The sequence below is a fragment of the Nyctibius grandis genome, chromosome 4, assembly GCF_013368605.1.
Source record: "Nyctibius grandis isolate bNycGra1 chromosome 4, bNycGra1.pri, whole genome shotgun sequence".
Lineage (NCBI taxonomy): Eukaryota > Metazoa > Chordata > Aves > Nyctibiiformes > Nyctibiidae > Nyctibius > Nyctibius grandis.
This window is the reverse complement of record NC_090661.1, coordinates 61,355,270-61,498,942: the sequence shown is the minus strand read 5'-3', so window position 1 is coordinate 61,498,942 and position 143,673 is coordinate 61,355,270. Positions and strand designations below refer to the sequence as shown.

The window sequence follows — 143,673 nt, the reverse complement described above, 5'->3', positions numbered from 1 at the left end:
AACACATAGGTGCAGGAACATATTATAAATAAGCCATCTATAGTATGTCTTGTTGACCTAATCTGCCTTTTTATTTCAAAGGGGAGCAGATGTTGTGCAGAACACTGGACTGAAGTGCACAATCCCCTTCTGCTAGGCAGCAGGATGCAGCTGATCACCCACCTTTGGTGAGGATATACTGTTGGAACCTACAGCACAATTCACATGTCCCTCAGACACAGGCCCATTACTCAGATCCTTCTCTTTCCCACTCTTTTTCCAGTTTTACTCCTATCCCTTTCTCACACATCCACCCAGGTCCTCCTAGTCATCAGGCAACAAACACCCACCTGGCAATGGCTCGTTTCAAGCATCTCTCTGCTTCTGACAGCTCCTTTGCTGTGCTGGGAACTGAACGTCAGTCCTTTGGCTGGCTCAGGACAACTCTTCCTTTTTTGGGGAATGGCATCACACCCCATTGCCAAGGACTGAAGGAAAAGCAGTGGTGTTTGACCCTCTGGTTTCTTGTTCACTGTTGCTCCTTGATGGACACCATGCCCCTCTGGGGACAGCCACGTGCATGCCAGGTCCATCACAGGCACCTGATGGTCCATGCTGCTGGACCAGAACATCCGCTACTGCTAAGCGAGGGGGGAGGCAGGCAGAGCCCCTTCTCCTTCCCCAGGAAAGTCCTTCCATGTGAGGAACAGCACCAACCTCTCCCCAGAAGCACCCCGCTCCTGCCCCAGCCGTCTCTCACCAATGCCTTCACCCACCTCAGCCCAAAGCTGCTATGCTCTGCATGTTCCTCCACTGCCCAGGGCAAAGCACATTCAAAAATTAGCATATTTTCCAACACATGCTAATAATAAAGAACAAATAATCCCTGATCTGCTCAGCCATTCTGCTAGTGCCAAACGGGGACAGCATTTACCTTCAAATGTCCTGAGACACAGCATCCCAAGTGCAAGATTTTTAAGAGGCTTGAATAGACAGTGAAGGAATTCAGCAGATTTATGCTATTTGGGACGTTGAATCTAAATTTGGAATCAAGCAGTCACCTTCCTGTTAGCCCTCAGCCATCCACTTTCCCAGAAGTAGCTGCCTGTGTTTCCAAGACATTTGGCAACTTTTGTGTCTCTCACTCACGTCGTGACAACTTCCATTGGCTTCTGTAAAAGATCTTCAAATAAAAGGAAAATATTATAGAAAGGTAGTGTCCCTTTTGATACAGGATACAGAGAGTATAATCGTTTTTTAACAACCTCATAAACCGAGAGGAAAAGTGGTTTTAGTTACAAGTGCATTTTCAATGAAAAAATGCAAGTTCAATGAAAAAATTTCAAACAATTTTTTCGTTATTACTAATGACAAATTCCATATGTGTTCAACTAATGCCAAGTTAGGTCTTCTAAGCCATCAACAGAGCCTTATTTCATCTGATCATTAGTTACAAAATTAGTTCTTTGGGAATACCATCTCCTTGGAGAATCAGACAAGTGGAGAAATTTCCCTCCAGGGAATCGCTGGTTTAATATTCAGATTCAATTCTCTTCTAAAGTTCTGGCCTGACTCTGATACAGTTTGAATATATAGTTGAGGACATTTAGTAGAATACACTTTCTCATCAAGCTGAAATTTATATTTCATCTGGGAAGTTGAAGGCTGAGCTTCTAGAAGGAGAAACCTATTTTCCTCCCCACCTTGCTCTGAGCCTGTTCCCCGTCTGGGGTACATCGCACACAGCACTGTTACATGCGAGGCTAATTTTGCAATGCACAGGTGCTTTGTAGACCACTGCCCGTGTGAGTGCAGCTGCTCGGATGCAAAGGTCTGTGCCCCAGAGCCCCACATTGCAAGTGCCCTCATGTACAGCCTGTTTCCCAGCCAAGATGAAGCAACTCAGTGATGGCCATGCAGCTCAAAGGGCAGAAACCCACGTCAGAGGAGTCCCTGATGCAACCAGCACCAGGAGCGAAGGGTGGCAGGAACAGAACAAAACACCTTTTTACACCTAAACGCAGGCTGGACCTGGGAGTGAGGCATACAACACTGGTAGCTGCTGGAGGAGGGGAAACCTTACCCACCGGTGCCAGAGCACTTGCTGGTGCCCCTGCGAGAGGGAGGATTCCAGTCCCTAGGGCTCTTAATCAGGCATTTAAAATAATAAATCTTATTACACTAAGCATATTACTGTTAAGCCTTCAGCTGTTAACATTCAGCCACTGCTGGAAGGGACAGACCTAGCCACAAATCAGCCTAAAAGACACACATCCAAAGCGGCAAGACAATACTTCTGAGAGAAATACTTTGGCCAGGAAGACTCAGAGCCAGCGTAGCAACCATTGCTCCCACGTGCACCCCCAAACACCCTGAAAGCACTGACTGGTTATCACAGGGGACCTTTGGGAGATGTCCCCTGTGGCCAGCTGCCTGCAGACGTGCCTTCCTCCAGCCTCACACTGCAAACTGCCCCCACAAGACTCCCCTGCTCCTTGGGTCCCAACTCTGAATAATTTAGATGGGCAGATTTTCCTATACAGGGGGGCAGCCCACACTAAACTCACCATCATTAAGGCATGCCTCTTGGAGAGCTCTCCAACCCTTGAACATTGCACAGGTTTCACTTCTCCATCCTCCAAAACACACACAAGCCTCATTAGCGCTCAGCCCAGCTCTTACTTGCTCCAGGGAGGCAGGAGCCCATCTTTATCTTCCAAGGCAGAGGAAGGCTCCCTACAGGCACTGCTCAGCCTCTGGTAGAAAACTTAACAAAACAAGCTTCCCTCCAGCCCAAATCCCAGAACTACCACACCACTACTGAACATACCAGCAAAGAACAATGCCCCAAGGCAGCACCTGCTCTCTGTGATTCCCAGACCAGACCCCCCAGCTTCTAGGTACCCTCTACAGCCAGCATCAGTACTTAACAGCAATCACCTGAAGGCCAACCTGTAGCAGCTGTAAGTTGTTGAGGGTTTTTTTCTGTCTAAATGAAAGCTTTAACCACCCACCTGGTGAGGGAGATTTCTGGGCAGTTTCTGTGGGTATCTGGGCATTGATGGTGTACAAGGGGTCAGAGGCAAGTGAGCTGCACTGGGCCTGGGCCTGGGTCTACCCCACCCAGCATCCTGTGGAACCAGGCAGAAACCATGCTGAGTTGCACTCACACCACCTATTTTTCTTTGTGTCACAGGTTTTCTTCAAGAGGTTTTAATATTGGTCAGCTCCTTACGTACTATTTGTTTAAAAGGGACCTTATCTTGAATACCGTATTTTTGACATCATCAGGTGTGGTTCCAGCATTTAAAGATAACACCAGGCTCAAATGATCTAATGTAAAATCATAAGTGATCTTAAAAACAATGCATTTGAGAGTGTCTTTTAATTTCTTCATTTTCCTAAGCCTTTCTAGGGCTGAACTGTAAGATAATTAGAAGTTGAGAGCTGGAGCAGAACTTAAAATAAGATAAAAGCAAAGGTTTGACTCAAATACCAGGAAAAAGGACCTGGGGCTCTAAAAGAATCCTTGAATATTTGAAACCAGAACAGTATTACAAGAACCAGCTGTGCTAGAACTATTCATCTCACTGTTTTTACACACAAGCTGGAAATCTATATTTGCACAGTATTGTGTGTGATTTGAGCACTCGATGGGAACCGAACAAGAAAAATTCAACCCTGACGATTTGGTTTATCGAACGTAAATAACTGAAAACAGGGTGTCTGCTGATTCGTTCAGTTTGTGATGGACTCTGTCATCGTTGTCACTTACTTGATTTCCTTCTCTTTTCATACCTCTCTGTTTCACAAGGGACAGAGAAGATAGCATGCATGGAGGGGTCCTTGGAAGCTGTTAGTCATCAGCGCACTCAGATCTGCGACTGACAGCTGCGGAAACACTGCTGACTTCAAGGAAGGGCTCAACATAAGACACAGCTGGCTCCTTGAGCTGCTGGTGGGTAGGAAACAGGCAGGTAAAATGAGATCTGTGTCACAGAAAAAGAACAGGATTGATTTCACAACACTGCACACAGGACGTCTCCATTTGACCCATCCCAAGGAATGGGCTGGGAGGCCCTCATTTGCTACTGAGACTATCCTGCACCCGGCTGGTGGGAACCAGGGGGATTTCCTCAATGGCAAAGGATTCCCAGAAAAGTTCTCCCAATGCACACGTGCCTTTCTCCCACCTCAGGGAATGGATGCCTCCTGGACCAAGGCAGGCAGAGGCAGGCATGGGTGGACGTGGCCCCGGAGCCTGCTGCCCTGCCCCAGGAGCGGCCTCCCTCCAGCCCTGCTGAGGTGGCAGAGGCAGCTGTGCATGGACTGCCTGCCATGGGATCCCTCCTGATGAGCCTTTCCCAGGCCATTTGGGACAGCAACATTAACAAAAACAGCTGAAGGCCCATTAAGTACGAGTCATGCATCCTGTGACAGCCTTTGCACAGGGGGACTAAACATCAGGAATCACCATCTCCCACTGGTTCCTGGTGTACCAAGAGCCTCCAAACCAGTGCCACCCAGTTCAGCACAGAGAGCACATTCTGCCCGGCAACTTGCACTGGTTCTTTAATGGATTTTCTTGGCCCCTAAAAGCAGAGCCCAGCCATGCAGTAATCTCACCAAAAGCTTGTATCATACAGCCTTGGTCTTGCTGGGCAAAACTGGTGCTAGAATAGGAAGCCTGACATTCGATAGCTCAGGGGTTTGCAGCCCGGGTTTGAGGTACACCCTCTTGTTTCTGAGATGCTCTCTGAAACCTTACCCATGGTTCATTAATACGACCTGCTCTGAGCAGCCTGCAGAGCACAAAACTATTTTACTGGAAAGTCGTTGGCTATTCAAGACAAACCAGAAAACCAATGGGATGAAATATAACAACTCCAATGAATGTGGCACTCCACTGTGTTATCCCACTTGGAAAGGCTGAACTAAATCCAGCGGTGAGAAAAATCTTGATTTCACTCTTGATTTGGCATTTTAAAGACTAACACGGGATTGCATTACACAAGCATGTTATTACCAAATTAGCTGACCTCAGGCCCTCCCCGGCTCAATAAGTGGTTGGATCGCTACGGCCACATTCTGCTCTTCACTGCAGTAGGCTTGTAGGTGACTCCACATGAGGCCAGGTGGCTACTGCGCTTTGCAGCAGGAAAGCATAATTTCACCCTCCTACTTCTGCATGTTTGGGGCCAAAACTGCTGTTCTCTCTCCTTCTGTGCGCAGGCATGGAGATCTAGACAAGGGCATTTCACCACCGTTGGTGAAGACCATCTCCAGACAGGACGCGAGTTCTACCAGCCCAAGGGAGATAAGACCTTTGCTTTCCAGTTTCCTCCTCTGTTTTCCTTTTCTTGTTTCTCTTCTCACCATTCCTTTCTCCAGAAAGTCCCCCCCAGCAACAAGACCAAATTAATACTTGCAAAGAGTGTCGCACCAGACTGCAAATGCTGCTGCTCTTTGTCCTAAAATAAGTGTCATGTGAGTGATTAGAATACAGACTACTCCCTAAATTGCTATTTGTTTTACCTTAGCCCAAATGTGGCACTTGACTTAAAATTATTAAGACTTTTAAAAGTGGCCAGAGCAGTGCCCAGAAGTTCCATTTTCTTCTGGAGCAAAGTGTGACCTCTGAAGGGCCAGGCTGTGTCCTCTGTCGCTCCCAGGGCTGGCTGTCATGTCCCAAGCAGGGGGGGACAGAGTCAAAGCTCTGATAAGTCTTTTTTCGATGTCAGTTGCTCTCTTTGATCCCAGGAAGAGCTGCATTTGTAACAGGTAACAGCGGAGGGTGATATCTGAAGCTTGCAGATCCGTGCTGAGCTGGCAGGGAGGCGGCAGCTCGCACTGAGTGATTTTCATGTTTCCAGAGGATGGAGAGGCAATGCTGAGCACAGGGACATGGTCCCACCAGCTGTGGAGGGACCGGGGTAGGTCTTGTCTCAGCAGATCTAATTTGTCACCTGTAAATATCTTCTTGACAGACATTACGCTGTATTTGGTCTTACACACACACATGCACATGTGTTCCCATCAGTGGGGTCACTGATGTCCCTCCTACCCTGCCACTAGGTTGAACACTTTAATTTAGTCACCCAACAGCTAAAAGACACTACAAGTGACCCTTAGGGGAAGTGGAAATGCCAATCTCCACTCTGGGGTCCCCTGCCAATATACCCACATACCCCAAACACAGCGGCTCACATAGTCCAGAGCCCAAAGAGATTTTTGGTGTCAGACACAGGACTACATGACAAAGCCCAGATCCCAAATCACCCAAGAAACTGGCAGCAACCAGATCAAATCCAACATTCACCCTGAGCGTCTCGGCAGGCCTGTGTACAGTGTGACAAAATCTCAACTCCAAAAGTACTAAATCTCGAGGAATTTTAAATCCAGAAACTAAACACTTATGCTAGAATCAGCCAGTATTTAGAATGTGTGTTCATGGGTGGGACTTTATGTGTTTGCATCCCATGCACACACAATTGTATGCACTCATTAACTACTTTAATTTTTAACAAAAGTTAAAATCTAAAATCACAAGAAAAAAGAATCAGTCACATTTTTCATAGGCAAAATCAAAGCTCAGGCTGGCACCACGATCTGCATTTGCTCAGCTCTTTTCCCACAAACAGCATTTTGGGGCATAAACGGCGGGTTTAGTGAAGCTGCAGAGAGCCAGCCCATGCCAGGGGCAAATTCCAGTCCTGGCCTAAATGCGTGTAATTCACATTCAAATCAGATAAAGCTGTGCCAGCCTGCTCCTGGAGTGGCCCAGCTCCTGCAGCGTTTCTCCTGAGCTTTGTTCCCGGCTGTAATGAGCACGGGAACCCAGGATTTTGGCGTAGAAGTGAGGCGAGGACGGCTCTGGCCACGCCGATCAATCACAAAGCTTTACATTGGGCAGAACTGAAATCAGTCACTGATTTACCAGCTTCCAGCCTGCTGAGTCCTGTGACAATCAGGAGCATTTGGGGATACATATTTACGTTCCCAGAAATGAAAACATAGGGAGTTATTAATAAACGAAACTAAAAGCATCCCTGAGACTGTGTGAGGTCTCATCATCTGGCAACACTTTGCTATATCCACTGCCAGGAATGTAATCATGTAAGTTGTCATCGTGCACCCTCTGTCATTGTCAGCAGCACGAGCTCAGCCCTGCTTTGGGGCCAGCTCAGTCTCCACCAAAGGGGCAGCAACATTTTAACCCCCCTCCAAGGCACTTGCAGAGGGAATGGGTGCCAGAGCCCAGGCTCAGCCAGGACAGGGCTGGATTTAATGCTTACCAGCTCAGCTGTTTCCACCTTCCCTTGGGAGACAGGCTCCCTTTTCCTCTCTTCCCAGCCAGACTGAGGGAAAACCTGGAGCCACCCTCTGGTTTAATGACAAAGGTACACTTGGGAGCAGGAGGGCACCAGTGAAGGGTGCGCCTGTCCTGGGGGCAGCGATGAAGGAGGATCCAGAACTTAACTGTCCTCTTCTTACCTTGGAATAGGACCCGTCTGGGGCTGGGGAATGGCTGGACCAGTCTCAGCTTCATGCCTAGACCTTCTCAGCCTGTGAACCGGGAGGCTGGGAAGAGCTTCTTACCATGCACATGCAGCAGGGCCAGAGGATCGGGTAGGACTTGGCTGCGCAGTCTAGGTTTTCAATGCACTGTGCATCACTCTCCAGCACAAGGAACAGAAATGCAACGTGCTTCTCTGTTTGTTTTTATGTCCACTCCTCTATTCCCCCTGCCCCACTGTGAGTTTCCCTTGAAACCACTGGCACAAAAGACACTGCTTTCCAGCTCCGAGGTAGCTGTTACGCAAATAGACAAGGCAGTACAGGAAGATACTGTACTTTTCCAGTAACCTCTCTCAGGTCTCTGCTGTTGCTCTGTAAAGGTGGAGGTGTGGCAGAGAGCAGGCTGGGGTACCCACTGCTGGAAGGTGAAAGGCTGGAGAGGAAGGTGGTGTAGCCAGCTGATTCCTGGTTTGAGCACTCGGTTCCTGGGTATGGCAGGGCGCTGAACACCTAGGGGGGAAATATTCTTATTATTTAAAGCCAAATACATTAAATAAATGAACAGTTTAACTTTTTTTTTTTTCGTAACCTATAAGTTTTCTAGGCAAAACTTTTCTGAATATATTAAAATACAGGTATTTCACATCTGCTCTGTTCTCATCCTTTACTGTGGTCATCTGGCACCCCATTTTAAAGCTCTATTTCTACAAGGTCATTCTACTATAAGGCTGTTTCAAATATAGCTGAAAATTAGTTACAGATTTATAAATGATCATGTACTTGTGTAAGGAGAGGGATTTTTTTTAAAATACCCATTTAATAAGACACTCAGAATATGAACTGGCTATGGTTTGGGATTTTGTTCATTTTTATGGTGTTTCTACCCATTTATTTTATGGGCTACAGGGAGTGGAGGCTAAAATTCAGAGCTTATAAGAGGTTATAAAAGAAAAGAACGGACATATTTTTCATGGCAGTTTGAATCACCAGGTTGAAGAAAAGAGAAAAAAAAACAGCAATGTTTTTTATTCACATCTTTCTTAGCCAACAGTTTTCAGCCCAAGGTAGAAATAAAAAAACACACAGAACCCTTAGACCGAGCAGTACTTGCTCAGCCTGAGCTCAGCATCGTTCTTTCTCAGTGCTGGGCTCAGGCATGGAGACCTGTAGTTTTTTCTCACAGGGTTTTCTCCCGAGCGCCTCGCCGATGCAGCCCAGCACTTCCCTGATGTGAGTGCATGCACTTCAACTGCAGCCTGAGGAATGGAGGGGCTGTCGCTATCCCCACTTTGGGGACTGGGGCACACAAGGGAGAGGCTGCGAACAGCCATTAATTGCAGTGGCCCAAGCGGAAAGCCCCAAGACCTGAGTCTTCGGGGTGCATGGCACCATGACTCTCTGTAAGTTTAAAGCATTGCTCCTACTGATGTCTGTCAAAGCTGTGGGCACCTCGCACTTGGGTAAATCAGATGTTCAGGTCTTCAGCAGGCATCCAGAGAGTGAAGAAAATGCATTTACGGGCCACCCATGATCAAACACTGCAGAGTCCAGACACAGATTTGCACAAACCAGGTCCCTGTGAAGTCCCTCAAACTCCTGCATGGTTGATTACACATCTCACATGCACCACTTCTGGCCCCTGGTTTTACAGCAAACATCTTGAAAGGAGTGGAAACAGCTGGTGAATAATTCATTGTGTACCCTCCTGGTTGTACTGCAGCCTCTCTGCTTGTTTGCAGGCAGGGTTATCTGTACCACCACGAGCCATTCCCCCAAAGCTGCTGGAAACAAAGGCTCCCTTTTTGCGGCTGTTTATCCAAAGGACATAGAGAGGGATGCGGGAGGAGGTGGGGAAATAGTAGGGGTCAGAGATCCCACCCAGCAAGGTCCCTCCTCAGGGAGCCGAGGTACCTCCAGGCACGGAGGGCTTGGGACTCACAGCCACATCCCAGGTTTATCTCCCACCTTCATTCCCCTCACCGCTAAGTCTTCTCCCAACTTATAATGACCCATCCTCCCATATGAGAAAGACTACTTCGGAGCTTGGTAATGAAACTGAAGTTGTGAAAATTGAAGAGTTATGAAAATTAAAGAATCAAGCAGATTAATGAGCACAGTGGGGGAAGAAGGCTCCAGGATCACTTTGGAGGGTGAAGAGCAGGGCTGGGCACTGCAGGAGATGATGGAGACAGGCATGGACTCCTGGTGGGAGCTGGGGCTGTGCCGAAAAGTTGAGCAGAAGTCACCTCTTTGAAACATCATCCTGCCCAGGTAGGTACCAGCACCCTCTATCTGGAGTTTGGTGGCACAGAGCAGTCCTGGGAGATGTGGCAACAGGGGCACTAGCTCCAGGGAATGCTTTCTGGGGAAACGTTCCAAGTGGGGACGTTGGAGGACAGGGCCACCAGCTGGGGTTACCATGCTGCTCACCTTGTGCCGAGGACCCCAGCCAGCAGCTCGCTTCCAGCTCATCCTGAACTGGGAGAAAGTTGCCATACTTACTGCACCTCCCAGCCCGAGCCCTTTTCCCTGCCAAGAGGCCAGGGGAACAGCCCATTTCCAGGCCCCTGCCCCTGGCCAACACTGCTCTTTGTGAGCCACACAGATGCAGCGGGAGGGAGAATATTGGTCAAATCCTGACAGACCTTATGCTAATTCACCAAAGAACATTTTAGACCATACACAGACACTTAATCTAGTGAGAGAGACAGCAGCGAACACGACATTTAATTATGGGAAAGAAAAACGAAGTCTTTTACCCTGCATTTGGCGTTCTCCCAACACACAGAGTTAGTTGTTAGGAGGGTATATTAGAAGGCAATGAAGGAGAAGATTGAAAACCCTGATTATGCCAAGGTCCTGAAAATGCTGAATTTATTGAATTTCACATGAGAAAACACAGGCTGTACCACACTGAGGGCTGTGCCACACTGAGGGCTGTGCCAGCAGGCAACTAAGAACTCAGGGGGTCTGTATGTGCATGTTAGAGGGGGACAAAGCACCCCCAACTGCTTTATGAGCCCCTGCCAACTGCTGGCCAAGCCGCGCTGCATCCCTAAAATGGGGCAGGTCAATATACTGGGGTGGATGTCCCTGAAGCATGGGCAGACCTTGGTGTAAGTGATGCACAAGGTGGGCAGACCTTGGTTGGGTGATGCACAAGGCCAGCACGTTCTTCAGGAGCTCAGTTTTCCTTTGGAAAAGGGTCTAACCAGCTAAAGCTGGAAAGGACATTTCAGCTGTGCCCTCTGTGTAATACATTCAGCTGCAGTTGCCTAAATTCAGCAAGAGTCTGCAGGAACAGCAAGCCCAAACTGCTTCGGGAAGCCCTGGCACAGATGTCCATGGGAGACCAAGAGCCATGGGGCTGGATCACACGAAGGTCTGTCAGTCCCAAGTACACCAAGAGGAAGGGGTGCTACAGGAACAGAGAATCAACAAAAATGCCTCCCCAAAAAACCCTCGCTGACTCCAACAGTTTGATTCTTAGGTGTGTCCTTGGGCTGTAGCATAGCCTTAGCGTCCCTCAGCATGTTTCCCCATGGATTTTCTCAGTTGCCCCTTGAATCACATAAACTTTTAGCCCCTTTTTTGTTCATGCCTGGTCATGGGTGAGGGGCAAAACTGCATCTGGAGCTGACCTGTGGATTTAGTCGTTATACCACAATCCTTGGTCTAACATATCTCCCTGGGAAACTCTCCCAGCTGGGTCCCACAAAGAAGAACAGGTTGCCCGGAAGAGTTGTGGGTGCCCCCTCCCTGGCAGCATTCAAGGCCAGCTTGGATGGGGCTTTGAGCAACCTGGTCTAGTGGAAAGGTGTCCCTACCCATGGCAGGGGGGTTGGACCTAGATGATCTTTAAGGTCCCTTCCAACCCAAACCAGTCTATGAAGAAAAGTGCCAATAATTGCCGATTCCTTCATGCCATTAACCACCCCATCTGCATTTGCTGAAGTCCATAGAATTGACTCAGGAATTTAGCAGAGCAAACTGCTTTTTTTCTTCCCTTTTATTTTTAACATGAAAATCCACACTGATAAATGAAATCCACCTCACGTTATACCTGCAGTAGCTTTAGATGCACTGCAGGGGGTAACCTTTGGCTGCTGAGACACTCGCTGCTGCAGCAAGGCAAGTTGGAACAGTTCGGGGAGAGGAAGCTCTGGTGGCAGAAGATCTGGTGATTTATACTGTAGTCCCAGTTTAATTACAGCAAGCTTCTGGTTTTCCTAGTTTTAAATAGCTTAGGAAAAAGAGCCCTAATAATAAAATAATTTTTTTTAAAAAAGACAGAAAGAATCTGACATTTGGGGTAAGGTAGCTAAAATTATTATTTTGCTTCTCTCAGATCACATGATTTTTGTGCCTGACAGATGTCACTGGAGATACGCAAATTGAACATCTGAATCCACCTCACGGACACAGAGCCAGGCCGTTGCTGCAGAGGGGGAAGTCTAGCAGAGAATGTTATTTTCTAGCTCCTAACAAAGTACGGTAAACCGGAGGGCACCTAAAAGGCTCACATAACAGAGCGACACACTCTTCACACCGGCGGTCAAGAAGGTGTCCCAGCTCAGAGGGCACTTGGCTCACACTGAGCTCTGAAGAGAACCCCAACAGCTTCGATGGGAGTTAAGCTAAATGCTGAGCTGTGTCCCCAGCCGCTGCTCTGGGCGGCCATCGAAGGCCACACATCCCTCAGGGCCAGCCTGAGGGTGCTGCACACACCTCCCAAGATGGGGAGCTAAGTCAGGACAGTGCGACATTAAGCGTCTATTCAGTGATGGAGGTCTCGGGGTGAAATTCTGCTGAGCTAAGAAAAAAATTTATGACAGGTCCATTGCCAGCAGCCAAATGCACTTTGGTTTTGGCTTCGATTTATCAGGAGCCTGACCCAGGTAGTGCTCAGCAGCAGGCACCAGCCAGGCCATGGTACAAGGCGGCAGGAGCTCTGCTGCCCGTGCCAGCACGGGATCTGCTGGGCAGAGCAGGGCTGGCAGCCACGGGACCTGCTGAGAGGTGAGACCCAGGAGCTCCGGCTCAGCCCTGCAGCTCTCAGCTCTGCCTGCATCATGCTTGCAGCCTCCACTGCTCATGATACAGCATTTAGGTAAATCATAGAACCACAGAATTTTTGGGTTGGAAGGGACCTTAAAGAGCATCTAGTTCCAACCCCCCCTGCCATGGGCAGGGACACCTTCCACTAGACCAGATTGCTCAAAGCCCCATCCAATCTGGGCTCAAACACTGCCAGGGAGGGGGCAGCCACAACTTCTCTGGGCAACCTGTTCCAGTGTCTCACCACCCTCACAGGAAAGAATTTCTTCCTAATATATAATCTAAATCTATCCTCTTCCAGTTTAAAACCATTCCCCCTCATCCTGTCACTACTTGCCCTTGTAAAAAGTCCCTCTGCCGCTTTCCTGCAGGCCCCCTTCAGATACTGGAAGGCTGCTAGAAGGTCTCCCCGGAGCCTTCTCTTCTCCAGGCTGAAAAGCCCCACTCTCTCAGCCTGTCTTCATTAAGTTGGGCTCTTTTTTTAATAAGTCAAGAATAAATCTCTTAAGTAAAATGTCTAATATGCTGTTAAACATTTATTTAAACACTTGCAACTGTTTTTATAATACTTGGCCCTCTCTGTGGGATTTTCTTTGGTGAAGCAATTTTCCCCTTTAAGCCCTACAAATATTTTCTTCTGAGGAGCAGTTCGAGGAAGGGGCTGGCTGATCATTTGCAAGAGTGCTGTTCCCCAGGGCCATTTCCAGAGCTGCTCAGTAACGCTCCAGGAGACCTGGCAATAATTCACCCCCAAGCTGTGTGTGTCCTCAGTCACATGGGATTTTCAAGAAACACATCAGCGTGGAACCGCACGCCAGGAACCTGGTGCCCTGCCTAAGTTAGCAGGAGGAATGTGTGAGCCCACACCTACGGGCAGGTCACACAAGTGGAAATGAAGGTTAGAAAAGTGCCAAGGCCCAACAGCAGTTAAACATGGGTGAGCAGATTCCTCCTTTTGCAAGGATTGACTTGCATTGTTTGCCTTTAGTCTGCAGCAACAACCATGCTTCAGATTCCTGTTCTGCCAATGCAAATGTCCTCCGAGAAACCCAGGGAGACCTCTGGATTTAAGGAAGAAGGAATGGTCTCAAGACATCATGGGCTCATCAGCGGAAAAGCAGTGAGACAGACCCAGAGCTCACTTCAAAAGAAAGAAGAAAAATAAATAAATAAAAAAAAAACATTTTTAAAATTGAAAAAAAAAAAAAAAATCTCAGAACAAAGCCACCTCATCTACAATACTTTTAAAATGGAAGTCAAACTGAAGGGTGAAAGACCAGCCTGCTCAAGTAGTACATTTTCCTGTCCCCCATACGACACCCAGAGGGTGGTTTCGGTTCATCCGTGGCTGAGCTGTTGCACAATACAACTCGCTGATGAATAACCCACTTTAAAAGCAAGGGAGCTTTGTCCTCTTGGTGGCTCAGCTTCTCCAGGATCTCTGAAATGTTTGTTTATATGTGGGAAATGACTAACAGGCCTTTGCAAAAATGAAGGCGGTTGAGGTTCCAGCTTTAGGAAGTTCCCCAGTGTGTCAGGCAGATGGAGCCGGGAAAGCCCCATGAAAGCAGGGACTGGAAGGCAGCAGCAGAGCAGAGTGGATGCAGCTCCATCCTCACCACTGCAAGTGACTGGAGGAGTTCGGCTCCTGGTGCCTAGTTCAACCCCTCAAGAGCTGGCCCAACATGGCATCCTGCTGCTCTGAACTCGCCTCACCTCTCCCCACACCGCCATCCTTACACTCCTGCTAAAAGACATCCAGCCCTCAGACACCTAGTCTTTGAGAGCACAAACCAAGCGTCAGAGAACCAGTTCCATCTTCCCCAGATGACAAAGCTGGAAGCAGCAGCACCAAGAGGCTTGCCTTCCTTTTACATCTCCACAGGCTGTCAACTCTGAAACCTAATGATGGTGCTAAAACAGCAGCCATCCTTGGCTTGCTTCCAGGGACCACTGCAGTGGGCTACCAGCTGCAGTGGGCTTGTGCCACCACCCCACGCTCCTTCCGTGAAGGCCCAGCCACTTGGAGAGAGTATCCGCCTTATCCCATATGCTTACCATGGTATAGCCACTGCAGCATACCAGAGACTGGAAACCTGGAAGCTCACCTCTGAGGTAGGACAAACTACAACCCACACAGCACAACCTTATTGTACTCACCAAGAACAGCCCGGACACTGGGAACAACAGACCAGCACCCTCGGGGAGCCCACGGGTGCCAGCAGCAACTTAAGAAAAGCTGCTTTTATTCTATACAAGCAAGCAAAGACCTTGAACTCTCATCAGGCACTTATCACCAGGACAACAGAGAAAGGTGCTTGAACCCTGGCCAAAATGTTTTTCTTTCTGCTTCACAGAACACAGGAATTGCAAGAGCAGCCTGTCTCCAGGAGTACTTGTGCCTCAGAGACAGCAGCAAGGTTTCCAGGGTAAACTGATAATGAAATCTTATGTTTCCTGTGGTCTAAACCCAATCACAAGTATAAGGGATCTCAAATGCTGACACCATTTAAAAAAATCCAGCCCAGTCCAGCCCAAGGTCATTACTTCTCCTGAACACAGGCATTGCTCCAAGATCTACATCCCTTCATCAAACTACACTGATGTATCAGCCCAGACACACTTTCCTCCATAGTTTAAGCTGAAACACCTGCCTGCAAACTGGGACACAGGCACTTCTTATTCTATCATCCCTGGTTTGGGGGCAGAAGAGTGAGGCTAAGGCGGGCAGCAACAAAGCAGAGGTGTGAAGAGGGGAGCCTGAGTATTTTCCCTGTCTCCTGAAACACTTCTCAGCATGAGCTATAAAACGCTGTAAAGTTTCATTATTCATTTTTCATACACATTTCCAGCCCCTGGAGCTGTACGTAACTCACCATGCATAGACCTTTCCTCCTGCTTGTGTTACCTGCCCTCCTACAGGATTTAGTAAAAATTCCCATTTTATTGAAGTGAAATTCCCACCTGCATTGTCGGGCACTTCAGGAGATGCTGCCGTACCCAGCTCTGGGTGAGCTGCCCACACAGCAGCACTCTCAAGAGCCCATCAAACCACCCCCATCTGCAATGGACCACTTTGGCGTGTGTGGGGCATGGACAGGCTGCACAGCCGGTATGGGCACCTGCCCTGCCCAGCCTCCATGGCATGCCATGCTTCTCAGCCCCAGCAACACCAGGCTCTGGGAAAACATCTAAAGAAGCCCAAGACCTTTCCCAAGCACGCTTCACACCTTCCTGCAATAAAAAAAACCATGTATGTGCCAAATACATTGTTCATGTCAATGATGGCTGCTGCTCCAGCCCCACCGCAGGCAGACTCGCTGCCAAGATGGAAGGTGATGGTGAACCTGTGAGCCCGTCCTGGTCCTGGCATCTGAGTAGGGCTGCAGGAGAGGTCCAGGGAGCAGAGCTGAAGGGGAGCAGCCCACCAGGACCCCTGCGCTTGCCCTGCATGGCTCAGGCGGCAGCAGGGAGCAAGCCGACCTTTCTGATGTGCTTAGCAGTTGGGCTTGGGTGTTTCTCAGCCTCACTATTTATACCAGCCTCACTATTTATACCTGGCTTGTTTTTGTCAGGCATCTCATCTCCCTGTTACCTTACATCGTCTTTTAGCACTTTTAAAATTTCTCTTTTCTGGGCTGGAGGCATCACAAAATACTGGCAACACCTTGGAAACATCAGCCCTCCCATTTCTCTAAATTGCATGTGCAGGAGCAGAGGGAAATCCTGGTGAGGGGACCTGCACCCTAATCCCCCAGCCACTTACTAAGCCATGAAAAAGACATGCTCACGGACAAATCTGATCAGGCAGTTACACCAATTTCAGTGGCAAAAACAACGCTTCCAAATGGAGAATTGCACAAAACCTCACCAGTGGTGAATCCTGTGGTTAGAAGGCATTGACACCCTGATTTTAGGTGCCTTTACATGCACAAAATTATCTTATCACCTCTACATAGGGGATAGCTACTGCTTTAGAAAAAGAAAAAGCAAACTGAAAAACCTTACTGTGAACTTGCTATGGTCTAACCTCCTGATCATACTTGGATTTGAAAATTTCATTAGAAAATAATTACAGAGAAACCGGAAATATTACGGAGGCCTCATCACCAGACCCGGGAGGTTTTCTTGGCAGCAGAGCAGCTTCAGGCAGTGCTAGAAGACTTCTGACTCTTTTTTTTACAAAACGAAAGGGAAAGACAGACTCTTTTGAAACACCACTTTGCAGCAAAAAGGCTTTTGACTCATAACCCAATTTTTTTCAGGAAAAAAAACCAAACAGGTTTCCTGTTGGGATGTATGCGACAGTTGAACATCTGCCTATTGAGGCTGCAGTTGCCGTTAGAGTTAACTGCTGTAACACAGCCTCTTCCCACCCAAGGAAGCTCACGACAGAGCTGCCCTCTTTCCTCATCCCTGTTTGTTATCTCAACAGACCTAGCAGCAGCCAAGAGCGGAGAGAACGAACAAATGGGAATAAAAATAGGTCCTCAAAGACATGCAAAGCATTAGCCAGCTTTTTCTTTTTTTAATCTTTCTGCTTGGCCATGTATCTATCGTGTTTTATGATTCAAATGGCAGAGGGATTTATGCAGCAAAACCAGATCAAATACAACCCTTGGGTAAGCATTGTACTAGATGTACCAACTTCTGAATAAAAGTGAGGTGGCTGCTTTGCTTTTTCCTAGACAGGAGGAGTTTGTCCTGCGATGAGCCATGAGGTCAGAGCAGTTTCACTCTGAACAGTGGGATCTGAACAGCCGCATGTGCCCCCAAAATTAAATACACACTAATCACAAGTGAATTTGAATTGTTTAGGCACAGTGCTCAAGTAGGTCATTTCTGAGTCTCAGAGCCCTGCTCACATCTCAGCTATAAATGCCTGGGGGGGGAAAAAAGATGGCTACAGTAAAGCTTTCTGCAGCAACCCAAGTATCTCCACGGTGATGTTGCTGCAGCGGGAAGATCATAGAATCATAGCATCACAGCATGGTTTGGGTTGGAAGGGACCTTAAAGAGCATCTAGTTCCAACCCCCCTGCCACAGGCAGGGACACCTTTCCACTAGACCAGGTTGCTCAAAGCCCCATCCAACCTGGCCTTGAACACTACCAGGGAGGGGGCAGCCACAGCTTCTCTGGGCAACCTGTTCCAGTGTCTCACCACCCTCACAGTAGAGAATTTCTTCCTAATATCTAATCTAATTCTACCCTCTTTCACTTTAAAACCATTCCCCCTCGTCCTATCACTACATGCCCTTGTAAAAAGTCCCTCTCCTGCTTTCCTGTAGGCCCCTTCAGGTACTGGAAGGCTGCTGTAAGGTCTCCCTGGAGCCTTCTCTTCTCCAGGCTGAACAGCCCCAACTCTCTCAGCCTCTCTTCATAGGAGAGGTGCTCCAGCCCTCTGATCATCTTGGTGGCCCTCCTCTGGACTCATGCTCCAACAGCTCCACGTCCTTCTTATGTTGGGGTCCTCAGAGCTGGATGCAGTACTCCAGGTGGGGTCTCACAAGAGTGGAGTAGAGGGGCAGAATCAAGATTTCTCTCTGTCTTGCTCCAAAGAGGCTCCATCCCCCCAAAACTCATCTAGAGACAGGCATCCACACAGCCCTGACACATACAGCCTGCTCCAGAAACCAGGAGCCAGGGAACGTACGGCTCATGCTCTGTACCTACATGTCCCTTGGCTTCATGCAGAGCCATCCCCAGTGGCATCCCCTGGCATGAGGGTGCTGCCACACCAGCAGCCCTGGGGCCTTAAAGGCTGGAGAACCACAGGTTTCATTCAAGCCAATTATAGCGCATTATAAATAGAGGATCCTGCTTGTTTTGGAACCCGCAAATAGCGAGCGGCAGGTTCTGCTTCCACAAATAGCCCGGGGAGCTGGTAAGGCCAGGCTCGTGTCAGCTGGCCTGAGAAGTGCTGGGGTTAAAATGACACTGCCAGGGAGCAAGGAGGTGCCCCCCATGCCAGCCAGACACTGGGGTGGACAAACCTGGGTGCCAATCATCAGCAGAGTCAGGCTGTGCTTTAGCAAAGCCTTTATCCTACTTATCTGCAGGAGAATGGATCTTTCATCCTACACCTTCCTTAAGTTCTTTAAGTCAGCAAACTTTAATAATCACAGATGCACTTTTATAGACAAACAGATGCTTTTGTAACGATTTTTAGGCATGTTCATGATATACAGTGCAAAAAGCAGGTACCTCATTGGTTCATTACCTGTTCTTAGGGAATCAGAGGGCAACAAATTCACATTGAATTCAGTCAGACACCTGCTCAGAGCAATTCCCAACGGGCAAGGCATCTCATTCTCTAAGTGTAAAACACCACATCATTTTTCTAACTTTTGAATATTATTGATTTTTTTTTTCAGGTGTGGAGAGAGAAATGCCAAGCGTGATGTCAGCAGGTACATGGCACAATTGCTCTTTCCAAAAGCGGAGCACTGAATCCCAACCTAAGCACCGGCTGGGTATTGCATGATAACAGAGACAAGCTACGCTGTGCACATTTGGGGCAAGGGAGGCAAAGGTTTGACCCCTCGAGCTCTTGGGGTTTGCTCTGACAAGGCCAGGTTGCTATATCATTATGATAAGGGCAATCCTGTTAGGCAAACACATCAAACAAATAGTCATTCCCGATTGCAGACCTTGTCTAGGCAAATCTAACCCCGGGTTAAAAATGTGCTGAGTGTGCAGTCCTGTGGCATGGCACGCTAGGGCTGAGCAAGGGATACGTGGGGTCTTCTGTGCCCCAGAACCCCGGTGCAGGCGGTCTCTGAGGCAACAGAACAAGTTCCCTCTCTTTCCCCTTCACTTCTTGTGTAGAAGAGGACAGATGACTCTTATGTCAGGCTGTTTTGCTTCTATATTTATGCCCTGCCTTAGGCTCACAATGTTCAGCTCCGATGCAATCCAGTCTGGTCATATTAATACAGCTGGGATAATATTTTTAACAACCAACATCAAGATGAAGGCCAAAATCTTCCGCAGGCACCAGGCGCTCTCTGACCCCTCTCATCCGCTTGCTTACGAAACAGAAAGACTCCCGAAAAGGTACCTTCTCCCTTTTTGTCTTTTAAGGGACAAATACACTTTTCAGCTTCCTCCTGTAACTTACTGGATCAAATTTAATCTCTGCTGCAGCTCTGGGAGTTTCCAAGGCTTCCAAAAGGATGAATGTGACTCATTTATTACAGATGCCAGAATCAAGGCTTAATGAGAGGTGGCCTGCGAACTGAGCCAAGATAAAGAGGACACTGACAATAGCTGGTGACCATCCCTGAGGGCTTGTGAGAAAGCTACAGCTGAAGGACTGTGCCACCTCGCTGCCCACCTCACTTCTGCCACAATACTTTTCTCTGTCAAGGAACCTGAATAAAAAATAAGTTTCAAAGCCTTAAAAATTGGGTTATCCCACCAGTGGACACTGACAACCTCAACAGATCCATGACACCAGTTGAGCCATTTATTCAGCCTCCCGTCAGCCAGGACTGATGTTTGCAGCAGTCAACCCTCACGCTACATACTTTCTCCAGAGCCAAGGGAGAGATTTCCTTTCTAAACCAAAGTGTTTCAGAGCTTCACTTGGGCTCCCAAGCGTCATTGGGGATGCAGAGTTTTGGAAGGGTGTCACGTTCGCTCAGCAGCAGCCAGGAAACAAGAGTAATAAGAGAAGCCTTGTTCGCTTTGCTCTTTCCAAAGCAGATTTTCTTTCATGCTGTGGGTCAGGATGGAGCTGACCCTATAACGCAGCAGAGAAAGCAAAGCAGCCAGGGTTACGGGCATCTCAGGCTCGATGTGAAATGATGATTCATACAAAGTCAGGCAAGTAGAGAGTGACTGTAATAGAAAAGAAGACTGAGGAGGAAGAAGAGGTGGGTGTTGAGTGAGACAGTGTCGGGGTGAGCAGTGAGAACAGGGTTCAAGGTCACGACTGGTCCCTTGGATGGAGTGATGTTGCCTGATGGTTTCAGCAAGGGAGCCAGGAGCAATGCCCCAACCCAGATCACCACTGACTCTCTGCAGCATCTTCAGCAGTCTTCCTCAAATGAAAATATTTCCCACTTCCCAGGAAAACTTCTGGGAAAACATCCAAGGCCAGGTTGGATGGGGCTTTGAGCAACCTGGTCTAGTGGAAGGTGTCCCTGCCCGTAGCAGAGGGGTTGGAACTAGATGATCTTTAAGGTCCCTTCCAACCCAAACCATTCTATGATTCTATGATTCTGTGTCTTTTTTCCAAAGCAATCCAAGATTCTGAAATGAAAGAACAGAGTGATTTGTAACAGCTGCTTGCCAATGTGCCCCCCTGAAAAACGGAGCTGGGCAAGACAGGCACACAAAAGGTACATACGCGATGGATGTTACAGACTCAGGGATGGGTACAGAAGGGGTTGCTTTCCTCTCTGCATCTTATGTGCAATGGACATCCATGATGAGTTGCCCTCACCACCACTCAGGGAGGAGACGTGCCCTCCTCCTCCTCAGGGAGGGAAAGGACAGCCCCCAGCAGCCTTCCTCGGCTGCCCTCCCATCCCTGGTCCTGCAGGCAGCCAAGGGCCCTGCTGCCTGCTTCCCGGCTGGGTGCTCTGGAGATGACAGAGATAAAGGGTGAGCTCCTCAGGTGGGGAACCCGCAGCAGCAGAGGAAAAGGAACAAAGGGTTTCTGGAGAAAATGTTTATCTAAGGCTTCCACGAGGTGTCAGCAGCTGCTATTATTCATCACAGCTAAACAGAGGTGTCTGGGGCCACCCTCTGCCTCTTCTTCTGGCATGTCCTCACCAAAGGAGAACAAGTCCCCTCTAGTGACTGCCAGCAGCTCTGCCTTCTTGTCTGCCTGCAGGCCAGCACTGGATGAGCAGCCTCCTGAGCATAGACAGGATGATGTGTCCCCTGTCTAAGGACAGCAGAGCAGAGGTGTCCCCATGCAGAGCCAGGACCCTAAGGACCAAACTGATACACTTGCATGTTATCCCTGACCTAAAGCACTCACAGGCTAAAACAGGGCAGTCAAAGCAGCATTACTGCACCCCTTCTGCAGACGCGATGATGGTGGCACAGTGAGATTAAACTGGAGGTCAGTGACATACCCGCAGTGGGAGGGGGACATACAGCACGTATATTCCAGCCCAGCACCCCTACTGCAAACCCCTGACTCTCCTCACTCATTACTTGTCTCTGAAGATGTTTGATTTTAGCTAAACGGGACATAAGGCGTTTCTATCCGACTTGTTGACGAAGACCCAGAGACAGAGGCTTAAAGCAAAGCAGCAGCGCTGCTGCTCCAGCCCACAACGGGCCTGGGGCTGTTGTGCGAACTCAGCTGACCTTTGGTCCTGAGCCTGCTTTTGAGAGAGGAGACTGGTAAATGTTCAGTCAAACCTGTGCACAAAATCCTTGCAAGGAATGAGTAAAAACCCATATCTTTCAGCCCTTTTCAAAAATGAGGGATGTACTCACTGCCCATCTTTCATCTCATGCTCAAAACCAGCGCTAAACATTAACTATCTTCAGTGTGCTCTCTGGTACTGCCTGTTTTCATATTGCTGTTAATTACACCCACAGCCATGTCCATTAAGTCAATATGATCCTGCCCTCAATTTAATGAAAACCTCAGGAAACAAACGACGTCTGCTACAAGAAACAGCAGAGTTTTTCCCTTCGTTCCGTTACGTGGCTGGGTTTTGGTAGCGTTAAGCAGGTTTTAGTTGGTCACTGGCTGGAGAAACCAAAGGATCAATGTCCTGGAGAAGGGTGAAGAGAAAAATAGCTGCAAGAGCACACGTCACGTTACTTGGACGTGGTCACATCAACGGAGTAATCTTCATCACGTGCCAAGGAACCTGTGATAAGCCCTCTCATAGTCGGATCAGTAGTAAGATCAGTTACTTAATTCAAAGCGATTAAAACCAGGCTGGACTGCAAACAAACAAGTCATGTCCGTGGGTCTGCACGTAGAATATACATCACAAAATTAAAACCTTTCTGGGCTATCGTGTTTTGTCACTAGTGCTGGGCATGCTATAAACAATTTTGGGGTCAAATATAATACTTTTTCTCCAGCGCAGCCCACAAAGAGGCTGCCTTCCCTGCAGACAGGCTCCTGCTTCAAATGTATGTGACAAATACATTTGGCAAACAGGGGCCAGCCCCCAGGTTACCCACCGGCTGCGAGGCCGTGAGAACTCAGCATGCTCTGGCCTATTTTTAAGCCAGTGCTGGGGCCTGAAGCACCCTATGGTTGTAGCTCGTCGCCCCACCTCCATAGGAGGGCTTGGCCCGAGAAAAACAGTCCTGCTTCCACACCAAAGACATTGATTTCCTATGCAAAAGCCAATTTGGCTTTGCAACTATGCTAGTCCCCTGCCTTTGGGTTCTGACACCACTTGGCATGTGTGAAAGATGAGTAGAAAGGGCTGGGCAACCTGTCTCACCACCACGCTGGACATCCAAATAGATGGCAATGTCCTGGCGATGGCAGGGAAAGGATTTGGGACTCGTGGTCGGGCAGGGCCATCTCCCGGAGCGGGCAGCACGCAGAGATGCGGCAGGTACCACTGCCATGAGCAACGGGCAGTGAGGCTGCTCCAGACACTAAGGAAAGGCTATAAAAAGAGCTATTTTTAAACCATTTCTTTTGATCCTGCGCTTTGGTGCAAGTTATCCTGTGCGTGCAGTAATAGGATGTGACTGACAGACAAGTGCCCCGGCGATAGCAGGGAGTGGCGGAAGCGGCTGCCTTTAATGAGTTTTCATCTGGAATCGGACACGAGCGATGAAAGAGGATTTTCCGTGCCGCGGCTGACATCCGAGATGCCAGGAGCTGCGGTGGATCCGCGGGGATCCTCGGATGACGGATCGCACTGACAAACGCTGGACATAATTCTCTCTGGCAAAGCAGCTCAGCGCACGTTACCCTGATTTCTCTTCCCTCAGATGTGGTCGCAGGAAGTTTCTGAGCATGACAGTGGCGAGCAGCGTCCTGCCCAGCTCACCCACCTGCCTGCATCCCCTCGCACAGACCCCCGGGTTTTGGGGTGAGCAGCGCGTGGCAGGGAAGAAGTGCCTTACAAAGCAAAGCTAGCACAGTTTGAGCGTTGTTTCCCCGGCTGAATGGCGGTTCAGAAGAGGCACAACAAAGGGAGCGGTTGTTCCTCACCAGCTTCGTTCTCCTCGGGGTCAAGGAGAGGGTTGGCAGCGTGCCGCAGGCTCCCTCCCTGCCGCCCCGAGCAGCTTCGCAGAGAGGGCTGCAAGGAAGCGGGGCACTTCAGCAGACGCCTGGCGATCCCCCTTCGTGTGCACGCAGGCATGTCGGACTGGGACGCAGGGAAAGCGTCGCCCGTTCCAGCAGCGATCTGTAGAAGCTGCGCTTCTGCCCTGGCGAGGGGAAGGCTGGGGAACCCCGAGGATGGAGAAACCAGAGCCGTCAGCCATGAATCCGACAGCGACCGTCATCGCCCGCCTGCGGAGGGTCTGATCACACCTTCCTGATTGGGAGGGCGATGGCTGCAAGCGGGGGAGATGCTGGGGGGTCAAACGCACAGTGTGAAAGAGGGAAGTGCTCTGAACACACTTGGGGAGATAAGGATGGAGCAGATCCCATGACTTGCTGTCAGTAAGGAGGCCTTATGAGAGAGCAGATCCCGGTAACGACAGCACTGGCTTTACCAGCGCGTGGCTGTTACCTGCGCACACACCTCTGAGGGCCACGGGACTGCAGGCGCCCGAGGGACGGAGCCCCTGGTGCAGGGCTGCTGGCAGTGCCAGGCTCACCCCATGCCACGGCCATCTCCTCGCTCTTCCATAGCCAAAACCTGACGGGTGACTGCCAGCAGGAAGGGCTGCAGGCAAGTGTCACTATCCATGTGACAAGTGAGCACCACAAGTTTCGCAGCAGGCACATGTGCCCACGCAGGCGGGAGCCCTCAGTCCGGCTGGCTGAAGGTCAGTGCCAGCCCCTGGCCAGAGCCACCCCCAGGGGCGGGCACGGAGTGAGCTGAGAACCCGCGTGGCCAGGCCGGGGGCACCCTGCCAGGGCAGGGAGGGGTGTTACACCGCCTGCCCAGGATCCCCTGTGCCCAGGGCACTGTGTGCCTGCAGCCTCCTATGCCCAGGAGCCCAGGTGTCCTAAAGCCCCTGTGCACAGCTCTCCCTGTGGCCATGCCCCCAGGACCCCATGTGTCCAGGTCCCTGTGTGCCCTGGACCCCATAGACTCAGAAACCCACACCCCTGGAACCCTATGTGCTCTGCACCCCATAGCCTCAGGACTCCATATCCCCAGGACCCCGTGTCCCTGACCCCTTGTGCCCTGGAACCCATATCCCCACAACCCCGTGCCCTAGGGACCCCATACACCCAGGACCCCATATCCCCAAAACCCCATGATTGCAGGACCCCATACCCTCAGGACCCCATGCCCCGGGGAACCCATATCCCCAGGACCCCATGCTCCCAGGACCCCATACCCCTGGGACCCCATACGCCCTAGGACCCCGTGCCCCTGGGACTCCATAGCCCCAAGGACCCCATACCCCCAGGATCTCATATTCCCAGGACCCCATACCCCCGGGACTCCATTCCTCCGTGCCCCCATACCGCCAGGACCCCACGTCCCCGGGACCCCACATGCCCAGGACCCCACGCCCCCGGTACCCCCCACCGCCCCTCCCCGCCCCCCGGCACCCCGAGCCCGCAGCCAAGTTTCTTGGAACTTTGCCTCCTGTGACGCACGCGCTGGTGCAGGGCCCCGTCCTCTGGGCGCAGCCAATGGGCGCCCGGGGCAGCCGGGGCGGCCGCCAATCGGCGGCGGCTGGACAGTTCCCGGGTCCTGACCGACCTTCACCGCCCGGGGCGGGGGGTGGGGATAAAAGGGCCCGGCGGCGCCGCGCCGCGTTCCCGCCCCCGGCCCCTCCGCTGCGGCGGCCACCGGCAGCGGCACCGCCGGGCGAGCGGAGAGGTGAGCGCCGGGCGGCCCTGCACGGCGGGGGGAGGGAGGTCCCGTGCACTGGGAGCGGCGGGTTGCCGTGCAGCGGGGAGGGAAGGGGTTCCCGTGCACCGGGGACACGGACGTCCTGTGCACCGAGGGGAGGCGGTTCCCGCGCACCGGGTTCCCTTGCGCCGGCGATACGGCGTCCCGTGCCCCGGGGGAAGGGAGCCGCAGTGCACTGGGGTGTGGGCGTCCCCTGCACCGGGGGCGGGGGTTGTGCGGTGCAGCGGGGCCGCCGCGGCTCGCTGCCCTCCCCCGCTCCGGCGGCAGGAGGGGCGGGGAGGCGGGCGCAGCCCGGGCAGCCCCGGCCGCTCGGTGCTGACCTCCCTTCCGCTCCCGCAGGTCCGGGCCCGATGCGGCCTCAGCGTGCCGGGGTGGGAGGCAGCCCCCGGCGGAGCCCGGCCGCCTGCCATGCCCTGGAGCGTCCGGTGGGTCGGCGGCCGCGGCGCCCAGTCCCAGAAGCAGTGCAAGAAATCCTCCTTCGCCTTCTACCAGGCGGTGAGGGACCTGCTGCCCGTCTGGCTCCTGGAGGACATGCGGACCATGGAGGTCTTCCACTGGGAGGACGGGGGCAAGGTGAGCCTGTACTCGCCCTCGGAGGCCCTGCTCTACGCGCTGGTGCACGACCACCAGCCCTACGCCCGGCACCTGCTGACTAAGTTCCCGCAGAGCGCCCTGGCCGTGCCCAGCCAGAGCTTCAGCTGCTGCCAGTCCTCAGCCCCACACCTGGCCATGGCCGTTCGCTACAACCGGGTCCGCATCCTCTTCCAAATCCTCAAGGCCATCCAAACCTTCCCACCGAGCGACAGAGCCGACCACCTGGACCGCCGGGGCTGCAGCCACGTGGAGGGCGGCAAGACGGCCTTGCACGTGGCCTGCGAACTGGTGCAACCCGAGTGCTTGCTCCTGCTGCTCGGGCACGGCGCATCGCCCTGCTTGCAGGACGGTGCTGGGAATACCCCCCTTGACACCTTGCTGCAGCAGATTTCCCACACGCCAGCAGCTAACATGCGTGCCAAGCTCCTCTGCCTCGACTGCCTCTTCTTCTTCGTGCCTCAGGACCTCCAGTTCACAATGAAACAGCAACTGTTGGACAACCGGCAGCAGTGGCAGGACCTCCTGGGGGAGAACAGGTTCCAGTGCTTGCTGGGCTTAGCTCCCCCATCGCTGTTTGTCGGAGCCATGCGTGTCTTGATCAGGACCATTTCACCTGAGCATTTCCCAGAGGCTCTGGATGATCTGCCTCTGCCTCATTTTCTAAAGCCTTTGGACTTGAAACTGGAGAGCTAGAGGGGTGGTATGAGAGCTTCCCGCTCACCTGACAGAAATAGACTGTTGTGCTAAAAATGTATTGGTATACGAAGCTGCTAATGTGGCAGCTAAATAAAAGATACTTATCTTTTAATTAGAACTGTATTTTTTAAAAGAATCGTATCTGGCACTTTACAATATATTTTATTTAAAGATCCTTGCGGTGAGGCGAGGTCTGCGCTGCATTTTATAAAAACATTTTATGGCACATATGAATGAGGGTATGGGGGAGAATATATTTGTAAATACATCTAAATAAACCAGTGGCAGATGTGATCCAAATACAAAGCAAGCGACTGAAAAACCTGAAGTGGCATGTGCCTTGGAAAAGTGTGCGTGAGGTGGGGGAGTATCATTTTGTTAGGATTTCCCTGTTACATAAGCCTCATGCTCCTGGAACAGGATGACTCCTTTTTTTTTACAGCTCTCCTAATACATCTTGGCAGGGATGCGGGTTTTTTTAAAGGCACAGATGAAAACTTCCTCACCTTGTACACAAGACCAAAGAGAAGACAGATTACTATTAAAACTTCCCTAAACAAGGCTGGCAGGGATGTCTAGCTGAACAAAATTTATTTTAAAATATGCATAAATAACAGTTAGTTTCCTTGCAAAGTTCTCTCTGTTCCTCTGGGAGAGCCAAGGTGCTTGTTATCAGGCAGAGGAGAGCAGGAGTACTTACATTGCTCTGGCCAAAAGTGTTCCAGAGAGAGCTGTGCTAGTCTTGGTGTCCACTCTGGGTACCAGAGGAGTAGCTTAGATATCCAGCCTTCCCCCAACTACCCCTTCTGAGATGCTCCAAGGTACACAAAACATCTTCACAGCTGCTCCAGCTCAAAAAGCCCTTTAGGGGTAATGTCCTGCCTCCAACACTTGTGTTTAGACACATCAACGTCCCAAGCAAAGGGCACAGCTTCAGTTCTTTGCTCTGCAACCTTTACTCTACAGCATTCTGGGCAGGCACACCGCTTACTTCCCTGTAAAACTGGCACTGCCCCTGCCTGCTCTGCAGGGAGCGAGCCGTGCCGGCTCCACCAGCCTTGCAGTGATGGAAATCTCCTAGGCCACAGCACTGTAGCTTTGCCTCTGTTGTTGGAAGTCGTCAGTGAAACTGCAGGGGTTTGTTTCAGTGCTTAAATTTGTAGCCAGGGAGCTGTTTGCCACTTGAACTATTTCAGCACTGTTGTTCCCTTTGGGGTCATCAAGGAACTGATGTACTCAGAGAGAAGAGGCCATGTTCAAGGCACGAATTTCTTTATTCATGAATTAATTTTGGTTAGGGAAAAAAAAAAACCACAGAATGAGGCACTATAAGCTGTTCATGCTTCAGCAGAACAGAGTGGTATTTCATCTAAAATAATCTCCGTACTGCATGCACAGTAAAAGATAAGCCATACTTCTGCAATTTGAGATGCAACAGAAAGAAGATTGCTATTCTTAGACTGATGGCACTGAAAATGTTTCCTAGAAGAGCAAATGTTCCTTCTTCCCAAGAAACCAAGATGATACGTGCTCAAACTAATTACCGTGGGAAATTTAGGTCCCTTGCTAGAAAGCATAGAACAACTCCAATTGTTCCCTTCAGCTACCTTGTTGATATTAAAAATACAGAAATCCAAAGAACTAATCCCTCAGCTGCTTAATTAAAAAAAAAAAACCTATGTTGCTAAATTCTTTGTTTGAGTACATTTTCCCCATTGCTTCTCTAATAATGGTGTGGAAGCATCTTCCACAACAGATGAGAAGTAAAGCAGTCAGGTCTCACTTGTACATGGAAAAGTGTCTTGAGGTGGGGGAAGAGACAGAGCTGGGGGTGGGAGGAAAGGTTTAGCAGCCTTGCTGACAAAGACATAATGAGATGCAGCAGTGGGGAGTTAAGTCAGTTGAACTGAGCACTGGAAGACGCTCCAGCTCCCAAGCTGTGAGGGTAATTACACATTGGAACAGCGTGACAGGCTGGGCAGGACATCCTACACCTAAAATGAGCCCATTAACAAAACAAGAACTCAAGGCCAAAGCTGCCCTTGAGATTCCCTACAGTCCTCCCACCAGCTCTCAGGTAATTCAATTCAGCGGACAGAAAGGGTCCCCTCAATGTGTTGTGATGGGTCCAAAGTCAGCTAACTGCTGTGCCCCTCCTGTTACTCTAGACCAAAGTCAAGCCTATTGCCGAGCCCATGCTGGAATCACTCTGCTGAAGGTCACTGACAGACCTCACTACGTGCGGCTCACTGACATGTCTGGGATGCTTAATCTGGAGAGGCTGAGAGGGACTGTGGGCAAACTACACTGATGACTACACACAGATCACTCACCCAACTGGGTCCAGGCTTGTTTTTCAAACAGAGTCACAGCTTGGAAAAAGGCTGGGGCTTCTTGGCTTTGGAAACAGAAGTCCTTTGTTTACAGACCAAGCAGCAGTGGCATCAGCTTTCCTCAGACTGACCTGCCAGCATGTCTCTGTCCTCTGCCACCTTTGGAGCACAGCGGAGTGCAGGCTCCACAGCCCGTTCAGTTCTCAAGAGTTTCGGTGAAGGCTGCCAGCAAAAATGCCAATTAGTGCCAGTTACAACACCACTGCCAAGCTTAATAAAGCAAACATGGACAGTCATGACGTCTCTGCAGAAGGGGACTGCCAGTGCTAGAGTCGGGGAGCTGGCCACAAAGGTGTGGGAAAGAAGATTCACCAAGTCCTAACACCGTGAAAGCACAGGGGTAAGGATATACACTTACAAGCTTCTGTCTTACCTGCACAGGCTAATCCAGTCACACATGGCAAATCACTCATCTGTAGGCAATGCTTTCAAGAGCGTATAAGGCAGTATGTAGAGCCAGCATTCCTGAAAAGCTGTTACAGCCAGTTCCTCTAAAAGGCTACTTTCTATCATGAAACAGTGATGAAATATAATAATTTCCCATGTGTTGCTCAAGCACTTTCAAACCAAAATATTCATATACTACCCACCTTTTAGTACAAAGTGGTTTTATTTGCTATGACAGGTAAAAAAGGCCTGAAACACTTCCATTCAGAAAGCAAGGGGAGAAAGAGGCAGTACTGGGTTACTTTTATTTTTAACTCTTTGCTGTTGACTCGTCTCTGCAGCTCCCTTAAATATTTCAGGACGCACAAAGTTTAGCCTGTCTAGAGTCTGCTGAAGGAGCTGAAGTCTATTGTAATTTTGAGTAAATAGTTTAAAAGACAGATTTGGGATCTTTAACCATCTTCTTTTAACCAAAACACTGAGTAGTTAAATAATTTAAATTGACATAAACACAAAACTATGTGGTTTAAATAGTCTAAAAGATCCCTTACTATAACATTTGTCTCAGTCTTGCTCTCTGTCCTGCCATAAAAGCTGCATCCTTGTTCTTGCCATGGTCACAGCCTGGTATGAGCACAGCCTGGTACAAGCCTGGGCATCTTCAATTTAGCAGAAGATGCAGGTATGAAGTACACCTGAAAATCACTCCCTTCGTGAAGATGTATAGATATGGAATATCAAGCCTAACACCAGCTTAACACTCAGCACCGCACAAAGAATATCTGCTGCAAATAGGTAAAGGTTTCATACAGTTCCAGAGGGAGAGGAAGAGGGCTGTTCATGAACAGGCTCCTCTGTATGGACAAGTCTTGGAAACTAAACCAAACTAAGGCAGGCATTAAGTAAAGGAGAAAAAGAAGCAGGAAACCACTGAGAGCAAGACCTGCGGGGAGAGGCGGCCTTGGCTATATTAGACTCTTCTGAAAATGAAGTTGAAGATAGCAAGGACAAAGATCCAGCACAGAGGCATAGAAAGACACAGACCAGAAATGGGCCAGGGTGCCAGGTTTGTTTCCTAATCCCTATTTGTCCTATGTCTAGTGTCCAAATCGTATGGGTTTTTGACTTGCAATATAATGAATCTATTGACATCAGCAGATCATCATGCGTTGCATCACCCCATCTTCAGATCAATGCTCCCAACTAGGCAAACAAGGCACCCATGCCATGTGCTTAATCTTTAAACAGCACTGTACATCCTTGCAAACCAACTTTTGTAACACCTGTGTTAATAACAGTACTCCCATCACTAGCTGGTGTCAGAAGCTCTCTGAGGTTAGATCACCATTAATTCCCAGCCTGGCTTCAGTGGTCTCTTCTCCACCTACAACGTGTGAAAAAGAAACTCTGCTATTACTTGCTCAGACCACATCAAACTGTCCTCTATTATCATGCACAAGAATCACATCTACAGTGTTGCAAGGCTGCTGCCTGCACTGATTTACTCCTGCTCTTTCCACCAGGCAGGTACACATGCATGCACAGCACAAGAACGGAAGGAGCAGAGCTCTCTTGCAAAACGTAGTTCATCATTCACAGCAGAAAGAGAAATACAGTTTGCAAAAACATCAGAGATCCCTCACTGCTGCTAAAAGAAATGGATCTAAGTTCAGCTGCGATAAAAAGGTTCCCCCCATTTTCTCTCTGAAAGGACTGGTATCTCTTAGCCCAGTGGTTTAGCAGATAAATGGAAAGACCACATAAATTAGCAAAGCAAATCTTCAGAAGCCTCAAACGAGGAGAAACTCAGCACATTCAGGAATTATTGCTCAAGTCATAGGAGTCTAGTTATCTAGTCTAAATTGGGTATGACACAGGCCAGCAATTCCCATGTTGGGCCTATCACATCTGATTGATTTGCAGCATCTGCTTTAAGTCCAACCTTATTTTATAGAGTTTTAAACTGTGAAGCATCCAAGGCTCTCTGAGGAACTTGTGGCTGAGCCAAGCAAAGGTCCCATCCAGATCACCTCAATCTCTCGTCTGTCCCTAAACCACAAAACCTCACCTCTGCCTCCTTCTTCTGTAGGAAAAATTAATCACTTCCTAATGCAAATGCAAGAATTGACCAGAGTGGATCTGAGTCAGCAAGAAGGGAGGCAGAGACCCACTTCAGAGAAGCAGGGGAGACAGAAGGGGGCTTTGATCTGTCCCATGCTTGGGCTTCAGCTCTGCAAGCAAGGTTTTAGCAAGGGTCTGAGCCCCAGGTAAGCTCCAGTCACACCAGCCATTGTAAGGTTACATTCCCTGTACTACAAGTCTAATGGGAAACACAGTGCACATCAACCCTTCTCCTTCAGGAAAGCATATTAGGCCCGAAAAGTTCAATTCCCAAACTCAGGCCTGATGCAACCCATTCTGAGCCATGGAGAGACACTTGCATGTGTGGGATTTGAGGGGAGACCATGGGCCAGTCCCTGCACTCCCCACCTAAGGCAAACACAAGGGCAGGAAGCTCCGTGGATCTCAACAGGGAGGCAAGCAAGGCATCGGGGCCAGCCAAGTCCTTCCCTTAGGCTCCTCTGTGGGATGCAATTGGAAGGAGGCCAAGGGAAGAGAGAGGCTTCCAGGCAGAAAGCACTTGGCTGCACGCCTCAGCCAGGACAGGGAGCAGCTTCCAGCTCCGAGGAGGACAGCATCCTCCCTGCCGCTTGGCTCCCTCGTTCCTGCCCCATTCGCCACGGCTCCTCTCCTACAGCCTCACGGCTTTTAGGGCCAATTGCCTGTCCTCCTGCCTCCTGCTCACACACCAGTGGAGAGGCAGTGTCCGCAGACCCTGGCTCTGCTTGGAAGACTGGGCAGCCTCATCTTCTCTCTCAGCCGGCAAAGCTCCCTGGCCCAAATTTGTCCCTCTGCTCCTTTGTTCCAGCCCCAGTGGTAATTACTGGTTTGATGTAAGGGTGTTTTTTTGGCGTCATGCTCTTAATATTCAGGCTTTATTTTACAGTCATTAGGGTTCTTCTTTTTAATGGTGCAAGTAAAGTATAGTAAACACGATACTACATCACTTTCATATTTTTAACATGCTGTCATTTCCCTGACAACGCTTGAGGCAGCATTTTAGAGCAAAGCCTAAAAGGATAAGTAATTTCTAACTCACAGTAGGAGAGAGAATGAAGTCCCTGGAGGAGCTGAGTTTTGAACATCCTTTCCTCCAAAACCATCTGCTAGTACTCTCCCGCTCTCTCCCACTCCTGCAATAAGGAAAGCTATTGATGGTTAGTGACTCAAAGTGACAAGATAGAAGGATGCAGACTCTCAAACTGATTTCAGTCCGTTGTTAGTGACATGCACAGACAGGGCTATGGCCAAAGGCAGGTTGGACACAAGTCTTGAACTAGCAATGGAGGTTACCTGAGCAACTGCTTGTCCACCGCTTCTGAAAGGAGAAGGGCACATTGCTTCTTTCACTTATACCACATTTGGAGGCTTGCCCAGCAGGAGGGATGCTGGGACCTTAGGGACCACAGGGCTTAGGAAAACTACTGAAGTGCCATAGGGCCAGGGCCATCTGACAAAGAGCCATTGCAGAGCTCTCAGCGCTAGCAAGGGGAAACACTCACATGCCAGCAGGAAGAGCACGGCACTCCCTCAGGTTCGCCTCCTCCTTCAGATGGCTAAGGTTTGACTCAGCTTTGCTGCCACCTCATCTTCCCTGCCAGTAGCAGCACCAGGGCTGTGGTTAGACCGAGAACACCCTGGCAGAAAAACACCTTCTGAGACAGCCCTGAGGTCAGAGCTGCCAGAGGGCAGACCAGGTGAGTCACTCGCTGAGTCACTCGTCGGGTAGAATATTTTGAAGGACAAAACCAGATCGTTTCCTTCACAGTGAAATGCCAGCTGCACAGCTAAGGTAGTGCACGTATCGCCCAGGTTGCCTTCACTATGGAGAACATTGGCTGTGGTGTTGGAGCTCTGCACAACGTGCTGGCCAGAGATGGCCAGTTCACATCCAGCAACATCATCCCAACCTTCGTGACAGGTCACCAAGCTATCACCCCATCAGCCAGGGCCATCGTGTCAAGCTCTCAAGGTGTATCTCCTCATAACCCTTTGCTCCAGCCAGTCTGATCTCAGAGACTGACTTCTCCAGACGGTCGTCACCCCAGACTGGGTGTGAAGTGGGAGACACGCCACCCTCCATTCTTTGTCTCAGGAATAAAGCCCTCTCCCTCAGCACAGCCTGTCCTGAGACTCGTCTGTCACTGGCCCCTTCCAGCACTGCTTACACCCCTGCTCCTAGGGTGCAGGGAAAGCACTACCAGCATGGTGATGGGCAAAGAGCATGGCCAGCATGCAAGCTATCCTTCACTGTTGAAGAGACTTGGTACGTCCCGAATCTCCAGTGAGATCAGACCCCTGGGGAAGCACAGTGTAGGAGGCACCTGAAGGCTGGGAGGACAGCACAACCAGGCAGACAGTGGGGCCCAGCACCACAACCCTTGTATCATGAATGCTGTGAGAACTTGAGGTTCTAATTCTTTTGGTACCATATGGTATCAGCTATGCTTACATATGTGCTTAGATATGCCTAGCAATGATATGCCTGTGGTACTGATGCATTGCCCACGTGATAAACAGCCAGCTCACGTCACATCTCCTCCCCTTACCAGTTTAGAGATACACAGAGCAGTAACAATCCCAGCTTCTGCGCTGGAGCTTTCTCTCAAGTGCTATCAGCAAATATTCTTATCACCAGAGGTCTCTGGCTCAACATTGCCCTGCGGTTGCCACCGCAGTGGCCTTTACCTCTTCCAAGTCTCACAGGCACGCACTCAACACAAGCCAGCTAGCAGCAGACCTTGCCCTGCAATAGTCCACACTGTACCTGCAAAAAGCATTTTTGCTTGTACAAGCCAGGAAGTTGTGCCTGTGCACCAACAGACAAATGTTTCTCTCTACTGCACAGCAAAGCCCGCCGGGGCCCAGAAGAGAACCACAATCCTCTACACTCTGCTCAAACAGCAGGATTCTTCCGTGTTCCTGTCCTCTTTCTGCTTTTGCTGAATGATGGGAGGAGAAAAAAAGGAGTAGCGAATTGCCTTACTGCCCCTGATAGCAAGGGAGTAACTTTTCAAGCTAGAACAAGGCAGAATAGGGGAGGAGTAACAGAACTTGGCTCTGCCCACCTCCAACTCAAAAGGAAAAGCTCTGCTTAGCAAATGCTGTGCCTTTGAGAGGGTGCTAAGCAGCACTGAGCACTCACTTTGGGAGGTGACAAGTCCCAGCTGGTAGTCTGGATCTGCATCTATCCACCTCTTCAGCATTTGCAGTTCCTGCATGTCGAAGTGGCACTGTACTGTACCAAACCAAGGATACAGAGCTGGGAGGGTATTCGGAAGTCTTTTGTTTCAGAATCAAAAGAAGCCTTTCCTGCCTCCTGCTTGGGATTTGATGCTTTAGAAACTGGTTGCTCAGATACCAAACAAATCTGTGTAGATTCCATGTTAAAACAAAAGCATAGAAATTTATGCAACCAAATCCCTGCTTTGGACTGTGACCTTACCAGGCCCTATTCATTAATTAGGCTACACAGAAGCTTTGCTCAGATCCAAACCTGACACTGATGCAGCTGACTCTGTAGGAGACACCCTTCCTGACAGGACACATACCAAACACGCTGCTTTAATGAGATGTTGACCACAAGTAGCCTTGATGACCTAGGCATTACATATAGTGTGGCAGAAAGAGATATGTCCTACCTCTCTCTATTAGCTCGTGTCTGTGACAAAAAAAAAAGCCAATTTGGCTATCTGAGCCGATGGCTTTTAGCTCAGGTGGCAAAAGGGCTGCACACACTGTGATACCAAGTCATGAGCTCAGAGCCTATGGAGAACCTGTATTCTTTGAGGGATCGAAACTTTGTGGGATGAAACTGTAGCACAATGATCATGGCATTTTTGCCTGCCTCCCTAGTTCCCCAGCTTCTGCAACGGGAAAACATAATTCTTTACTGGTTTGTTGCTTACTTTTCTATTACTCTAGGCTATACTTGCCCTGACCATCATGCTACTCTCAAGCCCACCACCCTCACTGTAAACGCCAAGCTTGACACCCTGCTGAACTTCTGGTTAGCGAGTGTCACCCCAGCCTGCTCACCACTCAGGTTTACTCCTTTCTGAGCAGTGTTTGGAAACTGCTCCTACCACAGTAAGTCTGTCAGCAGCAAACCTTCAACTCCTGCTTCTTGCTTGCCTGCCCTCCTTTATTGCCTGTAAGTAAAGACAAGTTTACTGCTGATCATCGCTTCGGAAAGTGCTGCTACCACAAGAAAACATGGCGAAATACATGAGATGGCTGGCTTTAGTGCAAATTACCAGGTAAAAAATAAAAGGGTTACACCACACAGCTCAGGCCTGTTGAAGGCAAAGGCTGATACTAAACGTGAGCATCCACTTGTGGAGGGATCACCTCTGGGGAGAAAGATTATTAAAACCAGCACCTAGAGCTCGACAAAAATGGATTTACTACATAAGTAACCATTTTCCTCTTATAAATCTGCCATATTGTTGTAATGTCAAATCATCAGTGGTCAAATTAATCCCTCTCATCTTGTGCTCTTGACATACTGATTCTGCAAAGAAAAACAACCAAACAAAACCCCACTTATGTTACAGCTATTACAGGTGATGTTACATGTATTACTACCCAGCTGGTTTCTTTCGCGCCTCCTCTACAATAAAGAGCACTGTTTTCACACAGGCCATCAGTAAGCCCTGAATGTTCTCGCATATAAATCAAACTAGCTGGAGGACTGACTTCCAGAAATGCTGAGCATCCACAGCACCAAATGACATCAATGGAAGATGCACATGTCTGCACCTTCAAAAGCCCTGACTTCCTGCTAATGCCATTCAGGTCTACCAAACACAACCCAAAAGGATGTAAGAGTACTTAAAGAAGTGAAAACAAGGTGATACCACCTACATAAAAGAATCAAGCAAAGCAACAAAACATTAAATGGCTCTGATAGATGTTCATCCCTTTATATCATTACAGGGATTGTTCCCTTTGTCCAGTCTTAAATGCTTCCCAGAATGGGACTGCTACCATTTCCTGACAACAGCACAACCTAATAAGCTTTATGTGAGGAAACGTTTCCAGCCATTAAGCCTGATTCTTCTCTCCTCATTCTTCTTCCATAGATCAGAATTATTCTCTTCAGCATTCCCTGAAACTATCACCTTACCTCTACTCATCCTAGCAACCATGGATTAAGGCAGGTATTCTTTAAAGGCTCTTTGACTTTTACTCCTGCCCCCCTCCCCATGTAATTATCTCTGCTCAGTTCATTATTAATACTGGTTTTCTCAGAACTTCTCTAAAATTCAGATGCTTCTAGCTGTTTGTACTAACCTAGATGTTAGGTTAATACATAATCAGAGGGAAATGAAACTACATTAGCACTATGCAATGCAAAAGAGCTTCACCCCGAACCAGGACCAAAACTGCAATTATACAAAACCTGCTACACAGGTCCCCCTGTGACTTGACTATCTTTTGAAAAGGTATGCTCCTGTTTCCCAACCAGTGGCACAGAATGGCTTCCAAAGATACTCTCTACTTATCTGGACTACAGCAGAGACACTGGGATAAAGAGAGGGAAAAAAAGACAGTTCCTTCCCCAAGCGTCATCCATGTTAAAACTTTATGAGTCACTGCCAAGGAAGAAAGACACTCAGTACGTGACTATCACTTCTTACAAAGTAGATGCATTTATTTTGCAAAATCACTTGCCTGGGATGGCTTCCAAAAACATCCCTTACTTGGCTGAACAGAAGCAGAGTTGCCTCTAGAGATGTCATACGGCAAAGCCTTAGATCCTACTAATAATATTCCTGAAGGCATATCCAGATCCATTGTAGTGAAAGCTTTGCCATGGATTTATATAGGACTAAACATGAAAGACAAGCATTCCAATATTCCTTACTTGCCTGGCTGTGTTTTCACAAAATAATTTTTCAAAACAATCATAAGATTTTTTTTTCTAGTCACCACGGTATAGTTATAGCTGTTACGGGTATTCCTTGAGCTTAACACGACAACTGAATTCAGATATTGTGAAACTGCTATTGGGAAAACACCTAAATATAAGCCAAGAGAGCAATGGTACAAATGCTAATAAACAGAAATAAACTCATTTTCAATAGCTGTCAGATTATTTATTCTTTTTGGGAAAGCAAAAATGTGTACACATTTCTACTGCAGCAATGTTTCTGGAAAAGTGATTCTCAAACGATGGTCCATCAGGCACTGACAGGTGGATGGTATTTGGTTTACAGAAGTGTACAACTTCTGCAGTGCTTTTTATTAAAAGCTTGATGGAAAAAGCACAGGAAAATCTGCAAGGAAGTTTTAGCGGTGACCCAGGTCAACCCACTCAAGAATTTGGGGAATCACTATTTTAAATTTACTCACTCTGTAGAAGCTGATACTTGTAAAACTAACAGAGATCAATAATAAAAGAATCTTGAATGCAGAAAGCAAATAGGATAATGATATGCAAATCATGTGGGTACACAGAGACAGGTCTGTTAGGTCCGTTAGACAGTGGGTTTCAAAAATACCCAGCTCAAGCTGAAAGTCACTGTGACCCATTAAGGTCCTCAAAAAATTGTAGATGGTAGATACAAGAGAGCTGTGCTACTCTCCAGAACGCTAACTTTTAAAATTAAAAACTGCATGAAATCTGTTGAAAAACTGCAAGAAATTTGGTGAAATTCAGCATGAAGAGAGCATGAAGGAAGCTTTATTTGTAACAATTGATGGAGGATGTGATTTATGTCTGTGTTATGCTGACGTGTTTCCACCTTGGCTGACTTCAGGAACTGTAGCAGGGAACCCTAGACCTAAAGCAAGAATCCTTAGAGACAGACCTAAGAAACCACACGTTTGCCAAGATCTGCAAAAGATTCCTGTTACCCACCATGGAAGCCGGCAAAACTCCTATGGTACGGAATCATATGCAGGCTACGAGCCTGTCCATGCCGCCCAGAGCAAATGTGCTACGGAGGGCACTGAAGGCTAGCTCTTAGCAGTACAGTTCTGCAGAGACAATAGTCTTCTTCAGGTCTCTGAACCTGACAGTAAGATAGATGCCAACCTGCTCCTAAAATTGGCTTTGAGCAATCGCTGGATGTATGATTGCAAAACTTAGGGACTGAATGAAGCATGGCCTTTTAAGTGAAGCTGAGCTACCTTGCTCAGTATGCTTTGAAAACTCATCTGGCAAGATATGGCATTTCTTGCCCTTTAAAAAAAAAACAACCAAACAACCATCTGTCACTTTCCATCTTGAAAGTCTTCTATTAAAATCAGGTTTAAGAAGTTACCATATTGCAAGCAGCCAGCAATGGTGAAAAACATAGAATCACAGAATGGTTTGGGTTGGAAGGGACCTTAAAGATCATCTAGTTCCAACCCCCCCGCCACAGGCAGGGACACCTTTCCTCTAGACCAGGTTGCTCAAAGTCCCATCCAACCTGGCCTTGAACACTGCCAGGGAGGGGGCAGCCACAGCTTCTCTGGGCAACCTGTTCCAGTGTCTCACCACCCTCACAGCAGAGAATTTCTTCCTGATATCTAATATAAATCTACCTTCTTTCAGTTTAAAACTGTTCACCCTCGTCCTATCACTACATGCCCTTGTAAAAAGTCCCCCTCCAGTTTTCCTGTAGGCCCCCTTCAGGTACTGGAAGGCTGCTGGAAGGCCTCCCCAGAGCCTTCTCTTCTCCAGGCTGAACAGCCCCAATTCTCTCAGCCTCTCTTCATAGGAGAGGTGCTCCAGAGCCCTCTGATCATCTTCGTGGCCCTCCTCTGGACTCATGCTGCAAAGGACTATGAGCAAGGCTAAAGGTAATGCAAAAACCCACTGGCTTTAACTTCAGTTTTAATAAAACACCAAAATTTAAGTAGAAGGATCTGCTTCGCTACCTCCCTGGACCTCAACTCCTGTCCTACGGCAATTAGAAGTGGCAAGATGAAGAGGAAGGAAAGAACGTGACATATAAAACATTCAGAATTGCCTCCACACAGTCCTGTGTTTTCCTCCCAGGTTACTCTATACGGGCACCATGTGATCGTGTAGTTGTGCTTGGAAGGACAGGAGAAAGATCTCTCCATTAAGCAAAAAGCAGTACAAAAAGAAGTCAGTAGCCTTAAAAGCAACAGGATTCAGCTCTCCAACATATATGTTCTTAGTACAGACAAACACGTATTTCAGATATTTTGTTGTTGTTTTAAAGACACGCCCCATGCTGATAGTATTTTAAGTAACCAGCTAATTACACCTGAAGCCCGATAGATCTCCTACACAAGTACCTATGGCACCACTGCTGATATTTAACAAGGTCAGCGTTATTATTACGGTAATTATAAAGTGAATTAAGAGTGCTAAACCTGTTATTTCAAAGCATTACACTGATCATTTACCATGCTCTCCTTAACTTAAAAGGACTGACTTTCACCACAGCACCGTGGAATGAAGTGCAGATCCACCGCTTCACACGTTTGTTATTCCCAACGTGGAGCGCTGGGTGCGGCTCACTGAGGGAACAGGCTATAGCCCATCTGTTGAGGCAGAGAACGGATTTAGCAAGACAAGCGTGGGAGCTGAGCGAGTAAAATCTCAGTCATCCTAGCAATTACCCTACTTACTTTGCACTTCCCATGATCAGCTGGCTGGTTTGTCCCCTGTAACAACCAGGGATTGGGGGGTTTCTTGCTGGCAATTGCATTTTTCCCCCTGCAGCTCAAGCAAATTCATTCTTTTTTTGTACAACCCCCTCCTGCGTATCCAGGCACGTGTGCCAGGCAGTCTGCTGGAGGCTTCCTTGGAACTTTCCTTCCAGTCTTTTATTCTCTCTGGGAAAGGTCTAGTTAGCTTGATCTTTCACCTGACCCAGGGGATGAATTTGCTAAATTCATCCAGCCTATGGTTAGGCAAAAATACAGCAGTGTAACAACTTCAGCAAGGAGTCATCTATTGAGCATTCTGATTTCATGCTGTAACAAACACATCTATGCCACTTCTCCATTCTATATACAAGATACCTATGCTCACTCGTAACAGAGAGCTCCTCCTGGCAAAGGCTCACTATACTCATGAGACTACAGGTCCACTGAATACAAATAAAGCATGCACTGAACTCGTGCAGATTCAATGTGGTAAGTACAGGATGTTAATACAATTCTCTACACATCTTTAGGTGTATATTCATTGGATATGAGATTCAAAACCCAAGCGCTGCAAATTGAAGTCTCCTTCCTTTATCCGCTGTAAGTGAATCTCAGCTGAGGTTATGAGAAAGGTACGTTAAAAAGGAAAAATAAGTCACTGGTTTCTTCTATATTGGCCAGAAATAGTGAATAATGTTTGAAAGATTAATTCATAACTACAGCTCCACTCAGTGCTATTCAGTTGTGCACTATTTGGTGCCTCTATCAGAGAATCACAGGCTATAAAAATCAGTATATTTCAGTCATTTCTGAGGGCCAGTATAAAAAGGGCATTTTTCAGTTTGGAGGATTTAGTATTTTTTGGTATTTTATTATCATTGTATTAGCTTTTAGAGAACGGAGGTCAAAGCTTTTGTTTATGTGTGCGATCTTTACTTTATCTACAGAGCTTTTTTTCCCCCACTAGCATCAAGCAGGATTTTAACTTTATGGCAGGATTTTAACTTTATGTAACAACTTTGATAGACCTATTCAAATAGATTTTGAGTCAGACAAACTCTAAGACCAAAGGAATCACAGTGGTAATTTAAGCTAGCTTCCAGTACGATACCAGCCATAGTATTATCTACAACATTTCCTGCACTGAACCCAAAACCTCACTTCCATCTTGATTTCAAGTAATGAGAAATCCATAGCTATTTACGTGATAAACCTAGATATCGCCATTTAGCAGTCTAAGGAAATAATTTCATTTATCCAGATATTTTAATCTTTATCAGTGGAGCTCTGGCTGTAATAATTCACAAAAGATAATGATTGCAACTCAACTTTCACTTTCCAGTAATGAAAACCTAGTCCTCTATATTACAAGTTCTCTTCTATTCTGCTGATGTGAGAGTGGTTATTTTTAACTACAGTAACTCATTATCAAACAATCAGTGTGATTTACTTTGTTTGGCAAGGGATACATCAGCTTTCTTTGCTGGCTACTTGCCACCATAACACCATTTCCAACATGCAACTTTCACTTTCAGGAAGGCTGTAAGAGGACTACAGACTGCATCTCACATTTTACAGCTAGAAATCCTCAATCCAGATTTTGCCTCTCTACTCCTGACGGTAGGGATGGGATGTAGAGAGGGCTGGTTAATATAAGAACTGAAAACCAGAGATTTGTCACCAAGGTAATGAGGAGATCTCCATTTCTTCATATACGATTTATGCTTCTCTAATTGCTAATTAACAAAGCAAAGCCATAGGCATACAGGTACTTGAATTTCAAGCCTTTACACTCAGAGCATTTACTGAAAAGTTGTCTCAAGGTTGTTCCTTGAAATCTATCCAGAACTCAAGCAGAAACAACTAGCAATGGCTCACTCATTACAGGGAGTTTTAAGAGAGAAGCAAAAAGATAAGCCAGAATGCCACACTAGCCTGAAATAACCCACAAGTGCCTTTGAGACACTTGACAGGACTCATCTATTGAGAAGTAACATGGAGTTATGGGGTTCAGACCTTCTGATGTTCATGGTGTGTGTGGGGGGAAGAAGGCAGGATTCTTGTCCATCACTTCATGAATATGAATATTCTATTCTATCTTACTTATCTTTGACATTTGTTAGTGAAAGATTTTCTTTGTACCATTCGACATGATCTCATTCCTTTTTGTTGCTACAAGACAAAGGAAAATAGGAGTTACTTAGATATCTAAGATGGCTGTTTCAGACCAACTCATCACATCACCTGAACTTCCTTAAGCTGTGACTTAACTCCTGCATAATAGCAACAGGCTGGTGCTGTAAGGAGACTACAGTTTCCCTGCAGGAGCCAGCAGCAGCTGAACCGGTTTGTCAAGATAAAAGCTATGATAATTAGCAAGGACACTGCCATCTGAATCTGAACAGGATTCCTGTGGCTGGAACTGGGTCTAAGTGTCAGAAGCCTCATTAATCATCACTATGCTTTCTTGTGTAAAGTTACCCAGGTTGGAACTCCATCAGGAAACAGTTCTCCCCTCTGGGAAGTGAAGCCAAGGTGCTCTCTTGAAGCCCCAGCTGCAGTTACAGTTAAAGGCCAGAAACACAGGAAGCCTCAGATGAGCTCAGGTATTTTAAAATGCACAGAAGAGTGCAGTTACAGCACGTGGTACAATCACCTGTTTTCTGCTTGAACATTTTCTAGCTGTGACCACATGCATATTCTTCACTGAAAGCTAAAATATTTAACATGCAAGTGCAATTTTTGTTTAGCGTGTAAGGAAAGAAATGTGTTTACTTCTATTACAGCAAGACCATCCTAATATGGAGGCAATAAGCTTAATATTCTAATATGAGAAGTGTTTAATTGTCTTTGCTTGGAAGATGACTGTTTTGCTGCTTTGACACATCTGTCATAATTAAAACAAATAAAAGAAATAAACTTTACAATATCCAGGTCCTTATACTGTCATTACCATATTATCTGGGGTAACAGTAGGGGCGGGGTTTCATAAGCATGTTTGTTTTCCACATCAAGACAATTTCCAGACACAAAGAACTCTCTTGTGAACCATACAACAGATGAGTCTTACCACAGTAATTATTTCTTAAAAATCTAGTTTATTGCACTTGTCTCAAAGCACAAACAAACCAAAAACCTAAATACAGAAATAAAAGTAAAAAACCCATCCTAATTTCATTAAAACTACCCTAAAAAGTAGTGTGATAAGAGCTCTTGACACCAATTTAATATTAATAACCATAGCAAGGTACAGTATTATACAGTAAAACAACTAGCAAGCTCAAGCCATTACTAAGGTGACTTTGAAAAATGTAATACAAAAGTGTCACTATTAAATAATGCCATTGTACTTGAGCATCTGGTGCTTGGCAGGGCACAGAGAAGTACTCATGTCCTGTCTCCAAAGTGATTGACTCAGGAGCTGCCACAAGATACTTTTAAGCTGAATTTCAGCTTCTTTGGGGTCCTCAAGATACCAAGCTATGCTTCCATAAAACAGACCGGGTTACTACACACGCTGATTCCATTACAACCCACTGCCAGACAGACTAAAAAAAACCCTCTGGGGTAATCTCCATATACGGATGAGACAGCAATGAAGCAAACATATCATCTGTAAAAGGGAAACAAATCTGTCCTCCCTGCAAGACTGAAAGATCAGACTGGGAACTGACAGCCAATATCACAAGTGCTACTAAAAAAAAAGTGACATAACTTGGTTCTCTCTCCACAGATTCATGTTCTCACCTTGCACGTTTGTTCCAAGTTTAGTGCAGTACACGCATGAATTATTCTGAAAGAGAACAGAGGTTAAAAAGAAAACACATCCTTTCCTGTATGTATTAAGTTCTCAAAACAGAAACATCCCCGCTTTTCAACCCCTGGCCTTTTCTGAAGCTGGCTCTTTTATAGTATTGGTTAGCAGCTGCTTAAAACACTTTGATGAATTATAAGCTTAGAATAAACACAAAATAACTCCTCTGCCTACATACTGAACTCAAGTTCTCTCATCTATAGTTCTATTGCTTAAAAAAGATGAGGTATATTTCAAACAAGATTTAGATTTTAAAGAAAAATAAACTGCAATGATTAACTTAGGTTACTTCCCAGTTCATCACATATCTCTGCTGCAACATGTGTTAAATATAAGACACTTCAAAATGTAGCTAACATAGCTAAAAATTAGAATATTGTTACGTATTTTCTCACAATATCACAATTTTTAATGGGATATACAAGTAATTCTATCAATTACCATTTTTCCTTTAATACATCTAAGTTTGGTACTCAAAACAATTTGAGTCCAAATGTTAAAGCACTGGCTGGAGGCACAAATACAGCACAACAGGAATTATGAAACCTGCCTTGTACATTCCTGCTTTGTACTACAAACCCAACATGCAACTTCTTCCTGTTCCAAAGTGGAACTTACCCCACAAAATCTGTCAGCTTCCTGATGGCTGTGTAAAATGGGCAAAAGTCCCCCCAATATTAGGTGTAATCTGAACTTCTTCCTTGTGAATGAGGCCAAATTATGAACCAAATTTCTAGAAATGGAAGGTTAGTCTAGCCTTGCATATATTTGTACGGAAATGGATCAAACTCAGTTCATTTCAACACCAATGCTGTGTAACCAAGGTGTTCTGACATCTTACTAAGAAATACTTTGCTATATTTTCTTCCATGCTGCAAGGGAAAATAATTCTAAATATACGTACAATAGTTGGAGAGCTTTCCCATCAGTTTGGAGTTCCAAGTACAAGAAGAACTTGAGAAATGCTTAATGTTTCTGCTGTAGAGAAATATTTAATGCAACAGAATTCCTTCTCAAAATAAGTACACATGTATTAGTGTGCATGCTGTTGTAAAATAGTCACTTTCATTGCTAGTAAGGTTAACTTAAAAGTTATTTTCAAAGGAGCTTCTACAGTAGTACGGTATAACAATTGCAGTATGCCACACCTAAACAGTCTCCCAAGAGATAATTGAACAAACATCAGAACTCACAGCTTGGGGGCTATTTAACAGGTCAGTTTTTCGATACAAAAGTGCTAAATCACAGGTCCAATATGAGTGGCTTTTAGATCCAACATTCTGTACATACATTACAGAAATTCTGTCCTAGTTTTTTTTTTTTTTTTCACTGCTTCACAAGCTTGAGAGACTTCATATCACTTCCCATTCATCTTCAAAATCATCAGGGTGAAGCAGAACAGAAGCGTCATTTTTCTGCAAACTATGGGAATGGCTAAATGTCTTAGTGAGGCGCTGGAGAAGGGATCCTGAAGTACTGATCGCCCACAGTTCATCTAGAGGGGTCACTGCAAAGCATAAATTATCCATCTTTTAATTAACGTAGCAGGTTCCAATTATAAACATTAAATAAATAACAGTTGGATCTATTTTCCTAATTATACCCAGAGAAAGTTTTTCCTAATGTGATAAAAGCACCCTTGGTGAAACTCTCACAGTCAACAGCTCTCCCTGCACTCCGTCACCTTGAGCACTGTCAGGCAGAAGTCAAAGCAGGCATCACGTTTTGGACTGTCATGCAGAACCAACTTGCCTGTTAAACGTGAGACATTTCCAGGAATCTTCTTCCAGTAGTCTCCTGCTGGATTCTTGTCCGTAATGCCATATCGGCGAGCTACATCTCCATTTGGACAGTGTGCCCAAACGGTCCTTGTACTTATAGCCAGCTGACAGGCCTGCAGACCTAAAGGTAATTGGACATGAAGAGGGAATAATCACAGGCTTTCTTATGTACTAAATACACTTGTGGAAAAATTATTAAGAGAAGATGGCAGGACTGTAACAGTTTTTATATATTCTTATATTAATATTAGAGAAGAACTCTCCATTATAAAAGGCACAAAGAAATACCAAGTTTTCCAGGAGGCTTTGTAAGAAAGGATTGGCAAGAAGACATTTAGGACTACGTATTTCCTTACACTGACTTTAGGGAAGTTGAACAGAGTAGGTGCTGGTTGAATTGGAGCTTCTGGCCCCGTGTAAGCAGAATACCAGAAAGCAGGCCACTTGCAGCGCATGAAGCACTGGTGAACAGAAAAGCTTTTTAATTGCAGACTTTGTACTCACTGCATCTATTGACCATAAGGATATCACACTGCGGATACATTTTGTTATGTGGCCACAGCCACAAGCAACAACCAATTAGAGGATCTTCAAAACATACTTTTGCAGCTTTCGCTGTATTTTACTACCACAAGGGGAATAATCCAAGAGTTATAACTTTAGTTTGTCTAAAAATGGTTATCATTACAGACATTATGGACTTTTTGTTTCTTCCTCTTCACAAGAAAGCAAGTACTCTGCAATGAAGCGCCGTGCATTTATGCAGTGAAAAATCTTTAAAAAGCAGACAGCATCAATACACAGTTATTTAGAAAGAAACAACTAAAATTTAGTTTTATTTACAGGCAAGGCAAAAATTAAATTACCTAATCTAGAATGTGTCCAGAACACAGGATTAATAGAAAGATGTGCAAAATAGCATTAGGTTTTTGTTAGCCACATCTAGATAGGAACTCCATGTTGTACCACATTTAAATACAAAACTTCCCATAGCACAGTAGTCTCCTGTTGCTCAGGAATACTGCTTTAGTTTTAACGGAAAGGGAACTGTACCATTTATGAATTCAGTGGCAGCAGCCTGAAATAACACACAATGGAAATTCATAAAAAAAAAAATCAGATTTCTCTTAACTACTTAAGTGTTTTTAAGCAAAACCAAGGTCCTCTTTAAAAGATAACCCTTATCAAATACTTTACTATGTTCCTACAAATAACCACACTTGATTGCCGAGAAAAATATTTGATTTAAGCATTGCTATCCAATTTAAAAAGCAACAGGGGAAAAAACACCCAAAAAAAACAACACTGAGAAAATGGCAGAAAGAACAAGGAACTGATGCATTAATTTTTACCTGGTACATGTTCCCAGTCAGTGCCTACAGGCATTTCATCTGTAATTCCAACTCGTACGTGAACATTCCACTTGCTATCAATTGCCCACAACATCTGATCGTTTGGACTTGAATGAATGCTGACCAAGTTGATTCCTACTGGCTATAAAAATTAAGCACAGTATTTAAACTTTGTACTACTGTATCTTTGTACTATTGTATCTCTTGTTCTTCACAGAAGTAAGCAAGAGAGTAAAATATTTACCAGATACTAAAGACAGGAAGAAATTTAACTGACATTTTATTTGTAATTGTATAAAATTACCAGTTTTCCAAAAAGTCAATCCCTTCCTAAATAGAAAACAAACATGAATGAATGTCACCCAAAGTTACTGATAAAGGTATTCATATTTAATGTTCAGCATCCGAGTCTAACAACATTAGCATTTGCTTAACCACTGTTATTCCAATCGGGTACAGTTTCAATTGCAGGTTGAAGAGGGAACTCTTCCACGGAAATGCACAAAGTGCAATGTTTTCCTCTTGCCTTCCTGAAAGTTCTCCTAACATAACTAAATCTGCACTTTACTTCTAAACATATACAAGTAGTACATTTTCACAGTCTGAATGTCTCCTCTTTGCAATGAAAGGGTGATCTGCCTTCTTCCCTGTGTTCCATTCTACAGGAACACGACCGTGGAACACGTTGCAGACCACTGCAGTACGGGAGCAGCCACACCTGTGGCGAGGATCCACGCCGCTATCTGTTGGCAAACCCAAGTGAAACACACTTCCCATTCTGCTCCCAGGCAAGCGTTACTGACCACAACATTTTACGGATATCATAAAGATGGTGATTTTTGGAGCAAAATACATCAGCCAACAGGTTTAGTGAGCGCAAATATCCTGCAAAACATGTACTTTAAATAAAAGGCAGATAAGAACAAGAAAAAAAGGTTTTCTCCACATCAGCCTAATCAGGTCACTGACGAAGGCAGTAAGATGCCCTGAAATACGCCATCACCTCACAAAGCAGCACTACATTTCTTGCTTTAGCCTCATAGGCATAAGCTGAATTTCCAGTGTGATAAATACAAAAGCAAACAGCTCTTTGCATGTGTAAGACTAGGAAGACAGAAGCATAATCTGCATGTCTATATAAGCACACAATCCAGTCCCAGATGGGCCTTCTGTGTACATAACACTTACCTGCTTTGGTTTTGCTTTTGAAATTTTGGTGCTAACAAGTGTCTGACCCAGCTATAACCAAGTTCAACTTGCATCACCAAATCAATCCTGTCTATTCAGGCTGCAAGTCCTTCGACAGACTATCTTCCCATGTTTGTGCTTTCATTAGGTACTTGCCCTCTGTTGGAAGCTTGAGGCTGGTAGAGGCTTGATGAAGCGTTTACCTCTGGTCACAGTAAATTCAGAACAGCTGCAGTTTGAACACTTACAGTAAGACATTAATTGTCTTGAAGAGTGTTGACTACACAGAATATATAACTGCCTAGCTACTTTCAAATTGGTACTCTGCCGTATTACAAATACATTAAACGACTCTATTGCAAAGCAAAACAAAACTCCCCAAACCAACCAACCTCCCAAACCACAACAAAAACAAAACACCCCAAAACTCCATAAAACTCTCCCCTCTGGTCTTGCTGCCTCTTCACTGGATGTTATCCTCACTCCTGGCCCTGTTCCTGTTTCTCCCCTCCGTTACTTGCTTCTTTCTATGGCTACTTTGGCTCTGACTCCTTCCTGCTTTACCCTGCTCACCTCCCCACGCCACTGTCATGGGTGTGCCTCACTACTGTGCTGCTTCCAGCTTCATCTCATCCCTCTCCATAGCTCTGCTCTTGTATTTCCATGTTTTCAGGTAAGGGAGCTGTGCAATTAATAGCTTGTGCAGACTGAACTACTGCACATAACAGGAGATCTTTGCCTTTTTTCTTTCTTTTTTTTTTTTTTTTTTTAAAATCCACTTATCTCCTTCTCCCCGGAATGTTGTTCTACCACAGTCGCCTCTTCCTCAGATTTAGGACTTTCTGCCGCTTTTCCTCCATCTCCTCCACACCACAAATTGCCATTGTGTCTGTCTGCTCCACCTCTGCGATACACTTCATGTTCCAACTACAGTCCTTCACAAACTGTGCCCAACAGCTTGGTGTGACCCTTGCTACTGAACTGTTGAGATTCGTGCACCTTGCTCTCCACTCTGCCATGTCAGGATCCTCTTCCTCTCTTCCTCTGTCATTTGTCTAGAAAAGAATTCCCTGAGAAAAACTGGAGTATTTCCATCCAGAAAGACTGAGTGCTTACACCTAGTACCTAAGGCTATACATTACTGCAGATTTATAGGTAGTGGAAGCTAAGAAAAGCACACAAAACACCCCAAGGGGGTAGCATGAAAGGGATTGCATGATGCTCAGCTAGATTGCTTCTCATACCACTGCAGGTTCAAGTATAATCAAAGCAATTACCTCTACCCTATTCTGCAGCACCAATGTGCCTAAGAATCAAATGGAAATTATCAAGTTCAAAGTAACGTCTCTACAAGCTTGGCCAAAATTTCTTCATTCCGTTTTTCTAAGTGAGCTCCTGTTTCCTCCTTGAGTTTCCCTGCCTCTCTGTGTATTTCACTTTCAGCTTCTCCTCCTTTTTCATGCTACTTATCTCTTTCTGATAAACTCACATCAGTAAAACAATCCTCCTCCTCACACTAATTATAAAGCATCCAGGCAATACACCGATGGCAGCATCCAATGCTCTTAACAGAACCCACCCCCTCCACTGCAGCTTTCTGCTGTGAAGCAGACAGTAAAGGACACAACTGGCAGGACAGCTCATGATACGATTATATACAGCAGCTTGTGGCACAAAACAGTGACAAGACATTGGGAAACAAGTACAGGCAATTCTTGGAGCCTGTTGCAGAGGTTTTACCTCCGTTTTTTTTTTTTAACCCAGAAAGCAGCAATCTACAACAAAAAGTTGTTCTCATGGCTACCACAGTAGTGTGGACAAAACTAATTTAAAATTTTCTTGACATAGTGTACCATTTTTTGAACAATCATACTGACAACATTTCAGATATCCCTCATTTTCACTAAGTTTTAATTACCTTAAGCTTGCTTTAAGTATTTTATAAATGATGTAACAAGAAACAGATCTCTACAGCTGCAGTTAAAAGATTAAATAGAGTTCTCTCATAGCAGTAGAGATATCTGCAAATTTATAAATCCGCTGATAACATTTCAGAGACTGATAACCATGAAAATTAATAAATTATTTCAGAGCAGCCTTTTCTCAGCTGGTTTAACTTCCAATAGCATTCATGAGATTTATATAGCTTGACTGCAAAATATATATTTGTAATTTACTGAAGAGTCTGGAATTTTAAACTCTCTCACCAGTCTCTCAGCCTTCCTCCTCAGACACTTACACACCAAACTGTGTTTATAAGTTTATCCACAATACTTATCACTGTGAGAGATCAACTTGTTATGGAGCATTAATGGATTCAGTGTCATCTGTTTAAAAAAAAAAAAAAAAAGTGGAACATTGTTTTCCTTTTACTTGTGGTGTCAAAAATTTCTGAAATCTCAGGACACTGACTGTTCTAGCTAAGAACAGAATGCAGATCCTCCTGCCCTGTGGTCTTGTACCTCAGCTACAAAAACCCCAGTCGCTCTCTGTCTTTTGAGGATTTCCCACTACAACCATGGACTGCAACACATGCCAACTATGTACTTCTCAACATTTAAAACTACATGCTAAGAGCTGTGAATACTTTTATTGTCTGCTACAAGTAAAAACAATGAAAAATAGTTTGCTAGCACCCACGTCTCGTGAGAAAATAGTGCTGATAAAATGAAGTAAACTTGAAGCAAGCACTTAACCAAGAAATTGTTAGATCAAAAAATAGTGTCTGTACTAAACATATTTAAGTTATAAAGTTGTCCATTAGCTTTATAATTCTGTGCAAGTCATTTCCTTTCTTTCTGCAGATCACAGAGAAACAAGCTGCAGTGTAAGAACTTCATTTAAAAAATAGCATCAAATAAAATCCAAAGTAAAAACTAATGTAGTTCCTCCCCCTCCCCTGACCTACTACTCAAAAGTTCTATTTTATTGTAACTACTTCAGTCATGGCTGAACCCAAAACACAGTGGTTCAACCTCCTGGTCAAGGAGGAAAGGACAAACACATACGCACACACAAAAAGGGCATCAGAACATTTTCCACGTCACTTTTCAGGAGCACAGAGTCCATGTATCAACAGACCTCCACTACCCCTGTTCTGCTGCAAATATCCAGGACAAGGAAGACTAAATCTAGCATTCTTGGTCTGCCCAAGCCTGATCCTTTTTATAACAGGTCGGTGGCTGTTATATGTAGCACAAATGTTCTCCTCACCTTCAAAAGACAAATCAGAAATACCCTCAGCTGGTCCAGGCCAGGCTGTAAGAAGGTCAGATCAGAGATACTTCTCACACTGTTGATCATTATCTGTATATCTGTCTAATCTGACTTTTTTCATGGCTAGCTGTTAACTATTAACTAGCCTAACAAAGAATGCAACTTAGAGAGACCCTCCCCTAATACAGGCCTAACTATTTGCATATTATTTTCTGCGCTCCGTTTGAATGAAGGTTGTAAAGCACTTTCAGCATTAGAGATACCAAGAAAGCATGAGCAACATCAGAGCCGTATTGACCAGAATGTTTTGCATTCAGACGTTTGAGGAGAACAGCTTGCTAAATTAAGTGCCCCTTTTTTCTCTGCAGAGAAGTTCAAGGCAATATACAAGAGCAGGAAAGATTATGAATCTATGTTTAGTCTTCCTGGAAGCCATGTGTTCTTCAGTAATGCTGCCATTGAATTGTCAGAAAAAGATTATTACTCATTGACTGAAAAACTGGAGCGCTATTTTCCTCAGAAGCCTTAGAACAACAACATGACCCTTTCCTCCACCATCTGCCTTTAGTTAATAAACAGACAAAGGCCTTAGCTGGATATCTCCAGTCTATGGCGAGCACAATCAGGAAGAAAAGGCAAAGCCAAGAGGTCAATTCCTTGACCTCTCCTTGTAGACTCTGAATTTTTTATTCCAAGGGTTTTTCTTGCAGAAACATAGGAAAGACTACAACATATGGCATCAAATCCTAGAAAAGGTCATACCAAACCCATGCGACTATTCAATAAGATAAAGCTCAAGAGAACCATAAAATACTTTCAAATTATTTAGTACAACTGTTCCTTACAAGCAATTTAAAAAAAAAAAAAAATTTAATGCAATCACTTTAAAGGCCATACAGAGTACAGGCCTACTCAGGTTTGCCCAACTGTCTTCTGGTCACGCTGCCTTATACCTAGGATTATAAACCACAGTGTAGGAGATGATAAGATGTCTGTAATTACCACTACAGGTATTTTTAGGAACATACTGAAAAACTGAACTATTAGGACAAGAACAACTAAGTTTTTACAGAAATGTATGTGAAGTAAACACTACGTGCAACAACTTCCCAGGAAACAGAATATAATTTAGCACGAGGTAATAAAACCCTTGGATAAGCAAAGCTCTGAGTAACCAAGGCGGTCTTTTCTTTTGTTTTTTAAAAACACACCTTTAATGAGCATCAGTAAAACACTCTCTCATGCAGGCTATGCCAGTAAGGTGCTCCTCTCTAGTTTTTGAAACTTAAATACCTTGCCAAGTAAAGCATTTTTGTAAGGTAAAAACACCCATGCGTTTTTTAACTTCAGCCTCAGCTCTGCTTTGCTCTGACTTTTAAAGTTATTTAAACTGTTGCTTTTGCTGCCACTTTGCTTTTTAATGTTTGTCCATGTTATTTAACACGTTTGTGATGAAAACGTCACACACCTCTGATAGTAAGAGAAATTCCCATTACTGCACTGCTTTATAAACAAATACATATAACCTTTACGTGTTACAATTCATTTATACAACCAGAGGGGAAAAAACCTGCCAAAACACCTGTAAAAAAATCCCACAAACTCGGGGGGGGGGGTAAAAAAAAAAAAAATTTAAAAAAAATTTAAAAATCAACAAATGTTGAGCAATTCTGAAAAGTTATGATCCGCCAGGATGCAAAATACATCCTGTAATCCACAGGGACACTGGAAATGCACTCAGGTTATGATAATTATACTCATCTAGTAGTACTCATCCAGTGCTAAAGCTCTGGACTAAGTACTGTCCCAGGTAAAGAGTGGCCCCCAAATACATGGCTATGCAATGTGTTAAACTACCAGATAAAATCAATAGTACTCCAAGGGTCAGTGATCAGAAATAAAGTCACTGCTTCCCAGATAGATGATCCATTTGCTAGACTATGTAAGTCCCACTTCCTCTGCCTTGCTGACTTCTTAGCTTCATTAGACTTGGGATCAGTAGACAGGGTCTTCCTACAGACCAGACTGTTTTGCAGTTCTGTAGGAAGGGCCATCCAAGCAGGAGAGACACCACCACCCAGCCCTCCAGCTCCCTGGGAAGGCAACTGATCTAGGCTGGTCTGCAAAGAGAGGTTGTCAGCACCTCACCTGCTTACAACATCATCATAAAATAGGGAGACAGTAATATACCACGGGGAGGAGCCTCCAAGCTCCTAATTCAAGGTCAAAGCATCTGATGTGCCCACCAATTATCCCATGGTGTCTCCTTACTCGGTGTGGACTTGTATAGTCAGTGAAGAGATCTTCACTGACCGTACACTCTGAGCTTAGCACCCACCTTTGCTGCCCCAATCCACAAAAGCTAAGCCCCCAGCTACAAACCTGTCAACTGAATCCAGGCCCCCACAGCTTTTAAAATCAAGCAAGCTGAAGTTCAGTCACACAAAAAACAACAAAAACTGCTCTAACCAGAAATCAGAAAATGCAGATGTAGCTTTAATGAAAATGAAACAAAACAAAAAAAATCCCAAAACTCTTAGTTTATACTAGCACAAGTAATTTTTTGACTGTCTCAAAATAACTTTTCAAGGACTCCTATTTATTAAATACTTCAGGCTATCACTACCTGCAAGCACATGAAGAGTTCCACTGAAACTAAGGCACGTGCTTGCTAAATCAAGATGTGTATCCTTTACCCATGAATTTTTACACCATGACGTTTTTATTTTTAAACAGAATAATTCTGAAAAACTATCAAAACTCAACAATGGTAATTGTAGTTACTTTATGTACTCAACTGAATGTTAAATAAATTTCTTAATCTCCCTGGAAAATAATTAAATATATAATTCTGTGTTAGCTAACCAAAATATGGGCACACTGGAAGAGTGCAGACGTGAGGATGTTTCTAGTACTGAACAAATGAAAGCATGAAAACGGAAGGTTCTCCTTCCCACAGTTTTTGTTTTCAGTGTAAGCTAGTCTTATCAAAAAGCAAATATACCACCTTGAGATCATATTTCAAAAGGATACAGAAGGATCGTCTACTCAGCTTTCTGGGTGTATTCATTTTGTGCACTTTTTGTGATCTGAAGCTTCTGGTGCTGATAGTAAGTGCTATCTAATGTGACAGGCTACATGCACACTTTTCTGAACAGGGCGATAGCAATGGCATAAAACAAATATCAGAAGGCTAAAACTCCAAAGCAGAAAAATACAGTGAAATATAGTGACAGCAGTTTTCTTAAGTAGCAACAAAAAGGAAGATAATAAGCACTGAACCGTGCAATGGAATCGGCGTGAGGCAACTTTAGTAAAAAGGCTGGAATTGCATTCTTTCAGTATCGAAGGCACCTTTTATGTAACTTACAGTTTCTTAAGAAAGGCATGCCTGTGAAGAACAGTACAAATTTGAACTTAAACATTATGGCATTCTAAATCAGCTAAACAAAATACACCGCAGCAGGAATTTCGATCTCCCCTACTTATTTGCAACCCACCTCAATACAGCTACTCTAACTACTGCCAAACATAGTTTTTCTCAACATTACCTTGAAAAGTGCAGTCCTCCAGGAAAATCCTCTCCCTATTAATGTCTTCAGGAGGCCTCACGTGAGTAAAGATATATGGAACGATAGACTAGATAGTCTGGTCCATAGACAACCACACTTAATGAGCGTATTACCTCTCCAACCTAAGCAGAACTGGTCTAATAAAAGATACTTCCTGTGCATCTCTTTTTTGTACTCCGAAGTAGAACTTGTAACAACTCAGAAAGGTATCTGTGCAACAGCCAGGTAATACAAGCTAGTCTGTCCTACTGAAAACAATCAGACTTGAAAAGAATAGTCATGTGGATTATGCATTAGAAAGAACACAGTTTTCCATGGCCAAGTACTTTCAAAAGTAGCATGGATGATTCTGAAGTTATGAAGCATTTTCAACAGAAAAATCCCTCCCCCTCCAAATATCCAATCCTTGAAGATCACTTCAAACAAACCCTTCCTACATTTCAGCTTTGATTTTGGCAACTACCAAAAAAGATGTAATGCAAAATCTGATCTTGAGAAGTGCTCATCACTTCCACCTCTAAGTACCACTTAACACAAAACTGGCCTTAATAATAATAGACCTCACTGAAAAATGCAAAGGCAATGCAGATGGCAGAGGAAGAAAGTCTCCAGATTTGCATTAAGTGTTCTGTAAAGTAAGCAGAACTTTAAAGAGAGGAAAGGAAACAAAGATGAGGACAACAATTTCTAACAAGTCACCACTCATCTGTAAGGCATAACTAACCTCCTTACACTGAAGGTAGATTAAGAAAAAGGAAGGTATTGAAAAGAAATGAAATCTAGCATGTATCGATTTTGCAGAATTACAGAGAAGTTTTCTAAATTTCAAAAGATATTTTAACTACCCTTTGCTTTGTAGTTTTAACAATTTTTGAATGACAGTGAAAGTGTGAACAGCCTTAATTTTTGTGTGTGTGAGAAAAACATAGCTCCTCATAGATCAGTAAGAATTTCTACTATCTTCTCTTACTTACGATAACAAGCTTAAAATATGAAGAGACAATTACTAGGTTGTTTATGGGAAGAGCAGTAAAACAAAAGTTTCTGTAACTTAAAATGCACATACTGCAAGAAACCATTTTATGACAAACTAAGTTAAGCAGTACTGTTCTGCTGAGACCCTAGGAACTACAAAGGATCAAAAAAAAGCTTTATACTGTAGCCAAATAGCAAAGATCTCCTTAAATAAACCCCCTTTACTCCACAGTTTGGACAGAATATACAGATATTTAAATAAACCTCTTGACTAAATAAAATTGCTTTTTCAGTTTGGAACAGGCTGCCCAGGGAAGTGGTTGAGTCACCAGCCCTGGAGGTATTTAAAAGATGTGTAGATATGGCGCTTAATGGACATGGTTTAGTGGTGGACTTGGCAATGTTAGGTCAATGGCTGGATTTGATCTTAAAGGTCTTTTCCAACCTAAATGATTCTATAATTCTAATTAAGCAAATGGCAATTAATAAAATGTTTAATCTATTTTTGGAGTAAGAATGATTCTTTACAAGCAATAGATGGTCACTCATTACAAATACTTGTCCTGATCTTTGTTTCCTTTAATCCTCTTAAATAAAGTTCTGCTTATCTGATAGATCCCTTACTCTAGATTGGAGAAGGTGCTTCTTAAGGCCAGTTTTTATGCTCAGCAGTACTTGTAGGAAGTGAACATTTATCAAGATCAGATTTTGACTCTGTATCTTTTTCAGAAGGTACCAAAAATCAAAGCTGAAATGTTGAAAGAACTATTTTCAAATAAGCGTTCAACTTCTGGGGACCCTTTAAAGCAATTTTTAACTTTTGATCACCTTCTACTCCATAGTCACCCAAATTAGTCTTATTGGCTATATTAACTTTATATTTTATTTTAAATTATTATTTATTTAGGCCAGAAATCTAAAAAGCACTAGATCTTCATAAATATACATGTGCACACATATAGAAACATACTCTATAGTATCTAAATAAATAATATTTCTATTTCTTGCTAATTTTTTTGAATTAAATTTAATGTATATTGAGGCATGCTACAGCAGATAATAGTTTTATCCTGTATATTAACAACAGAATGAAAAACACTTTCTACTTCTCGGACCAAAATAATTTTAAAAAAATTTGATCAGCTTTGTCAATGTCCTTAAAGCAGCTTCCAAAAAGCTGCTTAATTAAATAATTATTTTAACTTCTAAGACTGCAGAACAGAATGGATGAGCAGAAAACATCTACACATAAGCTACTACTGCTCAAGACACTGTAATGATGTTATCAACCACTTCTGAAGTGTTGGATAAAATAAAGAGGAGGGAGGGCAGAGAACATAAAATGTTATTTTTCATCTCAAGAGATATTGCAGTAGGAAATTACAAAGGGAAGAGTAACAAATGGGTTTAGTCTAGATTAAAAAAAACATACAGCATCACAGAGCAAGGACAGAACTTAAATTACATTCACTGATTTTAGCATGAGTAAAATCTCATCGAAACCACTGTTTCTGAATACCTTTGTGAAGCTGTGCAAAGATGGATGCTGTGCAACTGCAGCACTCCTTTAATGAGAAGTGACACCATAAAAGCAGAGTCTGTAGCTGCTCACAAGCTGCTCATGAGTCATGAGATCTGGGATATGGCAAGTCATATTGGCTCTGACATTTAGTAGGGGATGAAATATCCATAGTTGGTTTTAAATTACGTTATTTGAGAATGCTCCTGTACTTAAAGCAAGTGAAAGGCAATTCTGATTTCCTTCTGAAAATAGAAAATGACTGAATCGTTCACAAATATTTCTTACAGTATTTCTGTTGTTCTGAAGATAAAGCGATGCAGCACAAACTGCATCGAAGTCAATTAAGGGACAGAGAACATTAAGGTGCTGCTAATAAGAAAATATTGCTCATGGAATAGTCTACTTTTCAGCCATCATGTTATATTTGTTATCCAAACACTAAGCTAGCATTTGAAAATAATTTTAAAGGTCACGTATTTTCTTATTTTGCATCCGTAAAAGCAGGAATGGCTGCTCCCTTCAGTACTTTAATGACTTGTTTTAACGTGCTGGAATTGTCTCAAAACGAGCATGTAACTCACGAGTTTTCATCTTCTCTGCAAGCATTGTTTGAATTTTTGCCCTTTCATATTGACTCATTAAATTCGCAATGTCAGGTGTTGGCAAGATAACAGCAAAGAGAACTACGCTGCCCTGGGTATCAGAAGGTTATCATTTTGGAAGGCAACATCAGCCAGCTTCCTCAATAAGCTAATATGAAATAATTTGCTTTTCAACCTCGTCCAATTAAATACTTTCTATATAAGGAAGTCATTGCTAAGTAATGAGCCACGGCAAATCCCAACTTCTTGTAAACACCTTTGCATTGAGTAGTTTAATCTACTTCAATGGAGGAGCAGAGAATGCACTTAGTACAGACAAAATAGTATCAGTGTAGAGAAACAGCTTTTCGGACTATTTTCCTGGGTAAACAAATCTTTAGTAAGAAGATACCATGCAAGTTTTACTCTCTGTCTCTTGGCAAACTCAGCTTAAGTGGAACATCTTGGAATGTGCTTTCCTCCCTTTTTAAGGATACTACTCTTATGGAAGACATCATCACTGATACCCTCAGTCTCCTCTTCCTGCTGCACTACCTCCGTTAGCAGAAAAAATGTGTCTCTTACAGATTATATCAGAAAGACCCACTTGCAGCGCACAAAGAATAAGCAGCGTAACCTAGCCCTTGTTGCAAGTGATATTGGTGCTTATTTATCAGTCTGTTCTGCTATTCTGCAAAAACAAGGTGCCGTTCCTCCAGGTCTGACTGAGCACATTCCCAGCACAGAAGGACAAGCCCAACTAGTGCTGTGCTAACTGATGGGATGCAAGTCTGCAGTTTCATTTCCCTGTTTCCCCACCCTTCTTTTCTGTTATACCCTGAGATTCACAGAAGGAGCTAATAATTAGTTGGTAAGAGATAAGCAGAACTAAAAGCAGCTGATGTAAAAAACAAAACTATTGCAACTCCACTGCCAGATATTTACTTTTATTTCTTAATGTGTCCTTTCAAAATTACGACACATTTCAAAATCTTCAAAGAGAAATTCTGTAATGTTATAGAACGTAAATCAAGTATGCAAACACATCCAGTGCTACTATGCTAGATCAGCAGACAGTTAAGTGATATCGTGCCAAGGAGCAAAGAATGAAATCAGTAGTCAGAGGTCAGCTCCATTACAGCAGTCCCAACCCACAACACAGAAATTACACCCATTTTGTAGTTTAACTTGCAAAGTATTAGAGCAGCAACGAAAGCAAGCACTGAGGTTTAAAGAGAGATTAAAAAAGAAACCAGACACTGGAGGAACATATTTTGTCCGTTCTCTGTGTTCAGAAAAGATGCTCTCAAGGTACTTTAGGAGGCTTCTTTCCACTCCAATCCTCCCAGCTGGCAGGTAGAAAGGATATAAAGTTTGCCCATTGTGGGAACAAGGGAGAAGAGCTGCAGTTGTACTGCATGCTTACTAACCACTGGATAATAAGGAAAGTTCCTAAATCCAGGCACAGCACCCTCACAAGCATCCCAGACACACAAGGGTGAGGATAAAGAAAGAGGGAGGCAGGCACTTCAGCACCGTGCCACTCGAGCAGAGCCTTCCCACACTCTTTGTGCTGTTTGCCAGTCCAGCCTCTTGGCTAGCATGCGGCAGGTATTCAGCGTATGGTTCAAGGTTACATTCTACTACATGCCTATACAGCTGCTGTGTTATGAGATGAGTAAACTTTCACTAAGGATAGAAAGGTAAACAAAACCTTCCACTTTTTTTAAAAAAAAAAAACAAAAAAACCCAACAAACCGAAAAACTTATTTGTAATGATTAGATGAATCTGGGATGACTTATGGTGATAAGGAGCATATTCAGAGTACATTATACAAACTCTGGGGTTTTTTGGGGTTGTTTTCTTGGGTTGTTTTTTTGGGGTTTTTTTGTTTGGGTTTTTTTTTTTGAGAAATCCCGTAGAATCCAAACGTGTGGGACAAAGTTTTAAGCTACACATTTAAAATCTTGCCCTACTGTTTTCCATGAGTGTTAAAATTTTTTTTTTTTCAAATGCACAGAGCTAAACCACTGGGTTACAAAGAACCGTAATCAACATTTTACCTGTATAGGTGGCTCAATCATTATCCACGCAGGAAGCATCAAACTTGGGTTAAGGGGTTGAGTTCCTACACGGAAATAAATGCCACCACTGGTGTCACAGGCCCAAACGTGCTGATTGCCACAGGTCAAGCTGATCAGCTTTACAGCACCTAATAACAAAGACAGTATTAGCAACCTGGCATTTTCCCCTTTCAAATTCAGCTAATAATGAGGACTTTTCTTTAGACCTGATTGTATTAAACTAGCTTTAAACACAGTCACATAAAACTGATTAAAAGTTAATACAACTTGTGAGAGGAAAAAAATCACTGGATACAATGAATCAAACCAACAGGTAGTGAATGTGAGGCATTTCTCTTTTAAATCTAAAAATAAATGTTTTAGTCATAGGATACTGCAATTTCTAAAGCACACTAAAAATATGCTATTAAAATAACCAGATTCAAGCAGGGAAACATTCTGCAACAAATGTTATCAGTGCCTAGACAAACTTTCACATGACCTAATATGAACTTTTCTCTGTAGCTGGCCATGCTTGTAGACTTTTAAAGGTGTTGATCTGGTAATACATCCAGCAACGAACATTTATAATGCTACCAGCACTTTAAAAATATGAGAGCATATGGATTATGCATTTCAGTGTTAACATACCAGTGTCACATCTGTAAATAAAGGAACTGATTTTCAAATGGATTTATATTCAACAGTCTACATACGTATTACACTTGTCTCAGAAGCGCAGCGGTATTTTAACCCTATGTAAGTCAGCACAATGAAAACAAAGCTGTCAAATAAGTATGTTTTGGAATTTTGGGATGGGGTTTTTTTTGCATACCCAATCGCACTCATCAATCTTGCTATTAAAAGTCTGCAAAGATAGTAGAGAAGCATACCGGCTATTTTAGACTAAAAAGAACTGCTAGTTAACGGTCAACTAGAACTTTTGCTCTTTCACATTCATTTTTAAAAAGCCATGTAATGTAATATACGTAACATTTGATTTTTTCTTCTCCCAGGGTTGGGACAACACAATGCTAAGTAATGGAAAACATGTCCTACAGAAAGAGGGACCCAATCAGTACAGATATACTACAGAAGGAATGCTCTGGTCAGACTCCAAACTAAAGACTAAAAATAGGCCTCGCTGGTCGATTGAACATGCCAGCGCTGCTTGGGATATCCCATTCTTGGTAACAGTTCTCTCTTCAGTGATGTGAAATCTGGCAAGAAATCCTTGTAAAGTGCATCATGTACAGCATTCCTTAAAGAGGGGGGTGCGATTTTATCCCACAGAGTGCAAGTTTAAAGCATTTATTTCTACAGCAGACAATATTCCCTGTCATTAAGGCTTGCTGGGGGACAGAACAGGGAACAATAGGACTACAGCGGTCTATCTTTTAGTTGTCTGTAATAGTAAACAGATCTTCTCATTAACCAAAATTATTTAACTTTCTGAATCATAGGAATTAGAATGAATTCATCTCACCCCAAAACTTCCTTTAATCATGCAGCTTCAGATGAAAAACAAATGACAAAACTATACACAAAAACTTCTATGTCTTGGGATAAGAACATCTAGAACAACTTTCTTTTGCAGGCAGGGGCATGACATTCAGCTACAAAGTCAAAATCTTACTTAAAACCTCATTATTCCTTCTAACAAAGTATTACTTGAGGTAGTGGCTTTGTCACATGATGTCTCAGCTGTTGAAATGTTCTGATCCAAACAAGCATCAGAGCACTCAAACATAGAATCATATATCACCTACTTAGCATAGCTGATATTATTTACGTCTGCAATACAATTTGATATTCAAAAATGCAGCCCCTATGTAAATGTTTTGGGGTTTCTCCCTCCTCCCACTTACTGTTTTTATCTTAGGAGAAGGTCATGCTTACCACATTCATCTATTGTTTAGAGAAAGTAGCATGATTCAGAGGCATTGTTTATTGTTGAAACCTAAAGGTCATTCTACTGTGTTTAGAAACCTTGACGCTGATAGTGGAACCCTAATCAAATAGTTTACTAGATACTACTCCCAGTGCATAGTGTAAAGGCAAGAGGAAGATATTACCAACATAATATGTATATTTCAACATTAATGCTGGCAATCCCATCACTTCCATACAGAGTTCTGAAATGCATTTTACAGCCACTTGTTTTCCCCCTACCTCCTGCCCCCCCAAATTACAGTCCTAATGTTTCAGGAGTAAACTTAAACATACACTTGAACAATAACAATAGCTCTGCAATTTCTTCAGCCCCATTAGAGTAAATAAAGGCTCTTGTATTATAACCATGGATATGCACTCTCTTGTCAGCAGTGATCTACCATACACCTTTAAGTGGAGGAAAAATGCCTAAAACATTTTCACACTTAAGTATTAACCCACAGTGACAGTAAAGTGGAGTGTTGGAAGTATTTCCTGACCCCAGATTTCTGCAATAGCACCACAGAGTGCAGCTGAATGTAAAGGCTGAACTTCTGAACTGCTGAAGTTCACAAGCCAGATACTACTGTCAGCTAGCACCACTTACACTGATCTCCTTTATGAATGCTTCGAGAAGGCAAGAACCAGCAGGAGGAAGACTTCCCCCAAAGCCTGAGGTGCCCCTGCAGAACCCCCCAGTGGCACACACAGAAGGAAGGGGGGATAAAACTGCAGAGGAATGGAAGGATGCAAAGGCAAGGACTAGCAGGAGGAAGAGACTTCCCCCAAAGCCTGAGATGCCCTTGCAGAACCGCTTCAGTCCTCTGCAGTCTGAGGAGGAAAGACCGGCCGCATCAGGAGAGATACTGGAGCCCAGTAAGGCAGCCCAGCGTGCTCCCCGTATAAAGACCAGTGCTACTAAGAAAAAGCGACGGGTGATAGTGGTAGGTGACTCTCTACTGAGAGGCACAGAGGCACCCACCTGCCAACCTGATGCGCTCTCTAGAGAGGTGTGCTGCCTACCAGGGGCTCGCATCAGGGACGTCACGGAGAGACTACCGAGCCTAGTACAGCCCTCAGACTATTACCCACTGCTGCTGTTTCACGCGGGCACCAGTGACACAGCCAAGAGCAGTCTGAGGCATATCAAGGAGGACTACAGAGCCCTGGGAGCAGTGGTAAAGGACTCTGGGGCCCAGGTAGTTCTCATCAATCCTCCCGGTCAAAGGGAAGGGGACTAAAAGGGACAGTCAAATTAGGCAAATCAACACATGGCTACAGGAGTGGTGCCACAGCCAGGGGTTTGGCTACTTAGACCATGGGACTCGTTTTGAGAAACCCTGTCTTCTGGCAGCCGACGGGGTCCATCTATCAGAGAAGGGGAAGAGTGTCTCAGGTCACAGGTTAGCCAAGCTGGTAAAGAGGGCTTTAAACTAGATTTGCCGGGGGAAGGGGACCTCAGTCCATCCCAATTCAGCCAGTCTGATGCCAGGGCCAGTAATAGGTGCCCAGAGACTGGAGAAGGATGGCAAGTCAGCAGGAGAGCGCCAGAAGAGCAGCAGAAAGGAATTTCAGGCCGCAAGGCAGCTTCGTTGGGGGCCCATATGAAATGCCTCTATGTAAATGCACGGAGCATGGGGAACAAACAAGAGGAGCTAGAGATGTGCGCATACCTGCAAGGCTACGACCTTATTGGCATCACAGAGACATGGGGGGATGACTCTGACGCCTGGAGCTTTGGAATGGAGGGATACAGGCTTTTTAGGAAGGACAGGCAGGGGAGACGGGGGTGTTGCGCTCTATGTCAATGATCAGTTTGAGTGCGTGGAGCTCTGCCTGGGGATGGAGGAGGAGCTGACTGAGAGCTTATGGGTCAGGATTAAAGGGATGGCAGGGACAGGAGACGTTATAGTGGGTGTCTGCTACAGGTCACCTGACCAGGATGGCCAAGTGGATGAGGCCCTCTACAGACAGATAGATGTAGCCTCACGTTCCCAGGCCCTGGTCCTCATGGGGAACTTCAACCACCCTGATATCTGTTGGAAGAACAACACAGCTGGGCACAAGCAGTCCAGGAGGTTCCTGGAATGCATGGATGACAACTTCCTTCTCCAGGTGACAGAGGAGCCGATGAGGAGAGGTACCATGCTGGACCTTGTTCTCACCAACAAGGAGGGGCTGGTGGGGGACGTGAAACTCAAGGGCAGCCTTGGCTGCAGTGACCATGAAATGGTGGAGTTCAAGATCCATAGAGCAGCAAGGAGAGTGCGCAGCCAGCTCACCACCCTGGACTTCAAGAGAGCAGACTTTGGCCTCTTCAGGCACCTGCTTGGTAGTGTACCATGGGATAAAGCCCTGGAGGGAAAAGGGGCCGAGAAAGCTGGTTAGTATTCAAGGACCACTTCCTCCAGGCTCAGGAGCGATGCATCCCAACAAAGAGGAAGGCAGGCAAAAACACCAGGAGGCCTGCATGGATGAACAAGGAGCTTCTGGATAAACTCAGGCACGAGAAGGAAGCCTACAGAGGGTGGAAGCAACGGCAGGTAGCCTGGGAAGAATACAGGGAAACTGTCCGAGAAGCCAGGGACCAGGTTAGGAAAGCTAAAGCCCCGATAGAATTAAATCTGGCCAGGGACGTCAAGGACAAGAAGAAATGCTTCTATAGGTATGTCAGTGATAAAAGGAAGACTAGGGAAAATGTGGGCCCTCTCTGGAAGGAAACGGGAGACCTGGTTACCCAAGATATGGAGAAAGCGGAGGTACTCAATGACTTTTTTGCCTCAGTCTTCACCGGCATGTGCCCTAACCTCACCAGTTAAGTCGCAGAAGGCAGAGGCAGGGACTGGAAGGATGAAGAACCACCCACTGTAGGAGAAGATCAGGTCTGAGACCATCTAAGGAACCTGAAGGTGCACAAGTCCGTGGGACCTGATGAGGTGCATCCACGGGTCCTGAGGGAACTGGCGGATGAAGTTGCTAAGCCGCCATCCATCACTTTTGAGAAGTCATGGCAGTCTGGGGAAGTTCCTGCTGACTGGAAAAGGGGAAACATAACCCCCATCTTCAAGAAGGGGAAGAAGGAAGACCCGGGGAACTACAGGCCAGTCAGTCTCACCTCGGTGCCTGGCAAGATCATGGAGCAGATCCTCCTGGAAACTATACTGAGGCACACGGAAATCAAGGAGGTGATTGGTGACAGCCAACATGGCTTCACTAAGGGCAAATCATGCCTGACAAATTTGGTGGCCTTCTACCATGGGGTTACAGCACTGGTGAATAGGGGAAGAGCGACTGATGTCATCTACCTGGATTTGTGCAAAGCATTTGACATTGTCCCGCACGACATCCTTGTCTCGAAATTGGAGAGACATGGACGTGACGGATGGACCACTCGGTGGATAAAGAATTGGCTGGATGGTCGCACTCAAAGAGTTACGGTCAACGGCTCGATGTCCAAGTGGAGACCAGTGACCAGTGGTGTTCCTCAGGGGTCGGTATTGGGACCAGTCCCGTTTAACATCTTTGTCAGAGACATGGACAGTGGGATTGAGTGCGCCCTCAGCAAGTTTGCTGACGACACCAAGCTGTGTGGTGTGGTCGACACGCTGGAAGGAAGGGATGCCATCCAGAGGGACCTTGACAGGCTTGAGAGCTGGGCCTGTGCGAACCACATGAAGTTCAACAAGGCCAAGTACAAGGTCCTGCATGTGGGTTGGGGCAATCCCAAGCACAAATACAGGCTGGGTGGAGAATGGATTGAGAGCAGCCTTGTGGAGAAGGACTTGGGGGTGATGGTTGACGAGAAGCTCAACATGAGCCGGCAATGTGCACTTGCAGCCCAGAAGGCCAACCGTATCCTGGGCTGCATCAAAAGCAGCGTGGCCAGCAGGTCGAGGGAGGTGATTCTGCCCCTCTACTCCGCTCTTGTGAGACCCCACCTGGAGTACTACATTCAGCTCTGGGGCCCCCAACATAAGAAGGACATGGAGCTGTTGGAGCGAGTCCAGAGGAGGGCCACGAAGATGATCAGAGGGCTGGAGCACCTCTGCTATGGAGACAGGCTGAGGGAGTTGGGGCTGTTCAGCCTGGAGAAGAGAAGGCTCCAGGGAGACCTCATAGCAGCCTTCCAGTACCTGAAGGGGGCCTACAGGAAAGCGTGAGAGGGACTTTTTATAAGGGCATGTAGTGATAGGATGAGGGGGAATGGTTTTAAACCGAAAGAGGGGAGATTTAGATTAGATATTAGGAAGAAATTCTTTACTGTGAGGGTGGTGAGACACTGGCACAGGTTGCCCAGAGAAACTGTGGCTGCCCCCTCCCTGGCAGTGTTCAAGGCCAGGTTGGATGGGGTTTTGAGCAACCTGGTCTACTGGAAAGGTGTCCCTGCCTGTAGCAGGGTGGTTGGAACTAGATGATCTTTAAGGTCCCTTCCAACCCAAACCATTCTATGATTCTATGATGATTTTCAAACAATAGCAAGAAGTTATTTATTATTTCAGTTAAACAGTTATTATCTAAACTGCTGGAAAGCAATGGTATAATGAGAAAAGTTTCACTCTACTAAGCAACATGGGAAGAGTGTGGACAAACCCATCCTGTAGGTCAGTGAAGGTAAAAGGCATCAAGCAGTGCTTAAACTATGGTACGATTAGTGATTTGGAACCAATTCGTCACGTCTTGAAAACCTACTGTATACCTGGCAAACAAATAAATTTCAAAAGATGCATTTTAAAAAGTTTTCCATGAAGTATTACAAATTGTATATTAAAATTGTATATGAGACTTAAAGTCTGCCAGCTGTGTCTGCCTTTCCTTAACCCTGAAGTTAAAATCATTTGTCTGTTCTCAGACCAGTCATGAACATCGCCATTAAAAATGGAAAAATTGCAAAACAGTTGAATTATTATTTTTTATCTTCTCTTGAAACAGGACTGCAGGTTAGCATGACAATAAGAATGTTCTAATAGTCCAACTACCAAAGAAATAAATCTAATTGGAATATTACTGATGAATCTGACAAGTGGCCCGATTACCTGAGAGCCAAACTGGAAGATATTTTAATGATCAAAACAGGGTCAACCACCTTGGTCTTATGCCTAACCAAATAAAAAGAGCAGCTAACCAGCAGCGTGTTCTTAACATCATGCTGAATCATTAGATCAGTACAAACCTGAGCATGAGTGTTATCAGCTGCATCACTTGATGGATGATGCAACTCTTGGAACATAATTTTTCCTTGACAGAATCCTAATGAAGCTTTGACCACTCTGTTAAGAACACGTTTAACCACAAAATTCAGGGCCTTGCGTATGGAACTGCCCAGGACCACACCATTATGATTACACTGTAGTACAGAAACTAGACTAGTTAAAGCTTCTGGTACACCTGCACAGCACTGTCTCAGGCTGAGTCGTCTCAGACTGACAAACTCTAAGAAGCACATACACATATAAAGTATCTTGCAAACAGTAAACGTGCTGTCTCCAGCAAAAGGCTAAGTGAAACGTTCTTTGAAAGCCATAGCTGTTCTTGATGTTTTACAGTTCTCTGCTGTGAGGCCCATTATTGTAAGGTACTATTTAAACCAGTAAATGTATTCTGCATCAGTAAACCAAAAGATACTTCTGACGGAAAATACTGACTGTCTGCTAAGAGAGTTAAGAGATAGTCTACTCAATAAAAATGTCATACCTAGTTGAGAGAGATCCAGTTTTGTCCAATGCATCCCTGTTGGACAGCTGGATGAAAGCGTTCTGATAAATATCTGCCCAAGACTATCCAAACCCCAGATGGCATCCTGGCAGGCAGAGTAGTGCACCATTTCAGCCTCTGGTGGCAGCTGCACCGTAGAAGGACGAAACTGAGGATTCTGATCGCTGACACAAAACAGATCCTTGTTGCTTTGGCACAGCCACAGAAAGCTTCCTATGGAAAGGACATTTCTGTTACTAAAATCATTCCTAAGCCACTCTGAGAAAGCTTACACATCTGCTTCTTCTGAAAAAATGATCAGTACATTTGAAGACAAAACTAAAGCTTCTTGGCTATGTTCATAGGGTAAGATTTTGAAGTACAAATACGCATCCCAAGCCCTTATTTAGGCACCTAAATACTTGATTTGAGAAAGGGAGTAAGTAGTAAGTGATCTCATCTGAAGAAACATCTCATTCAGAGAAACCAATAGAGAGATGACATATATAACCACTGCACTATCACTTCCCTTTATTCTTTTGCTCTTCTTTATCCCTGATAATTGCCTTTGAAAAACAGCATTCCTTTTCAGCTCTAAACGACACATTTTTGCCACTAAAGCTAGTGTACTTAGATAACACACTTGCTAACTATTGTAACTAGCAGTTGAATTCCTTAGTGCGGTCACAGCTTTACCAATAAAATGTGCAATTTTGCTGCAGTAACTGCACTGGCAGGAGATGTACTTGGTTAGTAGAGGCATTTCAGCAAAGCATGCTCCAAGATTTCATATTACAAATTCTGGCAATTCATGTTGTGGCAATTTAGGAAGTTACTGCTCCTGAAGGACTACCTGTTTCTCTGTTGGATGCCACTCTACACCAAAGGTGGCAGAATGAATTATATGCTTTTTTTTTTTTTCCCCTTCCTGTAGTTTTACAGACGTATTTCCACCTTACTTCAAACATTTTAGATCCCTCCCATACAGAAGAGGCACCCAAAATCTGAAGTATTTCGGGATATTTAATTACTTACACCATCGATTCCACTCTATTTAAAAATAAGGTATTATATGCCTGCACTGTTCATTCACTAACCTTCTTTACATGAAGCCGTGGAAGCCAACACAAAAATCCATTTTGTGGCAGAAGCAGTACCCCGAGGCACAATATTATTCCAGTAAGTGCCTTGAAAGAAAGAACAGAGTGGTATTAGTATGAAACTTAGTTTTCTATTAAAATTTATTATTATTTAAAATGTTACCATTTTAAAGAAATTCTATTGCAATAGATTATTAAATATCATCTAGACAAGATTTTCTATGTAAATCTTTCAAAAAGCTATTGGGGGGGGAGAAAACTTCCTCCTGATGCATATATACACATATGTACACACACACAGAGAAAACTGGGAATGCAGAAAAGGAGGAGAAGGGAGAAGATTAATAGTCTTCAACAGGAGACCAATTTAGTGATGAGGTATAAAACACAATGTTCTAGGACTATTCTTAGTGTTTACTTGACCAAAGAAATGTACTAAATCAAAATTCTATTTTGAGAAATATAGCAAGAAAAATAAATAAAGCAATTCCTCTATTATCACTGTAAAACCATAACATTACTGTTTTGCATAGTCACACCGATCATGAACCAGACTCCATTGTGCTAGATATAACAGGTACAATAGATTAAGATTGCCTTCTCACCCCAGAGAACAGACAAGTGTAGGTACTAAAAGGAGTAACATGTGCACAGTTCACTGTGGGCAATGAATTTTCCATGAAAAATATTTCTGTTTAAACAGGAAAGTATTAAAGAGCAAACGCTAAGGAATCATTTCATTTACTTTTTAAACACGGAATTGTTTGTTAAAGCTGCCCTGACTCCCCACAGATAATTTTTGTGGTGACAGAACTGTAATTAGTTACTTTCTCCTATTTCTTTTTCTAAACTTAAAAATATTAGATGTAAAAGCACACCAACCTACTAAGCTCCCCTTTGCCACATGGAATTCATTTTTGCCTGAAGAGATCCAGACTCCACTGCCATTAACTCCAAGGAGGCTGGGTTGACACTGAAGCTGCTGTGACCAAAATGCCATTCGAAGTTTATCAGCCACCTTCTCCACAGGTGCCTGAGCTGCTGTTGCCACTGTGTGAGTTGCCTGGATTATTGTCTGGAACAGGCTGCACTGGTCAAACACTACATAATCAGTGATGCTCACCTGGGGGGAGGGAAAAAAAACCCACGCATTCTTGATAATTAGTTAAGCTTTTGGGTGAACTGCAGAATCTTTCATCAGAAGTTTTTTTGTGTGCGTGTGCTTTATGTACAGGAAATCTACCAAGAGTTTAGAAATCTTTAAAGTGTAGGAAGGGAAAAATAGAAATGGTACATTTTGAATAAGTAAGAGTCTTAATAATAAACCAGAATCAATATTAAACATCAGCTTACAACTCCCTCCTATCCAGCAATCCACTTTGAATTCTGCATTTTAAGAAAGCCCTTTGTTTTGGGATGACTCTTCTCTCCCCCTAAGAACGTGCTGAACTCTGCGAACTAAGAGGTGAAGTTTCAGTTTCAGTTTCCCAAAAGAAGAGAGAAACTTGCATAGTGTAGCAATTTAAATCACATCGCAAAAACTTGCATGTTATACTCCTTTACAACCTCAAGGGGATTTTAATTCATAAGGCAGGAGGAGGTCTAAATAGGTAATTGCCCAAGTTCTGTCACGGACAACTAGGTTGGCAACACTCTGGGATACTCCTAGAAAGGAAGGAAATGCTTAAGAACACAAAAAGAAAAGCAGTTTGCCAGCAACCTCAAAGCCAAGCTATTCATAACGCCCATATGCAAGAAGAGATTATACATGCACATAAACTGAAATTCTTTTAACTTAGGTAGACATGTGGACAAACAAATTTTCTGTATAACTGTTTTTGTACTCTTCTCCCCCACACCTGTCCCTGGGGGAATAAGAAAAACTGGGGAAAACAAAGAGTTGGGAATTCTAAATCAATAACAGGGAGTACTTGCAGTAACTTTGTTTTTACCCACATGATCTGTGACTGAAGCAAGAAGCCCCACATGGTTCGAAGAAACCTCAACTGAATGGAAAAATGCATAATAAAAGCATTTTTGCAAGGCTACTTATTATTTCCTTCATCTAGATAAGGAAAAGGATGGGTACTGGAAGGCAAGAGAAGAGACTGCATTTGGCAGCCAGACTTGAACGCTCTGCCTAAACAGCATGTCCTATTGCCACTGTTAAGACACCAAGCTACACGCACCATTGCTATGACCTGCTAGAGTATGTCTTGTGTTCTTAAAAATTGCTGTGATGCTGCTCTGGATGACCACAGGATGGTTTTTTTCCCCTTTTTTAGACCAGACATGAAAAGGGAGTTCAGCCATAGCCACACTGTGGTTTTAATGTATCGAATAAAGAGTGCTATAATATATCAAACAATTCATTGAATTTTATCTTAGAATCTCATGGGAAAACAATTTAAATAATAAACCCAAGGTAAAAGACTAAACTGAAAGCAAAATAAAAAAATGCCTACTTGCCACCAATGGTTATCATCTCCTTGTGGTTTCTTTGAAACTATACCGGTTCTGAACCACAGATTTCCATGGATATCCAAAGCCCATAATGTCTGCTGATCTCCAAGGGTTATGCACACTGGTTCCAAAGCTTGCATTTCACTGGAAATGCAAACAAGTAAAAAAATTAAAAACCTTACTTCAAATTTATGCTTACGGTATTTTAAGGAAGCTGTTACAATGCTAACAGCAGTTCAAAATGATTGAACTCAGTGTGGCCAAGCTCAAAAACACATTTGATTTCAAATTTTCACAGTTACTCAGTAATTCAAATTTTACTAGTTTGCATAAGTAAAAGGCATTCAACAACAAAAAATGAGTCCTTCAAAGATCACTCAAGATTTGAAACTTGGATACGTAACAATAAAACTAAACAAAAACTATTTTGTTCCGTAAATAAGAAATAAAGAGCTGTGTTCTTTAAGTTTTTTATAAAGCAGCTTCATAAGTGTATCTCCTTCAACTTCCCTGACCTATTCTGAGAACAATACTAGCAGTTCAGGGACCATAAATAGAAAACTCAACCTAACTACACGGCAAAGATAAATGTAGAGTTTAGGACTGTAAGTTTCCTGGAGAAGCAGACAATTTTCAAACTCAGAAAGTCAACAGGATCAGGTGATCATATCAGACATTTAAAAGGTAGCCAACAATGCTGTTTCTTTCAGAGCACGTTTCTCAACAATTTAAGAACAAATACAGATTGCTTTCTGCAATTTTAATACAGAGCCCAAGAACATTAAGCGTGCCTAAGGCATAGGTCAAGCAGATAATTTTAATTAAATAAACTAATTAAAGTACATGCAAATTTCAGATTTGAACAAGACAGTAAATATTTCCTTAGGCTTTTCAAGAGCCAAATACCAGGTTGGTAAGCAACACAAGTTAACAAACCTTCACAATAGGATTTTCAGTAGAAGATAAAAATCACATGACGACAAGAACTGGAATCTCTTCCTATACTTGCTTCAGGCTGATGTCACAAGAGAGATTATATTCTAGATTCTCAAAGCCAACACTAAACACTCAGTGCTTTTAACTTTATCACAAATGAGTGTAGGATAAACTACAAAGCTAAATACCAACTACCCAGAATATTTATAAAAATCTGTGACTGGGAAGTGGAAAATTAACATCCAGCTGTGTGGATGACCAAGAAAATGCTGAGATTTAACCTCAGAAAAAATTCACTCATATTCTGGACAGCTCATTAAAGCCATTACAGCAAAGATTAAAGAAACACTACTTAATCAAAAAAGTAATATTGACAGACATTATAAAGACCTTTTAAAAATTGTTCTCACTTTCTTAAACTCGCTTTAACTGCACTTCTGTTTACGCCCATTTCTTTCATGACATAGCAGTCATTCATCAGATAGAAAAACACCAGTTACTCTGAATATGGAGTAAAGGACATATATACACACAGACACACATATATATGTACACACACGAGTTCAGGTAACACTTTTTCAAACATAAAGGAGTTCCAGCACTGAAAACAATTACTTGTGTCATTCTGGTTATGACACTGTCCCACCACAGTGTCATTACCTGACAATATCACTCTTCCATTGCTCTCCTTCAGGACAAAAGCTACGTACGCCCTCCCGGTACAGCAGCGCCCGCTGCTCACTCAGTGCCCACACAACATTATTTCTGGATGTAACCTGCGACAGTGGGTAAGGGCAGTCAACCTTTACTGCTCGGGCACAAGGACGATCCACACTCAGGCCTAGAAATCAAAAAAGGAGGATTGCTTTACAAACTTTGGCTTTTTGCAACTCAAAGTGAAGAAACAAAGCTACCCAACAAAAGAAAATGAGGAGGGGAATATCCTCGACATGCTAACACTATTTATTTGATCACTATTTCCTTGACTAACTGTTCTTTCTATAAACTATTAATTCTTTCCTCTAATATAGCTGAATTTGTGTTTCAAGAAATAAAACACTGTGTATCCCCTTCAACATCCTGCAGAGCACACAAGTCCTGTCTTGTCATTTGTGTTCCTTTTCTCCCTCTAGTGTCAATATCAAGAACCTCCATTTATAAAACCTGTAATAGACTTGACAGAAGCATCAAAGAAAAAAGCAGTAATGGAAGAACTTTTGCCCAAAACATGCCAGGGAGAGAGGCAACCTGATCTGAACAGTGGCAGCAGAGCTATTACAAAAGAGCACGCCACAGCGTTTAGTACTGAAAGGAGAGAGGTTCTGGTAGATTTACAGGTAGTTTGCATGTATTTATACATACAATCTAGAGGAACATGTCTTCTTCCCAATTACACTGAAGCTTGATTTGCATGGCTGCCATGTGAAACACCTCAAGAGACATAGCTTTTGCTTAATCTTCTCATGCTGCCAAAGCAAGTATGAACAGACTCATCTGTATAGTATTCTAAAATAACACGAAAAACACCCATTTCCAAACCTCTGAGCACACACTTTTGTTATAGAAGTTAGACAGGGCAGTAGATGGAATGAAAAGATGCTGAAGAAACAGCTATCACTGGTTGCCTCACATTAATAAGACAGATATAATGACAATTTATTTTTGGCAAAGACAAATTTAGAAACCTAAGAACAGCAGAGCGTAAGCTGATGTAATCAAACAAATCTCTCACAGGGAAGAAAAATATTGATTCAAACCTCCAGAGCCCTGTGTGATTGGCATCAAAAGTTCACTCTTTATCACCCTTATCCATGCTTGTTGGCAATATGCATGTGACCTCGGGCAGGCCACTTGATTTCTCTGTAACTACTACACTTAATGAAAAGAAAATAATTTAAGAGTAGATATTCTTTGAAACAATGTTGTGTATTTAAACAGTTTTCTTAATAATGAAGAATTTCTATAGTGTGCTACAGCAATTAAATCTACAAAAGAAATTAGGAGAGTACCAGAGTTAAATGGAAGATAAATAAGAATTTCGATGGCCACTCTGAAATGCTGTCTTGCTTTAGCGTGTCTTACTGTTTCCCCCTTACTCAGTCCTCCTTTTACTTCTACAGTAATTCCTTCATCATGTTATTTGTAATTTTTCCTTACCAACTCAGCTCTCTGTGCAAAACCCACATGCCAAAGAGTCCTTGATACTCTTCTCCCTTAACTCTAAAACTTGGAGCTCCATCCTTCATCCCAGCTCCTTGTATTTCACCTGAATATTCTCTACATAACACCTTTCAAATGCATCCTCTTCTATTCACTGAAGCAGATTAAGTCCATGACTTCAAAGCTGCCATTGCACTATCACTTTTTCTGATTCTTGCCTCATTCACATCCAGCGAGAAGGCAGATGAGATGTAAAGCTTGCTGCTCCACAGCCCATTCCATTCCTCCACTGGCTTCGCTTTCTCTATCACATAAAATACATACCACTTGCCTATACTTCCAAAGCACTTTATGATCTTCTGTCTCAGAATACCCTCCTTCCATTATCAAGTTGTAACTCTCACCTCCAACAGATCTGTGCTTTTCAAAAAGCAAACAGTTTCTACTCTCCCTACTCTGCCCCCTGTACTCGAATTTCTTCTGAACAGCCACACACTATCTCATTACCTTTCAAAGTCCTTAAAACTTTGTTAAAACCCTTACAGGGTTTCAGTACACCATACAATTTTCAGGCAAGGATATTATTTCAATATTTTTTGCAATCCTTTTCCATTTATCTGCATCCATCCCATATTTTTCCCACGTCATAAATTCTCTATACTGTACATACTCCACGTGGCACAAAAAATAAGTGGCTACAAACTGGCTTTTCCAGCCTCCTAATTACACAGAATCTCACAACTGTTTCCAACCATTTCTCAAGATAAAAAGGTTTCCCTATGCCCTGGCTGCGGATAAAAGTTTAAAACAAATTGCGATCATTCCATAGACTTGAACTCTAATAATCTTAGCCCACAAAAATTTAAAGAGCCTGCAATTAATTCAGGTACCTGTTTGCAGATACAGATCTCCATTTGTTCTGATAATCCAGGCAGTGTCATCACTTAAAGCTACAAATACAGCCTGGGGTAAAGCCTCATACCAGTGGCGTTTTCCTTTTATAGTTACTTTTCCACAAGCAAATGCTTTGTTAGTCTTCTGTTCAATCTTCCAGAGAAGAGCCCCTGTATGAGGAGTTAAGAGAGAACGTATATCACTTGGCAATTACTGTAGCAGAGACAGCTGATTTGTCCTACCTACACCCAAGCTCACGTGAGGGGAAAGGCAAACCAGTAGCATTAAAAAAAAATGCAAGATTTAAAAACACTTATAATTTTTTTAAAAAGCAAGACAAGAACAGTGGCCAACTTCCCTATGAACTGCTGAAATGCATTTACCATTAAAGTATGTGTAATTTTTAAGTGTTCAAATGCAAGTCACTTCTTAGTTATACACTGAAAACTATCAAACAAAACAAGTTCCATGTCAGGGCCAAATAAGCCTACTATTGAGAGACTGAAGTTCATGGCTTGCTTCTGTGCTAGTTTGGTACATCCTCAGTACATAAAGGAAAAGGGGTTAATTGTGGCACTTTCACCTTTTACAAATACAAATAGTAGTGGTAAGGCACATCATAACTTTTGTGGACCATTCGTAAGTGACAAACACCTGAAAAGGTATGCTGTCCCACACCGCAGTGGGCAGCACTGTTACCTGCTGGTTATGTAGCATGTCACGAGCAGACAAAAACTCAGAAATGCAACTGCACAAATCCATCTTGAGAACCTTCTCCCTCACTCGAACTAGCAAGGATAGCTCAGAAAAAGAAAACCAAATGGAATTCCAAACTTAACTGTTGATTGGCATCCATGCTGGTTTGTACCAGAGCAGTACGTTGTCATACTAACTTCCCCTGAATAGTTCCACAAAGCAGCATTTCATTCCATTTTGATGTTTGTGGTTAACACACTCCTGTGTTAATACATCCACGGGAAACTGTGGATGCTAGAAATTTGTATGGATTCAGTGAAAAACTGCACGAGTTCCTAGAATTGAGGGATAATAAATGCAAGGAAACAACCTTTTGCCCAGGAAATCTCTGAGCCACCAACAATTGCAGTCTGAAACTACCAAGGGCAAACGTCATACATGCTAGCCCATTCGTTTTACTCCTCTGCAGGCATCTGCTTCTGACCACTGTTAAGGACAACATACTGAGCTGGATGAACCTATGATCTCACCTAGTATAGCCACTTTTAAATTTTTTTGTCCATAACAAAGCTCAGCTACAGATCAAATGCAACACCTTTCTTGTTAAAACAGATAGCAAATCTTCCCCTACAGAGAGAAGGGAAGACTGACATGTGCTTTTAAAGATGACAAGGGAAGAAAAGGAGTGGCAAGGCCGGAGACTACATAAAGAAAACATCTGAGAAACTTGTATTTTCACACCAGGCCTGGAACAATCTGGAAAGCCAAAAGTGACGCAAGTTTGTAACGAAAACCTGTTTAATTTTAAGCCAACATAATCCTAATTCCCAACCATCCAGAACAAACTCACATGCAAATGCAAAAAAAATTGAAAGGTTTTTTTCTTTAGTATCTAAAAAAAAATAATAACAAACCAACCCATACACAAAACCAATTCTATACTTACAACAAAAAGAATTTTAAATTTGGGAACCATAAGCAGTTCTGTATCAAAACCCAACATTTTGTATAGACAAAGACCTCTTCAGTCATCTCCACCTACCACTGAACTGCTACTTCTGAAGTTCACTTTAATCAGGCAGCTGCATGTTGAAAACTTACCAAAATGCAGTGTGAACCTGTTGGAAAGACAGTCACTTAAACTAGAACATGGTATGCAGAGGTAGTGAAGATGCAGTCATATCACCTAATATGAAGTGTTTTGGTTTGGTTTTTTTTTTTTGGGAAAAAACCCACCACACTACTTTTACATGAAACAAGTCCCAAGCAACCAAGTTTCTGGAAGTACTGTATTAAAAAAAAAAAAAAAAGAAAAAAAAACACAAAAAAAACCCCCAAACAAACAAAAAAAACCCCACCAAACAATAAATTGCCTACATGGAAAAAAAAAAAACCAATAAATTGCCTACGTGGAAATTACATATGCACTGAACTGTATTTGTAATCTCAGAAAAATGACAAGTTTCACCTAATTAAATAATAGCTGTTATTAAAAAAATAAGAAAGCAAAGAAAATGCACAAGTCGTGCAAGTTGTATATTGATGAGGTTATGCTGAAGCAGAAGCCAACCAACCTGAGGGGGAAACCGCTACCTGCTGTACCCCGTCTTCAAACTTCTGCCACCTCAGCCCTGCCGCGGGCAGAGCACTGCAGTACAGGCTGCCTCTGTAGTCCAGGCACCAAATGTACTTCTCCGAGACAACCAGGCTCAGGATGCCATAACCAGGGCCGGAGTATCCCATCCAGCTCTCTGCAAACTAAAAACTGTACAGTCAGAACAGGGTCAGGTGTCTTCAAACTGCACAAGAAAATGGCTATATAAGCACAGCAGCTCCCATATTTTGATTAAAAAAAGCTAAACTTACAGTTATGTACCTTAATCAATGAATAAATTTGCCTTGTGTAAAATAAAACTACATCTGTCCATGTTCTCTAAGATAGTATGTACTGCAAAATAAGACTGCTAGAACAGAAATTTTAGCAAAAAAAAAAACCAAACCCTCCACACTGTCATCCACCTCCAAAAAGTGGAAAATCTTCTCTTATTAATTAAAGAACACATACTTAAAGGAAATGGCAGATGCAAAAAGGAATACATAAAAGTGTACAGTCTGTCTGTAGTCCAGGAAGTTATTGTCTATGAAGTGATAAGCAAAGGGAACAAGATAGCTGGAGTGCAGAGACAGCTAAATATCCAATTCCTATACTCTCTCTATGGTACAGGAGCCATGTATTGCAGAAATTTGGTTTACAGACTACCTTAAAATTTTGATAGCTTGCACGAGGTGAACCCAAGCATTGCATACATGACCTAGAATGTAAGCATCTGTGGAGCTTTTCTGAACATTCCAGAGTGTAACAATAACGTGAAACTAAGTGTCTTCTACACTTTGGGTTGCAGTTGTTACTAAATAGGATACCATCAACGCATAACTCAACCTTTATCAACAAATATTTAATTAATCTCAATACAAGGCTGTTACAGATTAAAAAACAAAACAAAACCCCAGACCTAGAAGGACTGTATTTCCTTATTAAGACTTCTGCTAGAACTCCCAGTGATTTTGGCAATTTTGCAGATTTTACAATTGATTTTAGAACTTTTCTATAGTCAATATGAGAATTACTATTTCTGGAAATGTCCACCCACAAAATAACAATGAAGGAAAGAGGGATAAGAGAAAAAGGAAAAATGTCAACATTTAAATAGTACTAACTGCTGTCTAGGACACAAAGACTAATCCTCATTCTGAGTAGCTACAAGGTAAAATGATCCTTAATCAGAGGCCAGCCATGTGAGATAATCAGCACTAATTCCCTGTGACGTCAGCTGAAGTTGGGAACAGCATTGTGCAGAATTTGGGTTACTGGAGACGCAAACAAGGAGCAGCCTTTGAGCATGACTTGGCTTTACTGTTCACTTTTTAATGGATGGGTTTATGACATCATTTTTGTTGAGCTGAGAATACAGCCAGGGCAGCTTCTTCACACTGTAAGCACACATCAACCATTCTGAAGTCAGATACATCACATTTCATAGGAGTTAGAACACATATTGCTGTTTGGCTTTATGCTTTACTTTTTTACTTGAATCAAGTCAGAAAAAAAATGCTTTCCTAAAGAAGTATAAAGGATAGTAACTACATGAATGTTTCTTTTGAAATGCTGCAATTATGTATTTTAACTAAATTGAAAACATACCTGATCAGATTTTAACAGCACCATTTCATCTAGGCTTATCTTGGCCACATCCTGGGAACCAGGCCCAGCACCAACTTCAGGCATGCTAGTCTCCGAGGATGAATACGGTAATCCATGTCCATAAATATCCTCTTCATCACTTGAGGCAGATTTTTCAGTCTTACTTTCATGAGTGTTTGTTACCCATTCAGCAGTGCTAGTACTAGATTTAGCTTTGATTGCACTTTCAAAATTCCATCCAGAAATGGAAGTGTTATCTGAACAAACATCATTAGAGATGTCAAAGTGGAGCACAGAAGGATCTGACAGAGCGCTCTCTATTAGAGAGAGTTGATGTTGGTCTTCCCTACCAGTTTCATCACTTTCCTTTGGTGTCAGTGGTGTCTGAACACCAAGTACACTGTCACATTCCAAAAATATTTGGTCTGTAAGGTCTGGCTCTTCAAAAGATTTTTCAGTATCCTGCAGCTTCATTTTATCTAAATTTTCATCTATTTTACACAACGTAGGAGAACGCCGCTCCTCCTCTGGGCTCAGCTTTCCAAGACAGCATTCATCACTTGCAGAAACCACACTACCATTATATTCACCATCAACACTGCTTGTCAAGTCTTCTGTGAGGATTAGAGGAGAGACAGATGTCAAAGTACCTATAACAGTTGAAGTACCCATGTCACTGTCACTGTTTGGAAGTTTCTGTAAATCAACCGTAACTCCATTTTCTTCATTAATTACTATAGTCGCAGACTCAGGAGACTGCAGGACACTGAAAGTTTCCGAACCAGTATCTTCTTGCAAGATTGTATGAGACTCCACACTGAACATGCTTTCCTGATCTGGAGATCCAGTACTCAAACGATCAATGCTGCCACTCATTAGGCTGGAAGTCATGGAAAAGGAGTCCGTATTCAACGAATGTGGACTGTCACCAGAAAGCTGACGCTCATACATTGGTGTACCTTCCAGAGAACTGTGGTTTTTCCTGGTCCCACTTTCTGTTCTCACAAAACAACAAAAAAAACAGGGGGGTGAGGGGAATAATGTTAATAAATCCTATTACATTTTAATGCAAAGTAAGAAATTAAAATATTTTCATCACTGGGGGAAGAATAGAGTTAAATTTAAATTTTGACATACTCATTTTTTTCAACTTCAACAGTACATGATATATATAAAGCCAAAAAAGTCTTAATAGCAAAACATTTTAAAGTTGTAACACCAATATAGTAAACAATTAGAATAATCAAGTACTCACACTATTTTAACAAACTAAAAAGCATGGCTAAGAAAGACACTGTCAAATATTCTAAATAGGATGAATAGGTATTACACAATTTCAACATAAAACTGGAAGCAGAGTCTGCTCTATGTTACCATTAACCCATACATTAGAACATTAAGCATATTTACATAAAGCAAAACAAAGATAAAATAATAAAACAAATAAATCTAAAAAGACTTAATCAATTTATCACTTTCAAAACAGGCTTTCATCTTAAACACAAATGGCCCACCACAACCACTCAAATATCTCCAGAGCATGACAATACAATATAAACAAAGCACGTCAAACACATACACCCTCTTGTGTAAAACACCAAAAGTGACATGTTCTAATAATAAGAAGTGGCAGGGAAAGTTCTGCTGGACTTACCTTGTTTCTTCTTTTTTTTCTTTTTCACTTTAATTGGCTTTACAATGAGTTCTTGATCAAAATCTTCAGAGCTGATTGTGCTGAACCGTTGTGAAGAAAGTTGCCCTTCCCTCTGGGCTTCTGAAAGTTGGTCTGCACATATCATAAAGCTAGAGCCACTGCCCACAGAATTTACTGAACTGCTCCTGCTTCTTGATTCACTTACTACAGAACAGCCCCTTTTTCTTGTTTCATTGATCAAGTCTCCCACTCTATCAAAACTCTTCTCTGATAGGGTTGGTGTTTCCAGATCATCTTTCACTAAAGAATAAGAGTCACTTTTATCATCAATAACTGAAGGGGAAGTAACCATTTTTTTATCTGCTTCCGCTGAAGGGCTAGATGATACAGATGCAACTACTGACAACGGGGTCAGCAATTTAGGACTCACATCTGTTAAAGGATTCGGCAATTTTGAATTCACATCTGAAAATGACGAAAAGAAAAATAAAAGTATAAGTACTAGTGTGTCAAGTGAGTAGGAGCATAGTTCTTGAAGAATATTGAAAGAAAAGCAGCTTTATGCAGTGGAAAAATATTCTAAGTTCGCAACATTTCAAATATATATGCACACACACACACAATGTAGGCTTCATGTAAGTAAACCTATATGAAATCATTTTAGTAAATTCAATCCCCGAAAACCTGTATCAAACTTCTATTATCAAAATTCTGAATTTATGTTTATATATGAAGAATGGTACAGGTCTTTAGCTTGGAAGACCGAACTGTATCACACACTGAAGTGCCACCCTGTATCTTCAACTTCTTCATTCAAACATTCAGTATCTTAAAAAAAAAAAAAAAAAAAAAATCAAGGAAAATTTACCAGATAAGCCACTGTGGTAATTAGAAGAAAATATACTTCAAGAAGGCTCCTTTCAAACTATACTTGGAAGTTTAATATTAAAGTAATAAACACCCCCTAGAAGTTTGTGAGTGAAGAACTACTTAAATGACTAAAGCTATCGCTAATACGCAATTACAAGGAAGTTCAGTTCTCTAGCATTCAGTGAGACTTCATAGTATATTTACTAGCATTTTACTAATACAAAGCTAAGAGGCAGTATTTTAAATGTATAAGTAGTCCTTCTGTGAGTGTAATATGCTGGATAATGGTGTTTACAATCTTTATGATTGTGAAACCAGCCAGCACCATAAGTATCATTAATCCCTTTTAGAGAGTTCTAGTAACATAGATGGGGAACTCTGATGGTAACAAACAAGAAAATAAACTCTCAAATTCTTTTTGGAATTTTAGTGAGTATTCTTTGGGTATCTTGCCAGCTCCTTCTTTTTCATTGCTGGGAAGGCTGAGATTTCCTCTGGAATGTGGGTGGTGACAGGTGGCACAGAATCAACATATTCCGGTATCTCCAACCCAGATAATTGAGATTGATCAGTAAAGAGAGAACCACAATCAGGAATCCAGATTGCTTCAGTATCATGATTTAGAATAAGGTCTCAAATGCAGAGATTAGAGATGCTTGGCTAGGATAATGCTGATCCACTCTCAAAAAAAGGGAACCATAATTAATTTCTTAATGCCCCCATTCTCACCGCAGCCAGAACAGAAGCTCAGATGAGCAGATAAATCAGATCTCCAAATATAACTTGCAGAAACAAATAGGTAATTCTGCAGAACCCGGCAGGTTTTTGCAATAACCTGAAGGTTTTTCTGTGGGGTTTGGTTTGTTTTGGCTTGTTGATTTTTTTTTAATATTAAAAAAATACGATAGACACCATGTTCCATGAGGTACATACTATAGTTTGCTAATCTATACAAACCTATTGATGACAGTCCTTCAGGTCTACTTGAAATTCTTATTATGTCTCTATCTCCCTTTAAGAGAAAAATCTCATTGTTGGTACAGGACACAGACACAATATCACCATATCCTTCCAAGCCACCAATCAAAGCCTATAAAGAGTCAACACAAAGAAATTACTGGCATCAGATTAACTCACTGTTAGACAAAATGGTGCTCTTAACAAGTGTTCACTGGAATTTAATCAACATATACAGTTACAGAATAAAGATTTTTATCTTACCAAAAAGAAAGAAAATAAAAAAGAATCAGAAAAGCACCCTTTAATCATGATGTAGCTCATTTTTATACTAATTTTAATTCCATAAATCTATTCATTTTCTCTGTCTAAATTAGCAGCAACAACGTAACAACTTAGTGTACAATTTGGTGGCAGAAAAGAGCCACAACACAAATGTTTAATACCATTTAGACAAAAAGATACTAGCTTGTATTCACTTTCATACACACTTTTAAGATGACAAAATAGCTAACAGCTCACTCCATACCAAATAAAATGTAATACTTGTTTTTTTCTGCAGGCACCAACAGTAGTCGAAGGGAAAGAATGAATTAGTTCCAGACACATTTATAGGCCTAAAACTTCTTTTTGCATTAATTACTAAATTTTAGATTTATATATGCTTTGCTAAGTATCAGAATGAATTATGATGTTAACACCTGGACTGAAAGCTTTAAATATATTTAATTTTTATATATAACATCTTGAGCTAGTTTGTGAGTAAATCATTGCAATGACAACTTGAAGAGGGAGAGAATAAAGCAATCTTTGTTAGGTTTCAGTATAGATTTAAATCACAGAAGTGTAATGGATAAAACCCAAAGAGAGTGTCATGGCATAGCATGAACAAAAACAAGTAAGAAACAAATATGCACCCACAAGATTTACCTACCTGGTTCACAGTGTCTAGTAAGTAGATGCTGTATTCGTTCCAGGTCAGCACCCATCCTTCTCGGAAGAAGCACGAAACAAGCCCAAGGTGTTTCTCTGGGGAGCTGTAAGTTCCTCTGTCAGGTGGCTCCAAACGAGGATACAGTTCAAAAGTTTTTATTCCTCCAGCAAATACATCTTTCAATATGAACGTGGCCTGAACAGTTCCGTGAACATCAGACTTCCAGAGACGAAGCCCAGGTCTGGCAGCGAACAGTGTCAGGTCACTCTGTTTACATAGGCCAGGTATAAAACATGCTCCAAATTTGCCAGTGCTAAAATGCAAAAAAAGAATTTATTTTAAAAGCCATATACTCAACTTAGAAACATTTTTTCAAACTAATGGCTTAAATGTACAATTGCAAATTATCAAAAATAAAAGTTTTGTTCTTTGATTAAAGTATTCAGTCAAATGTTTAAAGTACAAATTTAGTTACGGTAAGACAAGAACAGTACTTCCAAATAACAACAGTTTTCCCTCAGCTTTAGATGTCAGACACTACATCTATTAGGCAAGTTAAACGACTCCTCCTAACAAGCTTCATTGCCTTACACAGAATCACAGAATGTTAGGGATTGGAAGGGACCTCGAAAGATCATCTAGTCCAATCCCCCTGCCGGAGCAGGATTGCCTAGACCATATCACACAGGAACGCGTCCAGGTGCGTTTTGAATGTCTCCAGAGAAGGAGACTCCACAACCTCTCTGGGCAGCCTGTTCCAGTGTTCGGTCACCCTCACCGTAAAGAAGTTTTTCCTCATATTTATGTGGAACCTCCTGTGTTCCAGCTTGCACCCATTGCCCCTTGTCCTGTCAAGGGATGTCACTGAGAAGAGCCTGGCTCCATCCTCATGACACTTGCCCTTTACATATTTAGAAACATTAATGAGGTCACCCCTCAGTCTCCTCTTCTCTAAGCTAAAGAGACCCAGCTCCCTCAGCCTCTCCTCATAAGGGAGATGTTCCACCCCCTTAATGGTATACCAGGTACCCACCAAAGCCACTCTATCGCTCCCCTCCTCAGCTGGACAGGGGAGAAAAAATATAATGAAAGGCTTATGGGTCGAGATAAGGACAGGGAGAGATCACTCACCAATGACCATCATGGGCAAAACAGATTCGACTTGGGGAAAATAGTTTAATTTTATTATCAATCAAAATCAAGAGTAGGATAATGAGAAACAAAAACTAAATCTTAAAACACCTTTCCCCCTCCCCTCCCTTCTTCCTGGGCTTAACTTCACTCCCAATTTTCTCTACCTCCTCCCCGCCAAGCAGTGTAGGGGGACGGGGAATGGGGGTTGCGCTCAGTTCATCACACATTGTTTTTGCCACTCGTCCTCCTCAGGGGAAGGACTCCTCACATTCTTCCCCTACTCTAGCACAGGGTCCCTCCCATGGGACACAGTCCTCCATGAACTTCTTCATCGTGAGTCCTTCCCATAGGCTGCAGTTCTTCATGAACTGCTCCAGTGTTGGGTCCCTTCCACGGGGTGCTGTCCTTTAGGAACAGACTGCTCCAGCATGGGTCCCCCATGGGACCGCAGGTTCTGCCAGGAGCCTGCTCCAGCATGACCTTCCCACGGGGTCACAGCCTCCTTTGGGCACATCCACCTGCTCTAGCGTGGGGTCCTCCATGGGCTGCAGGTGGATATCTGCTCCACCGTTAACCTCCATGGGCTGCAGGGGGACAGCCTGCCTCGCCATGGTCTTTACCACAGGCTGCAGGGGAATCTCTGCTCCGGTGCCTGGAGCACCTCCTCCACCTCCTTCTTCACTGACCTTGGTGTCTGCAGGGTTGTTTCTCTCACGTATTCTCACTTCTCTCTCAGGCTGCAATTGCTGCTGCACATCAACTTTTTCCCCTTCTTAAATATGTTATCACAAAGGCACTACCACAATCGCTGATGGGCTCAGCCTTGGCCAACGATGGGTTCCTCTTGGAGCTGGCTGGCATTGGCTCTATCAGACATAGGGGAAGCTTCTAGCAGCTTCTCACAGAAGCCACCCCTGTAGCCCCCCTGCTACCAAAACCTTGCACCCAATACAGTCCATCTCAAAGATCCTGCTATGCAGTCATCCTTCTCCCAGAATTAATAAAAAACAAGCAAAACACTACAAATTAATGCTAAGAAACTGACCACCTCTACTTGCAAGAAGGAACAGACCTCAACTGTTGAAATCTTAATTTCTCATGCATAAAAACACCATTACTATCACCCCAGAAAACCCCTCATACATAAAATGGTCTTTGGTATTCCTCTTACTATTCATATATGTATCCCTGAAAGATACATTATAAACCTTCTTGCAAGAGTTAATTCCCCCAACTTCCCCATATAGTCAATCATGCTGTTCTAAGACTGGGTTCCCTCTTCCTTCATATCAGAGAGATTACACAACAGAAGATGCCAGAAGGAAAGATTACACAACAGAAGATGCCAGAAAGACATACAAGAAGTTCATAGCCTCCAAGTCAACTTTAAGTGCTTGCTATACACTTTCCCTTTTAATTCACTTCAGTGCATAAGAAAAACTGGATGCTGACTTGCTTTTTGCATCAAATATTACATCACTCATTAGATGGACCTGATTACAATGCTTGCTCACACCAAGTCACAGTAAACCAAGAGGGACTGCAGAGGAACTTTGGCAGTGATTTCAGTTTAAACACTGAGAAAAACACTGAGAAAACATCTTAAATACTTTTGCATAATAGTGCCCTGAAAATATGATTGTAACACATCTGCAACCACGTACTTTCTAAGTAGGTAGAATTGTCATTTCATGTTTGAGCACAAATAGCTACTGTAACTAACTTTTTATGAGCTGACTGCTGTGTTGTATTAATTTCACTGCTTAGATCACACTTTCTGTAATCCACTCTGAAAAGCTAGAATTAAGAGATGTGCCTGCATCAAGATTTTATGAGGGTTACTTTTTTCTGGGCTGTGTTCCAACTTGCTTGACAGATTTCTCTTCTGTGTAAAAAAGCAGAGTCCGTTGTAAAGTAGAGACAAGCAGCACTTTCTGGTTGTAATCCAACTGGACAATTGAAGATGGCTCTTCCAATACAAGGCTGGAGTTGCAAATACCCTTTTAAAGACACACGCAATTAACAAGAGTCAACCCTTCTAAAAATACAAGGTAATAACAAACACTCAAAGTAATTAATAAGCCCAAGAAAGAGAAAACTAATAAACAAACAAAAGCTTTTGAACTACTGTTGCATGAAGTTCACTTAACGAACATGGAGTTCCTATATGCACACAAGAGAGGAGTTAGATTGCGTGTACCACACTGGCACACTATGAAACGCAATTTCTCTTTGAATATTAGCTAACGCCATTTCACTTGAAATCCATAGCAACTCTAAGATACATTTTCTTCCTTCTTCTCCGCTGCCAGGTCATACAATGATGAGACGATCGTTATATCTCGAGATGTTAAACCATTTTGTCAAATGAAATGAGGGACAGTCATCAGTAAATCAGGATGGCTGTTGTTTAAACTCTTCTCCCATACAGAAATTCAAGTTAGTACTATCTTGTTGACATCCTAGGTCTGTATTAATTAACAAGACATTAGAAAAATTCCATTTACTGGTAACATGTTAGTCACCCAGTAGAACCCAAATATTACTTTCATTCTACACTCTAGACTGAGATGCTGAACAACTCTGAAAAAAGTACTTCATCAATATAGTGAATCAGCAATGTCACATCATTCAAAAGTACCGTTTCCAAACAAAAGAGAAAGTACTGGCTGAAAGCTGAAGGAAGATACGATAGTTATTTCAGACAGAACCATGATAAAATGAGAAGCATCACCACTTTTTTTTTTTAATATATTATTTTTTAAAAAAGGAAGGCAGTTGTGAAGGATATCCAATGGTTATCTTGCTGGGTTTGTGCACACTTGGCCAAGTGTATGCACACCAATAAAATACACGTCCAACTAAATACATGATACTAATCAATTAACTAACTGCTAAATATTTAAACACACAACCATTCTTTCAGAAAATCGTAAATGAGAATTAAGGTCTCTATAATAAATGCTCACCTGGTCTAGGTCTAGGGCAGAATAGACAATCTTCCCTTTGTCATCTCCAGAGAATAATTTCATTCCATTGGGACTCCAAGCTAAAGCTGTAATGCTACTTTTGTGGATACCAGCAACATCAAATCTCCGAAGCTGTGAAACAATACCGAAGCATTACAAGGAGGGGAAGAGAAAATGGAGACACAAAGCCTATTCAGTGTCTCTGACTGATACATCAGAGATCAAGTACGAAAGTGCAGGTCATTCTAATTTTTATTTAGCACAAAAAAACCTAAACAAACAATCAAAAAACCCACCACCAAATAGCTCAGCCAGTTACTACAAATGAGGAATTTCCCAAAAGCATTTTTTATTAAATATATCTTTTGTAATAAAAAGCATCCTTTAAGATTATTGCTTTTATAAGCTTAACATATGAAGCCTAAAACGTATTCACAGATATTTCATCAGGCAAAATTCTCTCGTTTTCAGTATTACAAAGAATCACGATAACACTCTACTAGGACTCGCCATACTAAACCTCACAGAAGTTTAGCCAAATGCAAAGATTTACCTGTTTGTTTCTTCCAGGTAATGAAGACACAAGCTGAAAAACTGCAACCCGACCTGAGGCTGTACCAACAGCAACCAGATCATCAAAACAACTCAACAGCTTTACAAAAGTAATAGATTCGCACTTCCCCTGTTGAAACAAACCATACATAAAACTCGCAAAGTTAATGAGAGACAAACAGCAGCTCAATTCTGAGCAACTCAGCTTCATTAGAAGAGACAAGAGTAGAAGTCAGTATTTACCTCAAAATTATATTTTTTCATCTGGTTTAAATGTCTGCAGTAGAGATAAAGCATTCCAATGCTGCTCCCCACAGCAATGTAGTCTCCATTGGTATCAAGTGCCGTGAGGTATACCACAATAGAGCGAAAGCCTTTTTGGACCTTTGTAGGAATGGCATTGAGAAGATAATATAAGGGACAAAACTCCTTAAATATAATCGGTGAAGCCACAGATGCCATAGCAAGCATTGGCATCAGCAGTTTTAAGGCTGAAATAAACACATCTACTTGACCACATAAGGAAATCTGAAAGACAAAAGCAAAAGACGTGTCATTAACTTATTTGGAAAGAGTAAATGGTTAACAGAAAGCCATCACTTAGCAAGTAGGGATGCAGAAAATCACGTTTTGTTTAAAGAAAAAGCAAGTTTAACTCTTCTAGTGAACGTAAGTTATTCTTAGAAGAATGTTTTCTAAAGAATAAGCTTATTCTTCGGTTCAGCCAATATCTAAGGTTGTATGGTAACCACTAAATATGGGATAAACACTTTTTCTTCCAGTTCAAATGCAGTATTTCTTCTCATCTGGCTAGTGAAAGAACCGTAAGGGCTCTGACACTGAACAATTCATGCAGCATATTTCTTCATCTATCTGCAAACTCTACCCTCAGTCCTCCCCGTGCTGAGAGCATGGAAGTGTCAAACTAGTATTTATGCTCAACTCCTTAATGCCCCACACCCCAAGAAAAACATTGTTGAGAAACAATTCAGAGCTACACTTGCTGTATAATCAAATAACAATCAAAAAACAAGAACAGTGTGGGAAGGAAGGGGCAATGCAAAAGTGAAAGAAACCCCAGTTTGACAGACACAGGAAAATATCCATGTAGCAACTGAATTTAGAAAGATAAGGAGCAAACAGACAGAAGTACCATATGCCTGTGTTTCCCTTTATGGTTAAGCAAATAATTTCATACTGACGAGCAAAACTGTAAATATACTTAGGGGACAATTCTGGTATCTTTCTAAGAATGACAGAAACAGATTCTGTTTGCCTTCTTCAAGAAAAAAAAAATGTAGTCAGAGCTCACTGTAGTAATAATGTACTGGGATCTTCAGAAAAAGCTGATATGACCATAATGTATATAAAAATATTTTAAAAGGTAGTTAAACACAGTAATTTTTCTCATCACGGAGTGACAGCCTCGACAAGAACATTTTGCAGCAGTAGCTATTCTCCTCATGGATGACTTTGAAATATGGAAAAGGAAAGAAACCTTCACTATTTGAATTTTATTTTGCCACGCGCAAGTCCGATTAACAGAATGGTTTAGAAGCTGCCAAAAATACTTGCAGTTTTCCAAGACAAGGATTTTTGATTTCTGTAAAGAAGAAAGTTTTCTACAGTTGTTTAAGCCCGTAACATTGAAGATTTTCTTAAGCTTCAGCAGTTATAACTTCCTTAGAGAAATAAAAAACAGAAGTATGCCAACTGATGTTAGAAACACTTCTAAATGCTCAAAATTATTCTGTAAAGTATTCCCACTGCAATTTGTGCGATAAGTCCTATTGTGCCCAGTTTTAATTTCTCTAAGGATGGAAACTGGTATTTGTTTGGCAGCGTCACACATCGCTTATGGTGTATATCAACTAAATTAGAAAAAATATAGCTGCTCCAGTTTAATATCTCCATTACTGTGAAAAGCTCTGATGTCTCAATTTTCAAAGTATTTCAGTTATTGTGCAAGAGGATACAGCACACTGGCTTTGGGCCCTGCAACACTTGCTGTCAACATACAACTGCACTAAATCCAAAGGGATTAATTGCATGACATTACCCTTTCAATCCCACGTTAGACAAGACTGCAGGAATAAAGATTGGTTACTGGACCTGTATTTTATCTCTGTTACAAAAACTGCCACTAAATAAGCTAGCAGCAGTTATTAGATGTTCTTAATTGTGATAGATTTTACTGCTTGCTAGAGCTCAGAAATTAATTCCACTCTCCTCCAGTGTTTACTACCTGTCATGACACCTACTTCATAAAATATCACAAAGATTAGCTGATTAATGCGTCCAAACTATTTCTGAATTAAGAGTTCCTTTCAGAGTTGTTTACTAAGTTAACAGATAACCTCAGTGCATCATCACTCTTTTACAATATTTTCACATATCATCCATTTCCTGTCCTATACTTTAGGTCTCCTGCCCTTTCCTTCAGAATTCAATACCTTCTATCTACAGTCAACTAAATAAAAACAGAACCCACTGCTAAAGTCTCATTTGCTGTTCTAACATGCTGCTTTTTCAGTTTAGTAATTTTACTAGCTGCTGGTCTTTTTCTTCCTTTCTTTCTTTTTTCTAATAAAAAAAAAATCCAGTCTTCGTCCTGAGTCTCACATGTACAAATCTGTCTAATCCCCTGTCTAATCTCAACGTCTATGACTCCCCAGCTACTGCCTCATGAATTTCCCATATTTTGTTTTTTAAGTTCCCTTTATCACTCCTACAATTCACCTCTGCCATCATCCAAAGCTGCTCTTGTAGCTGGAACCATCTCACACTCCCCAGTTGCCAAAGGACCTTGCAAGTCCTCAAAATTCATTCTCTCAGTTTCCATCACTTATCCTTCCAGCTCAGCTAAACTGTTAAAAACATAGTGATTCATTACAAACTATGGAATTATGGAAATTTGTATTATCCAGAAAAAGACTATTACTCTTTCTTCTACAACAACCCTATCTGCAACCTGATGCATGTTTTGAGAAAAAAAAAAGGAGAGTTTGATAGGATTTCCACTCATCCCCATTCTCCTTCCAAAAACACTGTGAACAATTATTTCTTGTCATATACTAAGTTACATTAAAAAAACCCCTGCTGTCATGTTAGGGTTCTCATTGTTCATAAAATTTATATACAATCTTATCTCAATCTTCTCTGATGGCAAAGTCGCAAAAAAAAATAAGTTTCATTCTCTATAACCCATTCACCCTGTAGAAGCAAAAAATGTATTAATAAACTCTAATTTCTCGCCATCATACACAAGTTAGTTTCATCTTGAGCGGTTTACAGACTAACAAAACACTTGCACTGCTTCTGTGAAAACATATAGCTGAAAGCTCAAATCATCACTCTACTAAAAATACTTCTAATTAGGTAATTTTATGTACACAAAACAAATGCATAAACGACTGGAGAATTAATATGGCCTATATATTCAAAAACTCTGCACAAACACCACAATTCTCTGCTTTTGAGCCTAAAGTCTTCAACATGCCCCTAATCACATTTGTGTATCACATGCAGCCTCTTTCTCTTCATTAACAGCTTCAGGATTATGTTATCTGTTTTTCCTACTTCATTAATCAAAAGTAAACAGTAGATGTAATCTATTTTCTCAGATTTTGGAATTGGACACACATGTTCACTGTGTCAGCCACAGTTACTCTGAAGTACATAACAGCTGTATAGGGCAAATCAGCTTGTGCTAAGCAGCTATCCTGGAGCAGAGATAGAGAAAAACACCTTATGCTGCGCATCAAAAACAATCACCAGACAAGAGAGTCCTTCCTTCTCAACTCACGAAGTTCACAACAAGCTTTTAAATATTGCATTCAAGGCCATGTTTTGAAAAGCAAACTTTTTTTCATTTTCTCTGGTCTCAGAAACAGGAACAAGGCTCAATGCTGCCTGAGACAACTAATGCGAGAGATAATCCCACGGCTGAACAGATAGGCAGTGGTTAGAAGTTCAGTTCCAGGGTATGCCACAGATTGACTGCGAGAGGCTAAAGCTGTAACTGCATTTCTCTGAGCTCAAGTGTCCTGTCTGTATAAGAGGACAACAGCGCTGTTTTTTTTTTCTTTGGTATAAAAACTTAAATTTAAGCTCTTTAGAGCATGGACAAACTCATATATATGACCACAGCTAAACACAACAGTCTCTGATCTCAGCTAGATCCTGCCAACTAAAAAGAAAAGCAGTTTTATTTTCTCTCATTTCTCACATTTTTAGCCTCAGGAGCAGGCTACCTGACTGCCACATCTCCAAAGCTTTTCACAGTAAACAGCTGCCAAGCAGAGGGAGAACACAAATTCCCACTGAAACGAGGATCTCTGCTCTCACACATCCCGTTTGCAGGCAGCGGACCAGCCACCACACAGGTCACAATTACCTGATTAACATGCCTGTGGCTCTACATGACTTATGAAATGCTGCGGGTTTGGCTCAAGAGTTTATTTTGAAAGAAAAAAAAACAAACCAACCAACCAATCAAGGTGACAGAGAGGGAAAGGACAGAAAAAGGAGCACCTGGGGTCACTGCTCATGCAGGTACGCCAAGGTGTCAGGGGAAACCAGGCTGTACTCACTCTGATGGCCTTGGGACACCGAGTTTCTCCAGGAAACCTTCCTTCCTTAAATGTATTTCGATATTCCGGCAGACGTTTCACACCATTCCTTCCTAACAAGCTACTTTCTAGCACCTGAGGGGTTGCAGCTCCTGACAGGGGAGGAAGAATAGAGCCGGGGGCTCCCGCGCGGGCAGCCAGCAACGCCGCCTCACCTTCCCGCTGGCTTTACCTCAGCTTACGCCGGATTTACCACCCAGACGCAGAGCCCCAGCTGGGCCGGGGGGCGGCGAAGCCCCTTCAGCCGCCCCGCGGGCGCGTAACGGCCGCCTCGCCCCCTGCCGCCCTCCCCAAACGCAATGGCGCACCCTCACGCTCCCCGAAGGCCAGCCTGCAGGAGACGGGCGGGAGAGCCGGCCCGCTCCCCCTCGCCGCGCCGGGCTCATCTGCTCAGCCTGGCCGCAACAGGCGGTCCCGGCAGGCCCCGCTTGCGGCGGCCGGGGAGGGGAGCGAGAGCCGGGTCAAACCCTCAGCCGGCTCCAACCCGCCTCCGCGGAGACGCAGCTCCACTCACCTCCTCAGGAGCGCGGGGCGGCCATAGCTGCCGGCGGCGGGGGTGGAGTGAGTGAGGGAGCGCGGCGTCCCCCAGCCCCCGAGGCAGCAGCAGCGGCCCCGGCTCCCTGCGCCGCTCGGCGGGGCCGGGCCTGGGCGGGGCCGGACGTGAGCGCACTTCCGCGGGCGCCGCCATGGCGGGTGAGTGAGGGCGGCCGCGGGGGCTGCGCCGCTCCCTCCTCTCGCCCTGTTGAGCGGCGGCACCGGCCAGGCCAGGCCCCGGGGGACCGGCTGCTCCCCCCGGGTGGGAGCAGGGGGCCAGGGCTGGGCCTGGGGCAGCGGGGAGCAGCCAGAGGCCGGGTCCTGGCGCTTCCTAAATAAACTAATTAGGTGTCTGTTGTGCCCTGCCAGCCCGCCGGCCTGTTACCTTTACGCGTGGATGTAGGTGCGGGCGAGGAAGGTGCCCAGCACCTCACTCCTGCCCCCGGGGAAGCGAGTGACACCCGTGTCTTGCCATGTCTGCGGGCTTCACGTCTGTGACCACTTTTCAAGCGTCCCTGTTAATTAAAAGTTAGAAACAGCAAATGTGCGGGCAGAGCGGCGGGCGTTACTGCTTGGCTTGGGCCGGGCCTGCGGCCCTCTTGCTGCCTGGGGCAGGGCCTGAGGTGTGAAGGTGGGGCTGCAGGTGCCGGGCAGAGCTGCCTGAGGTGATGCTCCATGTGAACGGGGTGATGTATAGCAGGGTCGCGCTGCTGTGTGCTCCTCTGAGGACACACCGCGAAAGGTGGGCTTCGCAGTCGGTGGTAAAGCACCCACTGTCTTCAGTAGGACGCAGCTTTCTCCCAAACACTTCCAGCTCACGTGTAGACGTGAATTAATTCAGACGTTCATGGCATGAGCACTGCGTGCATACAGTAATTGTTTTCATGATTTCTTACCATCGTACGCTGTGTTAGCATTCGACTATCCTACATTGACAGGAAACTGCTAGATCGGTCAGTACTGCAAAGCCACTACTGTCCAGGTTACAATATCTCAGAACATGCATTATCTTTTAACAACATGATTTTCTTATAAATAGTAATAAGGCTGATAGATGAGGATTTAGATCCCATGACTGAAGACAGTTAATGTAAATTCCATTTTACTTCAATCAATATCCAGCAGTAAAGCAAGGAAATCATTTACACAAACGGTTGCCGGACAGCACACTGATTTGTTTCTGTATGCTTTAAATGGCTTGAATTTCTTTATTTTCTCATATAGCAAAAAGTCCTGCTGATGTTACTCCAAGAAGACCTGGTTTATCTGTCAGTGCAAGAAAACTTAAAGATAATGCAGCAGACTGGCATAATTTAATGATGAAATGGGAGAGACTGAATGATAATGGATTTACTATGGCAAACAAAATAGTCAACATGAAGATCAGCGAGCAGTAAGTATGCTAATACATAAAACTAAAGACAGCCTAAAGGTTGCCTTTATTGAGAAATTAATCTGTTTTCTTCACTAGAAAGTAATTTTTGGAGATGGGAGGAAAGAACAGTGGATAAGCTAGCTCTCAGATCAAACCCAGCAGTTGCACTTTTTGGTTACATAAACTATTTACATTCAAATAATAAATATAAATATTAAGATAATCTCATAAAGTAATGATATTTGCAAGAAATTGAACATGTTTATTATACACAGTCAAGCATAACAGATATTTAAAATACTTGTACAAAGTTAGAATCTAATCCTATAGATCTCAGCCTGTGTGAGCTCCCTTACTTTCTTGCATATTTACACTGAGGCTAGTATTACCAAATTTCACTAAAGTCAAAAGTTCAGCAGATTTTAAGAAAGAATCAGTGATTTATATAGACAAAAAAGTTATAACAGTGATGATTTAAAAAAAACCAACAAAAAACCCCACTTTGGTAGAGCTGTTATCTTCATGCTGTAATGAAAAACCTATAATTAACAAGGTTTTGAGAAGAAACTTCTCCAGAGTCCTGACAGCTCAACAGGGCTTGTCTGACAGGGTTCTGACAGGTACAAGCTCAGGAATATTTTGCTGTAATGGTGTCAGATGTTGCTTTCACTCTTTAGCAATCCCTCTCCCCTAAGTTTACAGCTCCTGTGGGAAAGACAGCAAGACAGGATAGGTGTCTGCATATTAGCTGCTCTGGTTTCACAGTTAAATGTCTTAGCTTAAATTGTGCATGAAGGTGAGTTTGTGGCGAGGCACCGGATTGTCAGCTGGAGCCGCTGAAGCTGGGGCTTACCTTGTCCATTATGAGAGAATAACCTCCAACACAGGGGCAAGGTGAAGTGGGAAAAGGTGTTATCTTAACACCTGCAACTGTTTTTTCAAGCACATGCTCTAAGGTAGAGTAATTTTATGTTCCTCTGAAGATTATGGTACCAACCCCAATTGCTCACTTGGATAGCCATGTCTCTTAGTAGGAATTCTCATGAACAGCCGGTGAGAGAGATTTTGTAGGATCAGACCACATGGATTTTGAATCTGCACAGCTCGAGTAAACCTATATGCAGCTGTTTACTCTGCCTTATGTCTCTATTTTAGATTTCAAGACAACAAACTGGAGATAGCATGTGATAACAGTGCCACAGAATCTGAAAAGCCAACTCCAAAATACAATGAAGAACTGGACAATTGCTGTGCAGAATTACTTGAGACCTTAAAGCATATGGTAATGTTCATTTTTCAATCTTAGTCAATATGAATCAATTCCAAGTGTGTTCAAGTATGACACAAGGAAATGTCCTCAAGTATTTGTTGTAAACAGAAATTTGGGATTTTTATTCATAGTTCTTTGGCTTCAAACCTAAATGATTATAAATCCAGTGTGCACCATTTATTTGCTTGATCGGTAAATTTGAAAATTGGTTTTACCTGTGCCTTCTGCTTATAATTATACTCCCGCCTTTATAAAGTGACCTTCTGAAAACGAGTCGTACAAAAAATGCATTCTAAAACTGCACCTGTTTTCTAATCCTGAATATTACCTCTGGTTAGAACAAAACAAACAACAAAGCATAAAGCAGTGCTTTACTTGCCATCATATCCTTGCAGCTCTCTTTGATCAGACGTAATAGAGTTATATTTTTAGTCTGCCTACCTGCATTTTCTATGCAGAACTCCTCCTCTAGAGTAAGATAATTATTATGTAACCCACCTTTTTTTCTGGATACATTGCTAGCAATTAATGTCACCTGTCAGTTTAACAGGAAACAAAAAGAATTTTTTTTTGCCTGATACTGTAATTCAAAATTCTTATTAAAAATAACTTTTACAGCCTTCTGCCATAGTGGAGGCCTATTAAAAAGATGATAGATCTATTTTTTTATACAGACAGGATACCAGTCCAGTATTTAAAATAAGCAGGAAAGCAGCTAGATTTTCCCTAAATTTTGTTCCGTGGGGAAAACTAACAGTAACTTGGGGTTTTTTCTTTTTTTTCGCTTGAGGTAGTTTTGTATTCAGACTACCAAGTGTGTTGATGCAATTCTTTATTACTCCTGAGTAACAGGAGTCTAAGCAACCAGTGATAGTTTGGATACTAAACATAGCTACTACAAACATATTTTATTTTTCATTCCTTATGAGTCTGTACCAGCTTACGAGTTTATAGAAATATCTGTATTTTAGCTTCTTGACTTCAAGATACTGCCTGCAAGCTCTATTTTATTGTAAATATTAGTCCCCATCAGTAATGCACAAAGTCAGGTGAACATGAAGGAAGTGGATGGAATGACCTGTTTTTTGAAGCAAGCTGTTAAATGAGCCTAGATATATTGTCAGTCATAGCTTGAGCTGCTTATCTCACCTGCTGCTGATCTTTTGAAATCAAATTTAACTCAACTTGACATGATAATGTAAGAAAGACTGTGTTTATGGGGCTTGTGCAACACTTATTCGTAGACAATCTGATGTTTTTCCCCAGTACTAAATTGCTATAGGAAAAACCCAGAGAGAGGTGAAAAAATGAGAGAGGGCTTTAATATATTTCTACACAGGGGAAACAAAAGAATTATGCAAAATAAGAGTCAGTAAGTTATATCTGCAGTGTTCAAAATTTTAGGGTATCTCATTAAATCTGTATATAAATTCCAGCCTTGATTCCTGTCTGGAGTTTAAAAAGCGAGTTAGAAATGTTAAGACTAAATAGGCTTCAGAAATAGTGTGTTTTAAAAAAATGTTTAAGATTATAGTAGCCTAATGTTCCTGGGCTATTCATTAACATTACACATTCATCATTTTCAGACAAAAATACAACAGAAAATGGAAAAGCTTACTTCGACTACTAAAGCAATCTGTGACTTGGAAACATTCCACCATGGAGCTGGGAATTGCACAGCACCCTTCTTTCATACATGGCCCACACCGTACTTCTGTAAGTAAAATATTGATTATCTGAGCTAATTGCATTGTGTCATTGATGTCATCTAATTTAGGACTGAAAAATAAACCCTTTTATCTGGATGTCTTGCCTTAGAGAGAGAGAGTGTATCTGTCTCCTTTATAATTGACTAATCAATAAACACATGAATGCACCACTTGGCTTAGGGTTACTGCTGATGACTGCTTGTATGAATTGCCATGCATTGTCTGACATGCAACAATTGCAGCATAAAACTAAGCTTGTCAGCAGCTTACAGTGTCCAAGCTGCAACAGCCACATCCTTTGTAGGGAGAGACATATTTGCAACTCAGTAGTGTTAAGCCATAGGCTTAACTGACTTGACTTTTTACTTGACACTGAAATGAAATCCTCGAATGCAAAGAGCAAGCTATACCTCAGTTAGTTCTCAGGCAGCCAAAGAAAAATACTCTGATCTCAGTGTCAGTCAAGACGAGTAAAGAAATGTTCAGTTACTGTCTACTGTTAATGTCAATCCTTTTAACATTCACTTGATGGCAAAAGGTACTGCCTCCCAGGTGGTATTACCGCAGTTTTAAAACTGTTTGAATTCAAGAGAAGCCTGATTGCATGCAAACCAACTGCCTTCTTTGAGAAGTGAAAGTCGTACCTTTGTGAAGCCCTGCTTCTTGCTTCACTACCACAAGTTAGCGGGAATCTTACGGATTAGTTTCTGCTAGCTTAAAAGGATGACAAAGACAACTGCTCTCAAAACGCTCATTGTGACTGAATCATTTAGTGATGCTCTACTCCATGAAAGACTAATCCTCCTGAAGGCAGTGATAGTTGAGCCTAAGTTAGAAACACAAGATCAGTCCCTCTTTAAAATTAATTTGTGTGGTTCTTTAGAAAGTCAAACAATTCAAGATTGTTACATAGATATATTTTAACCCCTCTACCAGTATTACTAACATAACTGGTAACAATATTAGTTTTTACATTACACACTTCAGTTTTGGTCTGTTGTTTTGTTCTACCGTTATTTTTCACTATTACTGTCACTTATTGGTGATCATACATTGCTAAAGTGCCTGACAGCATGTGAGGGCATCCTTTAGATTAGCTAAAATCAACAGTGACTCCAAAATGTGACGCTTGTATTTCAGGATAGCATTACCAAATGTTAAAATCAAATTTCAGTTATTTGAAAGAATCACTATAATTGCTAATTTTACAGTGGGTCCTGAGAATCAATACCACTGCTTAGTCTAGAATTACAAGGGGATTCATGTCAAAGTCACAAGTGTATAAAATACATCCAAAAGCTGAGGAAATCATTTAGCGTTTTATATTCTAGTCTACAAACTTTATTAATGCTGTAAAAACCCAGATGTCTAAATATGGGGAATAGCTTATGTAAGGTAGGGGTTTTTTAATGATCAACATACTACAAGCATAAATTAACTTTTATTAACTTTCAGAATTGCTGAAATGTTCTGGTCAATGTGCTTGGTTTTTCAATCCATTTCAGATGAGGTTTCTCTGAAGCTCTCTGAAATGTACAAGAAGGAACTACAACTCAAGCAAACAATTGTACAAGAAATTGCCCATTCTGCTGACCAGGATCTGATGATGGTCTATTTATCATCATGGTTATACCAGCCTTACATTGAGAACAGCAGCAAACTACTACTTGAAGCCATGCTGCTGGAAACAGGACATAGACAGTGCTAGCCTTTCAAATGTTACAGGGCTTGCTTCTAATGATGCCTACATGAAACTGAAATGGCAAATTGCAAGGCTTACCAAGTAAGTGGAATTTTTGTAAAACTTATTAAAAATATTTTTCTGTATTTGTATTTATTATTTTGTCTCAGCTGATACTCCTTTTTCTGCATGGGACAATGTGGTTTTGGTTGCTTTATCCATTTTAAGTGCAATAGGGAGGCTACGTGTAGGAGGCTAAAAGTGCCCTGTAATCAGAAAGAGGTAAGCAGTGCTTGGTAGTCTGGGCAGGATTCAGTGCACATAGACACCTACAGCAAAGAATGGAACTACTTTCTAAGTCTTGTCAGTCTAAAATACCTACAGTGTCCCTTTCACCACAGAAAGTCTGCATTTCTTCATCTTTCGTGGGGGTTTTTTTCATGATTTAACAGGGCTAGTGCTTTTGTACTTGCTTTATAAATGGGGAAAAGGAAAGCACAAAAGGCAGGATCCAAAAGGATCCACGTAGTTTGGTGTGCGGTCCTGAAAAGCTGTCACAGACACTAGTGTAAATTCCGGTTTGCTTTTGATTATAGTGTGGTTAGGTACATCACCCTTGAAGAATGATCCAAGCCTGAACTAGCATACTGGGAAGGTTTAGTACTACTCGCCATTTCACAGTCATTATATGAAAAGATCTTGTCTCTTTTAATTCATTGTAAGTTTTTTCTTTTAGAGATGTTTTATGAAAGCATCTGTTGAATAAAAACAAGACCTGCTTCAGTCATGTCCTTGTCCCATATTGTTTGCTTCCTGTCACAGGGCTCAGTGAGCTTTTCCTTGGATTAATGTTTCTGATGTCAAGTGGGTTTAATTTAACGGTGTGCCCTCTCTGTATTTTTAGTTAGCAGTTTACATGACAAGAATCAGTGGCCCAAATTCTTGCTTTTCTTTTTCATGTTGCTTTCTTGGAAAAGGGAGTAGAGAGTGTGTTCAGGAGAAACAGTTAATGCAATAGCTAAATGCTGAAGTGGAATTCAATACTCTCATTTGCTTTCACTCCCCAAGACATAATAATCACTGTAGCATACCATTACATCAGACATGGGTAGCATGGAGAAGGTGCTACAATTACCCAGCCTTTAATAACTGTTAGCTGCTATTGCAAATTAGCGCTTTTCAGAAGAGTGTACTACAATGTGGAAACTACGCAGCTGTGTCATCAAATTTTAGTTGTCCCCAATGTGAATTTAGGTCTTCTGCTTACTTCATTATGATGAATAATCTAAATTCCTCCCACTTACTGATTACCCATATGACCTGCTCCTATATAAACTGTTGATTGAGATCTATTTCACACAATTATGTAGCATTTCTAAGTGCTGTTGACCCATTGTTGTGCCCTGACAGATGTTTGCCCTTGATTCTCCTTGAAACGACTATTTGAATTAAAAACCAGTGACATGAAATGCACACTGTGATGAAATGACCATAATGGCTGCAGTTTGACACTAGAAAAATCTAATTAAAACAGAGATTCTGAAACAGATTTCTGATAGAAAAAGTAGAGTCACTTACTTAACTAGTTCCAGGCAGAAACCGCATCAGCTTGGTAAGGGAAATATCACAGAATCAGAGGATCAGTCAGGTTGGAAGAGTCCTCTGGGATCATTGAGTCCAACCGTTGCCCTGACACCACCCTGTCAACTAGACCATGGCACTAAGTGCCATGTCCAGTCTTTTCTTAAACACATCCAGAGATGGTGACTCCACCACCTCCCTGGGCAGCCCATTCCAGTGTCTAATGACCCTTTCTGAGAAGAAATGCTTCCTAATGATGTCCAACCTGAACCTCCCCTGGCGAAGCTTGAGGCTATGTCCTCTTGTCCTATAGCTAGTTGCCCAGGAGAAGAGGCTGACTCCTACTCCACTACAACCTCCCTTCAGGTAGTTGTAGACTGCAATAAGGTCACCTCTGAGCCTCCTCTTCTCCAGGCTAAACAACCCTAGCTCCCTCAGCCATTCCTCGTAGGTCAGACCCTCCAGACCCTTCACCAGCTTGGTCGCCCTCCTCTGCACTCGCTCCAACACCTCAACATCTTTCTTGAAGTGCAGGGCCCAGAACTGAACACAGTACTCAAGGTACGAATATGAGTTTCCTGCAATAACGGAACAGACAGATGTGAATTGGAAACGTTTTCTTGACGTGTTGCTCTGTTCAACAACAAGGTTGTTTCTGACAGCTTTTCTATTCTTATTCCAAATTTCTAGCGTCTAAAAATAACTTCTGCTGTAGCTCAAGGAGAATACAATCAGTTATGAATAGCTTTGTTGGATTTTATTATTTTTCTGTGCTAGTGTTCCACCTAGTTTAGCAGCCACCTTAATTTATCTGAGTAGGGCCAGACCCTTGTCACTATGGAAACATCTTCATACTTGAAAACTATTTTCCAAGCAGAAGAGGTGGGCTCACTTATAGAATTGTTAAAATGAGAGTAGGTGTATTTTATTTCCCAGCATGTGAAAATCAATAGGGAAGGCAGAATTGAAGCAGATTTTCATTTTCTGCGCAGGTGGAAATTGTGGTTTGTTCTTGTTTCTTAGAGGAAATAAGCTCTTCAGGAAGGAGTCTTCGTATTCACAGACCCCCTTGCTTATTGACTGCTATCAGGCACAGGAAGGTTACTGCAAAACCACTGCAAAGATGTTTTGCCATTATAGCTCTAAACAGCTGATTGTTTCTTATGTAGTTATTAGTCAGTTCAGAAGAGTGTAATAAAAGAATTGCTCACTACAATCAAAGACTTTGAAACACCAGCAGAACCTTGCTTTGTACGGTATCTTTATTTAGAAGGTAGGCCTGTATCCTCTGACCACTACCACCTCCGAGTGGTTACGGTTAGGTCAAAGCCTAGAACTGATAAAAGATGCATCATCTGAAAGAAAAAAAGTACAAGTCTAACAAAAATAGACTGAAATAAAAGAAGAATTTGGTATCTCATTAAGGAAAATCAGATTGCTACTTACCTTCCCATTTCTGTCTAAGTAACAGCAATTTTTGAAGGTGTGGCTGAACATTAGACAAGCATACTTAAATATATTTCCAACAGTTCAGTACAAATCAGATCTTGTTTGAGGCTATTTTTGTCTCTACCTCAGTGGATGCTTATTTAAGTAAGGATCAGCTAGGCTGTCACACTGTTCTCAGGATGCACAAATATGGCTTGTATTTAAAACTGCCCATTTTTCCAGGCAGATTTATGTGCATCAAGTCTAGATGCTAATGAATATTCAAGCTAGCTTTAAGAAAGTGCAATAACAAAGGGGTTTGTAATCTCAATGGCACAGAAAATGCACATTTTCAATATAGTTTTTATTATACCCATATACAGCTTGCCAATACACAGGACATCACTGCTGCGCAGCAGTACAACTTACTGCATTTTTAGATGGCTAGAGAGAAAAGGAATTACGTAACAAAAGGGAATAGTGCAACAGTTTTAGGGTTGACAGATTTCTGCTTTCCACCCACCCCCAACATATAAAGCAAATAGAACAATGTTAATCCTAGAATTTTTGGTTGCAATGCTGCTAGATTTATATAAACATAAGTTATAAAAAGTACAGGGCATAGAAACAGTTTACAAATAAGTTAAATTTCAATTATTTCAGTATTCACATTAGAAAAATATACATTTTATAGAGTCAGTCTTTTCCAGAAGAAAGCATATAGAGTTTTCTAATTTATGGCTCCAATTCACTTTGCGAGAGCAAAATATCTTCACTTTGGCCATCTGCTTCCATTGCCAGTAGTGCTTCCACAGTTTCCAAAGGTATCCCCTCAGGTGTGCGAATGTGCATTGTAGTACCATTGGAATCGGTTACAATAACGATGCCTTCTGCCTGAGACAGAACAGCAGTATCTGGGTGAGACAGGATAAGCCCATCTGAAGTCTGAATAAAAATCTGTTCATGTCCCTGAGACAAAAAATCATGGCTCTCATCAGTAATCTCAAAGGCTACAGTTTCACCTACAGTAACTGTATTCTCCAGCTCATGTTGTTCCTCTGTCCCACAAGAAAACTGATTCATGTTTTTAAAAGAGTTTTCATGGTTCACATGAGCAGACAGGGAGGCTTCCTGGACAGGGTTCTGGTGCAATTCAGTCTGAGCACTGTGTGGGTAGGTTATTGGCACAATGTTTGTTGCAAGAACTTTTTCAAGTTCCTGCATCTCATCACTCATATCAGCATTATGAAGTTGTTCAGAATGTTCTTTAATTGCAAAATTGCTGTTTTCTTCTTGCAGTTTCTGATAGTTTTGGTTGTGACCATTTTCTTCACTCGTTGGTAAATTTGTGCTCTGACTGCCCATTGTATTCTCCAACACGGAGTTGCAAAGTTCAGGAGCTGACAGTCCACCTGCTGTATTCTCACTCACAAAGTGCGCTTGAACTAATTCAGGCGAGCCATCTGCTTCAACAGGCAATACAACTTCAGCATGTAGCAGAGATGCGTCACCTGCCATATCTGGTCCCTGTAAGTTCGCAGGTTGGGAATACTCTATCCTCATTTTCACAGTCTGGGAGAAGGTACCTGAATTTTCAGCATCGATTCTAACTTCTGAATTAACAAGTGAATTATGTTCCTCTGCTGTCAGTAATGTACTTCCAGTTGTGCAGCAAGTGATATGTCTATCTTCTGAAAGCAGGATTTCTCCATTTAATGGATTAAAACCTGAAAAGGTGAAAGAAAAATCATTTCGTTGGGCAATCTAATATTGCACGTCCAAAAAATTATTTTTAGCAATCATTTTGGAGGAAAAGCTAGACAACTTCCCTGTTTTCTTCCCCCCTATTAGAAAACCTGAAGCACCTTACAAGAGTTTCACAGCACTTCCCAATGAGAAAGCCAGAATAAAAACACTTAAGGAATTTTTGGAGAGTGAAAGATTATTGAATATTTCCATACCAAGGGACTTTACATTAGAAGCAGCATTTTTCTCTTAATCCTAAAAACAACCTGGGCTGAAAGTCAAACTCAGTTTTTTCCATCTGGCATACAGCCGGTAACATTAGAAGATAAAGGCACAAAGTTGTCAGCTACTCATCCCCATTTCCATTAGTGATTTGAGAGGAGCATTTAAACTTGATAACCAATTTCTGTTGATAATCAAACTCATCCTGGACTGAGACATGTCATCAAGTTACTACATATCTAATGAGCTGTGCTAACAGCCCCGAGAGCACTTTTGTCAGGTGACAGAAAAAGTAAAAAACACTAGACATTTAGTGTGTTTTACCAGTTATTTGACCTGGACCAAGAGCCAGGTCACAAACCCAGCAGGTAGTTGAACAATAACTACTAAACCGCAGTAGCATGAGCTGTCTGTTTTTATTATTGAAGATCAAAAGGAACAAGTAGGTGGGGTTTTTTGTTATGAAAGAGATCACTGCACAACAAAGGAGGTCTAACACTGCAGAAGGGACCATTTTTAACTTTTGTACTGTAGACGAGCAAAAGCCCTACTAGCAGGTGCAAGTGAAACAAAATTTAAAAAACTCAGCGCAGAAGAAAATCATAATACAACAAGAAATAAGCATGGTCGTGCAGAGAGTCTTTCAGAGAAAGAAAAATAAACTAAGAGGGAAAACAAAACCAACCATTGACAGAAGGACCTGCAAAGGGCAAAAGCAAAGCAGCTCACAGCAACACCAAAAAAAGATACAAAGCAAGAGGATGGTACTGATGTACACATCTTACTAGAGATGGGTAAGGGCTGGAATCTTTCACAACAGTGATCATAACGCCTCTGAATTACTGCAACACTTTTGCATAAAAGACCAGTGAAGTTTTGGGAAATCACAGGCGGGGACGCATATCACGTTCCTTTCTAATCCGCTGTTACCCTGCCAATCTGAGGGGCAGGGGGAATAAAGACAAGGGATAATAAGAAAGGCAAGCACTCAAAGACTGTGGTGGAAAATGGTGCCTCAGTTCCAATCTTCAGGTCCCACATCTACCCTGAGATACAGGACAGCCTGCAGCAGCTCTCCCCCTCCCCGGGGATCCACAAAGCTCTAATGATTCTGCTCTTGCAGTCTGCTGGGACAAAAAGGAAGGGGACACACACTGCCTTCTCTTCCTCTGCTCTCCCACTGCTGACGCAAAGGTTGTGCACAATCTCCGCTATAAGGGAGACGGACAGGAAGCACTTAGGAAGCATCCAATATAGGACAGTACTATGGCTCATAGTACTGCAGTAGTATCAGTAACGGGATTATCATGCATTCAGAATTGAGCTACATTCAGAATTGAGCTACTGCTGTGGTCTGCATCATCCATAACTTTTTAACCACCATGAGGCCTTTCCAGTTAAACAGCTGCTTTTGAAGGACCTGGGAAGCGAGTTAAGAAATGAAACCTTAAGACAAAAACCACGGTAGCTTGAAGAACAAAGAGATTTGTTCAGCTCCTCCACAAACAGAACAGAATTGGAAAATCAAAGAGGTTACCATCTTTTTCAAACAGGGTACACAAATTCCCACTCTTTTCTTTCACTTCATCTTGACTGGCATAAGCATTATTCACATTCTCCATTACATCTTCTGACTTGGTCCTTTTGGCTGATGGCAACAGTTCCTCCCCTGAGCTCTGTCAATACAAGAGATAATTAACTGGCTGACACCGTAACAGCTGACAATATTGGAAAAGATCACAAACTAACGGTGGGCACTTCATGGCAGTGAACTGATACTCTCCTTGAAAACAGGATTTTACACTAAAGGTCTTCCTAAAAGGTAAGCAAGCATTTAAACACAGCCCTCACGTTTCACCATAATGCCACTGATTACTTTTGATATTTGGTTGAAACAATCTGCCTTTGCTTGAACATCAAAGCTTCTCTCTGAGCCTTTGTGATTAGCTGTATGGGATGAAACCTGCTATAAGCTCCCTCTCCAGTAAAGGGCTGTGAACAGCCTGCCCAGCACTGTTTGGTTAATGAAGACTGATCAGCTCTTTAAATTTAACCACCAGCAGAAAATTGAAAAGCACTACTCTTATTTACCCACCACCAGAAACAAGTCTGCATTAAATAAAAAGTAGACAGCTAAGAGGACAGACCATAGAGATAGGACTTTCAAGAAGAGGAAACACAGCTCCCTGCTACAGCTGTAAACAGACTAAATCTGGTCAATTGACTTGTTGGAAAGACAGGAACTGTTTTCATGCACCTCCACCAACCAGCAATTAGCAGCGCAACCACTTCTCCAACATCTGAGCCTGCTGTAGGTTAGCCCATTTACTCCAACACAAGTTAGTAGAATCTGAGGATCCTTCTCACTGTGAGGTCCCCATTTACTAGCGCGTCAACAAAATTCTTTCTTCCCTGTATCATGACATTACCTGTAAGCCTTTGAGATTCTGTCCTGAATGCTACCAAGTGTGTTCCCAAAGTACATCTTTAGCATGATAATTCATATGCTCTGCTGTGATACCACAGTAGAGGGTGCTTCTTTAAGTATTTCCAAACTCCAAACACCATGAAAGCCTTACTTTAACACGAGTCAGATAATTATTCCTTACGAAGTCATACTAGTATTATCTGTTTTAACAAGTTTTAATTTGTCTTAGTTTTTAATTTTCACAAAGGTATTCCATACCTCAGCTAACCGTTTTTGTCCCAGTATCTCCACAGGCACTTGCTCACTAACCATTTTCATTATACATTGTGAACAGGAGTCTACACCTTGCATCTTTTGTTCTCCAGAGAGTATTTTTGTAATTCCTAGTGATTCAGCAACCTTTAAAAACAGTTATAGGAAAAAAAGTAAAAGTTAGCCTCTCCAATCTGAATACATAAATGCTGAAATACTGATTTGTTTTCTTAAAACTGAACTAGAATTATGCAGGGTCTAGTCTGACAATCAATCATCACAGCTCAATGAAGTATTTAGACTCCCATGTTTTCTATTAGCCTCTGTATTAATAGAACACGACCTTCATTTGAAGGTGAATATTAACAGGCAAACTCAGATGAATTAGGAGTACAATGGTTATATATAGAATCCGGAGACAGTACTAAGAGCAGAGTTTAATAAAGAACACTGTCAAGACTCTCGATTATTTAAAAAACATTTAAGTCTTCCTGTTTAAGAATATCTCTTAGTAGTTAAGGATTCCCCCCACCCTATTCCATTCCTGTGCTTCATTCTTACGTAGGTGTGCTACTATACAACTTCTCCAGGCTGGGTTGGTTGGTTTGTTTGTTTGTTTTGGGTTTTGTGTTGGGTTTGGTTTTTTTTTTTTTTTCTTAAAGAGCATACTTCTATATTAAGAAGGCACATTAACAGTGAAGAGAAGCAAGAAAGAGGTTCCATTTTGGGACTGTCAGCAACAACAGCATCCCTTTACTTGGTGCAACTTCATTTCTCCAAAGGGAAACATCAGTGTTAATTACAAAATAGCCAGGTGAGCAGACAGTAATTCTAGAAAGCTTTTTAGTACGTACGTGACAGTGAACGTCACAATTTACTCTGAAAAATAAATATTAACCACTGCTAACAGACCGTACAGGACTTCACTTTTTAAACCAAGATTATAAGAACCAAAATCTTATCTCCACCATCCCTACTCTGAGTTTTCCCTCTCATAGCAGTTGCAAGTTCAGTGCTGATGTACCTTATTAGCACATCATTTAGAAAATTTGTTGGAGGTAGTATATAAAATAGTGTTTTCACTACTGGAAACAGAAAAGGGAAAAGCAAAAATATGTTAGGTACAAAGAGCTGTTTTATTCTAAGCAAGGGGAACACAGATTGGTAAGGATCCTTAAGGATAATCAGATCCACATTAAAAAAAAAACCTAAACAAAACACAACCAGAAAACCAAACCTACATTGTCTTTCTAGATACAGCTGCATAAAAAAATTAACCTGAAGAGTCACTGAAATAATAGTTTGCAGTTTTATTAATGTATTCACTACCTTTTATATTTGTTAGTATGACTGTGAACTGCACAGATGCATTCAGTTTGTCCTCATTTTGCAATGAAACCACTTATCCCTTTAAATCGAGGCCACTCATTTTAAATATAGCCCCCTCCTTCCTAATCAAACATCAAGATGTACTTTTGTTAGGAGTTAATGCTAAATACACCTTGTAGTAGCATGCAGCTTCATACTACCCTACATATGCAAGACAGATATCAGCACTGCTAGAATTTTATTTTACTTTTTTTATATATTTCTAGTTGTACCTACTGCCATAAATTAGAACTGTAGTTTTACTATGGATTTCTTTTTCTGTTTGGTTAGTTGTTGGACTTTTTAGAATAATGTCTATTTTTGCTCATCAAAAAACATGTTTTCTTCAAATAACTTTACCAGGATGACAAAGCTTATCAGAGAAAAATAAAAACGTAAAGCTTCTAAAATAAATAAAACAAAACAAAAATCAGTTCCAAATAGAGTGCTGTATTACCTTAGCATCTTTTATTTCAACAGGCTGCTGGCAACTCAGCAAATCAGAATTACTGAGGTGATCATATGCCATTTTCTTTACCATATTATGCAAGTCTTCAAATTCCCTATACACATCTGGGAAGTAAGCTTTGGCTGGATACCCTTTTTCAACCTAGAAATAAGAGGGGAAAAAAAGGGTTTGTTTCCCCCTCCCTGTATTATGAAATTCAAAACCCGCCTGGATGCGTTCCTGTGTGATATGATCTAGGTAATCCTGCTCCGGCAGGGGGATTGGACTAGATGATCTTTCGAGGTCCCTTCCAATCCCTAACATTCTGTGATTCTGTGATTCTGTTCAACATTTTAAAATCGAAACATTAAAGTCAAAAGATTATGGAATATTCAAAAATGCCACTGAACCAGGTGGCAAAAACAAAGGCTTTCAACCAAAAGACCTACCAGAGTTTTGTCTGTGTAAGACTGAAGTGATCTACATTCTGCACAATTCCAGCTTAGGAAATTCAGATACATCTCTAAAGGAATCTTTTTATGCATGCTAATTGAAGTCTTCCTGAAATAATTTAACATTTTTACATAAAAAAACTCACCTTCATCAATAAAAATTCATATACTGTAACAAGCTTTGTAAGACGTGGGAGAGCCAGCTCCATTAAGTCTTCATTATCGCATTGTTGTATTAGCTGTCAAAAGCCAGAATGAGTTTATTAGAGCAAAGCAGCCTACAGAGGTTATGCATTCCACTACTTTTTTGAAAGATACACTGTATGTTTAAGCAGCTTTGAGAATAGATGCAAACATAACGCCAAAAGAGATAAATTAGAAGACCTCAAAACAGTTACTACCCATATACAGACAAAACTCAGTCCCACAAATGTTGCCAACTCATAGAAAGAAGAGCAACATTTAGTAGCCATAAAGGATGTTCCACAACAGACAGGAAACAAACAAAAAATAGGGTTAGCTGCATGGATTTTAATCCCCATTCTATCCTCCCACAAGAGCTGCTTTGTGCGTTGTTTTTCTTTTTTGATGTTGCCCAACTTCAGTTGGGTTTATGGCTTTTTACTGTACTGGAGGAGATGATAATAATAGTAGCTAGTAACATTCCTTCTCCAGAAAGAGGATAGCAAGAGTATATCTACATGTCAAAAGTCCCTGTCGAGACTGAGTTCCCATTTTCCCTTTGTCCAGTGTTCTGCTAGAAGTATTTTTTCCTTAAAGACAACTTAATGTTTTCTTCTTAGAAGACATCTTAGGCTTTCATCTTGTCAGTACACAAGGATGTTAAAAAAAAAAAAAAAAAAAAAAAAAAATCAATCTTTTGGAAAATGATTCCTTGAAAATAAGTGATCCAAAAATAATAAAAAAAAAAAAGAGGACAAGGGGAAGATACTTGTGAAGTAATTGCAGAAGAGAACCATACCTCTTTTAACCTAGCTTTTCTTCTGATTACATTGTGCTCTGCTGACACACTACTAAGTGACTTTGAAGGGGACTGACCAGGTCTGCTAAGCCTTCCAGAACACCTAGATCTTCCACCCATCCTTGGTCGACCACGTCTCTTTCGTCGTCTGGGTCTTCCAGGTCCTTTTGGTGTTACGGGTCCCCGGTGTCCTGAACTGGTTTCATTTTGTTGTTCTGCCAACAAGTGTCTGCTTTCTGCAGACTTACAAGTCTTAATTAAAAGAAAAGTATTTATTCACCATTTTAAAGTGTTTTGAGGAAGACAATTGTATAATTTCTTCATCTAAGCTAACAATAAATAGCATATTAAATAAATGCAAAGCTGGATACAAGCATAACTGCAAATAAAGTTGTGGGATAAATCCAACACATTAGTAACTGCTACTTCTGCAACACAGGTATGCCATTATTTGCAAAGTTAGCATTTTTGATCCACAACATGTCATACAAAATACAGAGATTAATGGAATAGAATTAAAGAGCTGGTTTATGTCAGTTAAATATGCTGAATATTTTTGAAGTAAAATATGTCCTCTTCAAACAAAGTGGTTGTAGGAGTGAATCTTAATTAGCAGTAAAACACACCCAAAGAAAAAACTGGGCTTCACTGTAACTATGTCAAAGCATGAAGATTTTATATGAAAGACAAAACTCCAGACAGCCATGAGCAATGACAAGCCTGGTAATTAAAAATCAAAATACATTGCCCAATTTCCACATTTCAAAAACCTTAGCCTTTCCTAAGAACATAGCTATGTAGCTTCTGTTAACAGACCACATGACAAAGTCAAAGTACACTTTTCTATTTTTAAGTTATCATTGTGATTTCACTGCAAAATTTTTTTACTGATGAAAGCAGTGATTTCTTACTGAAGACATCTTGTCTTCCCTTCTAAGCTAGAATTTCTAAGAATGTCCTAGTTTTAAGAGAGGAGTTTACAATAGTACTGAGGCGTATCAGGCTTCTTTTCATATCAGTACATTTTCATCCCAATGTTCAGTAGCTCCCTACTATTCTAGTGATTAGGAAAGCTCTAAAAAAGGGCAATTTTATGTCAGTTCTACACAGGGATTAAATTACTAAATTAATTCTAAATATTATGTAAGACTAGGTTGAGTGTGGGGATGTTGATTGCCTTCCTGTCTGTATCAATGTACCAGTTTTAATAATCCTGCTATTCTTTCTAGAAAGTATTTACCTGGCCAAAAACTATGACAAATCAATGAGTTAAAGTGCAGATTTGTACAACGCTTATTTGCCAGTTAAAAGTAGCAGGTACAACAGCAATCTAGCAGTCAGTAGTAATTACATATGAGTTACATATGAGTAGCGTTACATATGAGACTGAAATTTTTCTAAATTCCCATCATCCTGAGTAAAATAAGTGCTGCACAGGGAAGTAACGACTACATAATAATACAGAGAGCAGACTTCAGTATTCTGCATTCTCTTTTTCCAATGATAGAAGAGTGTAGAGAAGAGGGAGTTTTGTTGCCGCACTGGCATCTTAAGCTGTAAATTTTCACATATCTGAGAAACACTTCACATTTACAAATAAAAGTAATAGATATGACACTGCTACATCTAAAAGAGTATTTCTTTCCTAGACAGCAGCTGTATCAGCTCTTGCTGCAAGATGTTAGTTATTTTAATATTGAAAGAGAAACTTTACTTTGAAGTGACCAGATTAAAACATCACAGAAAAAAAAATTGCAGCTGAAGTAGCTTCCAACCCAGAGACTCAAGTTTCACTGAAGTGTTTGGTTTGCAGGGGTAGCTAAGCCACACTTTCAAAACCCGTTCTAGGAAAAGCTGCAGTCCACTGCTGGATTCCAAACAAGTGTCATCACAGAAAAATCTCTTATTTCAGTAACAGAAAGTGATAGAGCAGATGATGTCTTGCTGTCTGTCGTGCTAAATAACTGAACAACACAGCATTCTTCTGTGCATTTGGATAAGAATACTATTTACGCAGACAAGGTTTTTTCAAGCCAAAAACTGTATGTCAGAAAACCAGTTACAAATGAATCATAGAATCATAGAATGGTTTGGGTTGGAAGGGACCTTAAAGATCATCTAGTTCCAACCCCCCCTGCCACAGGCAGGGACACCTTTCCTCTAGACCAATGAACACTCAGTGAACATTTATGTGCCTGTACATGAATACTATTCCTGCAACATTGCAAGAGACAATATTTTGATTCAATGGGAAATTTGTTTAATTTAGTGTATGGGTGGGTATTTCTGAGCAGTACAAGACTATGCAGCTACAAAACTGCCATTGTACTTCCCACAGAACTAACAGCTTTTCTAAGTAACACACTTTACCTGTTCTCCAGCCTTCGAACCAACAGTTTCTTCCAGATTGGTAGCTAGTGCATTTTCATTATTTAAAGTGACAATTAAATCCAAATGTGCTGGACTCATCATTTCCTTTCTTATTCCACAGGCATGGTCCACAAATACACTTCCATTAGGCTTATTTAAAGGTATTTTTTGAGGTGAAGACTCCAGCTGTCCATGGCCTGGGTTAAGTTTATAATGTCTTGCTAATCCTCCTTTTCCTATATAGGATTTTTCACAAGTCTGACATTTAAACATTTTGGGTTTCAGATTATAATTTGAAGAACTGAATAACGCATCCTTTCCCTTCACCTTTCCTTCTTCATCGTCTTCTATACTCAGCTCAGAGTAGTCATCAGAATCAGACTGATGACCATCAGCCAAATCCTCCATTTTAATGAATTTATAATCTTTAGCTTTGTATTTTGGGGGGCGTGAAATCCGTCCAGAACGAGTTTTCACTTTCAAGGATTTTTTAAACTTGTCATCTTTTTGGTTTTTTTCAAGGCATGGTAACAGAGTATTTGCTGAACTGGCTGCAACCATGGCAATATTTGGAGACCTTGGAGCCGATACTGTGGCACATGTAGCTTTCTGTCCATTTAGCAGCTTAGATGTGGGAATCTTGTTCACAGACACTGATCCGTGAGATGGTAAAGGTCTCTGCATAAGCAACTGAATTGGAGACTCAGAAGAACTATGCAGGAATAGCTGCTGCTGCTGCTGCTCAGTTCCTGTTACAGGCTGTATCCTAATTATCTGGGGATTAATAATGCCAAGTCCTGGTATGCTAGAACTTCTACCAACCGACTGACTCAGCGTTATAGTTTTGGACTGGATTGGTGCCAATGATGGCACTGGCCTTTCAGATTCCTTCATCTGTCCTGGCTGCACTTGGACACAAATGGCTTCCAGCTGCTTTTGTGGAAAAAAGGAAGAGTTGAGATTACACAAATACAGTATTTATAAATAAAGACAATACTTATCAAGAGGATACACACATGCCCTTAAAACAAAGCACAAAGAAACCAATGCACATCATTAGTTTTCCTTTTTAATGCATCAAAGCACAGATTTAACATCAAAGCAGAGATTCCCTTCCTTCAAGCTATGGGCTTTCCTGCACATTTACTGATGTGACTGCTGTTCAATAAAGCATGTAAAGTTTGCTCTCAGGCGGTCACAGCTTTATTTCCTGCTAGCAGGCCTGTTCTGGAATAGCAGAGTCAATGCCATCACCTAGGCAGATTCATAACCTTCAGCAAACCAAACGCAGGAGAACTACAGTCTGCTAAACGACACGGGCCAAATACCAGATTCAGGATGTACTGTAATAAGTGCTCAGTTCAAAAAAAACTTTGTGATGATGATTAAGAGCAGGTACGTGTTACTGTTCATCTCCCTCGTAGTGTCTCCTCATCCAAATTTCTGCCTCGGCTCGAACCAATCACTTGACAACCCCTGCATCCCAAACCATGAGCTGAAAGCCCAGGTCACCTTCTGTAAGAGGGGCATGCATCTTAGAATCGTTTTGGTTGGAAAGGACCTTTAAGATCATCGAGTCCAACCATTAACTCAACACTACCTGTGCATCACCACTTAACCACTATGAAACAGCCCTTCTAAGCTGTTTTAGCTGCATGTGCAGTCGGACGAAATGCTGATCACAGCAGCTAGTATCTACATTCAAACGCGGATTTTCCTAAACCACGTTGAAAGTTGTGTCTTTCAGTTGGACACTCGAGTCTACACCCAAGGGCAGGTGGGACTGAGGAGGAAGGCAAAAAAAAATAATTAAAAAACATTAACCCTGCCCCCCCCCCCCCCCCGAGACCTGCCCTCGGCGGTGGATTTCATCACCAAATGGGCGCCGCAGGCTCCCTCCCCAGCCCCCGCCTCGGTTACCTTCTGCGGGAGGAGTCGGGCGGCCGCCATGGATTTGCCCTGCTGCAGGGCGACCTGCTGGGCCACGTTCTGCAGCTGCTGGGCGGCGTTGTGCATGATGCTCGCCAGCGGCGGGGCGGCCCCGCAGGCCTGCGGCGGCAACGGGCCGGCGTCCCGGGGCGGCGGGCACCCCCCGCCGCAGCAGGGCGGCGGCCCCGGGCAGGGCTCCAGCGGGGCGGCCGCCGGCGGCGGTTTCTGCTGCTCCTGGGCCTTGCTCACTTGCTCGATGACCCGCTGGAGCTCCGCGGGGGCCAGCGGCGTGGCACCGTGCCGAGGCGGCGGGGGCGGCGGCTCCGCCGTGCCCAGCCCGGGGCTCTCGGCGGCAGCCAGCAGCTGCTCCAGCAGCCGCCGCTGCTCCTCGGCGCTCAGCCCCGCGGCCTCCACCAGGCTCCCGTCCGCCTGCAGGTAGAGGACGGTGCCGGCCAACCTCTGCACCAGCTCCTCCGTCACCGCCAGCAGCGCCTGGCCCTCTGTGGGGGGCGGCGGGGCGACGGGCCCCACCGCGCCCCCTCCCTCCGCCGCCGCCAGCTGGGCGGCCCTGCCCGCCGCCACGCGGAGGGGAGCCCCGCAGGCGGCGGCCGCCCCTCCGGGGGGCTCGTCTTCAGCGGGAGGAGGGGACGGCGGCGCCTCGGTGCCCCCCTCCTCAGGAGCCGCCATCTTGGCAGGCGTCAGCGGGCGGGAGCCGCATCAACCGACCCCCCCCCCCAGGGAGATCTCGGAGGCGCGGGGCGAAGCGAGGGGCACCGGCGGCGCGCGGGCCAATGGCGCTCCCGGGGGTGGGGCCGCCCGGCATCGACGGCGGCCTCGCGGCGGCAAAAAGCCTCGGAGGTGCGGCGGCGGGAGCGCGTGGGGTTGGAGAAGGGACCCGCGAGTGACACAGACCGGCTGCAGGGACTTGACGCGAGCCCGGTTTCCGTCTCCTAAGTGCCCCTTAAGACGCAGCATGCACCCCGCAACGCGTCACTCCGTCGGTGGGGCTTCGCACGTCCGCGGGGAGTACGACCAACGAGCAGGGGAAAGCGAGGGTGTGCCACGCGTGAGGGGACACCCTCACGGAAAAAGACGCGCCTGCAGGGGTGCCCCGAGCACGCTGCAGGCCGGCCGGCGCGGCAGCCGCCCTCTCAGAAGCAGGAATCCACACTCCGCCGGAGTCGACGCGGGCTCTTGAGGAGCACGGCGAGTGCTGCGGGGCGCTGGGCGAGCTCCCCCCACCCCCCGCGCCTTTGTCCGTGTGCGGAGACAACGAGCGTGTCTCGGCACGACCGGGCGCGGTGGCCGGGAAAGCGCAGTCCCCGGGACAAACCGGAGAAAGGGGAGGGGAAAAAAAAAAAATTGTTTTGTGGCCCGTACGGGGATCGAACCCGCGACCTTGGCGTTATTAGCACCACGCTCTAACCAACTGAGCTAACCGGCCCCCTGACAAGTTTTGCTCCGGGGGTGAATAACAGCACACCAGCCCTGCCGCCCCACCCCGACAGGACAGGCGACAGACGGAGCGAGCGACCGCCCGCCCGCCCCCAGGGAGCGCCGGAGCCGGGCCCGCGCGGTGGGAGCATACGCGGAACTGATCAGCTCAACCAGAAAGCACTCGGCCTCGGCCACAGAGATGCTGCGCTTGGGAAGTAGCAAGAGCCACAGGGCGTGCTGATGGAGCGACTTCACCTCTCGGTCAGTAGGCTAATACTTCCCCAAGTTATCGAGGATATAATTCCAGTTTCATTGAATTAAACAAAATATTTATTTTGGGCATTTATTTTAAAGCATTTACTCTTCTGGCTGTTTAATGCACTGTTAGAATCTTAGTTTGCATAGACAAATTATTCACCTTTTCCTAATATTTTGCTTTTTACTACGTGTGCAATAAAACAACTTTTCTTCTCAGCTTTGAAGCCTACATTGAAGTACATGATGTCCGTTTAGCAAAAGGCAAACGCCATGAAAGAGGAGTGGGGACACCTCTCCAAAATGCAGGTTTTTTTGAACACCGGCTCACTACAGCTCGGTGAGGAGAATGTGGTTAACACAGAGCAGGGCCATCGTCCAGATCCTCGTCTCTCCATTTACTCGGAGAGACACAGCTGGGAACTGGAGACGCCTAACCAAGCCCAGAAACAAACCCCGCGTAACCGAGACCTGCAGTGGCCCACGGAAACCTCCAGGGACCAGCCCGTCACCGAAGGTAAACGTGAGCCCGCCGGAGCGCTGCCGAGACCAAGCGCCTGCACCGGCCGCGTGTGTACAAGTGACTGACACAAGCCAGGGCCACCGATGCCGCTGCTGGGTTTACGGAGCGCTCATCGGTCTGGGCCGGGGGCTGCACGCGTTACCCCCTCAGCGACGTGAGGCTCAACGCCTCCGGCCCAGGGACGACAGGCCCGTGGAGCGCACCGAGAAAAACCGCTCCGCGCAGACGACGACAGACGCAGAGGTACGAAGGCCGAAGGGCCGCGGCGAGGCGAACGCGCCCTGCCGCCACACGCTCCGTGCCCGAAGGGGGCACCCGCCACGCGGGCGCTCTCCCGCCCCGCGTCTCATCAAGCACCGCCGCGCTGCGGGGCAACTGCCCCTGTGCATGCGCAGTGGCGCGGCAAGTCAGGCAGCTCCCGCTGCGTGGTGCCCGCTGCGCGTGCGTCACCTCCTTCCCCGCCCGCCGGCCGGCTGCACTGCGCCTGCGTGGCGGGGCGCGGAGGGACGTGACGCGACACCGTGGGGCGGGGCGCTGGAGCCTGCGCGGTTGCCAGGGTGACGGGAATACAACATGGCGCGCTGAGGGCTGGGCCGGGGGGTGCTCGGCAGTCTGGGGGGGCCCGGCCGCTCTCTCGCTTACCCCGAGACCTGCAGGCGAGCGCAGGATGGACAGTAAGGGAGTGCGGGGGAAAGCAGCGGGCCCTGCTCGGTGGGGAGGCTGCGGCCAGAGGGCCTTCCTCAGGGATGGTGTGGGCCCGGGCGTCTCTAAGGAGGCTGGCCGTCACCGGCGACCCTGGCCCGAGGGGACCGGCGTCCGGGGCCGCGCGGAGAGCACCCGGGCTGAGGTGGTTGTAGGTGCTTTTGTAGTCCCTGAAAACCGCCGTCACTGCAGCCCGTTGCCAGCTTCTAGACCTCCCTACCGAGACCGCACGTATAATGCTGGTCTCTCTTAGGTTAGACATTAGGAGAAATTTCTTCACAGAAAGGGTTGTTAGGCATTGGAATGGGCTGCCAGGGAGGTGGTGGAGTCACCATCCCTGGAGGAGTTTAAAAAAAGACTGGATATGGTACTTAGTGCCATGGTCTAGTTGACGCAGTGGTGTTAAATCAAAGGTTGGACTCGATGATCCCAGAGGTCTCTTCCAACCTAGTTGATTCTGTGATTCTCTGCATGCCAGTCCTCCCCTTCAACAGGGTGCTAATAAATCTTTCTCCCACTCCTGTGTAGCAGTAGCCTGTCCATCTTCTGGTCTCTCTAAGTACTTTCTCAGAAATAGCTAAGTTTTCTCATTCTTTGTTCTGTAAGCCTTTCCTTCCCTTACTTAGCATCCTTCTTCAGATCATCCCATGTCACATCCTACACATTTGGCATGTTTCTGAATGCAATAATTATGTGCCATGGCCTTGTGACTGTGGCTGAAGCTGAACTTCTTGTTCCTTGCTTTTTTTTTTTAATTTCTCTCCTCCCACATGCATCAATGTTATATTTAAATGTCATGGCTTTTTCTTCCTCTGCATCTTGTCATCTTCGCAACAAAATAATCTGCTTTAGGTTTCTATAATATCCTGTTTTGACTATTGTAGTGCTATCTTTTCTGTCATTTTGCATTGGATTCTTTAATTCCAAATGATGATTGGGTCTTCTTTATTCTTTAATGCTATATGTAAGTGTAATTAAAACACTGTTTATTTAATTTCATTCTCAAAGCTTTCAGTCTTAACATGCTGATAAAATTTTTAACATTTCTGTCATTATTCTTCTTTTACCACAAATTTGGGTAAACTAACTGGTAATTGGTTTTGGTTTGCAGCTGTAGTAAGTTTCATAGCTTAAAATTGACATGCTTTGACTTGACTGTTCTCTTTCAGTGTCTTTGAAGTACCTTGTTTTGGTGGCGGCTTTTTGCCACCTGGTCACTTTCAAAGGATCAGTTATGTGGTGCTGAAGTGGGATTTTTAAGAATCTTCAGAAATCTTGTCTTCTGGACGCAAATTCAAAATTTGTATTAAACTGTTAGTACTTTTGAAGTCTAAATTTTATTTCTTCTTATTCTATGTAAACTTTTATGTTGTTATTCTTACAATGGCTGAGTTCCTTTCAGCTTCCCATTAAATGATAACTAACTTCTCATATGATCGTTCTCATTTTCTCCGTAGGAGAAAAGCTCTCTCATCTTCAGTGTCCTGGTTTGTTGAGAGTTTACACGTTGATTATACGCATCAAAGAGACATTTCAAATAATGCAGTTTTGATTCCTGATTCTGCACTTTATTCAATCAATTGAAATTATTCAGGTCTTTGCTGTCATTCTTTTCACTGGATGGCACTCTCTTCAGTGCCAGGTTAAAGCCTCAGTTGTTTGTTATGTGGGGTTTTTTATTTTGTATATAAAGCACTCTATTGTAAAAAAATAAAACAACAAACCTTACATGCTTACATGAAAAAATCTTTAGTGCTGTAAGAATGTTTTAAAGTGTGTAAAGAATTAAGTCTTCTTACACTATTAGAATGCTTCAGTTTAAAATTAATAAAAAAATCAAATTATTTTGAGTCCTCCACTGTCATCTGGACTTCTCTTGTAAAAGAAAAATACATGTATAGAAGAACCTATAAACAAAACCAAATTATATAAACATATCTATATAATTGTCATCTTTATATATCTAAAAATATTTTCAATAACTTTGTACAATAATGCTTTCCCTGTGTTTCTCTGCTGAAGTACTTTGGTTCATTAACGCATATGGCTGGTATACCGTAGATATTAAGACCTTATTTTCAGATCGCATGATCTGAATTTTTTTTATGGCAGAGAATCAATTACTTGCATTTAAGAAAAGAAAAATATGGGATTGCAATTTATTAGAATCAAAGAGTAGGTCAACCAATAGCTAATTTTATATCTTCCTTGGGTATTTTTTGCCACAGGGACTGGCTCTGGCATTATATGAACATATAACGTAGCCAGCGTGTATCTGACTGAAGAGTATCAGTGGCTACCAAAAAAATCTGTTGACACTTTTTCTTTGGAATTCTGTAAGAGTGTGATTTTTAAGTATTCTGAATTTACACTCTCCATCTTATATTTAGCTATTTAGATACGAAATTGAAACTTAAGGTGGGGGTAGAGAGTGTGATTTTTTTTCTGACAAAGCACGTTACTTGCTCAGTCAGGTTGCTTAGTGAGCACCGAAGGCTAGGGATCACCTTGCTTAAAGCACTAATTGACCAGTTATCAAAGAACAGCCACATGAATTAACAGTCTCATGGTCTCTTCCCTGTTTTGGAGTCTCTCTTAGAGATTGCCTCTCTTACCCATGATGATTTTCAAATTCTGTTTCTGCTTTTAAAATAGTTCTATATGTAAATTGTCTGTATAGAGTGCATTAGGTGGTGTCATTGATGCTAAATTACTCTGCTTTTTCCTATTTGTCAAATTTAGATGGCCTAATTAGTTAGTTTATGATCCGACATGATGGACAATGATCAGAAAACCTAAGCAGCAGGTGATAAAGATGAGAAGAGCAACTGACAATTCTCACAGAAGTGCTGCTACTGTATTGGAGAAAGAGGGTTTTACAAGGGGAAGGTTTCTACTAATTAAAATATAAGCATTTGGATCACACAGAAAGGAAAGTTTTTTTTTAACAGGAGTTAGTATGAAAGTTGGAGAGGAGAAAAGAGATGAAGACAACACAAATTGATTGCTAGTTGGAAGACAGTATTAGAATGTCCCTGCCTAAGTAACTTTTCTCTCCACAAAATCTCTTGGCAGGCTTTCTCCGCTGTGAGGCTGTATTTATACTTGTAAATTAAACATATCTGGAAATCTTCTTGGACACAAAGAGCAACGGGCATGAAATGGCCCACATCTATGCTAATAAATTCTTATCTTCCAAAACAAGGCAGTAGGACAGAAACTGCTTAAGGAATGACCTTAGAAGGAGTCCTCACATCAGGCTGGGAAGGTGCCTAGGAGAGTGGTGGTTGTCACAGGCCAAATCCGTGCCAGGGACTGTTGTCACAGGAACTAATACAGGCAACTACACTTCACTGAATTTACTGCTATCAACATCCTTAAGGCTCTTACAGTTATTCTGACTCCCATAAAGGGCTGAATATGATAAAAGAGGTTTCCTGCTCTGCCTCCCTCAAAATGACTGGGATTGGATCTTTCTTAAATAATAAGACTATGTCAAAAGCAACAGCAGAATAAAGCTTACCAGAATTGGGTTTTTGCTCAGATGAAATTACTGGAAGAATTATCAAGAATAGGATCTGTAGGTGCTAAAAATGAAGGGAAACAGGCAGTGGGATTCAAAGCTGAAGGAGAATAAAGGAGGAAAGAAAAGGAATGTCAATTCTGAAGGAAATTAGGAAAAGATTCAGAAATTAATATAAAGCTTTCTTCATGTTATCTGCTTCATCTCTTAAAATTCTGCAGAACTAGAATTGACTGATTTTCACATCCTTTTGTTTGGCGCACTTCATTATTAAAGCCAAGCAATATTTTTGGCCTAATGCAGAATTAATATCTGAATTTAATATGGGAATAAAGCTTTAAAATCAGCAACTGCTTTGCTTAAAAAAAAAAAAAAAAAAAAAAAAAAAAAAACAAAAAAACAAAACGAAAACCAAACAGAAAACACCCAACCCAAACCAAAAAAAACCCACCCACCAAAACAACCAAAAAACCCATGTTGGAGCAACGACAAGACACACTTGCTTTTCAAGATAATTTTATGTTTTCAGTACAACGTGCATAAAGGGTTTTTTTTGTGTGAAAGAAGCAAAGAATAAGTTCAGGTATGAGTTGCTAATGTGCTGCAGCAGAAAAAAGGTATGAAGTGCTATCTGCAGATGCATCATGTCTCTGAGCGAGGAGGTAGTAGTTTATTGTCTAAGACTGATATGTAAATATCTTGTGTGTTAACAAAAAGCCCTTTTATTTAAAAATTTTCCATTAGTCAGAATTTAACAAATCAAGTATGGCTTGATATGCAGTCTTCATAACAATTTCTGTTTATTTTAAACATACTGAAACAGTATTTTTTTGTTTTTAGAATATAAACCAGTTGGTAAGATAGGAGAGGGAACATTTTCTGAAGTTCTGAAGACACTGAATCTTAGGGATGGAAAGTACTATGCATGTAAACGCATGAAGCAACATTTTGAAAGGTATGCATAATTAATCCTATTTCAATTCAGTGGGGAAATTGAAATTAAGACTAAGTGATGTTTTTTGAATACACATGTATTAAAGAGGTTTGCGTGTAGTTCAGAAAGAGAACTCAGCTGCTGATTATGCAGGGCCTTCTCATTTGGCATTGGGGTTATTTCCCTGAGTACTCTTAATTGATGTCATCCACTGCACTAAATGCTGCCTGGCCACTGGGTTGAGGATGAAATGAGAAGAATGAAGACCAAATAGTTGATTTCTGCCTTTCCAAATGCGCTGAATATACTTGTGCTGTTTCTCTTTTTGCTATAAATAATAATAAGAGGAGGAAATGTGCCAGTCCTTCCCCTGGACAATACTTTTTTCAGTCTTACTTTAAATACTATTTTAATGCAAGTTAAAGTTTATCCTTAGTCCATGTATAGCATTTGTTCTACTTTATTTTTTATAGTTTTGCGTTTATATTTACTAGCAAGATGCTATATGGTAACAAAATAGGTGCTTTTGGTCAGTTAGGAAAATAGAGGAGGGGGCTGTGTGGAAGTAGACATGGACTTGACATTCTTTGACAAATATATGTATGTGTCAAACAATGCCTTTTGGGTCACTGACTTTGTATTCTCAGTTGAATATGTTAAGTTCCTAGTGAAGTCAGTGGGAGTGACACATTTGTACATACGAAGTAAAATGGGACATTTTGCTCTTAGGTGAGATTTCACAATGTAACTCAGGGCTTCAAAGACTAAGTTAAAAAAAAAAAAACAAAAAGAGAACTCAATATCTTCTACTAATGTGGCTTCTGATTCTCTGTTGTGTTATTAGAGAACTGTTGGTCCATTTATACGTTACCTACAACTGACTAAATTGTCCCATTTATGACCGAAAGTATTTAAACTAACTGCTTAACTGTATCGAGGGCAGAGGGTGTACAGTTCAGTGGCAGGGCATAACAATAGGGCATAACAGGCAGATTCTTTTTTTTTTTATGTAGCATGTTTAAAACATCTTTTAGGTCTTTAACCCTCTGATAAATTGACTGACAAATTCTTTTGATGAAATGAACTCTTTTAGCAACAGATAACATTGTTTTAAACAGAACCTGCCCATACAAGGTATTTCTCCTAGTTTCAAATTGGAAAGTATTGTTTTGGTGTTCAGTTTTAAGTCCAGCTGTGAAAAGGTGTATGATCCATTAAATAGTGTGCAAAGCTCTTCGTTTCCTGCTTCCTCCCCAGAGTTTCTGTAGCATGTAGCTTTGTTATTTATTAAAGTCTAGGAGAGCAGCATAATAAGTAAACAATAGTTGAATAGTGTCTATTTTTCATGTAAGACGTTACCATCAAAACTTAATTTTAAATGTTAAATTTGTCAAGGCTAGATTGTCACTTTCAGCATCATGCTGAGCAGTAGTTGGAATGTGTGCTACACCAGCGCAGAATATACAGTATCATACATACTGTTATGCAACACAAAATTCCTCCCAGATAGCTCCTTGGCATGGTAACTGATGTCTGGAGCACAATACATTACTACTTAATCTTGTTTGTGTAAGTCCAGCTACTGCAGACTGCAAGAAGGAATAAAGCCATTCTCCTGATCACCGATTTGCTCTATAAAGAAACAAAGCAGGCAAACAATTTATCAGGTCCAACATTTGAAAGTTCAATTACAGCCTAAAGCGGAGCAGGTTCTGACAGTCTCCTGGCAGGGAAGAAAGACAACTCTAATCTAGTCCCTGATTGCAAGTCAGTCTTCCTCTTCTCTTTTTAATTCAATTTTAGTATGGAACAAGTGAATAATCTGGGAGAAGTACAAGCACTAAGGAGGCTGAATCTGCATCCTAATATCCTTATGTTACATGAAGTTGTTTTGTAAGTATGGTGCATTCATTTCTTTCTTCCTTATTCCTTTATTTGAACAGTATCCAGTAACTTTTGGGTCTAGAGGCAACCTGTAGGCACTTAAACAGCTTTTTATTCCAACAGAAAGAAAAAAAAACCCAACAAATTTGTCAAATTCTGAAGTCTTCATGCCTTTTTTGTTAAGAAAATCTTATGTTGAGAAAATCTCTCACTTTCTCTGGCTCTTTTGCAGCAGACCAAAAATATTTCAACAACAGTATCAAAATTACAGACTAGATATATTTTAAGCATAGTTAAACTTCATATCAAAATGTGTAATACTTGCTGGTGATTTTAACCGATGTCCCATATCCAGTGACTGCTTTAACCGCACAACATCGTGTCTGCTGGAGACAGTATTTTGGTAAGGCACACTGAGAGCTTATCTGCTGGAATAGGCTCTGGTACTTCAAGGATCTGTGTTTGACTTGTCAGTTTGAACTAGGGATCCAAGCAAACTATTTGGCAGTATCATTTTGTAGGCAACTTTACAGACACCCCTTTGCAAGTAATAGAAGTTTAGACCTCTGAATTAGGCAGCAGCTGAGCTATGAATTTGGAAAGAGATCAATCAGTGATGCAGTTGGGTTCCTTAGCCTCATTAGGCACTTAAGCGTCTTCCAGCGACATGTTCTGTCTCAAAGAGATCAGATTTTATGACCACATTTACTCCATTACTGTGCATTACACTTCATCACTATGCAACAGCAGACATATACTCCATTATTCAAATACTTGACACAAAACTTGTTGTCTGCTCTAAAATATTTTTTTCTTGCTCTTCAGGCTGTCTTATTCCTCTGCTCAAGGCTCTGGTATTACACTGTTATTGACAGGCCCGTTTTCTACAAATACATGGAAAGCCAGTAATTGTGTCAGCTTTCTGGAATTCTCAGCTTCAGCTGCCATGTTGTTAACGAAGTGTAATGCAGATGGCCAGCCAGCTCGCCTATTTCTTTCACAGTCTGTCTGCAGTCTGAATTGCAGATTGTACCCTCAAACTTTTGCTGTCTGGGTTAATGGAACATTGCAGAGTTAATTGTACTTTAATGCAATTATCTTATAAGAAAAACTGAAGACTTAAAGACGTCTGCCTCTGCAGGGAAGTGAAATGGAAAATAAAATGTCAGTTGTATTATCATATCATGATAATACTTAAAACTGCTGTTATCAGCAAAACACAGATTCTACTCAGATAATCATTTCCATGCAATAGAACACTACTGGCGACCTAACTAGAACATATTTTCATATATGGCGTAATGGCTTTCCTACCTTTTATTGTAAGATTGTATCAGTTAATTTACTGGAAATTTCTTGATACCCAACAGTGTGATATGCCCAGAAAACATGCCTTCAAGTAACTTCACAGAGTAAATCAGTTAACTTTTGCAACGGACACTTCGGATAGTATAGACTAAAACTATGATACCTCAGACCCTAAGTTGAAAAACTTCCTTGAGAAAGTATCAATTTAAAATGAAAATGTCCATTTTAATACTGGTTAAGCTAAGTACTTTTTTCTATGCTGTGTACAAATCAACATTTCTAGCTTAAAGTCTCCTTATTTGTTTCTTCAGTGATAAAAAAGCTGGCTCCCTTTCACTGATATGTGAACTTATGGACATGAATATTTATGAGCTGATAAAAGGTATGTAGCATACACTTAAGAAACACACAAACCCTTCTTGTGTAGATCACAAAGCGGAATTAATTATTTTTCACTTGGTTGTTCACCGTTACATATTATACAACTCATAGCGACATTTTGTGCTGTATTGCTTTACTCTCTGTTTCTTTCCAGTGCAATATACCCACTTGTTTAAGGCATGGATGCATGCAGAAGGTTTCTAAGGAGTCAGGTCCATGGCCATCTACTTCTACAGCCAAACTTTACATGAAAACAAGGAAACAACCTTGACTGCAAAACACAAAATAATTGCTTTACGTTACAAAAAGTAGAACTTAAATAGGTTCTTTGTTAGGTCAGGACTGTAATGGTATAACAAGAAAATTATTCCCATTTGTTTCAAAAACTACTGAATCAATGAATAATGATGTTCAGTTCTAAATCTATTAAAAATGCCTTTTACCAAGTTTTTTCTATAAAATACCATTGTTCCCTGAAACCTCCTATATTTAAAAATTCTGGAGCTGTTTGTTGAAGCAGATGGGAGACCATACAGCTTAAGGAAGAGCTCCTACAAAAAAGTTTAGAACAAAAGCTGATTTAAAACCAGATCTCAGAGAGACACCAAAGGAGTTGGATACAGCAAATGAAGGGGCACTTACTTATAACTCAAAAGATATTTTCTTTCTGAATAATTAAAAATTTGTAATGTCTTAACAGTTGGGAGATTAATTTAAATAACTGAGCATGCAACTGTCATTTAGTGTAATAGAACACGTAAAAGACTCGCTCCCAAACATTACATTAGTGACACTGAGCATTCAGATCTCTAACAAAAGGAGTAACCATGTTGCTGACCTAGATAAGAATTTGAGGTTAAAATACAGTTGTTTGCTGATCACTGAAGCAGACATGAATATTTGCTCATTTTAATAAGACATATTATTTTTCCAGGATAAATTTGTTAAGTTGTAAAGTCAGAGTAATAGCATATAGGAAGGAGTCCTCATTGGACAGTAAGTTAGTGCAGTGCATTAAAAACAATCCTACATCTTCTCCTTCCAGAAAAGATACTGTACTTCAGTTATGAAAAATCAGAATGTTTAGGTTTGTTCTTTAACTGCCTTTTTTTTACCTCAGAGTATTTGCTTTCATTTGGTTACATTTCTCAGTGTTTCTCTCATTTTTTTTAAAGTGAAAAAGGCTGCTATATTAAGCATTGTATACAGATGGAAGTTAGTCTAATAGTTTCAGTATGTTCTGCTATGTTAATTTTTTTATTTTAAAATACAGTTTTTATCAAATTCAAGTTTTCCATAAGAAGATTGTTTTCCTGACATCTAGTTTTAAAAACCTCTTTTTTTATGGCATGGTGAATGAGTTCAAAGTGAAATCTGTGCTCAGTTGTAGACAGAAATGCTGCAGTTAGGAGTTATCTGAACATTAATCTGGGTCTGCCTGAATTTCTATAAATGGCTGGTTCTTCTTTATGGTCTGGATTTGTGTCTGGACTGTGTTTCCCATGATACAGTGTCTTTTTTTCACCTTGTACAAGGTGGTTGCACATGAGGTGGAGCTTGTCAAATCATAGAATGAAATGGGAAAATGAACAACAGATTCCTATGGAGATTTTAATAAATAAAAAGTAGTATTTTGATATTTTGAAGTATTAAAGTATTTAATTTGTGTCAAGTGTTTTGCATTTTTCAGAAATTAATTTTGGAGTTTCAAAGTAGACGTGTCAACACCACAATTTCCTGTGGGACAAAATAGTTTTTAATTTGTTTTCTCCCCCAAACAACTCTACTTGTGGCTGTCATGGTTTAAAGTTGGGCCGGCTATTAAACCGGTGGCAGATGCTCTCTTATTAACCCTCCTACCCCCCGCAGAAGGGCAACGAAAAGAGAAAAGGGAGAGAGACTTGTGGGTTGGAAAGTTAAAACAGTTTTGATAAACTATAATAATGAAAAAGAGTATAATGATAATAATGGAAATAATTAAATATATACAAAACCAAGATCAAGCTTCCCTGATGTCGGTCACGTCACCACCGGCACTGCAGGGCAGGCTCCGGGAAGGCCCAGGCTGGGCCCAGCGATGGACAGGAACTGGATTCAGGGATGCTCGGGTCGGGATTGGGGGCAGCAGGAAAATGGACAGAGTCCTCTTCAGACACCAGCCATAGCAGAAAGAGAGCGAGACCCTCATGATCCCCCAACTTTATACCGAGAATGACGTGTATGGGATGGAATACCTTCATTGATCAATTTTGGGTCACCTGCCCTGTCCGCTCCTCCCTGCAGGTGTGACCCCCCTTCGGCTCTTCACTCGTAAGCAGTGAGGAATTTAGCAGTGACCTTGGTTTCTCTAGGAATAAGTACAGCAAGAGCCTTTCTGAATAACATCCCTACCGGTGCCTCAGTGATAACTACAAACTTCGAGCGTTATCAGTCCTGGAAGCAGACACTGTCTGCAAAACATGCAGTTAGTTTCAGAAAGTGCAGTTACTTAGAAGAGACTTAGCTGAAAGTAAAAATCACCGAAAGGAAAATTGGCCTGGTTTAGGCCAAACCAGGACAGTGGCTTATTGCAAAGTCAAGAAATGTAACATGTGGCAGTCATTTCAAACAATAAATATGGCAAAAATTCCAAGTACGTAATTGAATTGGAAAATTAATCTTAGTTCTTACCCAGAACACTGACTTGAGGATATCTAGATAACGATGGCAAGTAAAAGGGGCCATTGAATTTTCAGCCTTGTGATTTGAAGGAGTGTATTACTAATTTGTAGAACAATTGAATTGTGTTCATTAGCGATACTCTGTCACAAAACAGTTTTCAGGGTGTACAAAAGTACAAATAATCTAAAATGTAACTAATCTTTTGTAAATTTCTACAGTGTACAGCAATGTGAATGCTTGTAATTTCCTGACTACCCTGAATCTTGCAAAATTAAGTTTAATATAGGTGCAGAACAACTTTAAAAAGCTTTAATTAGAAAAAATTAGAGGCAAGCATGGTTTACACGAAATTTTGTCACGAAAAACTTGAAGCAGCGGTTGACTGAAAATTAATTTCTAATTTAACAAGGTCTATGGAGACACTCCGTAATTAGGAGAACAGGTGACTGTAATGCTACTAATGTGGAAAGTTGATCCTTTTGGTTTTTTCCTTAATACACCGACAGATTCGTGTTTTTTCAATCAAGACAAGGCTATTTGTCTTTACACAAAGTCATAATACTCTCGCTATTAATTTACAGCGGTATCACAAGTCATTTAATAACTGAAAACCAGTCTTGCCTTTTGTTTATCAAGAGCAGTTTGGTCATTTAAAGCTATGAAAAAAAATAAGGCTCAGAGAGAGTTGGGGAAGATGCCTCAAGCAAAAACGATTATAGCCTCAAGTGCTTCATCGTTGCTTCCAACTAAGGTTTCTCTAATGATAAATCTGGAAGTAGAAGAGCATCTGCTCCAGATTTTACTAGTGACCTGTAATGAAAAAACAATTGAGCATGACTTCTTTTTATGAAGGCCTGATTTTTTAAATACAAATAATAATCCAAGTTGGTTTGAATAGCTGCATTTTATAAAATCTTTTCTGCTATGAATGAGAAAAATCCTGATGTTGAAAACACCATTTATCTCTACTGGGGTAATAATACTGTAGTTCCCAATGTAAACGGTACCCCGTTTCATGTGCTTTGTTATCTAATCCTGCTCAGTGGATTATGTGGCTGCCTGGAGGAGTCCTGTAATCCCTCAGGAACACAAGTCCCGCTGGCTGCTAGGACTTGCAGCCTTAATGAGTTAGTGTCCTGGTAATCTCCCTCCTCCTCCTCAGCCAATTACTCATATTGCTGTCATCAGGCAGATCAGTACCTGCTTTGTTTTCCAAAAATGTGATCATTTCTGCCTCCGTTGATGACATTGCAATGTTACATAAAGGCATTACAGCAAGCTTAAAAGGCCTTTGGAGCCTGTAAAAGAAAAAAGCTGAGTAGTTACTGAATGACTGTAAAATTGATAAATTTTATAACTGTTATTATTGCACAGCACCAATAGCAAGCTAAACTACATAGGTTAACCTTTAATTTGCAAGTCAAATGTGAATCACAGTCATTTAAGCACTGCAATAATTTGAGGTGATTGATATGAATCTTGAGCCTTAAGGACAGTTACTTTGTTTAGAGAGGAAATTAGATGTTTAGAAGTTCTGTTAGAATTTGGGGGATATTGCAGTTCTGTTAGAACTTGGGGAAACAAATACTGCAAGAAAAACATGCAGTAAAAGCTAAGGCAGGTTACAGACTATTGAATTAAGAGTTGGTAGTTGAGCTATTCTGGTACACGCTGAAATCTAAATTATGTCTGAAGTTGAGTGGAAAAGGGATTACAAAGCTAGCTATAAATGACAGAAATAGTATAATTGAAAAAGGTAATATCAATGCACTATTGGAAGTTGAAGATGATTTTTTTTTTTTGTATTCTGCTGTTTGCTAAAAAGGACTTGTACAACTTGAAATCTAATTCTAGGAAGGAGAAAGCCATTACCTGAAAAAAAAATTAAGAACTACATGTACCAGTTATGCAACTCTCTTGATTACATACATAGGTAAGAGACCTGGTTCAGCAACAACTTTACAGTATCATACATTTATTTCAGGATCATCTCTAAGCAGAGACATACAACTGTCTGGGGCAGCAGACTGCTGCAGGGAGAAAAAACGGCCATTGCCCAGATGCATCTTTGCCTACAGCAGAGCCCTGGAAGGCAACAAGCAGGCAGCCCATGCTGCTGCCAGCACCCCAGAGGAGCTCTGGTCCCTGCTGCAGGCAGCCCTCCTGGGAGGGGGTGGCCCTTGCAATCCTTTGGTGACCCTGGTGAGAGCAAAAGCAGGCGGCCTGGCCTCCCCTTCCTGGGCTTGCCTTTTCCCCGTTCCCATACCTGCAGCTGTTGTCTCACCATGGTGGCAAAATTCGATTCTTTTACTATGCTGTTGATAAGTTTGAAGAAAGTGTTAGTTTCTTTAGGTATTTTTTTACAAATAACTGGAAGTACTGGTAATGTTTATCTGTTCACTGAACTCTTCTCTCTGGTGTGTTTATATTTGTACAGAAATGGGATATTTCACAGAGATGTGAAACCAGAAAACATATTTATAAAGGTAATTAATTTTATGTGAGAATATTTAACTGAAAGTGAAGTATATCAGTATTTTCTCTTTGCTTTGAGAAAGTAATGCTCCTTCATGAATAAAAGTAGAGTTTTTAAAAAATATATAGGCAGTTACTTCTAATACTGTATTCCTGATCTAGAGGAATGAACAAGCAAGTTTGTAATTGGCTAAAACCTAAATGAATCAGATGCCTTATAGCCTGCATGTGTTCCAATCTAAAAACCTGTTCTTTATTAATAATATTTTCCTTTCTGTGTTAACCTAGAAAAAAGCAATGGGGTTCAGTTCTGCAGCTCTTTCTTTCTACATTCAATTCCTACGTTTAGTGGAAGTTATTCATAGAAAAGAGAGCAGAAGGTATTAGCTTTCAGAAGAGTTCTTCACTGAAATCTATTCCTCACAGTTTCAGAATGTTACTTTGCTAATGTCTGAGAAGGAAGAATTTCAAAATTCAGTTTATGAAATTTTATTTTCTGGAGATAAATTTTTCTTTTAAGTCTTACAAGTGTATAGGAGAAGCCATTACAAAGAGAAGCCAAAGCCACCTATTATATCACTGCTAAGCACAAGAATTTTATGAAAATAACTTAATCCAGATGTCCTGCTTAGCAGTCTTCCCTTCAGTAATAGTCCGTACGCTTTTCAATTAACTCTTAGCTCTTTCTTTTCATGATGTACAGAATGGTATTTGCACATATTATGGGACACAGATACCGTCAAGCCTGGAGCTACTTGCTATTTAAATGCACTTTTACTGCTATAATACTACCCCTGGTATTTCTGAAAGTTTATTCTTAAAGTAGTCTGTGATTTATTTTGTGGTGACTACTTCACACATTTAAGGAAAATCTTTGCTTGAATATTTCACTGTTTCTAATTTGTCAAAATGCTTTATTTATTTTTGCAGCAGAATACCCTGAAGTTAGGAGATTTTGGATCTTGTAGGAGTATCTATTCTAAGCAGCCACACACAGAATATATCTCCACACGCTGGTACCGAGCACCTGAATGCATCCTTACAAACGGCTACTATAGTTACAAAATTGATATGTGGAGTGCTGGCTGTGTTTTCTATGAACTCACAAGGTACAGTGTTCCGTGGAGGGTTTTGCTTATTATTAATCAAGCAAATAAAAGGTAAATAACTCATATAAGGAGCATGTGGTAATGGGTAATACCATCTTTGTTTCCATGGTTTTGTGGAAGCTTCTTTTGTGATTAGTTGGCAGAGTTCATGAGGCAGTAATCCTGTCTTGTCTGGCACTCTCATCACCCTGTGGCAGGTTAGTAATAAAGCAGTGGGATGATCAAGAGAACATAGTACCAAGAAACAATTATTTACAAGGAAAATAACATTTTTGAACAGCTGGTTGTTGTTTGGGTTCCCCCCCCTCTGCCGCCACCATTGGCTTCAAATCTGAATTAGGTAAAAACGTACTTTCTCTGCTTTATCTCTGACTAGAGTATGGCTCATTTCCTCTCATCGTTCCTCTCGATCGCTCTCATGAGCATCGTTAACTATCTGCAATCTTCTTAATGCACTTGATGGTAAAATTTTTCCCTCTTTTTTTGAGTTACTATTCTGCAAAACCAGAGGAGATTAGAGAAGACACTCCCTCTGATTTACTCCTTTGATTTATAATATAGCGTGTTTAAGACCCTTGTGCCAGGACCTTATGTCCTGGAATATTTTGACGTCTGATTCTGATGAAGGAGGAGTTCAGGAAAACCCAGATTAAAATCCTTTGAGCTTTTAAATGATGATGAAACTGTAACTCAAAAAATTTGTCACTGGTCTCCAAGGAGAAAGGAAAAATAACCGCCATGAGTATTTCTCCAATATCTTTGTGCCCTAGCAACAACAGCAGTTCTTTATTCTCCTCCCACACTGCTGTCTGATATGCAACCAGGAGTGATAACATTTGCTTTGCTTCTTTCCTCCTCCATGAGGCAAGTGCAGCTGCTGCCATCACCATCACATTAAATGACAACCCTTATGCTTTGCCTGCTAACTTGGAGAAACAGTTCTACTTTGGTCAGAAAACTGTTAACAGAAAAATCCCAAATGTGGCAGTTCTCTTGCAAAGTAAATTGGGACCAAAAGGTTTAAAAATGCCATGGTTTTCCATTTCAATTTGAATCAGGTGGGCTTTGAAGTTTGGCAAGAAAATGACACGCTGCAAACTTAAGTTTTCTTAGGGCAAAAAACCTTAAAAGATATTTCCTCATAATTTTAGTTTAATGTAACAAATTTCATTCTTTGCAACCACTGTACATTTTCAGAGACCTGATAGATGTGTTCAGAGAGAAATGAGGGATGTTTATTGGAAATTACAAATTTTAAAAGATAGAGTCTTGCCAAGCTAAAGGAAGTTATGGACAGGTTTGTTTCTTTTTAAGTGCATCTTGCAGTTTTTGCTGTTGAACGTTTGCATAAGCCTTTATGCTTTATACCACATTGTGTAAGAATTTTTAGCCTTCTACTTAGCCATGCTTATATTTCAAATCTTGGTGTCCCTCTTTCTGTTCCTTATAAATCATGGTTCCTGGATTACATTTTTTTTTGGTGGATTGCACAGTTCTTCCCTAAGTTATAGTTCTACATTTAGAGACAGCATATTTTTGTAGTTCACACAAAAGCTACTCCCAACTGCTTGTCTTGATATAACTGCACAACATGAATCAGATCTCTTTTTCTCTCCTTCCTCTACTCAAAGCTTTATAAAGACATTCAGAGAAGTGTGCAGACAGCTGTTTGACTGAATGTTCAAACAGTTAAAAGAAGTTTCCTGCTTCTACAAAGAGGGCTGAATGTATTGCTTTCAGGAATCACGTGGCGCTACTGAAGTGTTTCTTAAATTATAAGCCCAAGGAAATGCTCTCCTAATATGGAAAAAGGCAACATGTACAAGAAGCAAATGTTAGTGGACCTAATTCGTTAAGTCAGATTGCTCTATTGATAACTATGTTTTCAAGGACTCTATGCAAGTTTTATATTAACTGAAGATCCAGCTTAGGAAAGCAGTTCAAATTACCATCTTTCCAGTACTGCTGCTTGCAAAGAACCTGTGTGTTAGGAATGGAATGTTTCTTATATATTTCTATATGCATACACAACAAGAGGGACTGCTTGACTCTGCTGTCTTAAAATGAGGAAAACACATTGTCTTCTGGGATCTGCCACTTAACTAGAAGGAAACACAATCCCATATCCATTGCCTTTCACCAAGAGGGATTTTTTTTTTTTACATATTTTACCCCAAACCAGTGAGGAGAGGGCAACTACAGGTTTCTGTTTAATAACCCAAACTACTCTTTCCATCCAAACATGCAGTTGTATTAATCTGCTCCTCACGTTATCCTTCAGTTGTTGGTTGGTATTAAACTGTCCACAGATGAGTAATTCTAAAATGTATCTTCCTCGTAAATGAAAATTTTTTTAACTGAAGGGGCAGCTATGCCACTTGAAGTAGTTTGATTGTGTCTTCTCTAGTGCTAATACCATCTCTTACCTTGCAGTTTTCAGCCTCTCTTTCCTGGATCTGATGAGCTGGACCAAATTTCAAAAATCCATGACATTATAGGCACTCCTGCTAACAAAACTCTCAACAAGTTCAAGCAGTAAGTATGTACTCCCATAGTTATTAACCTCACTGTTGAAATATCCACAGTATAACTGTACAACTGCGTGCAATTTCTGCTCAGGCAAGCACCACAAAAATCTAATTCTGTTGTGACAGCTACTGACCAAAGAGTGGTGTCTTCTCTCCCTAACGAGAGAGAGTCACGTATTCGTGATCCTTGTAAGCAAAGCAGAGGAAATCTGAGCCTGTATCAATCTTTTTTGGCCTTTTATTTCCATAGTATCTTTAAGGCCAATGACATAACTTGTTAGGAAATAAAACATTTTTCTTCCAAGTATTACTTACTTGTCCATAATAAATGGTTACCTAATTCAGATAATTTTTTTCAGTAAATTGTAATTCTCTCTGAATATGCGTGAATAACTGTTTGTTCTCAACTTCCCTAACACAGGTCAAGAATTGTGAGTTTTGATTTCCCCTTTAAAAAAGGAAAAGGAATACCTCCTCTTGTGCACAATTTGTCTCCCAAAGGCTTCTCTCTCCTGCATGCAATGATAAAATATGATCCTGATGAGAGAATTTCTGCCTGTCAAGCATTGCAGCACCCTTATTTTCAAGAATTCTGGCAAGTGACTTCAAATCACTTCAATCTTGAAGGCTAAAATCAAAAAGTGGGGGGAATGCTGTCTGCTTATTATTTAAAGTGGACTGAAATGAAGTTTGCTTACAGCGCTACTAGTACTTAGCTTGCAATACAATTAACATAATTCAGTCAACATAATTCTTTGTACTGAATCCAAACTTCACCTAAAGTACAACTGATGTTTTTCTCTTTTTTTTTCTTTTTTTCCCCTAACTTTTTAGGGCAGCTGATAGAAAAGCTTTGGCCATGTACAAAAGTTTAAGATTACCAGGAAATACCTCAGGGCAAGTACCTGTGCATTTGTGGCAAATTTCAAAGGAAAGTCAAAGACAGGTAATACTGAAGTGGAAGAACTGTCATCCCATTTAGAGAAAGTATTTGAGACACTGAGCTTGTTATCTAGAAACAAATGTTGTACTTCAGCTGATGATTTGGTTTTATTCAGTCTGCCTGAACACTGATCTTTATTGAGTCTCATGCAATTCCCTCTCTCCTCCCTGAAGCCCTGAAACACGAGTTGTTAGAATTTAGAAGCTGTGATACCACATAATCCCTTCAGTAGACTCTTGTCATAGTTACTATTACTTAAAGGGTCAGTTCCACTTTTTTTTTTTTAAATATCATCCTCCTCTTTTGCTATCTGCCTTTGAGTTGGAGAATTTTACAGATGAAGATGTAGCAGAGAGAGAAAGTGTGCCTTTGCCTTTTCAGGCCTTCAGTCTACATTTTGAACAAATGAAAATTTATTTTCTTTAAACTTAAATATCCTGTATTTAGATGATATCTGGAAAAACCCTAAACTTGTATTTGACACTGGAAATCAAAAAATTAAAATCTGATTAAAAATTCTGGTGAACTAAAACTTTCTTTATATTCAGGCTGTGTGAAAAATACTCAACGCATTCACTCTTAAGCGTTCGCTATATCTGCAAAGTGAGATGAAAGTTAGTACTACATGAAAAACTCTCAAATACAGATTTTTCTCAAAAAAACAAATTACAGTAGCAAAACAATTTACAAATTATTTTCTGCTATGCATTTAACCTTGAAAGCATGAACTCTCCTTCCATAGGAGCAGACAATTTTTCCACCAGTTTAGTTCTGGGGTTCATCAATGTAGGCTTTTAAGAAGTTCCTTCAGGAAAAATTGCAAGAAACATCAAGTTGATACCAGACGGTTCAAGTTAGCAAAAGTTTAGCAAGAGTAGGCCTCAAGAGTAGGCTCTAAAGGCTTGCTCTGTGTACAGAACAAACCTTCCTGTCAATAATCTTCCTTTTAGCTAAGAATAATATAGAATAATAATAATAAGTTCTGAAGTATCTACATGTTTGGGAGATAAAGTTTGTTTATGGGATTGATAACAAGGTTCTAGTAAACAAAGGTTCATGCTGTTTACGCTTACTCTTAGATAAACAAAGGTCTCTGCTAATTATATAAGGCCAAAAGACAAAACAAAACTGTAAAGAATAACTTTGTGATGTCTAAATTAACTTGATTCATAAACTCTTGTGTCAGAGGAGAGATAAGTCCAAAACGATATCTTCTTCTCAGGAACACATGTACTTGTAAACAAGAAGGCCTCAACCATGCTTGTGCACAAGCAAGATTTAAGGGGGATTGGGACCACCAGCGACCCCCAGAGACCACCAAAGACCCCTTCCCCAATTTAGTACGCATGTGTAAAGACATTACGTAATGCATTACATAATGTGTTATGTATAAGTTGTTTTTTTTGTTTGGGTGTTCCATTTCCACAGGCAATGGAACAAACATACTCCAACAGAGACCTTTATCAGGAGCAACAAAGAGAAGAAACAATCCAGAAGACTATTGGCAAATAGACTTTTCTGAATTACTACGGCAAAATGGGTATTGGTATCTTTTGGTAACGATAGATACTTTTTCAGGCTGGCCAGCAGCTTTCCCCTGTCGCACCAACAAGGCAAGAGAAGTAGCAAAAATTTTGCTTAAAGAAATAATACCAAGATTTGGGGTACCTTTAGGACTATCTTCAGACAGGGGCCCACACTTTGTATCGGAAGCTGTTCAAATTTTGGCTAAAGTGTTAGGGGTAAAATGGGACCTCCATACCCCATGGAGACCTCAATCAAGTGCAAAAGTAGAAAAAAATTAATCAAAGCTTAAATAAACAGATGAATAAAAATTTGCCAAGAGGCTCAGATAAAATTGCCAGGTGCTTTACCCTTAGCTTTGCTATGAATCCTCCTTTTGAAATCATTTATGGTAAACCCTATCAGGTGACAGAAACAGGAGTTGATCCTGAGATCATGGGGAAACATTATCTGAAAGAATATGTTATCTCTCTAGGAAAGGTTTTGTCCTCCCTCCACAGGTACATCACTGTGAGCACACCGTTATCCCTGGACATGCCTGTGCATCAATACCAACCTGGAGACTGGGTGTACCTGAGGACATGGTCAGATGAACTGCTAAAAGAGAAGCAGAAAGGACCTTTCCAGATTTTGCTCACCACCTACACAGCTGTCAAGCTCGAGGGAGTCACTCCGGGGATACATCACAGCAGGATCAAACCAGCTTCACCACCAGAATCAAAATGGACTGTAAAACAAGGACCTTTATGTTTAAGATTAACTCGGGGATCACAAGGTTCTGGGTTATCTTCCTTGCAGTGATGTTCGGAAATGCAGAAATTGACACAAGTGGAGAGGCCAATACAGACATAAATGAGAACTTAATTCTAACTCTGATACAAGGGTTTGGTAAAATGCGCAATCTTACTAGTGTAACAGCATGAATCCCAATTCCTCATTTAGCCAGTCAGCCTGTCCCCTGGGGTCATAACTTCAATGGGGATTTCAAAGTTTTCTTTTACCAGGACTGATGGCTTTAGAAAATCGGATGCTAATAGAAAATCTAACGTGGCAAGTAGAATCTTTATCAAGAGCCACTCAAAAGGGATTCCAGATTGTTAACAAACAGATCCAAGCCAATACTAAAATGACTCTGCAAAATAGACTTGCTATCAGTCAAAGAACAAGGAGTGTGTGGATATCTTAAATTAGACAAAGAGCACTGCTGCATCCACATCCCAAACATTTAACCTGCAAGAGCAATTGGATAAAATGAAGAGAGTAGCAAAAGACAGCAGGGCAATCAGGGATGCAGCAGAAAACAGTTGGGTCAACAAAATCCTGCAAGAATTAGGTGGATTATCTCTAAAAGGATGGTTAGCCACATTATTAGAGGGAATAGTTTATGTAGTTGTTATTATAGTTATTATAGGGATCTGCATAGGTTGTGTTAAGAGAATCATTGAGAAAAATATATGGAAGTAGTGAGATAATAAATCTAACTGCTTCCAAAGGGGGGAATTGATACCAGACGGTTCAAGTTAGCAAAAGTTTAGCAAGAGTAGGCCTCAGAGTTAGCAACAGTTTAGCAAGAGTAGGCCTCAGAGTAGGCTCTAAAGGCTTGCTCTGTGTACAGAACAAACCTTCCTGTCAATAATCTTCCTTTTAGCTAAGAATAATATACAATAATAATAATAAGTTCTGAAGTATCTACATGTTTGGGAGATAAAGTTTGTTTATGGGATTGATAACAAGGTTCTAGTAAACAAAGATTCATGCTGTTTACGCTTACTCTTAGATAAACAAAGGTCTCTGCTAATTATATAAGGCCAAAAGACAAAACAAAACTGTAAAGAATAACTTTGTGATGTCTAAATTAACTTGATTCATAAACTCTTGTGTCAGAGGAGAGATAAGTCCAAAACGATATCTTCTTCTCAGGAACACATGTACTTGTAAACAAGAAGGCCTCAACCACGCTTGTGCACAAGCAAGATTTAAGGGGGATTGGGACCACCAGTGACCCCCAGAGACCACCAAAGACCCCTTCCCCAATTTAGTACGCATGTGTAAAGACATTACGTAATGCATTACATAATGTGTTATGTATAAGTTGTTTTTTTTGATTGGGTGGGTTTTTCCCTCGGAATTGTATATAAGGGGCAAGCTTTTGTTCTTAGGTGTGCATGCTAGGAGGAGAGATCCCCCATGCACCCAGCGCTGCAATAAACCAATGTCAGCTTTCTAAACTATCATTTGGTTTGGAGAGTTTTCTTGGTTACTATTTTCGGTAACAAAGTGAGGTAGTAATTTTTAAAAAAGAATTAGCCGAAGTAGTATTTGGCTGAGGGGTTTTTTTTTTCTGATTATTTGGATTTTCTCTCTTAATTTTATCCTTAAGATGTTCTCAGAAATGGAATCTTGTTCATTTATTTTAAAAGCATTCTCTTAGGAAAGTCCAGGAAAAAAACAAAACAACAACATGAACCTCCTCGTGGAGAATTACCAAAATTAAATCTTTCTGGAGTAGCTGAATCGACTTCCTGCCCTACTCCTGCATTGTGTTCAGTTTTCTGGGCACCTAAGGCAAGTGGTGAAACCCCTATGTTACAGTCTGTTAGATTTATTGGATCAAAGATAAAGGTATAGACTCTAACTTGCTCATTGAAGTGTAATAGCAAAATGTGTTTCACAGAGTGTATTTCAAACTTTTGTTTTTTTCTCAACAGTCTGAGAAACAGAAGGCATTTAAGTCTTCCCCGAAACATTTCCACTTACCTGCTCTAGAAAAGAGGAGGAGGTTCCTGACCACCTTGTGAAGTATTTGGAGTGTGAGGAGAAGCATGACTATTTTGTGTTTCTCTGACAGTTTGCAGGAAAACCCCACAAGGTTATGAGGGCTGCTTGCCTGCCATTGTGGTGTCTGTTCCTGCAGGGTATCAGGATTCAATTAAAGCATTGTTCTGGCAGAGCTGAGAGAGCACTCTGTATTGAACTTTCTAAGTATTTTTTCCTTTTAAAACCTGATGGAGGAGGATGTTGGTTAACAATAACATGAAAGGATTCTTTGAGCTTCAGTATTAGGAATGCAACGTTAGCTACAAAATAGTTTTCATATTATGTTATAAATGACAGCTAACTTTTGTATATTTTTTAAGATGTAAAAAATTTTTATTTTTCAGTCAGCTCTGGGAAGTATTCACCTCCTGTATTTAATAACTTCAACCTCAAGTTTTATTGAGAAAGTGTAGATTATGCAATCATATGAGATACTCGATTTTGATGCAGTTTCTGTAACTGCTGAATATTTTTATACGACTAGAATCTAGCTAAAGGCTAAAGCAACTTTTTATGTGATTCAAAAGCAAATAAAATTTAGTCATAGTTTTCTTCAAGCCATTGATCTTAATCAAAAGTTTTAACAGTGACTGATATCGCAGCTAGTTGCTTAAAAGAGCAGTAAAGGAATATATCCTATCATGTTTCAGAAATTTTGCCCGCAGATAATCAGTAACAATTTAATATAATGTTACTGTTCCCTCGTGCTATAAAAGGCAAGAGTTAAAAGGCAGCCTTTCTATCTTACTTGGAAAGAGTAGTTATGGCAATTGGATACCATTGACTTTGAAACTCCTGAGATCTCCTAAAAATCTGCAATAATTAATTTGCAATACTTAAATTTGGTGATGTGTTACAAAAACAGTTTTGCTATTTAAAAAATAAATTAGTTTGTGGAAGTCATACTTAGCTGGGGGTTTAAAAATCTTCTGCCTACCAAGTATGCATGCAAAACAGTTTGCAAATAACTTTTTTTTTGTTTTTGGTTTTTTAATAGTTGTAAAAGTTACCCTGCTCATAATTGGGCAGTGATCAGCTTTTTCAGCTACCTTCCTGAACCAGTAACCAAACACCTCTGGGATTGCTGCTGTTCAAAGTTTCCTGTGAAACAAAGACGTGACAACCAAGCAATGGTTGATGAGAGAAGGCAGCCAAGGGGCATGTTGTATTAGAAATCACTGATGCACATGAGGCACTCAAGTTACTAAGCCAACTCTTAAGCATTAATTTGAGATTGATGCTTTAAATCCAGACAAGATATTTAATCAGCTAAGATGCAGCTCAAACAATGCAGTAAAATACACGTTAACATATAGATTTTACAAAAATACTAGTTGTCTAGAATAAAAGTTATGCCCATTATGCTCATCTCTCCTTCTGAGATTTTACTAGGCTATGCATTTGTGACAATAACGATTGTTCTCACTCAATTAGAGGTTTTCCAGTAGGTGGCTTTTTCGTTCTGTTTTTGGGGTTGGTTGTTTTTTTAAGAATCAGTTTGTTTCAACACTGGTGGATTCTGTTGTGACTGCATTAGATCCTATTCCTTGTTCTACCATTCAGCTTCTGGATAACTTCAAGCATGCCCAAATTCCGCATTGTAGCTTTTCAATATGGGGGAGCTCATGAGGCTCAAGTTCTTTATGAATCCTTTTGAGATCTACTGCTTAAAATCACCTGTCTAGCTAATGTTTATCTTCACGCTTTGAAGAAGGTAGTATTTCCATATACTGTACTGAAGAGCAACATGACATTTACGAGCAGATTTTTTAGAATGAAAAACAGCAGTGCAAAATATAGTGAAAACAGCAGGCTAAATGTTTGTGGTGCGTACCGTGGGAGTCATTTTTTGGTATTGATTCAAATTTGACTAAGTTGTATATCTTGCACCTGTGTCATGGCCTACTGTACCTTTGCTCATTTTATTCCATTTCTTCACAGCAAACTTTCAGCATCTCAATAGCAAGAATGGAAAAACAACCCAGACCTGTCAAGAATTCTTGCAAAAAAAAAAAAAAAAGGCTATAGCACATGAACAAGGCTTTTCAGGGAAATCTGCATTGCTGCTGCTCGTCCTAGGTATGCCAGAGGAATAGCAGATTTCTCTTACTAGGACAGAACAAATACATAAGCAGAGTTTTAGTGGAGGAAATGTTCTACACCAGTAGAATGAAAACATCATAATAATGGGAGAATTAAACAACAGAACGTAATGGTATAGCTAACTGCTCTTTCTCATTTTATTGAAACTCGTACTGGATGGATGCTGGCTTTCCTCCAGTTCTAAGCAGAAAATATGCTCCTGACCATGGTATCTCAACGTGCAGCAGGGGGTACACAAAGGCAGAGCGACAAGCTGAGTTTTACTGCTCTGTTGCAGCTAATCAGCTCCCCACTTCATCATGCTTTCATGTTTGTTAGCAGCTCATACTGATAGAACAGATAGAGCACTTCAACAATAAGGCAACACAATAGCTGTTTGAATACCTAGCACAGGTTTATAGATATATATTAAAAGTCAGAATTTTTGATAAGTTTTAACTTGTAGAGAAAAGGCCATCAGAGTGGTATCTTGTATGTTACCTGCAAGTCTTTCTCATGTACTCTGTCTCGGGGGCTGTCAGGCTGTTATATTGAAAAAGGCAATTTCACATTCAGCAGATTGGTTTTGCTATGAAAACTGGGGATTTCAAGTGAAGGACTACATTGGAGTGTTTTCTTCATTTATTTTACGCTTTCAGGTGGATCTTACACAGTTTGGCACATACGGTGCTTCACAGGTATTTATTTCATACCAGGTTCTTTGCTGTTACATTTCTGGAGACAACTTGTACTTCTCTGGCTGTTGGATTAGTAGGCACACTTGAGTTTTCCCACCTGCTTTATGGTTCAAGTACACTCGACTTTAAACTACAAACTGGCACGTATTGTTCCTACCCTCTTTCTTCCAGCTAAAATTCCATATTGAGATGATCTGTGTTCCACTCACTTTTGGATTTTTTTTAACATAGTAGGAAAAAGTTATTTATTAAGACCTGTATCTACACTAGAACTCTTAAGTTCTTTCCAGGTAAGTTATTAGTATCCCTTTTCTTCCTAAAATATTTTTTTTCCATATGGAATAAAGGGCGGGATGGGCAGTTCAAGCTCCTAGATGATTGACTAATAATAGTAAAGAAGAGGCTGAATAAAGAAAACCTCCATACGCTCCTTGTATGCTGTTCAACTGATCTGTAGCAGGGATATACTCTGCAAACACATATGCAAGTAGCTGCTACTATTACCCTAATGTTGGATACTACGGTCCTTTCAGTGCTGGTTTTGTGTTTTTCCAGCTGAAGGAAAAAATGTCTTTTAAAGTTATTACATATTTTCTCAGCTGTTTCATTTTTGACTCAGGCCGTACGAAGCACTTTTTATATAAAAGAAGTCTACAGGGCGATATCTACACTAGTTTTCATTGACCAGGTTTATCTGTATTTTAACAGCTAAACCCACTACGTTAATAAAACAAAACTTCTGAACAATAATCCTGCTCAGTTTCAGTATTTTCCCCATTCCTTGTATTTTAGAAGAGTGTAACTAGATAAGAATTGTAAAGTACAACTCCATCTTTAATAGGCAACCTCAATGCCAGCTTATAAATGTATCTGGCAGTTTGCTACATGCTAGCTGCATTACAAGAATAGTTACAAGTAGCTA

The 143,673-nt window shown here is 42.3% G+C and overlaps 5 protein-coding genes and 1 non-coding gene across 11 annotated transcripts; 3 read left to right on the top strand and 3 right to left on the bottom strand.

Annotated features, from left to right (window-relative positions):
• Positions 1-25,434: 25,434 nt before the first annotated feature.
• On the top strand, positions 25,435-26,947 carry ANKRD9 (ankyrin repeat domain 9). The gene is made up of 2 exons (XM_068399062.1): positions 25,435-25,512; positions 25,885-26,947. The coding sequence occupies exon 2, from the start codon at positions 25,954-25,956 to the stop codon at positions 26,830-26,832; it is 879 nt and encodes a 292-aa protein (XP_068255163.1). The 5' UTR covers positions 25,435-25,512; positions 25,885-25,953; the 3' UTR covers positions 26,833-26,947.
• A 16,546-nt stretch (positions 26,948-43,493) lies between these two features.
• TECPR2 (tectonin beta-propeller repeat containing 2) lies at positions 43,494-93,826 on the bottom strand. 4 transcript variants are annotated; one of them, XR_011048056.1, is made up of 21 exons: positions 93,707-93,784; positions 88,805-89,089; positions 88,563-88,691; positions 88,010-88,141; positions 86,883-87,040; positions 83,907-84,219; positions 82,973-83,105; positions 81,146-81,610; positions 79,492-80,486; positions 77,864-78,047; positions 75,590-75,763; positions 73,200-73,380; positions 71,606-71,747; positions 70,023-70,263; positions 69,138-69,227; positions 68,041-68,274; positions 60,418-60,566; positions 47,300-47,441; positions 45,919-46,068; positions 45,071-45,673; positions 43,494-44,145 (listed from the first exon to the last, which is right to left on the bottom strand). XR_011048056.1 is itself a non-coding variant. In XM_068399517.1 (21 exons), the coding sequence occupies exons 2-20, from the start codon at positions 89,036-89,038 to the stop codon at positions 45,092-45,094; spliced, it is 4,299 nt and encodes a 1,432-aa protein (XP_068255618.1). In that variant the 5' UTR covers positions 89,039-89,089; positions 93,707-93,784; the 3' UTR covers positions 43,494-44,145; positions 45,071-45,091. The 4 variants fall into 4 exon arrangements, 3 of the variants coding, with proteins under 3 accessions (XP_068255618.1, XP_068255620.1, XP_068255617.1); XM_068399517.1 differs by having other exon boundaries at positions 45,071-45,144; XM_068399519.1 differs by having other exon boundaries at positions 43,494-45,673; positions 93,707-93,826.
• CINP (cyclin dependent kinase 2 interacting protein) lies at positions 93,803-113,577 on the top strand. 2 transcript variants are annotated; one of them, XR_011048057.1, is made up of 6 exons: positions 93,803-93,885; positions 94,951-95,119; positions 96,257-96,383; positions 97,958-98,087; positions 99,586-99,863; positions 113,561-113,577. XR_011048057.1 is itself a non-coding variant. In XM_068399522.1 (5 exons), exons 1-5 carry the CDS (start codon positions 93,879-93,881, stop codon positions 99,786-99,788), a joined length of 636 nt encoding a protein of 211 aa, XP_068255623.1. In that variant the 5' UTR covers positions 93,803-93,878; the 3' UTR covers positions 99,789-100,548. The 2 variants fall into 2 exon arrangements, 1 of the variants encoding a protein (XP_068255623.1); XM_068399522.1 differs by lacking the exon at positions 113,561-113,577 and having other exon boundaries at positions 99,586-100,548.
• On the bottom strand, positions 102,782-115,874 carry ZNF839 (zinc finger protein 839). Of its 2 annotated transcripts, none has more exons than XM_068399520.1 (8): positions 114,959-115,874; positions 113,039-113,971; positions 110,669-110,920; positions 109,833-109,925; positions 109,244-109,396; positions 107,425-107,565; positions 106,276-106,414; positions 102,782-104,497 (listed from the first exon to the last, which is right to left on the bottom strand). In XM_068399520.1, exons 1-8 carry the CDS (start codon positions 115,652-115,654, stop codon positions 103,506-103,508), a joined length of 3,399 nt encoding a protein of 1,132 aa, XP_068255621.1. In that variant the 5' UTR covers positions 115,655-115,874; the 3' UTR covers positions 102,782-103,505. The 2 variants fall into 2 exon arrangements, with proteins under 2 accessions (XP_068255621.1, XP_068255622.1); XM_068399521.1 differs by having other exon boundaries at positions 113,039-113,968; positions 114,959-115,099.
• Positions 115,875-116,337: 463 nt separating this feature from the next.
• TRNAI-AAU (transfer RNA isoleucine (anticodon AAU)) lies at positions 116,338-116,411 on the bottom strand. Its single transcript has one exon. It is a non-coding gene; the product is annotated as a tRNA-Ile (tRNA).
• Positions 116,412-117,358: 947 nt separating this feature from the next.
• On the top strand, positions 117,359-135,319 carry MOK (MOK protein kinase). Its single transcript, XM_068397385.1, has 9 exons — positions 117,359-117,425; positions 122,248-122,362; positions 124,145-124,234; positions 125,845-125,915; positions 130,430-130,508; positions 131,013-131,061; positions 131,981-132,159; positions 134,593-134,694; positions 135,109-135,319. Exons 2-9 carry the CDS (start codon positions 122,343-122,345, stop codon positions 135,317-135,319), a joined length of 801 nt encoding a protein of 266 aa, XP_068253486.1. The 5' UTR covers positions 117,359-117,425; positions 122,248-122,342.
• Positions 135,320-143,673: the final 8,354 nt, after the last annotated feature.

Excerpts from the sequence above, each read along its gene's own strand:
- ZNF839 (XM_068399520.1), bottom strand. The coding sequence starts at position 115,654 with ATGGCGGCTCCTGAGGAGGGGGGCACCGAGGCGCCGCCGTCCCCTCCT. Across the intron at positions 110,921-113,038 it reads GTTCGAAGGCTGGAGAACAG|ACTTGTAAGTCTGCAGAAAG; the intron begins GTAAAGTGTGTT and ends CTTTTAATTAAG. Across the intron at positions 109,397-109,832 it reads ATGAATTTTTATTGATGAAG|GTTGAAAAAGGGTATCCAGC; the intron begins GTGAGTTTTTTT and ends TCTTATTTCTAG.
- ANKRD9 (XM_068399062.1), top strand. The coding sequence starts at position 25,954 with ATGCCCTGGAGCGTCCGGTGGGTCGGCGGCCGCGGCGCCCAGTCCCAG.
- TECPR2 (XM_068399519.1), bottom strand. The coding sequence starts at position 89,038 with ATGCCAATGCTTGCTATGGCATCTGTGGCTTCACCGATTATATTTAAG. Across the intron at positions 73,381-75,589 it reads AGATCTGTATCTGCAAACAG|GCCTGAGTGTGGATCGTCCT; the intron begins GTACCTGAATTA and ends TTTGATTTCTAG. Across the intron at positions 69,228-70,022 it reads GGCAAAGGGGAGCTTAGTAG|GCACTTACTGGAATAATATT; the intron begins GTTGGTGTGCTT and ends CTTTCTTTCAAG.
- MOK (XM_068397385.1), top strand. The coding sequence starts at position 122,343 with ATGAAGCAACATTTTGAAAG. Across the intron at positions 124,235-125,844 it reads ATGTTACATGAAGTTGTTTT|TGATAAAAAAGCTGGCTCCC; the intron begins GTAAGTATGGTG and ends TTGTTTCTTCAG. Across the intron at positions 125,916-130,429 it reads TATTTATGAGCTGATAAAAG|GAAGGAGAAAGCCATTACCT; the intron begins GTATGTAGCATA and ends ATCTAATTCTAG.
- CINP (XM_068399522.1), top strand. Across the intron at positions 95,120-96,256 it reads AACATGAAGATCAGCGAGCA|ATTTCAAGACAACAAACTGG; the intron begins GTAAGTATGCTA and ends TCTCTATTTTAG. Across the intron at positions 98,088-99,585 it reads ATGGCCCACACCGTACTTCT|ATGAGGTTTCTCTGAAGCTC; the intron begins GTAAGTAAAATA and ends AATCCATTTCAG.